Genomic DNA, 137836 nt, shown 5'->3' with positions numbered 1-137836 from the left:
ACCTGGAGGGAGCAGAGAAATGTTTCCCTGGCAGCGTTTACCACCTAAATTTCTGTCCTGGCAGCTGGTGTCCTATCGAAAAGAGCCAGCGCCGGGGGAGCAGAGAAGGGGACTCATGAACGTCCCCAGCTGCCCAGTCCTGGTGCAGCCTCACATGGGACATGAAGCCATGGCACCGCACAGCCCCATCGCTGCTGGTGCCCGCAAACAGTGGGTGCCAGACACTGTCCTCATGACCTGAAACTTGCAGCTGTCCCCACCATACCCTCACACGGGGAGAGGGGCACATCCCTACCCCCAGGCACCCCAGCCAAGGTCCAGCTGCCATTCCCGGTCACCAAAGTGTGCTCTGGTGAGGTGAAGGCTGGGCAGAGCCTCCAGCATATTCTGACATTGCAATTGCCCCAGAGGTGTGTGCAGCTCTGGGTTGGGGAGTAAGGTGGCCAAATGGGCACCAGTGGGGTCACCCAGCTCTGCCTCTGCCTCCCCCAGGCCACCAGCTTGTATGGCTTGACTCCAGCTTCTCACTGGGGACAAAACCTGCCCTGAACAGCACGAGCACCCACCTCAGCCCAGCTGTGCCAGCTACAGAGGCACCCCATGGGTCCTGCACCCAAGGCACCCCAACAGAGAGACCCAGCAGCCACAAGGGGGCACCTTGTGGGTGTCCCCTGGGGAAGGGCTCTGGGAACATGGGACCCAGTGACTGCTCGTCATGCTGGCAGAGCAGCTTTCCTTGTCTTTCTTCTACATGTTATCTCTAGACGTCGGAGCTGCCAGCTCCTGCCAGCGCTTGCACAGCCTGACGCTGGTGCAGCTTGAAAGTGTGCGTGGCGTGTTTGATGTCAGGATTACCGGCTGGGTGTATTGTAAATGCTAAAATGAAATAAGAAGATTAGAGAAGAAAAGCGCCGCTCCGCAGCGTGCGCCTGCCGATTGCCTCCCGCTGGATCTGCTGCAGATGGCGGGGGGCGCGGGGACCCAACCCAGTGGCAATCATGTGGCAGAGGCAGCAATGACACAGAAAGGGTTAAAATGGGCCAAGCATCTTCCACCATCACTGGTGCTGCCTGCCACCCAGGCATGAGCCCAGTCGGGACCAGAGGCAGGACGGACCCCTTCTCGATCCCTGGAGTGCTGGGCACCCCGGTTCTCTGGCTCATGTAAGTATTTCCTGGCTACACCTGAGGGACATCCCAGTCTGGGTTCTAGGGGTCATCAGCCCTGCCTGCCCAGTCCTGGGGCAATGTAACGATTTGAGGCTGAGTGGGTGTCTGCAGCTTCACAGGGAAGTTGGGTGAGTTCTGCATCCCTTCCCACTGTGCTGCACCCATCCCCTGCAGATGGAGGCACAGCCGCCTCCCAGTCTTGGGAGCTGGCTTTTAGGGGAGAAAAGGCTCGTACCTCAGAGGCAGGTGATGACCCTCTACAGCAGGGGTGTCCAACGCATTTTCACTGGGGGCCACATCAACCTCACAGTTGCCTTCAAAGGACCGAATGTAATTTTAGGACTGTATAAATGTAATTGCTCCTACATTTACACAATCCTAAAATGACGTTTGGTCCTTTGAAGGCAACTGTGAAGCTGATGTGGCCCCCAGTGAAAATGAGTTTGATACCTCTGCTCTACAGGTCTTGCCAGGGGAACCTGAGGGTCTCCACGGGACAGGTACTCTTTTCTTGTCTGGAAGGACATCCTTGCCCACTGCATCCTACACCCAGCAGTGGGCAGCTCCACACCCTCTCTGTGCCCTCCTGCTCCCTGTGGCAGCCTCTGCCAGCCAGGGAGGGAGTGCAGCAGACACTCCCCACATGCCCCACGTCGAGTGTGAAAGCTGGAGAGGATGGAGGGAGAGCCAGCCAGGGGAAAGCACATCACCCCAGGAGCAATGCAGGGTCCCCTGCCCAACTCTGCCACAGGAGCATCCCCTCCCCCCAGGGCAGCACTCAGCATCCTGCAGCCAGCAGCCAGATACATTGTCCGCCCCATCTCATGCCCAGCACTGGCCCCGCTGCCTGCCCGGGCAGGTCTGCCTGCATCCCGGCAGCCCTGGAGCAGGCAGGGCAGTGGGAAGCTGAGCACCAGCTGCCTCCGGGGACTCTTCCTTCCATACAGCAAGGAACCATGAGCAGGCTGGTGGCTGGCCCTGTGCCTGGTACCTGCCTCCCCCCTTATCTCTTGCATCTGTTCCCAATCAAAGCATCATTTCAATCCATTCGGGAGAATTATTCTGTGAAGGTTTTTCTCCCCCTGCTACCAAATGCTATTGTTTTTCTGAGACGCAGCAGCTCGGGAGCAGTGGCACAGCACCTGCCCGCACCAGTTCTGCTCAGACACGTGTGGGTAAGAGCCCCCACTCAGCTCCTGCCTGCCAAGAGCAGAGCTGATTTCATCCTCCCAGCAAAGCGCTGGGCTATAGCGGGGAGGATGGAACCCCCTGAGGGAGGCAGCAGCCAGGGGCTCAACCCCTTTTCCGATGCCTGGAGGTTGGCGTCTGCAGCGCTCAGTTCCTGGGTGGCCATCACGTGGGGCTGCTGAATGGGTGCCAGAGACCCATTGCAACACCCACACACATCCCCCATCCCCCAGGCCATGCTGCAAGCTCTGGGATCCCTCTGGGCCAAGCTTGGCTCCACATGGCCCAGGGTGGGTGCAGACCCCCACTTGCCCCCCATACAATCCTGGATGTGGCATAGACAGTCAGATCTGGCTCTTTCCCCTGTGAGACTCACACCACACATTGTCATGGGGCCTCTGTTGCGTCTGCACAATTAATGAGCTTTAATTGCCTGTAAACATATTGCCAGCAGCACCAGAGCCACCACGGGAAGTTGATGGAGTGGGGAAAAGGGAATGGGGAAAGGGAATCGTGGCAACTGTTGCTATGGCTGGACCGGCCACCCCTGAAACATGATAGTGGCCAAGCAGGGCCAGCAGCATTGCCCAGCATCAGCCACAGCCCCGTAGGCAGCAGCGCAAGGGACATGGCGGTCCCAGCATAGTCCATGTTCCCCTGTCCTTGGTGCCACCAACACCACTGTGACACAGTGCAGAGTTGCGTGGGGTTCAGGCATCCCATGGAAAGCCCCTGCATTGAGACGTGGCTGCATTTGGGGTCCCACAGAAGGACTACGCCAGCAGCAGGCTGGGGGCTCGGTGAGATGAGGAGGGGTCCCTGCTCTCCCACTCCGTGTGCCCACCGGGCTGGGTGTGCACATCTACATGGTGCTAATGAAGTTTGCAAAGGTCAGGGCTCTGGGTGCCAGGAGTCAGTTTCTGTAAATGCTATTTTCTAGCTCAGTGCCCTGTAACTTTCCCTGACGATGATGCTTAAATAAAACAAACAGCGCATTTTAATCACCCTGCTCTCAGCATGGCTCACTGCCCCTCTGCCCACCGCAAGCCCCATCCCGCACCCTTCCCGGGGGTGCAGGACAGGATGGGCCACCCAAGGGTGTCTGGCATCGCTCCTGGGGGCTGTCCCCATGATGGCACTGCAGCATGGGGACTGAGGTCGTGCCAGTGCAGAAGTGGGACTCTTGTCCCAGTCGGACTCAGGACACTCTGTCTTTAGTGGACATGGCATTGGTGGCACAGTGCAGGCTTGGTGCAGCATCCATGCCCCGTTCACTGCTCAGCCAGTGCTGGGGCAAGTCCCGAGGCACCCAGATGTGGCCGTATGTGCATGTATGCACGTGTGTTCACGTGTGTAGGAATATGCATGTGCAGGTCCATGCTTGTAAGTGCAGGTTTGTGAGTGCACATACAAGCATGTAATCATGTGTCTGTGTATCCAGAGGTACATGTGCACATATTGCATACATGTGCATATATATTTTTTTACGTCTGCACGTGTGTGTGCATGTGCATGAGTGCAGGCATGCCTTTGTGTTTGCATGTGTATAACCATATGCTCACGTACAGAAATGTGCTTGTCAGGAATGCACAGAGGGATGTATGTGTGTATAAGACTGCAAGCGTTTGCTTGTGCATGCATGTGCACACAGCATCTACATACTCAAGCGCACACATCTCTGTGTGTGTGCGCACCATCTCCTCATACCATGCATTTGTAGCAGGTTTCATCGTTGCAGTCACAGCGAAGTTTTCCTTAAACCTTGGTGAGGAACCGGGCTGGGCGTGGGAGCAACGTGCACCCGCGCCGGAGATAAGTTCCTGCCACAAAGTTTTCTTTCCCTGCTAATTTTCTGATTAGCCCCTGTCTGATGCGTCGGCAGCCGCGCTCCACGGGGCTTATTCAAACGCGGCGTAATCTTTCTAAGCAGCAAACAGGGGGCAGGGACGCCGCTCAGCTCCCAGCAGACAGAGCCGTGCGTCGGGAGGTAATAACTCTTCAGGGACTTGCAGCCGAGTGCTGACAAGCCGCCGGGAGAGCTGTGGAAATCCTTTCTGCGGATGAGCCAGGAGGATTCTCCTGCTATCCCCTAAAGCCTGCGTGTCACCTAGTCCAATAAAAGGCATTATCGGGAAGGTGGCATTATGTTCTGGCGTATCTCAGGCCCCCAGCCCAGCCCCAGCTCTGCCAGCTTTGCATGACAACAGGAGACTTAGGGCACGGTGGGTGCTGGGTGCTGCCTGCCAGGGATGCTGCTGGGTGGGGGGGCTGCACCCTGCTCTCTGTGCGCCCCAGCAGAGGAGGGGTTGGGGAGCATGGCTGTGTCCGCTCTCCATCCTGCAGCTTCACAGGCTGGAGATCTCCTGCAATGGCAACAGCAGCTGGCACTGACCATACTGAATGTCAGCACACCTGCCTGCTCCCCCATCTGCCTTCCAGGAGGTGTAAGGTGGAGAGCTGAGGAGTTTGGGGGGCTCAGACAAGCTGGGTGGACCCAGCATCTTTGGTGTGTCGATGCCTTGGTCCCATCCTTGTCCATCAGTCAGCCAGGGGTGAGAGTGGGTCACCCTGGGGGGATCCTGCCAGCCACGGGAGTACCAGGCACCTGGTAACTACAGCTCTGGCTCCATGGAGAGTGTCCCCAGGGCTGGGGAGAGCATCTGGAAGGTAGTACAGCAAGGCTGTGCCGGGGGTACTGTGCCACAGAGAGGAGGATGGACCTCAGAGTGCAGGAGGTCACCCTGGGGCGGTCCTGGCTGTTCATGTCATGGAATCATGGAATCATTGAATCATTGAATGGTTTGAGTTGGAAAAGACGTGAAGGATCACCTAGTTTCAACCCTCCTGCCATGGGCAGGACATCTTCCAGTAGATGAGGTTGCTCAAAGCCCCATCCAGCCTGGCCATGAACACTTCCAAGGACGGGACATCCACAGCTTCTCTGAGCAGCCTGTTCCAGTGTCTCACCACCCTCATGGTGAAAATTTCTTCCTTGTATCTAATCTAAATATCCTCTCAGTCTAAAGCCATCACTCCTTGTCCTGTCACTATATGTCTTTGTACAAAGTCCCTCTCCAGCTCTCTTGTAGATCCCCTTTAGGTACTGGAAGGTTTTCACAAGAGCCATTCACTGCCCAGCCTGTATTTGTGATTGCCCTAACTCATGTGCAGGACCTTACACCTGGCCTTGTTGAATTTCATGAGGCTGGCACAGGCCCACCTCTCCAGCCTATCCAGGTCCCTCTAGATGGATCAACCACCACCACGCAGTTTGGTGTCATCGGTAAACGTGCTGAGGGTGCCCTCGATCCCACTATCCGTGTTACCTACAAAGATCTTAAACATGTTAAAGATGTTAAATAATGCCGGTCCCAATACTGACCCCTGAGCAGTGCTACTTGTCACTGGTCTCCACCAGGACATCGAGCCTTTGACTGCAACTATTTGAGTGTGACCATCCAGTCAACTCTTTATCCACTGAGTTGTCCATTCATTGCATCCATGTCTCTCCAATTTAAATACAAGGATGTCACATGGCACAGTGTCAAGTTCTTTGCACAAGCCCAGGCAGATGACATCAGTTGTTCTTCACCTATCCAATGCTGTAACTCTGTCATAGAAAGCCACCGAATTTGTCAGGCACGATTTATCCTGAGTGAAGCCATGTTGACATTCACCAGTCACCTCCTTATTTTCCATGTGCTTTAGTACAGCATCCCATGGATCCTACCTGGTCCTGCATCCCAGAGGAGCTGCCAGCCTGGGGCATTATCCACTGTAGCTGGGCTACAAGGATGGGGCATGTACCAGGGCATGAGGACCAGGCAGTGCCCACAACTGGAGGGGACACCACCCCTGAGCTGGCAGGGGACATCCCTGCTGCCACCCGCCCTGGCACAGCCCCAGGTTGGGGGGTACTGGCTGTGCGCACGTGGGGGACCTGCGTCTGCTCCGACTGGCTAATTTACTGTGCCGCTATGCACCGCACTATCCAATAACTATGAAACGATGTGGAGATTTGCAGCCAAACCCTCTCATAAAGAGATTTAAGAGGGTGACAAAGATAATTAAACACCCTTCCCCAAGTACTGACTTGCAGCTGAAAGGGGGAAAAATAACTACATTTTTCACAGTCCTTTTAAATCATCCTGATGTCCGTCTGGGGCACTGTGCAAACAAGCCCTGGCTACAAGTGCCACAGCCCTGGCTGCCAGGCTGGGAAAAGGACGATGGACCAGAGCTGGGGTTTGGGCAGCCGGGGACTGGCACGGGGTCCTGGGCTGGCAGTTGGCAGTGCAGTGAGGGAAGGATGCTCCAGAGCAAACAAGGTGACACAAGGCTGGTGGCCACCTGATCAGCCCTGAGCAGAAAGGTTAACCTAAAACAAGCAGTGCAGGGTGGTGGGAGAGCCAGGAAAGGGGGAACATGGAGCTGGAGTACAGGGACAGTGGCAGGATGCAATAAGGAAGCTTAGGACATGGGAGTAAGGGGTTTGAGGAGAGGCCTTTGAGGAGCATCAACATACACGCCAAAGCAGCTGCAGCATGCACGCATGTCTGCACACCTGTAGAGCACATTTGCAACACTCTGTGTGTGTGTACACCTGTGTGCGTGGGTGTGTGGGTGCTCAACATCTGTGGGCTGCACTGCTGAGCTGTGGGGTACGTGTCTCACCAGCCACATGTGCTGTCATGTGTGGGCTGATCAGCTCAGCACGTGTGGATGGCTGGCACGCGTGTCCAGACATGTAATTGCTGTGTGGGCTCTGTGTCAGTGATGGTTTCTGTGCCACCAGTTGGGTGGAGGAGTCACAGGTACCTACTGGATGTCCGTGGGTGCAGCAGGATCCTGTGGGTACGTCGCTGTTCCACAGCCACTTTCATACATGTGCTTGCCCCACATGACTCTGTGTCACACGTGCAGCGTACTGCCACTTCTGTGCTGTGTCCTGAAGACGTGTGTCACTGTGCAGTGCTCCTTGTAGGTGTATTACATGGATATGTGGGATGCAGGTAGCTGGAGGAGCATCCTGGAGGACCCTGCCCTGGCATGACCCCAGTTGTAGGAGGACACTGAGGAGTGGCAAAGAGGTACACAGGTACTCAGGGGATATGCTGAGTCACATCACATCACCCAAGAGACATTCTGGCCCATCTCCAATGGGGCAGACCTGCTGTGGGACCTGCCTCCCTTGTCCCTGCACCCCAGGGAGCACACCCCATGCTTTGCCCTCCACCGTCTTTCTTAGGGGCAGAGCTGTGCCCAAAACTGGCGTGGGTGGGCAGGGAACCCCCACCTCTGCATGCCCCTATTCATTGTGCCAGTCCCTGGAAATGTGCCTGCCAGACTCCCCCAAACCCACTCATGCTTTGCCATCGGTGCCATCAGACTGTGCCAGCGGGGACACCCTGAACCCCCAGCCCTGCCTCTGCCTGGGGGAGATGGTGCTTCCCTCTGCCTGGCTCGCTGGGAAATGCTGCCAGAGATGAGACCGTGTCCCTGCGCTGGGGACAGGGAAGGGACCCAGAGGGCTGGATACCCCGGCTGTGCTGGGTCCCAGCCTTCAAGGGGCACTAGGAGGAGCAAGCCTCCTCCACCAGCTTATCCCTGACACCAGAAGCTCCCAAAGTGGCAGGAAAAGCTCCACACTGAAGCATGCAGGAGCTGGTGGTCCCCAGCTACAGGTGCTAATGCTGTCTCTGAGCTGTCCCCCTCTCTGGGAGGGGACCGTGTGACCAAGGAGGACTCTGTTGTTGGGCTCAGCTTTTTGGATCCTGCCAGGAGAAAGAAGGATGTGGGAGGAGCAAGGAGGAAAAGGAAAGTTTCTGGGGCTTCATCTCATCCTCTACTTAATGGCAAAGTTTAAGAAGGGGTCCCCTCTCTGGGCTTCCTGTCACTGAGAGCGGTGTGTCCCCAGCATGCCTGCTGTCCCGGGGACCTTCAACTTAGTCCAGTAATATCAAGTATCTTGAGAGCCTAAAACCAAGGTCCAAATCACCCTCAATTGCTTGCACTGGCCAGACTGGGCTGTTCCCGGGGTGCCACAAAACAGCTCAGAACAGCAGGAGACACTGAGCTTGTGGGGGACAGAGCCACCCCAAATGCCACTCTGGGAGGGCACGTGGGGAAGCAGACAGCACCCATCTGGCACCGGGATGGGGACCCAAGTCAAAAGCAGCCCCAGCCATCACCTCTATCTCCATGGACGAGCTGGTGACATCAGCAGGGGGGCATGTCACCTCTGCAGCTGGAGTGCAGAGGAGCTGTGGCTGTCCCCTCCACGGACATGTCCTGTTCCTCTCTCTCTCCTTCGGCTTGTCCCTTTCCCTGGCCTCTCCCTGGTGCTGGCCGTGGCCCTGTCGCTATCGTCCGTGGAGCACGCATGACACCCCGTGGGCAAACACCAGATTGCATATGCAGGGTGAGCAGCACAGTCCAAAGACAGGTCCTCGGGCACGGTGGCCCTGACTCGGGGATGCCACTCATGTGGGGGGCATTGTCCTCCTGAGGGGGATGGCGTGGCACTACCTAAAGGCGCTGCAGCTGGGTTTTGACTTGGTCAGGTTGGATGGACACATGGCTGGGGGGCCCCCACACTCCTGGGGCTCTGGGGTCTCACCAAAATCCTGGGGGCTCCCTGCAGCTCTGGGGCTTTGGGGGTCTCATGGGGACCTCGGGGTCCCTGCAGCCCCAGGGCTCTGGGGTGTCATTCACTTCCCTATGGGTCCCTACAGCCCCCAAACTCTGGAATGATCTCTGCAGCCCTGGGACTCTGGGGCCATGCTTGGCACCCAGGGGTCCCTGTAGGTCTCCCCAGGCATCCCTGCAGTCCCAGGATGTTTCATGTCCTGCACCACTCCTGGGTTGGATCTCACTTTTCCTTGGTTTTCCTGCTTTTTGCTGTGTTCCTTACAGGGGAGGTAGCCTGGCCAGAGCCAGCATGACCTGATGTTTCTCAGGAGTTCCAACACCTTCCTCCCCCCATCCTGGGAGGATCTTCACCTTCTAGCCACCATCTCCTAATGCTGTGTGGTAGCTGTAACCCTTCCTAACTGCGCCAGTTGGGTTTCTCCAGGCCAGGAAACTCTCAGCTTTTCCTCCTGATTCTTCTTTTTCATTCCCCAGGAGATAAACCCTGGTGGAACGATTTTCTGAGGGGAACCAGCACTGCAGTTCACATAAAGCCAAAGCACAATCATTTACTATAGGAAAAACATTTCTCATTTCAATTTGCAAAGGCTTTCAAAGTCAATTCTCAGAGGAGCAGGAGAGGTGGCTGCAGAGGGGATTGAATGCTCTTCTCCAGCTCTTCTCCAGCTCTGGAGAGGCTGGAAGCTGGTCCTGCTAAGGCATCTGAGCTGGTTAACAGAGCCGTGAACAGCATGCAAAGCCCTGCAACCCCACTCGCAGTGTATAAATCCCACATCCCATCTCTAGAGTCTTTAAAGACACTTGGAGAATTTAGAAATTTGACCTGGAGAATTAAAGGAGAAAGAGGAAGGGGCTAGAAAGTCCCTGTTTAGATACAGCCAGGATGGGAGCAGGGTCCTCCTCACCATAACCTAACCCTCACACTTTGCATGCCCTGAACCCACCAGGCCACCAGGGCTCTCCAGGCTCTGGAAAGGTCCCTGCTCATAGATCCGGTGACCATGAGGCATGAAGCGGTATCCTGGGGGCTGCTGGTCCCCCATGCCATCCTCCACTGCCATGCAGTGACAAAGTATGGATGGAGCATTCCAACAAGAGCAGGGCCCTGTGTGTTTGTAGCAGATGGACCCATCCCAGAGATGGGACAACCTTGTGAAGGGTGAGCCTGTCTCCTGATGATGTATTTCTTCCTTGTAAAGACAGACATGGAGCACAGCTCTGTTGTCAGCCCAAGGAATGTAACTCCGTGCCAGACACGGGGACACCACAAGCTACTGGAGTTCCATGGCTGATGAAAGCCAGCATCCAACTAAACCAGGTGTGATGAGCCACCATTAGCTGCTGGAAGCTGCAGGACAGGGGGGTTACACCCGCAGCCACAGGATGCAGGTTCAGCCAGCCCTGACCGCAGGGCCTGGAAGGTACCATGTGATGGGGACACACCCAGAGCCCAGACAGGTCCCCGCTAACAGATACTCCTGCAAAAGGAGCCCATAAACTCTATCTTTCTTGGGCTCAGGTGTTGCTTGGGTGGCAGCTCTGATGCCTCCAGAAAAGCATAATTTCTTTTCTACCTCTCTGCTGCTTCTCTCCTGCTGCTTCCTCCACAGAGGATGAGAGAGATGGGGCGGTCACACCTTGGGGACACCCCACAAAATGGTGTCACGTTGCTCCTTAAGGTGGCTTCAGCCACAGGACATTTGATTTTCAATGCTCATAAAGAGAAAATAAACAAGACATGACAGAAGCAAGGTTACATTAATGTGTTGCTCTACATGTGCTACTGTCAACTTCCTCTCTCTCCTTTGGGGTGTGCCAGCTCCCAGCGGCATCAGCCGGATCTAGACCTTGGGTCCAAAAGAGACAAGTGCAGTGGTGAATGGGGTTGCAAGGACAAATGGGTCACAGGAACCCATCTGAGCTCAGCAGGTAACTGGCAGGGAACCTGTGATGATGACCAGCGAGCTTTTGGGTGGCTGCACTGTTGTGCAGCTTGGACACTGACCCCAGGGGCTGCTTCAGAAGAGAAGAGAGCACTTCCTGCTCAGGTTTCCAGCCTGAGCCACCAGGCAGAGAAATGCTCCCATCCTTCAAGTGCAGAGAGAAATGTGGCCAGGTAGTGCTGGTTCCTGCTTCAATGATGCTGGGTAAGCACTCTGCTCCTTTCTGCACAGCTGGTCTGAACTCCTCTGTCCCCAGGACTGCAGTGTCCTCCCTTCCTCCACACCCCTGGACATGTTTTGGAGCCACAAAACCCCCAGGCTTGGGTCCCACCTTCACCCACACAGACACGCGTGGGCTGTCCAGGCTGGGTCTGGCTCTTGCAGGGGCTGTAGTGACTGCACACACTTGCACACGGGTGTGCCGATGCTCACAGACACTCCTGTGCACCCCATGGGACACTGCAGCAATGGCGTTAGACAGCTCTAGACCATAAATCCATCCAGCCTCTCTTGCTTCCTGCTTCACAGCCCCAAGGCCACCCCAAGGTCATCCCTCTGCATCTTCCCCAACTCAGGATCTGCCACTTCCTGCCTACTGCAGCAGATATTTAACCAAGCGTGACACTAGCCAGCTTACCAGCAAATGGCCACAGCATCCTGGAGCAGCTCAAGCTGTGACAGCACCAGCTCCACGCCGAGTCAGTCCACATGGAGGGGCTGTTGCTCACACACCATGCTACAGCGTGGGCAGATGTGGGCAGCTGCAGGCAGCCTTCCACCTCAGGCGAGGCTTTGTGAGCGGCTGCAGCTCTCCCACTTTCTCCTTGCTCTCCCTTCCATTAGTTTTGCCCATGCCTTGATGCCTGATTGGCAGCTGGTCCCAGATGGGGCACTCCAGAGTCAGTACTGGAGCCGTGTTCCCCATCCTCATCAGAGGGATGGATGAGGAGTCTACTACACCTTTGCCATGCAGGTGAGGCTAAATTAGGGGGAATGGGTGTGCAGTGAAAGGCAAAGCCTCAGCCTAGATCGACCCTGAGAAACTCAACATTTGGGTCAACAGAAACCTCTTGGACATCAATGGGACAGACCAGATAGATAACCCCAGGTTTCACCCAGGCTGGGGACCGAGGGTCTCAATGAAAAGCACCTGGGACAAGGCCCCAGACAAGGTCCTGGACAAGAGGCTGAACAAATGGGGCAAGCTGCATCCCTGCATGATGTGAGGAGGAGTGTGGCCATCAGCCTGAGAGAAGGTGTTGTCCCTCCCGCACCAGAGAGCCCACAGCCCAGACTGGCCCACCAGTTGGGGGAGAAGTGGAGGAGCAAGAGAGGAACCAGCAGCTGCTGCTGGCAGGGCTGTGCCCTGGGGCTACAAGAGGGGTGGGTTGGGATCCACCAGCATCATGCAGCTGCCTGGTGAGCAGATGCAAATGCAACAGGGCCACGCTGTCTCAGTAGGGCATGAGATGTAACAAAGGAGAGCACACATTAATTGCAGCTTCAGATTGAACTGTAGGAATTATTATTTATTTTCCTGGAGAGGTGGTACAGCTGTGGGACATGCCACCAAGGAGCTGGGTCAAGTCCATCCTTCAAGATATAGCTGGAAAAAGACATGGATGACCTTACCCTGTGCTGGTGGTGTTTCTGCTCCAAGCAGAAGGGTGGGCTGGAGACCCCCAGGGCTCCCTTCCCAGCAGCACCACCAGAATCTTGCAAGCTCAGAGAGGGGAAGCCTCCCCACCTGCAAATTCTTTCCCTTCCCCATGCCAGGAGCCCACACCACAGACCCAGGACACCTTGACAGCCAAGGTCATGTGCACTGGACCACAGCCCCATTCCAGGTAGGCCAGGACTCACACTGGCCCGCATCCTGCTGATGCTGAAGCCCATCACTTCCGCCACGCTGCTGGGAGTCCTGGCTGCTGCTCCCAGCAGGTGATCAGCTGATCCCGCCAGCGACTGGTGCTGCAAAGTCAGGCACAGAGATTGCCAGTGTGCCGGTGAGGGGCAGCGGGCTGAGAGGGACAGAGGGCTCGGGGAGCTGGGGGCAGCTCTGCCCTGAAAGCCGAGCCACCTGCATGCTGCTACCTGCTGAATAATAGAGGAGCTGACAGCCAGCTGGAGAGAAATGTGATCCTGGTTAGCCAGCCGGGGAAGACATCTGAGCTCCCAGCAGCTGCGATAGTGACTGCAAGGAACAAGCCTTCCTCCCCGCTGCTCCGTGCAGCACAGCCTGGTCGGGGTGGCTGGAGGTCTCTGCCCAATCTGGTGCACCTGGGTGGCCGGTGCCCGCTCTGGGAGCACGGGCTTGGGGCTCCGAGGATGATGTGAGCTGCAGCAGGAGTCTAGCAAGGCAGAGCTCAAGGGCAGAGCCGGGTTTCCAGTGACGTGAGGCAGAAGGAGCCTTCCTGCAGCCGGTGCCTGCACCCTGGGTCCAGCAACTCAACCCCATGTCTAGAGGAGGGGAGATGGTTTATATCCCGGATGACTCCGACTTCAGCTCCTTCAGAGATCAGTGCGAGAGCCTGGAGGGCTGGCACTGTCGATATAACAAGGCTGGCGTGACTGTGTGGAGTCAGGGCCAGGAGGAAAGCTGCACGGTGCAGAAAATCAAGGTAAGCAGATGCCAGCAGCTGCGGGACTACCAGCCCTCCCCTGCCCCAGCTGCCTGCCCAGCTGCCTCTGTGGGTCCCCAAGGTGCTGGCCTGTCCTGGGGGTGCACAGCACCCTGGTCCAGCCTGCCTGTGGGTGTTTCTGCCCCAAATGCAGGGGTTGATAGGGTTCACCCCCAGAGGTACCTACTCTGCAGGTTCTCCCTGCCTGCCACAGGCTTTAGCCTCTCGACCTGCTGGGTTGCCTGCTGCAGCCTCCTGCCATGCACGCATGCGTGTGTGCTCATGTTGCAGCTGCCCTTGATCCGGACACAAGCGGGAAGGCCCTGGGATCGATTACATTATGGAGATGGCTTTGTTGGGAGCCCCTGGGCATGAGACAGGCTGGAGGGTTGGCTCCCTTGTGCCTGTCCCATGACCATACTATCCTGGGACACATCATCTCTCATCCTGCACTGTACAAGCATCCCAGAGAATTTAAGAGCCTCAATGTGCTGTCTCAGGACGTTTGTTGCTTGTCGGGGCCAGATCTGGGATGCTGCAAAGGGATTAGCAGGACTCAAGCATCCCCCAGGCTGTTACACCTTGTTGCGCATCCACATGGCACTGCCAGGTGACCCTGAGTACATCCAGAATGGTTATGAGGTGCTGGGGGTGAGAGGCATTGGAGCCCCATCACAGGGTAAGCCCCACATGGGAGTATCTTGTGGGGCAGCACTTGGCTTCATGGCTGGTGTCACAGTCAGGGCTTTGGCTTCTCTGGCCTCCAAGGACCAGGATGCAATGATGGGATCCACCTGACCAAGCTGAGCCAGAGCATCTTACCAACAGACTGGCCAAGCTGGTAAGGAGAGCTTTCAACTAGGAGTATCAGGAAAGGGTTACTATGACCTGAAGAGCAGGAGAGGTGTGGGGAGGTGATGAGGAGGCACCTGGGTGCAGTACACTGGAGAAGGCTCTTGCACAGCTCTGCCAAACACAGTAACTGGCAGCCCATCTCGGGTGTCTGCACACCAGTGCATTCAGCTGGGAAGACACCAGGAGGAGCTGGGCACACAATGATTGCAGCTCTGCCATGGATGGAGGCCCAGCAGGGCCAAGGTGAGGAGGCAGAGGAGGAGGAGCAGCACTCTCTGCAAAGGTGCAGCTGCAATACACGCCACCTTGCCGCAGTGAGATGGGGAAGGACTTCTGGGCTAGGATCAGGCTGCATTTAAGCCAGTTGGGCATGCACAGGTCCACAGCACCAGGCAGGACACACCAAGAAGTGCTTGAAGGGGTTTGCCAACATCTCTTTGAAAAGTCCTAGAGACTGCAGGAGAAGAGTCAAATGTCATATCCATCTTCCAGAAGGGCAAGAAGGATGCTCCAGGGCAGTATGGGCTGCTGTGTCACCTCCATCCCTGGAAAGGTAATGGAAAGCATCCTCCTGGAAGCTATGTCCTGAAGGACAAGGGCAGTAGAAACAACAGCAGGGACCTACCAAGAGGAAATCATGCTTGATCAGCCTGGTTGCCTCCTGCAATGAGAGGACTGTGCGAGGATGGAGGGAACAGTGAAAGCCACATACCTTGACTTCAGTAAAGCCTTTGTCAGGGTTTTCTATAGTCTCCTTGTCACCAGATTGATGAGGTATGGAATGGAGAAGATGAGGTGGGTAGAAAACCAGCTTACCACCAGGCTGATGGCATGGTGATCAGCAGTGAGGGGTCCAGATGGTGCCTGGTTGCTGGATCATACCCTGTTACTGCGATGGTGGGACTGGGTGCTCTCCCAGTGAGTCTGCAGGCAGCACTGAAGTTAGGAGAGCATTTGAAGTGCTAGAGACAAGGCTGCTGCTCGGCGTGACCTGTACAGGGTGGAGAGAAGGGCTGCAAGGGACCTCATGAAATCCAGCCAAGTTCCAACAACCACAGCCCAACAGAAGGGATGCAGTTATATCCCCTTTGGCCACCACTGAGCCCTATAGAAAGGGGACCCCAGGCAGGTTCAGGGGAGTCTGAGCACATTGCCCAGCCTGGATCATGGCAAGTAACACCTCCTTGATGTGGCTTTTCTGCTCTGGACAGGCCCTGGGCATGCTGCAGGTGTCAGCACTGCCCAAGGACCCTTCCCAAAATGCGGGTTGGAGGATGTCACTCAGTCTGGGCAGGAGAGCTGAGCTGCACAGGCTGTGCCTTGGGGATCAGAAGAGCCCTAGTCTTTCCATTAATGCAGGCGTAACCTGGAGAGTCACTGAGCAGTTGGAGTTTTGGGTTTTTTCCACCTGAATTCACTGTGGATGGCCTGATTTGCAGTTCTGTGCTTTCCCCATCCCAGCTGACTGCCTGTGGCTCATGGTGTGGCTCTTGCACAGCTTCTGTTCATCTGTGGCTGGAGATGAGTGGAGGACAGGCCTTAGGGGGGGATTTTGGGGGTGCAAGGCTGTGATAGCCCCCCTGTGATAACTGGAGCTTCCAGGAGCCCAGACGGACCATGAGCTCTACCTCCAGCCTGAGGCACCCTCCACCCCGCAGCAGCTGGGAGAGGGTGCCTGGGGGGTGGGGAGCAGGAGGAGGGGGCTGGGCACTCCCACACTCTCCTCCATGGTGCCTCAAGGAGCACAGCACATCTCCCAGCCTGCCCTGGGCATGAGTCCAGCATGTCAGGCAGCAACCATCACCCAGGCCATCAGGGAAAGCTTGCCTGAGATTGATGGGACCTGCCACGTTCAGAGGGCCATCTCCAATTACACAGCACTGCTGAACACCTCATCAAAGATGCAAGGTCTCTAACGAGGAACAGATGACATCTCCTTCCTCCGGGCATTGAGAGGAGTGGGCCAGCCGGCTTCATCAATAATGCACTTGCCTGTGCGGTCAGGCAGTTCCACGGCTCAGGTTACAGCCAGGGCTCCACCAACCTCCCTGGACCAGACCACACAACTGAGAGCATCATGCCAGAGCAGGACCATCCCTTTTCTTGCTCTGCAGGAACACGGGGTGAGGGGACAGGACCTGGACCACCAGGCAGCCCCATTTGAGGGCAGAGGGTCCTTTTACCCCCACCACCCTCCTGCCTTTGCTGGAGGGATGCGTGCGCTGCATGCCAGCAGTGGAGCTGGTGGCTTTGCCTGGACCATTGTGAAACAGACCACAGGGATATACCCTGCATGGCATGTGCGGAGAATCCTCCATGGCACATGTGTGTGACCCTATAGCAACACAGAGACATGCGACTGTACACAGGAACAACCCAAAGTCCTTGTCCCCAGAAAGGCACAGCTCCATGCCCTGGGGGTGGGTGTTTCCCCCTGATGGTGTCCCAGTGGCCTGACTGCCCTGTCTCTCTGCAGACTCGCATCTCCTGCAAGGACGTCCCTGCTGAGACCCTCTACGACGTGCTGCATGACACCCACTACCGCAAGAAATGGGACTCGAACATGATCGAGACCTACGACATCGGGCGTCTGACCGTAAATGCTGATGTGGGATACTACTCCTGTGAGCATCCCCCAGCCCCTCAGGACCCCCAGTGCCCCTCCTTCCCAACTCTCCAGGCCTGTGTGTGAGAATGGGGCCACGGGAGCAAGAGGTTGGGATGTAACAGGGTCTGTCTGCAGGGAAGTGCCCGAGCCCCCTGAAGAACCGGGATTTTGTCACCCTGCGCTCCTGGCTGCCCCTGGGCAATGACTACATGATCATCAACTACAGCGTGAAGCACCCGGTGAGCCCCCGACCAGCCCCAGCTCTGGCAGAGTGCTGGTCCCATGGGCTGGCGTGCCCAGGCAGGGCGGCGTGGCAGCTCTGGCAGGCTCTGAGTAGAACGACCTCTCTCTGCAGAAATACCCACCCAGGAAGGATTTTGTGAGGGCCGTGTCCCTGCAGACAGGCTACCTGATCAAGGCGAATGGTGCCGGCGCCTGTGTCCTCTATTATCTCACCCAGGTGGACCCTCGTGGTGAGTGCCAGCGGGAGGGGAGGGTGCAGCATGCCTTCTCAGAGGTAGGTCTCCTTCTATCCCCAAAGCTCACACACCATGGCTCTCCATCACCCAAAGGTACAAAGGGCACTGGGAAGAGGGGACAAACTGGGGAAGAAGGGGGTCCCCTCCCAGGGCACTGCATGGGACAGGTGCCATCAGCCCTGGGGGTGCCCAGCCTGGCACAGAACACTGCAGGCTGATGGTGCCTCCTCTGGGGCTGGCCTGGGCTGGCTAAGTGATGGGGCTTTGGGCTCTTGCAGGGTCGCTGCCGAAGTGGGTCGTGAACCGCGTCTCCCAGTTTGTGGCACCGAAGGTAAGCAGGGTGCATGGCCAGTGGTGGAATGCACAGGCATCAGGGATGAGCTGCCCTGAAGTAACCCCATAGGTAGGGGCAGGATGGGTGCTGGGTGACCCAGAGCTTACAGGATGGGTGCTGAGTGACCAAAGACTCACAAGATGGGTGCTAGGTGACCCAGGGCTCACAGGACATGCACTGGGCATGCTGCTGGGGCTGTGTGGTCCAAGCCAGGCCTCCATCCCCTCCCAGCACCCCAAAAAGCAAGCAATGGGGGAGCTGTGAGCTGTGCCCACAGACTGGGGTGGCTCCATCCCCACTGCGGACTTGAGCATTGTGACGGGCTGGACCCACTCTGCCCACAGGCGATGAAGAAGATCTACAAGGCTGGGCTGAAGTACCCGGAGTGGAAACGCAAGCATGACCCTGGATACAAGCCCTGGGTGTACCCAGAGCAGAACACGCTGCCCAGTGTCAGCCTGACGGAGCTCTCGGTGCAGCACGCCGACTCACTAGAGAACATCGATGAGACAGGACTGCCCGAGGACCACCTGAGTACCAGTGACCATGAGGCCTGAGCCCCTGCCACAGCCCTCTCATGTGGGACCCCCTTGTGACCAAAGCTTGGAAGCCAGGGGATATGGATGGGAATTTGTCCCCCTGCACCCCAATAGTCATGTCTGCTCTCCAACTCCTTCATCATACTCATCCCTACCTGGGCAGCAGGGGACTGTTCTATGGGAAGCTGCAGCATGGGGGCTGGAAAGAAAGAGGATGGGAAACCTGGTTCCCCCTGCACCTATAGTGGCCCATGGAGATGTCCCCAAGCAGGAGGTAGAACTGTCAGAGGAGTGGGTGCCCCAAGGAGAGGCTGAGCATGGCAAGAGAGAGGGAACCCTTCATGGGGTGGATAGGAGCTTTCTTGGCACCAGGATATCCCTTTACCACTGTAAGACCTTCTCAAAAGTCCAGAAAGGGGGGTCTATGGGGGTTCTGCCCAGGTTTTGCAGCAGCATAGGGCTTTGACTGACCCTCTCTGGCCCAAGGCCCTGCTCTGCCAGCCCCACGGTCAGGCTGGACCCACTCCAGCCCACCAAGACCTCCCAGGCTTTGTGTGACCCCACCTGCCATCTCAGGAAGCCCCATCCCAAGTCCTCTCCTGGGCACCAGACTCACCTCTGCACGCTGGCTCTAGCCCAGCTAGTTCTGAGGACCCCTTCCCCATGTGGTGTTTGGGGAGACTTGTCCTGGCAGTGGGGTCTTGGGCAGTCTCTGTCCCCACTCTCAGTGTTTCCCACTGCTGTAGTTTCCAACACAACAATAAAGGGGTTGGTGTGTGTGCAAGAGAGCTTCAGGTTGGCACGGGACAACGAGGACACTGGTATCAATCCCACACTAAGACTGTCCACACACCAGGTCCTAGGTCAGAGCAGGGGGCCAGTCCAGCTGAGCAGTCCCAGCACCCAGGGGTGCCCCTCAACAGGGAGCGAGGTGACCAGTGGTAGGGCAGGAGGGGCAGATGCTGAGGCCCACACGCCCACACGCATGTGGATAAGTGTGCGTGGGCATGAGACAGCTTCCGCTGGACAACGGGAAGTCAGTCTAGACAGACACCGCTGGGGGAATATGCTGACAAATGCTGGATTTTCCATCCACCCATCCACCCCCACGTTCCGAGGCCACCTGGGGCTGCTGGGCTCCTGCCCCAGGTGGGGTTAAACCTGATCTGTGCAAGGCCAATGTGAATGGGCCCGTTGCTGCTGACAGTGCTGGGATGCTCAGCTCCAGACCTGTCCCGGCAAGGTAAAGACTGAAGGACGTGGCCAGGATGTGGTGCCCCCCGCCCCAGACAGAGCTCTGCCCAGGCAGTGGTGGGACAAGCTCCTGGAAGTATCTAGGGCTTTCAGCCTGCCCAGAGCCACTTGCCACTGCAGACTTCAGGGCCTTTCTGACCCCTTCAGCCTCACACTCCCTGGTCAACCAGAGCCCGCTGCATCCTTGCCCCAGGCTGTGGGTGCTGCTACCCTGTGTTTGCTTTCCCTACACCTCGCCAGTTCATCTGGACACCCACCCAAGCATTCCAAGCACAGATGCTCACGTCCTCCTTTAGCTGGCCCGGTAGGTCACGTATGTCCCCCACATTGCTCCAGAGGGACATCACATGCACGTGTCACGGCAGAGCGTGCTGGGTAGGGGAGAGGAGGTCCTGGCCGTTGGGGCAGCCAACTCCCACGATTTGCAGCTGGGCTGGAGGCTCAGACAGAGCAGGGGCAAGACGCCAGCTCTGCAGGGAAAATGTGGAAAACCCAAGGACAGGAGATGTGCAGGTTCCCACACGGGGGTCACAGTGAGGTGACCAGTCCCACCCTGTCCTGTGCTGCTCCCACCATGCCAGCAGACAGAGGGCACCTGCAGCACAAAGGATTTTAGCCACATCCCATCCCCAAATTGCCCGCAAAACACTTTGCAGTAATTGTGACAGACCTGGGCAGGGAACTGTGGTCAGAGCAAGGTGGACAAACACCCCTGGGTGCTGTCCTGATGGGGCAGAGCCCACTGGCACTCCGAGCCTGCAGGGTGCTGGGGTAAAGACCACCTGGATGAGTTTCGTGCTGCGGGAAGCAGCCTCACCCCTTCCCATTCCCTGGCTGTTTCTCTTTAGCAGCCAGGCTGCAAGTCTCCTGCAGGGTGTGAGGAGCTGCAGTGAGCAGTGAGGGGCTGGAGAGGAGTTCCCATTCCCCAGCCAGCCCCAGGGAAGGCTGTGCTAGAGTGGGTGCCCAGGATGCTGCCCAAAATGACCTGATGGCACTGGTGTCGAGTGCATGGGGAGAACAAGAGCAGCTGGCATCGCCTTGGCCAGAGAGCAGGGTGAAACTTGTGGGTTTGGGGAGGGGGCTGGCCCAGACCCCATGGGGTGCTGAGACCCCCAGCGTGGTGATTTGTTGTTGACCTATGTGCCACTGTTGGGTTTCACAGGAAGGGGGATATGCGCCAGCATCCCCCAAGCACCTGAGGGAGGGAGGGGACAGGCGGGGTGCCAGGGGACCAGAGCCCCCCCGGACACCCGCTCCAGGATACTGAGGGAGTGGGTGGCCCGCAGCCCAGCAGGGTGAGGGTCAGACACACAGGGGCTGCAGCCCCACACGAGAGCCCAGCTGGATGGATTTTCCTGCCTGGCCCCTAGCAGAGAGGAGCCGCCCCTCAGCGCAGAGATTGGAAAGGAAACGGGAAGCTGCTGCTGGACAAGAGATTAGCCCAGAGTCAGTGATGTCAGCCGGCAGCCTGATGGATGGGGGACAGGGGAAGCATGGCATGGGCCCCCTGTCCCTCCTGCACACAGCTCCACAGCCCACTCCAGTGCTGTCAGTGTCAAACATGCCCCAGCTGGAGGAGGATGTGGCCCCATCCCTGAGATCTCATACTTTGCATCTCCTGAGCTCATGGAGAGGTCTTGGGCAACTCTCACTCACCCCCACCACCCACACTGGGACCCTGACCCCAGCAGGAACCCCTCCAGCAGCCCATCTTATCTCATGAACAGCAGGGATTTTGCCTGGAGAGGTCCAGCAGATTTCCAAGACCAAGAGCCTCCCCCTTCCCCCTCCCCACTCCTCCACCAAGCCCTCCCAGGGACTCAGCTTTCTACCATGTCCCAGCAAATGCTCTGGGCTCAGTTCCAACCCCACAGTTCCAGCTATCCTACATGGTATTTTCCCTCTACATAAGAGCCCTGAGTGTCCCTCAGCCTGTTCGGCTCCCAAGAGATGCTCCTGCATCACCATACACATCCTCCAGCATGATCCAACATGGGTAGAGCTGAAGGTTAAAATAAAGGCTGCCCCAGGGTGCAGAAAAGGCTGATGGATGGGGATGGGTGGATAGAGGGAGGGAGGGAGGAAGGGAGGGAAGAAGGGAGGGAAAAATGAGTGTGTGGATGGATGGATGGATGGATGCATGGATGGACAGATGGATGGGCAGGCATCTGGACATGTCGACCTTGAGGGCCAGTGTCATCATGGGTGCTGCCCTGAAAGGCAAAGGACCACACAGGCCAATGTGCTGGAAGGATCGAACCTTCACTTTGATCTTTCCTTCCTCCAGCCCTTGCTGGCATTTTCACGAAGCCAAATCCTCCAGATCAAGAGGTCTTTTCTGATCCTCCTCCAGGGAGGAGGCAAACCCCTCCTGCTCTGTGAACCGCTAGTCACAGCAGGGCTCTCTGCCTCAGCCCAAGGAGGCAAATGTCTAAATATAGATTGCATCAGCAGGTTGGCAGACACCAAAGAGATCAAATGGAGCCTTTGAAACCTGCACTGCAGAAAGTGGGCCGACAGGAAGTCCTCAGGAAACAACCCAAGCTGCAGCACACACGTCATGGATGCTGGTGCCACACCGTGCCCTGTCACTCTGCAGTGCTCTGGTCCCCTCCAGCATGGCCCCATGCCAGCTGTCTCACCCCTCCGTGCTCCCATGGCTGGGGGTGTCCCAGATTGGGGTGTCCTCCCAGCTGGGCTCTGGGAAGGAGCAGTCACTGTTGGGAACTGGGTGCCGGCGCTCAGCAGAGGTGCCTGAACAGGGGTTTCCCCCCCTGCCAGGGGAACTGAACCACAATCCTGGCACTTAGGTGACTGGGAAGAGAGAAGGGAGCAGGGTAGAGTGTTTTCTGCACCAAACTGGCCTGTCAGCAGCCATCAGGATGAGGCTTGTGGCAACTGGGCCCTGGTCTTGGCCATGCCTGGCCACCAGATGGGACTGTGATTTGCTATTCTGGAAATGTCCTAGGGTGTCCCTTCTACCCTGAGACAACGTTTTCTTCCCCAGCAGCCCACCTCTGCCCTCCTGGCAGGCAGGAGGAGCATCACTTCCAGTAGCAGGTTACAGTTATGAGGGGTTTGTAAAGGTGCTGGAGGGGGCCAGACAGCACTGACCAGGATCTGGCCCCATCCAGGAGTCTGCTTCACTGGTGCTGATGCCTCCAGTATGGTGGGGTGGAACTGATGGTACACTGGCTGCCACCAGCGCTACTGACACCCTTCACTCTGCCCCTCCAGCTGCTCCCACTGCGGACCTCAGCACTTTTCACGTGAGGAGTGGGTGCTTATATTTACCCAAACAGCTTCCTCTAAGGGGCATAGGCAGGAGCCCAGTGGGATGGCACATGGCAACACCAGAGGGTCCCTGCACACCCTGAGAGTGCCCGTGTACCCTGTCTCCACACCCCACCCTCAGGGTGGTCCTTGAGGCCACCTGTGTCATCCTCAGCCCTGGGGATGTGTCACCCCCCGCCGGAGCAGCTGATGAGGGAGAGGGAGGAAGGCAAAAGCCACACTGGACTGTTGCTGAGTTCTGCTTCTGCTTTGTAGGAGCAAGGCTACGATAAGGAGAAGCTGTCATTCCACACCTAGCTGCATGCACAGACACTTGTGCAGGGTGGCTCCTGCACTCCCACCCCCCACAAAGGCTTTTGGGGATGTTGTTGGGGCAGGCAGGGACCAGCCTGGATTGGAGCAAAGGGGGTCTCCAGGGGGCTGGACCCTCAGAGCCGGGGGAGTTGTTATCAGCTTTGCCATCAAGAGCAGATAAGGGTGTTGTGAGATATCAGCCTCTGACATCCTCCATGTGAGAGGTTGGGTAACAGCTGAGCCACACTTACTGCCAGCCCCATGGGGGTCTTGCGAAAAGCATTATGTTAGAGGCAGCTGGGTTGGCCAGTGGTGAAAGTACAGGCTGTTTACAGAAGAAAAACTCTCCCAATGTCCCCCTGCCACCCCAGACCCCACTGCCATCCTGCCCCTCAGTTCACTCCACATCCCCCTGGTCATGGGGCACTAGCAGTGGGATGGGTTCAAGCATCCCTGCATCCCTGCAGCATGAGGAGGAATTCATGTTCCCAACATTTCACCCAATGAGCCCCAGTGCCAGCCCTCCTACATCCTCTCACCAGCATGAACGTTTTAGCCTGTTTTCTCATTTTTGGCAGCACCTTCTTTCCCGCACCTGCACCCTGCCCAGTCCCAGGCCATGGTGGATATAGCAAATATTTCCTCTTCCCTGCAGGCAGAGGTAGAAACGGCAGATAGAGCCTAATGCACCCAAGCACTTCAAAGAGCCCTCTCAGGGTGAGGGGTCTCAGGGAAGCCTGGTTGCCCCATGGCAATGCCTGTCCAAGGGCTTACGGTGGGATGCAGGACCCTTGCTGGGAAGGTGAAAGAAGGAGCGGGGAGGCTGGAGGGCAGCCTCCAAAGGAGGGCAGAGCCTGGCTGAGGGCCAAGCATGGGGCAGGAGCATGCTCAGGAAGGGGCAGGACAGGAGGGTGGGACAGGGATGGGGGCCAGAGGGTTGGCCCAGAGGAGGGACCGGCAGTGGGAGGCGTGGGCTGGGTGCTGCGAAGGCTGGCTGCACCCGCAGCGGTTCCTGCAGGGCTGCCTGCCCCTGCCTGCAGGCTGAGCCCCGTGCCCACCGGGGACATCTTGGAGCAGGACGGCCAAAGAGGCTACAGCGGCTCTGCCACCATGCTGCTCCACCGGAACCGTGGACCACGAGAGGTGAGGGAGAACCCCGAGGGTGGCAGGGGACAGATGAGACAGACAGAGGGATTGGGGGAAGGTCCAGGACTACCTACTTCCAGCCCACTGCACTGGCTGCTCCACATGAGTTTGCAGGGACAGGGACAGTGTCCATCTCCCTATGAAGCGCCACTGCCCATGGGCACAGCCAGACTGCCCCAAAGTGCCCCACCACAGCCCAGTGCCCGGCACAGCCCCACTGCCCTGGCACGGGGAGGTCTCAGGGGCCAGGTCCCCACAGGGGACTGCCTGCTGGAGCCCCAGGCAGGGCAGGCAGCGGGAAATGCTGGCCACATATCCCTCAGGTGATATAGGCACAAGAAAGGGGGAAATTGTCCCATTTCAACACCAGGTTGCTGAGCAGAAGTAGATACAGCCCTTGAAGTCTGTGCCGGAGACACCCAGCCTACACTGGTACAGGACATCACCCCCTACAGCCCCCTGCCCAGCCCTTTGCGTGTATCTTACATCAACAGGCGGCCTTCCAGCTGCCATGTCCCCCTGCCCTGCTCCCCCAGCTTCTCAGCCAGCTGCTGCCATGGCCGTCCCTCCTCAACGCACGCTGCTCAGCAGCCATGAGGAGTCCCCAGCAGACACCCACCACGCAGACCCCGCACCCACACATCTCACTGACAGCATCCCCTGCCACGTGCTCCCAGGGACACCATCACCTCGGCCACCACGCCAGCCTGCCCATGCTTCCTCATGCCGCTCATGCAACCCCTGCCTGTGCAGGCAGTGGCGGGGAGGAGGCAGATGCCTGTGCCGGGGCCCCGGGCTCATGTAGGATGGATCCTGGCCCGGCTGTCCCGCGGGAGGGGGCAGGGGATGCGTGGGAGCGTGCAGGCAGCAGGAAGGAAGCTTGCTCCGAACAATAGAGGGAAATGGAGGAACTGGAAAAAGACTCAGTGGCAGCACAGTCAGCACAGATGGTTTAGTGCGGAGGAGCATGATTCATGGGAAAAAGGCCCTCGGCACCATGCAGAGAGCCCGTAGCTCTGCCCCGAGGCCGGGCTGGCAAGTAATTTGGGGATGTGGGACCCAGCGGGTGGGCACCATGCTGAGTGTGAGCCCGAGGCTGTGCCCCTCCATCTCAAGCCATGGGTGCTGGCAGCGGGGGCGCACAGGAGCCCAGTTCTGGCTGGGGGGTGGGAGGCTGTCCCCCCTCTGCCTGCTGTGAGTCATGCTGACCTCTCCCATGCCCTCACCAGTAGCAGAGAGAGAGAGATTATGGTCTGGCCCTTCCGGCCGCAGAGCCCTCCCCGTGCTGGCCGGCACAGGAGCTCATCCCCTGGGAGGGGCCCAGCTGCTCCCCGTTATCTGCCTCAGTCAGCCCCTCTGCTGGGACACCTCCTGGCTCTCGTTCTCCTCCTGCTCCGTCCCACGCACGGCAGAGCCCGAGGTGCCCCAGCACCCGGTGTCTGCTCGCCCACCCACTCCCCCGTGAGCCCCCAGCCGCTCGGTTCCTGCCTGCGCTCGGGTCACAGCCTCGCCGACAAAGCAGGGCCAGGATCCGGCAGCTCCGGGGAGGGGCAGAGAGGCTTCAGGCTGAGGAACAACAGGATGCTGGCTTCTTGAGCTAGGAGGTGAGCGGCTCCAGGGAGAACCGCTGTATGGAAGGACTTTCGGGTGCACCCTGCCCTCCCACCCACAGGATCTGTGGTCTTCATGGCAGCTGAAACCCCCCTGTCCCTTCCTTCTCGCTTCTCACCCCTTTCTCTCCTCCTTCCACAGATGATGGGCTGAGCATCTGTGGCAGAGGCACCCCAGGGCCATGAGCTCCCCGTGTGGCCCTGACTCTGATATTGCAGACTGGCTGGCCACCATCCATTTGGAGAGGTACCAGGATGTCTTCAAGCAGCATGGGTACCACGTTGCCAGAGATGCCACCTCGCTGGATGGGGACCACTTGCAGCGGATCGGCATCACCGCCACCGGTCACCGCAAAAGGATCCTGAACTTGGTGCAGCAGACACGGATGCTCACTCCATCCCAGAGGGGACCCGAAGCAGGAGACACACATCTCCAAGCCTCTGAGGTCCTGGATGCCCCTCAGACAGGCAAGGATGCCATGAAAGCAGAGCCAGGAGGTGCTACTGATGCCTCTGGGACACAGCAGCGCGTTGCTGCGCCCGCCCAGCCACCACCTCTAGAGAAGGACCCTGCTCCTCCCATCGTGAAGCCGGTTCCCAAGCCAAGGACGGTTTTCCCTCGCTTGAAGCCGGAGCTAGGCTTGGTGCCCACGCCGCTGGCGCGCACTACAGTGCCAGCACACAACCTGGACGCTGACAGGACACCTGCAGCCTTTGTGGTACTGGAAGGGTTTGTGCCAGGGGAGAGCTCCACAGATTTGGAGAGCCCAGACCCCAGGCCAGTGCTGCCGAGTGGTGCAGGAGAGACTGTGGCCATGGGCATGGGAACATCCCGGCGGAGAGCGCGAGAAAATGCTCGGAAGGAGACAGCCCCCCCACCAGCTCCAGACTGCGGACAAGCCCTGGAGGCAGCGGAGCAATCTCCCCCGTCTGCCCCGTCTGTCCCACCGCGGCTCAGCCACAGGGTCCCTGCAGCCGATCTCAGCCCTGGGAGCGTGATGGAGGGTCACCCCGCATCCAGCCCTCCCCTGCCTGCCCCAGCTGCCCCGGCCAAAAGAGAACCCTCGCCATGCCCCAGGTCAGCCTCACAGCCGGGCTCAGGGCAGAGCAGGCTGGAGATGGTGTCCAATGTCATCTATGAAGGACTCAAGCCCTCGTCAGCCCCCGCTGAAGACTCAGGAGGGGAGGATGCTCCCCAGGGTCGGGCTCTCGCTCAGCCCCTGGTTCTGGCGCTGCAGGAGCTGGCCCAGCCGGACGACAAGCACAAGTAAGCAGATGTTTTTCCTCACCCTGGGGGAGCAGAGGGGGGTGCAGAACAGCCAGAGAACCCACACCCCCGGGGCCCCATCCTCAGCCTGGCCCTGCTTGCCTCCAGGTGCTGACAAAGCCCCTTTCACCACCCCCGCCCCGTGCCCTCTCCAGGCTCTGCGTGGAGCAGTCCCACAGGGCAGCTGGGGTTCCTCTGAGCCAAAACAGTGGTTCTGGGTGCCAGATTGCTCGTTCAGGTTGGGGAGAGAATCAGCTGCCTCTCCTCTCCACCCAGCCAGCAGGGCTGGGGGTCCTCAGCATGGTGAGGGGATGGCTGAGGGCTCTGGGGACAGTTGGTGCTGGGAACAATGCGGGAGATGTTAGAGGGGATCTAGTTGGGATAGGAAATGCCTGGCAGCCCCAGGAGACACAGCCCAACAGGTCCCAGTGTGGGGGGGAGAAGGAAGCAAGGAGGGGTGACCTTATTAATGTTTATAAATATATAAAGGGTGAGTGCCATGAGGATGGAGCCAGGCTCTTCTCGTTGGCGAACAATGATAGGACAAGGGGCAATGGGACCAAGCTGGAACACAAGAGGTTCCACTTAAATTTGAGAAAAAACTTCTTCTCAGTGAGGGTGACAGAGCACTGGAACAGGCTGCCCAGGGAGGTTGTGGAGTCTCCTTCTCTGGAGACATTCAAGACCCACCTGGACAAGTTCCTGTGCAACCTCACTTAGGCGTTCCTGCTCCAGCAGGGGGATTGGACTAGATGATCTTTTGAGGTCCCTTCCAATCCAGAACATACTGTGATACTGTGATACTGTGAGGGCACTGGGAGCACAGAGGGGATGCTGCACATCCCAGGGGGGATAAATCTGGGCTCAGCCCTGGTCAGGCTCAGCCTCCAGCCTGTGTAAACCAGATGGGAAAACGAGGTGGAACAATCTCCCAGGCTCTCAACCTGCCCCATCTGCAGTAACTCCTTTCCTGTTTTTCAGCAGTCCCAGCTGGCCTGGTGGGGGCCTGCCCCCCATCCCACAGAGACCCTCCAGCAAGCCAGGTGAGAGCCCCCAAGCCACCAGTGTGCAGCGGGGACATCCCACTGTCCCCAAGGAGGGGAGTGAGGAGGACATCCACACACCTTCCCTTCCCCTCAGGTCCTACCCCGTACTTCTGCCCCACTCAGGGGCTGGGATGGTCTTCAGGCTGGCGCATCTGTTGTGCCAATTGCCCTGGATGTTGGGGTGTATTGTGGTGGGCTCGGGGGGAGGGACCCCTCCACGGTTGGCAGTCCTGCCACAGCTGACTGCCTTTCCCTCTCATGTCTCTGCCCACAGAGCTCAGTGAGCCGCTCATCAGCCCCTACAGCGAGACTATCTTTGGGCAGGTAGCGCCAGCCCAGAAGCAGAAGGTGAGAGGAGACATTGGGGACGGTGGCTGTCCTCTGTTGTCACTCTGTGTCCCACCAGCTGCTGCAAAGTAGGGAGCTGCAGCTGGTGAGACTGTGGTTCCCGGCAGTGCCTGGCTGAGCATCGCTGCTGGAGTGGGGGTCACAGGCTGAGGGGAGAGGAGATGTAACCAATCTTTCCTGCTAGGGTGTTGGCATCTCCTCTGATCAGAGCTACGAGGCAGTGTCTGAGCTGGACCTGGAGCAAGAACCACGCAGGTAGGCACCGCCTCCTCTGGGCTGCAGGGGCTGGGCTGAGATCAGGGGCTGGGTTTTGCATACCAGGGGAACACGGGACACAGCTGGGGACAGCCTGAGAGGTGGTGGGGGCTTTTTCCCCACCCTAGAGCCAATCAGGAGCATCTGGGATCAGGTCAGCAGCCTCCAGAGGAGCGGATGAGCTCAGAGATGAGAAGGAGCTGTGCTGGTGAGTGGCTCTCAGGGGGACAGTGCTGGTGAAGAGATGCTCTAGGTGCCCAGCTGGGGCAGTGCCAGTGTCACTGGGCACCTGCACACTGGGCAGAGCTGGGATTTGGCCACCGGGAGCATGGAAACACTACAGGGGATGGGACCTGCTCAGAAATAGGATGAGTCCAAGCTCTAGATGAAGGAATGTGCAACCTCCAAAGGCCCCAGCATCATCAGATCAGCACTTGCTGATCTGCCACACAGTGAGGGATAGTGGGGGTGTGAGGGGCACCTTTAAAATGCTTTTGAAATGTTCTTTCCATAGCTCCTGATAGCATCTCAGAAAGAGGAAGGAAGGCTGTGCTTCCCATTTCATACGGGGAGGGTTCCTTTTCCTGTGTTGCTTAGAAAGGAGGCGAGCTGCAGCTCAGTGTCCTTCAGCTCTGACCGTGGCCTCACCAGCCAGTGCATCCCCATCCCCCTGCACTTCTGGCCTCAGCGTTGGTTGGTCCAGCCCTTCTCCTGCCCTGGGTGCAAGTCACTGCAGAGTGGCCTGATCAAGTGCCACAGAGAGCCAGACATTGCAATCAGATGAGAGCCAGGATGGGCCATGGGTAGAAGCTGCAAATACCTGGGAACAGGATTTCTATAGCCAGAAATATTGAAATCTGCCATGGAGCCTCTGAACCATCCATTCAGAGCAGGGCTGAGTGCTGGCCCATAAGTCACAGTCCCCATTCAGCAGCTTCCAGGGAGCTGGGATCCAGAGCATCCCAAGTGCATCAGCCCTGGACACAGAATGGACTTTGCAGGATAGGCCCACCAGCAGGTCTTCACAGGTTTTTTTCTCCCATCCTGAGAACTAACCTGATGGGGAATGTGGGTGATTAAACAAAAGGCAGAAAAGCCTTTGAAGACATTTTGTGTTGTGCTCATGGACCCCATTGGCCAGCTGTTCCAACACTTTCGTCCCCAGAGCAGCGCCACCAGTCTGACCATAATCCCCTGGAGCAGAGGTATGGGCTCCTGCTTAGCTGCTGAGCAGCTGCCAGTCAGCCCTGGTCCTCTGTGGGACCTCCCGATCCTTCCCTTCAGCACTGGTGTTTCTCCAGTTCCGCCAGTTACTCATCCTGCTGGCTGGCACCTGGCCACTGGGGATGTTATGAGCATCTCCTGCAGCCCATCAACACCCTCATTCTGGGAAATACTTCCCACTCCAAACTTCAGAGAGGCCCTCCCACCCCTTTGGCACAATATCTTCCTCCTACCTGAGATACCTACTCCCACCCTGTTCTGGGGTAGTTTTGTCTGGACCACTCTGCTCTCTGGTATGGGATCTAAGCAGCCAGTGTCAGCGTTAGACATGGACAGAACCGACCGCCAGCACAAGATATCCTCAGCAAACAGGAAGAGGAATGCGCATTTCCCCTTAAAACTGGGTTCTAGGTCTCTGAGGGTCCAGCAGAGCCTGGAGCATAGGGTGGGATTTGCTCTCCCTGATGCTGAGCACCTTCATCCGAGCTGGCAACGCTCAGCCCCCTGCAGTGCTGGTGCAACTGCCCTGCTTCAGACACACCTGCTTTGAGACCACACCTGGAATATTGTGTCCAGTTCTGGGCTCCTCAGTTCCAGAAGGACAGGGAACTGCTGGAGAGAGTCCAGTGCAGGGCAACCAAGATGATTAAGGGAGTGGAGCATCTCCCATGTGAGGAAAGACTAAGGGAGCTGGGGCTCTTTAGTTTGGAGAAGAGGAGACTGAGGGATGACCTTATTAATGTTTACAAATATATGAAGGGTGAGTGTCACGAGGATGGAGCCAGGCTCTTCTCAGTGACAAACAATGGTAGGACAAGGGGTAATGGGTTTAAGCTGGAACATAAGAGGTTCCACTTAAACTTGAGAAGAAACTTCTTCTCAGTGAAGGTAACAGAGCACTGGACCAGACTGCCCAGGGAGGTTGTGGAGTCTCCTTCTCTGCAGACATTCCAACCCGCCTGGACACCTTCCTGTGTAACCTCATCTGGGTGTTCCTGCTTCATGAGGGGATTGCATTGGATGAGCTTTCGAGGTCCCTTCCAATCCCTAGCATTCTATGATTCTATGTTCAGTCTCAGCAGGAGAAAGACAGTGTCACAGCAGTGTCTGTGTCACCTCGCAGAGCTTGGGGGACTGGGTCAGACAGCAACTTGTGAGGCATCATAGTGAGGACGGTGGGCCCTGCCCTGGTTTGCATCAAGATCCATGATGAGATGATCCTCAACTACCTGGACTGCTTCTCCTCACACCCCAAAACATCTCCCCTGCAGAAAAAGAAATACTGGGGATGGTGTGTCCTTGGTAGCTTGTTCCTATCTCCCTACCCACTGCCAGGTGCCCACCAGCAGGTTGCTTGTCTGGCCCATGACCCCCAGTTGAAGTAACCAGATCCAACAGGAGCTCCTTGGTTCCCTCACCACCAGCAGATACCTTTCTTCCATTTCCCATCCTCCGTCCTTCACCAGCTCTTTCACATGAGGACTGATGGACTGAGTCTGCCCCAACTTGGTGTACCTCAGGCATCATCTTTCAGGCTCAGCTGACCTGGAAATACCTGGAAATAGCCTCTCCTTGCCTTGGGGTCTCCTTTGGCCCTAAGGTTAGATGTCTTCACTGCCTGACACCAGCTGGAAAGGGAAATGACTTGGCTTTTGCAAGCTTGTTGCTTGGAGGCTTCCTCCACTGACCCTGTCCTCAAGGGCAGAGCTGGGACATGGCTTAGATCCTGGTGCCCTCCTGGGATGCTGAGACACCTCACTTCAGCCAGGCCATGGGCTTTGCTTGTTCCTGCCAGATGCTGCTTGTCCTCCAGGTCCTCGTGGTTTCAGTGGCTGTAAATCATGACTCAGGAAGAGGATCTCATGGATTTTTCCCTTTTTCTCTTGCCCTGACCCATTCAGTGAGTCTGTCTCCCACTTGGCTCTGTCACCCAAGGTTGATGTCCACCTGTGACATACAGAGTCCTCCAGCCACCCTGTTCCCTGGCCAGTCCATCCTGAAGAAGCTGGACACCGGGGTTGGACGCCAGCCAGACAAGCCACCCTGCCAAGACTCTGTTATTCTAATTAAATAGCAATTTTCATGCTGTTCTGAGCCTCCCAGACACCCATGGCCACTTCTTATCTTTCTTGCAGACACTGGAGCCAAATAGACCATTTTCCCTCTCCACCTGCCTCCTCAGCCCTATACAGCAGCCCACTTCTCCAGAGCCGACCCCTGGCCTGGGTGGCTCTAGCCCAGCATCCTCCCAGGCAGACTTCAGGTCTTGCTTCTGTCCCACATGGCTCAGGGACATCTGATGGCCTCATAAGGTGCCCGTCCAGGGTGAAAGCACAGATCTGTGCAATGCCTTGGCTCCCATGATCAGGCATCGCTCAAACCAGGTGCTTGGAGAGTTTTTGATGAGGGGCGGTGTTTTGGAGCATTCCCCTCGTCCAAAAGCATTTCTATCACATGGACTTGTAATCTGGAGATGTTTTCTCATATTCAGTAGCTGCCAGTGGGTTTCTCCTCCACAAATTTCCCCATCTACAATTGCCCATGGTGAGAAGTCCCACAGATCAGCCACTTCCCCATGTGGTTCTGCACCCTGCTCCAGCTGAGTCCCCTGTCTGATGGTCTTCAGCTCCTGTGACTTCAGTGGTGGTGTCCAGGAGATGCCTCTCTGACCTTCTCATGCTGCCTACCAGTTCAGAAGCCTCCCCACATCATTCACCCTTCTCAGACAGAAGCTGATGGGGCATGGACCATCCTTGCTGCCTTTCTTGGGAGCCTTTTCTTCGTCCAGGTGCTGGATTCCACAAGTGACCCAGTGCCACGGGTGCTCTCCTCCTGGTGCTGGGGTGTCCCACTGCCAACAGCAGACACTGCTGTGGCTCCATTCCTGCCCGTCACCACTGCACCTGGGCAGCTCCTCTGTGAGCTCCTGGGACGGTCAGAAATTTTCCAGCACGTTTCCTTTTCAGGGAAATACAAACATCTGACTGAGAGGGCTGAGGGGAAGGGGCAGGCTTAGCAGTTTATTTTTACAATTTCCTTTTATTGTTATGGCTGGACAGTCACACCAGGCCTGGCTGGGGGTTTCAACGTGACTTCCCAAGAAAAGGAGATGGATGCAGGAGCTCTACCAGCCTAATCACTTTGCAGAACATTTCAGCTGGATGTGAGAGGGGGAGGGAGTCTGCTGTGGCAGAAGGACCTTCCCGGTGCCATGGACGCTGGAGGGGTGGAGGGAGAGGACAGGCTGAGACCTCCAGCGGGGATGGACCCGGGGTGGGTGCAGAGCAGTGAGGTGGATGTGGGCAGGGGAGCGGCCTGACTTCGGTTTGCTGCCTGAGGTGTCAAGAGGAGAGGGAGGTGATGCAAAGGGTTTGGAGATGTGTGGTGGCCCATGCGGTATTACCCAAGATGAAGAAGTCCGTTTTGCCAGCTACCCCCAGCCTTGCCATTGCATAGGACTGGCTGATCCTCAGCCTTCTGGTGGCCACAGGGCTCATCAGCACCAAGCCCTTGTCCTATCCTGCTCATGGAGATGCAAACACCCATGTCACTGGGAGCTCAGGATGAGTCCAGGAGCAGTGTGAGACATTCCCAGATGGATGGTGTTGACTTAGACCCCATATGACAAGCAGCCGTGCTGCCACAACTGCACTCCCACAGCCTCATTTCTTGCAGGATGAGCAGTGAGTGCAGCAGCGAAGGAAGGAGCGAGGATGAGGAGACCCGGTCCCGGCTCATCAACCGCATAGTCCAGAATGACACAGAAGGCTACTCCACTGTGGAGGCACCGCGGGCCGAGGGTGCCTCTTTCAGCTTGGCAGCCCATCTCTATCCAGATGAGGTCCTGGATGACCTCACCATCTCCCCTTATGCCAGCTTCACATCTCTCTCTGAGCCCCGACCCACCATGCTCAGCAGCTGGCTGGACAAGCTCTCCCCACAAGGGTACGTGCCCACCTGTGGCATGCTCCCCATAGGTAAAGCCCCCTTGGGCAAGGCTGGTGAGGTGGGCATGCTGGTGATTAGGCTACTGGGGCAACCAGGAGCCTCTTGGATGCCTCAGCTGTGCTGCAAGGGTCTCCATGCAGCCACCCTTGTGGGAAGAGGTGTCTATGAGAGGATGTGGGATTTTCAGGGGGACCATCCCCTTCCCAACAGCCTCGTTTCTCTGCCATCCCAACAGGAACTATGTCTTCCAGAGGCGCTATGTCCGCTTTGATGGGAAGAACCTGATGTACTTCAGCAGTGACAAGGTATGAAGGGGCAGAGCAGGGAGGCTACGCCATGCCACATAAGAATGGTGACTTGTCACCACGTGAGCTGCCATATCCCTTTTTCCTCCCCTTGTCCTCCTCCTGTAAGGAGCCAGCATTGCTTTACCATTGCCAGGGCAGGGTGACCGTGCCCCTGTGCCTGGGGGCCTCTGAGCACAGCCCTATACAATAAGAAACCCAGAGCAGTGAGGGACCCTCTGCCAACAGGGCACAGGCGAGAGGGCCCTGGCAGCTCACGGGCCCTGGGACTGGCTGTAAATGAGGGATCTCTGGGTCCCAGCCATGCATCCATCCCTACCGGAATGCTCAGTTCCTGCTCAGTTGCGGGTGCTCCCTGGGTGGTGCATGAGGCAGCACGCAACCGAGCACCCCGGGGACGTGAGGTTGTGTTGCACAGTGGGGCTTTTCTCACTGCAGGCACTGGCACTGCGGGTTATGTGCATGGGATGAGTCAACAATCGTTTCCTGTCCCACAGCCTCTCATCCTTCCATGGGGTGCTGCATGCCTCCCTTAGGCCTGTGGCAGGGTGCTGGTGGCTGCCCCAGTCCCACGGCACAGACAGATGGGCTGGCTCCACATCAGTGGCACCCATGCAGAAATGGGTACCATGCAAGGCCCAGGAGCAACCATTATTGCAGGAGCCTGCAGGCTTCTCTGTCATGTTCCCCTAACCCTATGGTTACGGTGCCAGTGTGCACAGCAAGGCAGGTGCTAGGGTGGCTGGGTTATGGAGGTGCCCCACAGGAAAGGCAAAGGGGGATGACCCTCCCTGGGGCTTGTTCCAGGAGCCCTACCCCAAGGGGGTGATCCCGCTCTCTGTGATCGAGAAGGTTCGCTCCACCAAGGACAACAAGTTCCAGGTCTGCACCAGCCACCGTATCTTTGTCTTCCGTGCTGAGAATGAGGGTAAGCAAAGACCCAGGCCAGGGCCCACCAGTCCTCAAGGAACCACTCCTGCGTCCCTCCTCCAGCCAGAGCATCCCATGGGCACCTCTCACTCCCTCCCCAAAACATTTGGCCACAATGAGCCAGGGGACCTCTCCCCTGCTATGTCTGCTGGGTGCTCTGCTCCATGCTAGGGCTGTTGGGAAGGGCTAAGACCTGCTCCCTCATGCCTGGTCCCCAGCCCAGAGGAATGAGTGGTGCTCCATGCTGCAGAAGGTGATGGACCAGCACCGGGGAAGCTCCCGGCCTCGGCCTGCCAACACCTCTCATTGCCAGAAGTCAGGCACCCTGGAGCTGAAGGGCCAGAAGTCCAAGGTGTTCGCAGCTCTGAGCCTGCCTGAGATGTGGCTGTACAAGAGCGAGCAGGTTGGTGGACAAACCAGGCACCCCACTGTGCCAATGGTTGATGGGGGTGAGAGTGATAGTGGGAGCTTAGCCAAGGTCAGTGCCAAAGGGAGAGCAGAAAGGAAAAGGATGGGCAGGAGAAAGGGAATGGTGGAGATCCTGCATGGGGCAGCCACAGTGGGAGCCTGGGCTTGGAGATGCTGGGACTGCCAGGAGAGGACGTCACCCCAATGTCCTCCCTGTTACCAAATTGTCTTCATCTTTTGCCTGACACTTAAGTCTTAGTCGCATCAAATTGTCCCAATCCAACACAGGACAGGTGGATCAGTGACCAGATTACCACCAACAAACACGACTGCTGCAATGTGGGTTTGACCTGTGGGAGGCAGCAGGTCTCTGCCGGCCCATCACACCCTGCCCGCTGCCCATGGAAGTCCCTCCTGCCTGCAGGGGTATTTTTCCAGTCACCTGGTTTCCAGTTTGCCTGGCATGCACAAAGCAGCATCAAGCCTCTGGGGTTTTTGCTCATGTTGCTTTATGAATGTGCCTGACTCAATGCAGACTTAAATCCCCAAAATAGAAAGATTTGAATGTCCCAGTTTCATGGGCTGTGGGCAGAACTTGCCTTTCATTTTAAGGCATAACATGCTTGTTGAATGCTTTATGTCAGCCCACGTGGGATGGCTGAGGTGTGGCAGGCAGGTCTGACTGGTCCAAGCAGAGCAGTGATGGAAGTGGGGTGCAGCTTCCTGGCTCCAGCCCCAGAATCACAGCCATATCCAGTACAGTGTGTCCACCATGGCCACAATGCTGCAGAGCCAACACCAGTGTCACTCTGAATTGCAGTTCTTTAAAATGGGCATTGGCATCTGCGTGATCGAGATGCGTGGCTCCACCATCCGTGAAGCCAAGAACCGCAGCTTCGAGCTCATCACCCCCTTCAAGATATTCAGGTACCCTGGGTGTCTGGGTAAGACAAGGTGGGGGATGCAATCGGGTGCTGGACCTGAGTGTTGGGAGCTCCAGGTCCCTGAGTTTTGGCTGTGCTGGTGCTCGTAGCTTTGTGGCGGAATCAGAGCGGGAGAAGCGGGAGTGGATGGAGGCCCTACAGGAGGCCATAGCTGAGATGCTCTATGACTATGAGGTGGCAGAGAAGATCTGGTCCAACAAAGCCAACAAATTCTGTGCAGACTGCTGGGCTCAGAGTCCTGACTGGGCATCCATCAACTTGTGCGTGGTCATCTGCAAGCAATGTGCAGGCCAGTACACCTCCCCAGTGGGCACAGGTGGCTCCCAGTGGGTGTGGGCTGGGTCTGCCCGGGCAGACAGGGTGCTGGCTGGGGTACAGGTATGATTTGGGTGCTGGTTCCCCAGCAGGATCAAGGGCTGCTCACTTGTCTGCTCTCCACAGGGCAGCACCGCAGCCTGGGCTCCAACATTTCCAAGGTGCAAAGTCTGAAGCTTGACACCAGTGTCTGGTCCAACGAAATTGTGCAGGTAGAGGCACTCAGAGCAGGGCATTGGGGTGGGCACAGCATTTTTGTGGGCCAGGCTGCTTCCCCAGGCAGGGCAGTACCCCCACAGTCTCCCCTGTGACGCAGGGGTGCCGGGCATCCTGCTCCTCCAGGCTGGCCCTGGTGCTCATCATGACCATGGGACTCTCCTGCAGCTCTTCATCATGCTCGGAAATGACCGAGCAAATCGGTTTTGGGCAGCTCACCTCCCTGCTGCTGAGGCCCTCTACCCAGATGCCAGTGCTGAGCAGAGACGGGACTTCATCTCCCGCAAGTACCGAGAGGGACGGTACCGCCTGCCCCATCCCCACTACGCCACTCAGGAGGATGTGCTCCAGGTAGGGACCACCTACCCACCCCAGAGCTCTGGCTATGGCATGCTAACACCTCCTGCTTGTCTGTGTGCACCCACAGCCCCATGTCTGGCAGTCCCGGTGGGAGGTTGTGCCCTGTTCGTTCTACCTTTGAGCACATCTGACAGTGGGCTGGGGGTCTCTGTGAGCCAGGACATGGTCCCTACAGTCACCTGTCTCATCCCAGGCACTGTGCACTGCAGTGGCAGGACCAGCCCTGCTGAAGACCGTCCTGCAGTTCTTCTCATCCACAGAGGCTGGGCTGGCAGCTGACCCCACCCCTCGCGAGGTGGCTCCTGGGGCCGACCTTTGGTGGGGACCAGAGAGCAAAAGGCCCAGGAACCACTCAGGTAATGAGGACCCTCAAGCCTCATCTAGCTGTGACAGGGAGTCTTCCTCCTTGCCTCTATCATCCACAGTGTGTCCCAAGGCTGGGGACAGACAGGGCAGCAGGCACTGTGGTTCTCTGGGGGACTGACCTGCCCCACTGCACCCTTCTTTTGGGATGGAGCAAGGCGGTGGTTTCCTCTGAAGCCCCTTTTCAGGGAACCCCATGCCTGGCACGCCCCCTGGCCCACACCTGCAAGAGTGGGGACTCTCTGCCCACCCAAGTACCCACATTTTGGTGAGTGCCTGCTCCAGCCCCACTCTCAGCTCTGTTCCCTGCAGGGAGCCCGCAGATACAGGAAGCAGGTCCAGAGGGTGTCTACAACGAGATCACACAGCCAGTGACACACAGTGGGTACCTGTACCGGGCCATGGCCCCCCACAAACTCCCTGGTGTCAAGAAGAGCAAAGAGGGTGAGTATGAGGAGCTCGAGGGGGCAGCCAGCGGGACACTCACCCCGGTGCTGCTGACACCCCAGTCCTGCAGACTTCCAGCGCACCTGGTGCTCCCTGGAGAGAGCCCTGCTGTTCTTCGAGACAGAGAAATGCACTGAGCCCTTGGGCCACATCGAGAGCGGGGATCTCATCTCCCTGGGTGTGGGCAGAGCCCAGGGGCTCGCCAGCCCTGGTCCCACGGAAAGGTACCCCTAGCCTTGCCCCCCTGCTGCCCAGAGAAACCATGGGCATGTAGAGCACTGTGCCCTGCTTGGTGCAATGGGCTGGTCTGGCTCTGGGTGCAGGTTCGAGCTGGTTCATCCTCTGCAGGTTTCGCTTCACCCTTGAGCTCTTCCTCACTGGGGAAAAAGTGCAACAGCTGGGAACCGATGGGCCTGAGACCCTGCAAGCCTGGGCCAGTGCCATTGGCAAGGTAAGCCAGCCCGAGCCACGGCACCCCATGACACTGGTGGGTTCCTGGGCTCCATCCCCACTTCCCTGTTGTGATTCCTCCCACCTCCCCATGCTCTTCATCCTCTGTGGCAGGTACCCTCCTTCCCTTCGCAGGAGCTCCCATCCTCCCCAGTGACCTGCCCCCATCCTTGTGGAGGTCTGCACTCAGGGGCTGAACCTTGTCTTTACCGGGCTCATCTCTTGCTCTGTCCTGCAGTGGTTCACACCTGTGAGCTGTCACTGCCTGCTGGGCTACGAGTTCCAGCGTGTGGGCCAGCTGCGATACAAGTGCATGCTCAACCCTGAGCGGTGGCAGCAGGCCTTCTTCATCCTGCAGAAAGCCCACCTCTTCATCTGCCCCGCCGAGGATGACGGGGCTGAGGACAGCATCAACCTCCGGCGGCTGCAGGAGCTCAGTGAGTGCCACACTGCAGCATCAGACAGGCATCATGTAGCGAGTGGCTGTGCCTGGCTCTGACCCCTCTACTTCTCACCCCAATGCAGGCCTGGTTCCCCCCACGGACACCCCAGAGAAGAAAGAGCTGCTGATCCTGGTGGAGATGGGAAGGTGAGTGCTGGCTGTGTGAAGGATGGGGAATGTACCAAGCGAAATCAGCAGGATGCCTGAGCAAAGGCACTGATGCATGGGTCAGTGCTGATCCCAAATGAGTGGTGAGGATGCTACTGGGACAGCAGGGCTGTGGCCAAGGGGCTTAGAGAGGTCACCTCAGCCTGGGGTCTCTCACAGAATCAGAGTGGTTATGATTGGAAGGACTTTTGAAGATCATCTAGTCCAACCCAACTGCTAAAGCAGGTTCCCTCAGAGCAGATCACACAGTGTCACATCCAGGTAGGTTTTGAATGTCTCCAGAGAAGAAGACTCCACACCTGCTCTGGGCAGCTTGGTCCAGGCTCTGGCACCTCACAGCCAAGAAATTTCTCCTCATGTTCAGATGGAACTTCTTGTGTTTCAGTCTGTGCCCGTTGCCTTCATCCTGTCATTGGGCACCACTGAAAACTCTGATCCATCCTCTTGACACCCACCCTTGAGATATTTACCAGCATAAATAAGATCCCTCTCAGCTTCTCTTCTCCAGGCTGAACAGTCCCAGGTCTCTCAGCCTTTCCTCATAAGAAAGATGCTTCAGTCCCCTAATCATCTTTGTAGCTCTCCCCTGGACTCCAGTAATTTCTTGTCATTGTTAAACTGGGGACTCCAGTTTAAGAAGCCAGGGCAGGGTGTCTTTCGGTTCAGCCTGACTCTGCTTTGCTGCCTGTCCCAGAGCCAGGCTGTGCACATGGGCAGGAGGAGTAATCCATCCATCCTGGGCAACCTTCATTCCCTTTTCTCTGCCCTTGTCGTTCTCAGGACATTTTACCTGCAGGGCTTGTCACGGGCGGACTCGGCGGCATGGTATGCCGACATCCAGGCATCAGCAGGGGGCCGAGGTAACGCGCTGCGGGACCAGCAGCTGAGCCGGGGGGACATCCCCATCATCGTGGACAGCTGCATCGCTTTCATCACCCAGTACGGTGAGTCCAGCATGGTGGTGTCACGGTCAGAGCACCCCTCAGCACACACGTAGCAGCTGAGGGGTCCGGGCAGGAGGCACTGATCTCAGGGCACCAGCCCCACTGGGGAGTCTCTGGGCAGGATTGAGCCCTAATGACCCCATGTCCCTGCCCCAGGATTGCGGCATGAGGGAATTTACCGCAAGAACGGGGCAAAATCCCGAATCAAGGTACTGATGGAGGAGTTTCGGCGGGATGCCCGCAATGTCAAGCTGCGCATCAATGACAACTTCATCGAGGATGTCACTGATGTGCTGAAGAGGTTCTTCCGTGAGCTCGAGGACCCCGTCTTCACCCTGGAGCTGCACCCACAGTGGAAGGAGGCTGCAGGTACCTCTTTCACCCAACCCTTGCCCCCACACTGGGCTGCCTGCTGGGGAGTACCGGGGCTGGTATCTTTCAGGACGGGATCCCAGTACCAGCCCTGGTCCCATGTCAGGTCTGTGTCCACCAGACTCAGAAACGGTCCAAAACTTGTTTTCTTCCCTCCAGAAATCTCCTCGAAGCCCCAGCGCCTGGAGCGGTACAAGGAGCTCATTCATCGCCTGCCTCGCCTCAACCACAAGACCCTGGCTGCACTGATCGGGCACCTCTACCGGTCCGTGGGCCACGTCTCCACTGGGTCCCCTGGTCCAGCCAGGGTCCCCAAGGCTGGCAAGCAGTATGGGGTCTCCCTGCTGCCTGGGGAATGCTAACTCCCATTCCTGCAAGACAGCATGAGCTCAGTGCCTGTGTCCTAGCTGGTGCTGGGATGTGATGGAGCAGGTTACTGTGGGACACCTCAAATGTTCCCAAAGTCATCTTGCAGCAAGGGGGAGTGAGAGGAGGTTTAAGAGTAGGGCACAACCCCGTGTAGGATGTAAACTTCACCCGGTGGTCAAAAAAGAGGGAAAAATACTGACTCAGAATATGAGGTGGGGCTGTTTCAGGAGAGTTTGTATGAGGCAGAGGAGGGTGGCTGGGGCTGAAACTTCACCCAGAGCGGGACCAGCCCCTCACCTCTGTCCTCCCTGTCCCAGGGTGCAGAAATGTGCAGACCTCAACCAGATGAGCACCAAGAACCTATCACTGCTCTTTGCACCCAGCCTTTTCCAGACCGATGGCAAAGGGGAGCATGAGGTCAAGGTGATGGAAGACCTCATTGACAACTATGTCAGCATCTTCAACGTAAGATCCCTGCAGGGGCCTTGCCAGCACTCCCCAATTTGCCTCTGTCCCTCCCGCATTGTATCTCCCCATGCTGTCCACCTTCACCTCCCCGTGCATCCCTCAATACTGGCCATGTGTCCTCAAGCCACATCCCACTCCACATTGACCCTGTGCACCCTTCCTCCGGCAGATTGATGAGGACCAGGTATCCCAGATGGATCTGGAGAACAGTCTGATCACCACCTGGAAGGACACCCAGGTACTAGGGATGTGCTTGCTGGCCTCCATCACACCAGGGCTGGTGGGACTGCCTGGAGGATGGGGACACTGTCAGCTGCCCACTCTGGGTCCCCAGTGTCCCACACCAGATATTTGGTGAAGGACCTATCCACACTTGTCTCCCCTTCACTCATCACTGCGAGGCTCCTGCCCAGGGAACAAGCAGCCTCAGCTCCCTGGGACACCACCACCAGTCCCTGAGGAGAGGGGATGTGCACAGCATCCATGACAGCACAGCACCAATGCCACCCACTCTTTCCCCAGCTCTCACAGGCAGGGGACCTCATCATTGAGGTTTACCTGGAGCAGAAGTTGCCCGACTGCTGTGTCACCCTGAAGGTGAGTCCTAAAGCAGGGCCATGTGGGAGGGATGAAGGGTCCTGGTGCTGCCTGTCCCTGGGACACATCCTGCCACCACCCACCACAGCTCCCTGTGTGTCTGGCTCCAGGTGTCCCCCATGATGACAGCAGAGGAGCTCACCAACCAGGTGCTGGAGATGCGCAATGTGGCGGCCAGCCTGGACATCTGGCTGACCTTTGAGGCCCTCGAGAATGGGGAGCTGGGTGAGCATGGGCAGATGGCATGGGAGGATGCTCTCAGCATGGCTGGGCTGGTGAGGAGGAGGTGTTTGGTACAGGTGGGTGGCTTGCTGCCAGTGGCAGTGGGGACAGGGTCTGGCACAAAGAAGGGGACACAGCAGTGAGAGTGTCCCTGCCTCCCCAGAGCGGCCCCTGCACCCCAAGGAGAAGGTGCTGGAGCAAGCTTTGCAGTGGTGCAAGCTCCCAGAGCCCAGTGCCGCATACCTGCTGGTAAGGAAGGTCCCTATTGGTGAGGGCAGCTGTCTCTTCACAGGTAAGGCAATCACAAAGGGTCCCAGCCCCAAGGGATGTCTCCAGAGGGGGACAGCTCTGCTTGAGCTTTCCCTTGCCCTGGCCACTGCCCCGAGACCCCTGGTGGCATCCCCCTGCAACACCCCAGACACCCTCATACATTCCCAGCCCCCCTGACCCCCATCTCCCCATGCTGGGCAGGTGTCAAGCGTGAGACCCCCAAGTGTGGGCTGCTGAAGTGTCGTGAGGAGACCCCCAAGCTGCTGGGGAACAAGTTTCAGGAGCGCTATTTCGTCATCCGGGACCGGAGGCTGCTGCTGCTGAAGGAGAAGCGGGTAGCCGGGGGATGCTGCAGGGATGGACCTGTGTCCCAAGGGAGGGAGGAGAGGCACGGATAGGGAGCCTGGGGGCAGCAGTGACACAGTGGTGGCTGTCCTCCTGGCAGGGGGGCTGGCACTGATCTGGGCTGACCCAAAGGACTTCCTTCCCCAGAGCACCAAGCCTGAACGCGAGTGGCCCCTGGATGCAGCCAAGGTTTACATGGGCATTAGGAAGAAGCTGAAGCCACCAGCCCAGTAAGTAGGACCTTCCCTGACCATGGCCCTGGGCCATGCATCCCCCAGTCCCTGCCTGAAGTGCCTGGCACATGAACCTGGCTGCTGAGATCATGTCAGAATTTCCTCAGTTGGGAGGGTCCGACAAGGATCATTGAGTCCAACTCCTGTCCCAGTACAGGACACCCCACAGGTCACAACATGTGTCTGAGGACGTTGTCCAGTCTACCCTTGAACACTGTCAGGCTTGGGGCCGTGACACCTCCCTGTGGAGCCTGTTCAGTGTCGAGCACCTCTGGGGGAAGAACCTTTTCCTAATGTCCAACCTGACCCTGCCCTGGCACATCTTCCTGCTATTTTCTTGGGTTCTGTCATCGGTCACTAAAGAGAAGAGTTCAGTGCCTACCCCTTCCCTTCCCCTTGTGAGGAAGCTGTAGACCATGATGAGGTCTCCTCTCAGTCTCCTCTCCAAGCTGAACAAACCAAGTGGCTTTAGCCGCTCTTCATATGGCTTCCTCACCAAAGCCTTCACCCCCCTTCATCAAGCCCCACCGCAACCCAAAGCCATGACAAGCCTTGGCCGGTGCCGTGAGCTCAACCTCCACCCACTGCTCACAGCCCCTGGGCTGTGTCTGAGCTCGGTGGTGCTGCCCCACAGCCTGTCTCTTCCTTTCCCCAGGTGGGGTTTCACGCTGACCCTGGACAAGCAGCAACTGTGAGTATCTGCCCCTGCCATCCTGGAGCTGGGGAGATGTTGAGACCTGTCCCCAGTTTTTGTGGGGCTGGGACAGCCAGAGACAGTGCTACAGGTCCCTGGGGGTCAAGGCAGAACTGGTGCCTGGCTGGGGCACACAAGGGACACAGTGGTGGGGCCACATGCTGCCTGGCACAAGGTGGGGTCAGGGTCAATCCACCTCAATGCCACTCTTCCCACCTCCCCATCTACACCAGAACCCCTTGGAGATGGATCTTCCAAGCAGCCAGCACCAGGCTCCAGAGGGACCTGCCCACTCTGCCCAGGTGTGCGTGTCACCTGCATGGCTGTGCTGCCTGCCAGCCTTCATGCAACACTGGTCTCTGTCCCCTTGCACCCAACACCAGGTGCTCCTGCACCCTGCACCTTGCCCTGAGATGGGCTCCATGCCCCATCCTCCCCAACACCGCTGTGCCTGGGCACACCCGTGCACCCTGCTGATCCCGTCCCCATATCCATGATGTTGCCAATGCTGGGGCAGCAGCTGAGCACTTTGCCTGCTCCCGACAAGGAAGTGGCTGTGATGTTCTTCTAAGGGCAGCAAGGAGAGCTGAACTGTGGTGGCTTACGGGTGCCTGACGAGCTGTTGCCTTGCCCTGATGCAGTGATTTGGGCATGCGGGGTTTCAGAGGTGACTACAGCTGCCAGCTGTAGTTGTACCTGGCAGTCTCAGGCTCACAGGCAAGGTGACAAGGGGACCTGGGTACTGCTGGCCCTGCTCCCCAGCAGCTTCTCAGGTGACTCATCCGCAGGTACCTGGTGTGCTCAGGGCAGGCTGAGCTGTGGGACTGGACTACCAGCATCCTCAAGGCTCAGGTGGGTGCAGGCTGGCTGTGCCTCCCGGCTGGGCTGGGCTGGGAGAGGTCTGGCAGGGCAGCCTGGCATGACCACCCCTCCCTGCCCTGTCCTTGTGCACAGCACGATGACCTGCGCCCCGTGATCATGCGCCGGCGCTCCTCCTCTGACCTTGCCAAGCAGAAGTTCGGCACCATGCCACTGGTGCCCCTGCATGGGGACAGCACCGATGCCACCATGCTCTCTGCCAACCAGACCCTGGTAAAGCCCCCGCAGATACCCCCACTCATGGGTGCTCCTGCACCCAGCCAGGTCCATGCACCCATCCTGAGACCTTGTGCTTGCCCCAGGGCCCCGGTGCAGGTGCTCGCTGCCTGACACCAATGGATGCTTTGGGTGTGTGTCCCTGTGCTCACGGTGTGTGCGTGCTGCATGCTGTGCTCGTGTCTGTGGCAGCTCTCCGTGCGTGCAGGGCCCTGTGCAGGCACATGGGGTGCTGCACCCCACTGCCTGTCCTCTGCCTGCCCAGGCATCCGTGACCCTGCTCTGCGCTGTCACGTGCTTACCTCTGCCCGTCTCCTCTGTTTCTAGCGCCGACTGCACACGCGAAGGACTTTGTCCATGTTCTTCGTAAGTACCTACACACGTGAAGCATGTCCATTGCTATAGCTTTGCACTGCGCCCTCTGGTTATGGAAGCAAGGGCTTGCTGCAGTATCCCACCCATCCCACCTGCACTTGGAGACATGCCCAGACCATTCTGCCCACACTGCATGGCAGAGGAGGGGGCGCACATTGCTCTGTGTATCCCATACCCAGGGATAGGGGGTCCCTGCATGGTTCCTGCATGGTCCCATTGTGTGCAAGCAAGACCACAACAGTCCAGCCCAGTTCCCAGCACCTCTCCTGTTGGGCACACTTTGTCCAGAGAGATCAACACAAGAAGCACAAGGAAATAGGTTTGAATACTATTTGCTATCACGTTATTTCTGTGGTGGCCACCTGGCTGGACCTCACCTCGCCTGGCTTTGGGCTCTGCATGGGTGCCCATCTGCCCTCCCCACCCCAGAACACCTCTGCCAAGGGATGCTGGTCTGGTGCCACAGCCTGGTGCCACAGACTGTGCCTCAGCAGGGTCCAAAACACTCACCCTCCATTGGCTATGGGGGAAGAAAAAGGCAACAGTGCCTGAGCGAACAGACCTAGCAGAAGGTGGGTCCCCATGAGATTCAGACCCAAGGTCAAAGTTGCCTGGGCAGCATCCAAGTGCAGGGAGGGCAAGGTAAGGAGGGACAGGAGGGCTATGGTTGAGCAGAGTGGGCAGTACCCCTCACTCTATCCCCCTGCTCTCTCCAGCCCATGAAGATGCACCAGGACTCCCTGGAGGAGCAGCAGGAGAAGGAGGTAGACACTGATCCTGTCTATGAGGAGGTTGGCAACTTCCCCGAGCTGGCCGCGCTGGAGCTTGGGCAGGAGTTGCTGGCAGATCTATCGGCTGTGCCCCCTGTGGACAGGTCCAAGAAGCCGGCCACATTCCCCGAGCAGCCCCCGGCCACGGCGCTACGCTCCTCATTGCCTGCCAGCCCAGCCCAGAGGGTAGCAGGTCCCTCTGTCACCAAGGCCGTGTCCCTCGAAAGGGGCTTGAACCTGGAGAGCGACAAAGCTCCAGCCCAGGGGCTCAAACCCACCAAAACGGCTTCTTTGGAGAGAAACATGGAGCCTTCCCTGGTGCTGGCCGGGGACTGGGACCAGGGGGCTGCACCGGGAAGCAGTCCCACCACAGAGACCTCCCTGGAGATCCCCAAGAAGAGGAACATGCAGCCTTCCTCACCCATCAACAACAAACTTATCCAGGAGCTCAGCAGTGTCATCCTCAGGAAGAACGAGAGCCAGCCACCGGAGCAGGACCAGCCGGTGACGTGACCTGGGTGCCAAAGGGACAGCCACCGATGTGGGGGTGAAGTCATTCTCAGCAGCAGCAACGATGGGTACCCCGTGTTCCCACACCATGGAGCCCACACCCTCCTCCTCCTCCTGAATCCAGAGCCAGGATTGGAGCGGGGACCGGTGGGAACAAGGGGACTAGTGGGGACGAGGATGCTGAGCTGCAGTACCCCCTCTTGGGAGGGTTAGGGGTGCTGCCACACATACTCTTGCTCACGGGTGGCATGTCTGCCATCAGGCCCAGCACTGAGGGAGGCAACTAAATGGGAAAATAAAAGCAGGAACCTCGTGCCTGCACATTTTGGAAGCACGGCACAGTGCCCGGCGGGGGGAAGGCAGCACGATGTCCCCTCCCCAGTGCTGAGCCTGTGGGGCAGGGTCAGGACACCCAAGCCATCCCCCACTTCCCTTCTTGCATCTACCATGGTATATTTGGGAGGGGGGCAACAGGAGCAGGGTTGGCCGTGTGTGCCATGTGCGTAGTCCTGGCGATGGAGGACGGTCCTGCTCAGCTGGGGTATTTATACCTGTTCCTTCCACCAGCAGGAAGAAATAAATGTTTGTTTGTACTCTGGAGGGTTTGGTCACTTCAGGAGGAGCGGTGAGGGATGCTGAGGTCTGGCAGGCGGGGTGACAGGGGTGCCAGGGCCAGGTATCCAGCGAGGGGACCCATGGGAACTGCAGAACTGGAGCAAAGTCCCAGCAAACCTCATGTCCAGGGTGGGATTTTCTGCCCAAATCTGCTGCCAGTCTGGAACAATGCGGCCCTTTGTGCAGGGCACCAAGCTGCAGGATCCCCCTCCCCAGGGAAGGGGTGTCGTGGTTTAACCTGAGCCAGCAATAAAACCACAATAGATGCTCATTGGCCTCCACCAAGCCTCAATGGGGGAGAGAATCAAAAGGGAAGGGAGAAACTTGGATTGAGATAAACACATTTTAATAAAATAACAAAATACTAATACACTACTTCTAAATATATATATAAAGTAGAAATTAAAAATAGTCAAAGCAATTCCTCATGAACACGCTGGGCAGCCAGTCCCAGGAAACAACCTGGTCCCAACAGCTGATCCCAAAGAGATAAGAAAGAGGGAAAAGGCAGAAAGGCTCAGAGGCCTCTGCAGAATGGCAAAAGGCCAAACTAAATGTCCCACACAGAACTCCCCCGGCTGCAGCCCAGAGCAAGCAAGAGAAAGACTGCCCAAAAGAGTGAGCAGAGCCACCCAGAAGGTCCCAACTCCTTAAATATGGAGCATGACGCCAATGGGATGGAATACTCTAATTGATCAGTCTGGATGTCAGTCAAGCTCCACCCCATCCATGCCTCCCTTCCTTGCTGCCTCACACGTGTGGTGGAGCGCTCAGAACATCCTTTGCTCTCAGACCAGAGCAATGAAAAACATTAGCTCTGTGCTGGGGTGTTATCTCTTGTTCTCAAACTAAGTCCAAATAATGAGCCTGCTAGCTATGAAAAATAAAGTTTTCTAAGCACATGAAGAAAATTAACCCATTTTCAGTCAAACCAGCACTCCCCAGCCCTGCCTATAGCTGGCTCTCCTCACTGGACCTCAGGGGCAAGGCTGCCTTCTTCGAGACCCTCCCTGACAAGGTCTTGAGCCCCCCCAGGCAGCAGCCACATGCATCCTGGACCCAAGCCCGAAAATCCTGGGAGACGTAGAAGTAGATGAAGGGATCGAAGCAGTTGTTGAAGGCACCGATGGCCAGAGCCAGGGCATACCTGATGTAGGTGGGGTTGTGGCACCCCGTGGGCTCCAGCATGTAGTGGATGAAGAGCAGGATGTTGCTTGGGGTGAAGCAGAGGATGAAGACCAGGAGGACCAGGGCCAGGACACTCAGTACCTGCCCATAGCGTCTCCTCTGGGGTAGTAGCTGCACCAGGATGCAGCTGTAGGAGGCAGTCACGAGGATGAAGGGCAAGACAAAGCCCAGCCCCACCAGGGAGAGGAAATAGTAGCTGAGGAACACGTGCTCATGCTTTCCCAGGACATCGTGGCATGTGGTGATATTCAGGCTCAAGATGTGACTTGTCTGAGGACGCAAAAGCAGCGGGCTCATGCCTAGGCCCACCACCAGCCAGATTACCACACAGACACCCGCTTTGACCCATGTCCAGCTGGAGCCCTTAGACGAGAATGGGTGCACCACACAGATGTAGCGCTCCAGACTGATGCAGGTGAGGAAGAAGATGGAGCTGTACATGTTCCCATAGAAGAAGGCCACCAAGGTACGACACAGGTAGTCCCCAAAGAGCCAATCATTGCCCAAGAGGTGGTAGGAGATCTTGAAAGGCAGCAGGAGCACAAAAAACAGGTCAGCACTGGCCAAATTGAGCAGGAAGAGGATGCTGGAACGTCTCCTGAAGTTGGTCACCAGGACCCAGCAGGCCAGAGCATTGGCTGGCAGCCCCACAACCAGCACCACGGAGTAGATGGCAGGGAGGAGGCGGGTGGTGAGGGTGCTGTTGAGAAAAGCTTCCATGGAGGCACCGGGGCACATAGCTTCTTCTTTGGGGTTGAGAGGGATCAAGACTCGCCCTTTGATACGCACTGCAGAGGACACAAGGCATCAGGCCTGGCCAAGAATCCCCTCCCGCTGCCCCTTCCCACTCAAGACCATGCAGGAGTTGCCATCCCCCTGTAGAGCCGCCAGCACATGCAGGAGCTGGCGTCTCCCTGCCCCATGGCAGGGGACAGCTTGACGCACAACATCCTGCCGCCCTTGTCGCATGGAGCCGTGCCACATCCTGCACTGTCTGTGCCGCTCACCCAGCGGTGTCATCACAGCGGTGCCAGCCCAGCTGTGTGTCCTGCCCGCAGCCCGGACAGGCTCTGCTCTCATGGCTCTGCTGACATCCCTTTTCCTACCAAGCCCAGCACAACAGGTCCCGACAATCCAGTGTAATCAGAAGGTCAGACAGGAAACCCGTGCCAGGACAGCATCGGGATGTGGTCACACAACGCAGGATGGGAGACGTTCTCCTGCCAGGGTTCCTTCCTCTTCCTCCAGGCCAACGTCACAGCCTCATGTCACAGCCTGGGCTGTGCGTGTCTCCCCATCCTCCTGCAGTCGGAGGGTTTTCATTGCGTGCTCAAAACCAAAGTGAAGAACAGGAAGGGCCCAAGACAGCAGACAAACAACTCCTGATCAAATCCCTTTTCTGACTTGTTCAAAAAACGCACTTGGGATTTGCTCCTCTGTGCATCACCCCTGTCTCCAAAAGCTCCATCCAAGTGGTCCCCAGGACAGCCAGCCCCGAGGAGCCTCAGTGACATCCAACATGTTTCCCTCAACCTCTGTCACATCTCCACATCAGGGGCAGGGGATATTCAGTTTAAGACAGCAGTAACCTGATTTTTGCTGCCAGAAAGTGAAGGGGTATCAGATATCAAGGTTTTCATGTAGGTTCACATAGGTTTTCAATGTGGACACTAAGGGAAAGCAGTAGAGCAGTGTCCTAGACTTTCACTGTGACACCCAGCTACCCCCTCTGAGTGTCATGGGACACAATGTCGGGGTGTCCCAGCAAGGCCTCCCTGCCCTGCCCCATCACCCCCCAGACCCACCAAGGCACTTACTTGGGGACAACACTGCCGAGCCAAGACAGGCACAGCTGAGCAGGAGGGTGACGCTGGCAGCAGCAGAGCGAAGTGAAGACACCGACCGGGACATCTCTGTGAAGCAGCCTCTGCCCAAGCTGGGTCCACACAAATGTCACACGCAGAGCTGGCCCTGTCACATGTCACCACGGCAGGACAAGCTCCAGCCCCCTCCCTGCCAGCAGCCTTCCTCTTTCTCTTCCTCGTCACGCTCGGGGACTGCCCACGTTCCTGTGGTCAGCATGGCCAGACAGGAGGTGGGGATCACAAGATGGCCAGGAGGTGCCACCATTGCTGAGCACCCAGGGACATCACGGAGGCCAAGGTGATTTCCAGTTGCTGGCATGCAATGTCATGGCTGTGAGGAGGAGGAAGCAGATGTAAAGCAGCCATCAAAATACAGTTGTGAATGGCAGCGGTGGAGCTGTATGAGCCCCAGACATGGGGCAGGAAGGGGACAGCTGGGTCCCAGCCCGGTGACATGTGTACCTGCAGGACCCCAGGGGCACAGGGCACACTGCCTGCCCAACCTTGCCAGGACCAGACATCCCTAGGAATTGAGCACCTTGGCTGGGCTGACAAGCCAATGTCATCCTGTAGATCTGGTCATCCTGCACTGTCCCAGCCTACTGTCCTCTTCCTGCCACCCAAGTGGGTGCTGGGTGGCCCCCAGGCCTTTTTCCTGGTCCCTCCTTGTGCAGAGGGGCCATGGGGGAAAATAACAGACCCAGTGACCCAGAACAGCTCAGCCTTGTACATCAACACACATCGGGGGAACCAGGAAGTGCAACCGACCCCAAAAATGTCACGGAGTAGGGGACAAAAGGGACAGCACAGAGAGCCACAAGCTCTGCGGGAACCACAGAGAGACAAAAAACAGGACAGAAGGAGAAGTGAGAGCTGAAGGGGATGGGAAGGAGGCAGAAGGACAAAGGGACAGATGGCTGGGGACATGAGTCTCAGTGCTCCCCACGTCCCCATCTCCACATGTCCCCATATCCCCACATCCCTGCCTTCCTGTGTCCCTCCTCACGTCTGAATCTCCCCATTTCCCTGTGTCTCCATTTCCCTGCCTCTCCATGTCACCATCTCCCTGACTGTCTGTGTCCCTGTCTCCCCATGTCTCTCTGTCCCCGTGTCCCCATCTTCTCATCTCCTCATGTCCCTATATCGCCATGTCCCAGTCCCCCTGTGTCCTTTTGTCCCTATGTCCTCATATCCCCATGTCCCTGCCTCCTCATGTCCCCATGTCCCCATATGCCTGTGTCCGTGTCCTCGTGATCTCATTTCCCCATCTCCCCGTGTCCCCACGTCTCCGCTTCCCCATGCTCGTGTCCCAGAGCTCACACGAGATGTGCGGCACCAACCACTAGGTGGCAAGGCGGACACGGGTGGGCGGGGCTTGCCTGGCGCGGTGGGCAGGGCTTGCCTGGGAAAGCGCGCGTGCCGAGGGGCGGTGCTTGCCGCGGGATGGGGCGGGGCCGCCAGGAGAGGGCGGGGCTGAGCGGAGGGCGGGGCCGGGCCAGGCCCGGTAGTTCCGGGCTCCGCACACGCGGGGCGGTGACGGGAGCCGGGACTGTCACCCCGGGACCGGGGCCAGTACAGAGATGCAGCCCCCGCCGCGCAAGGTGAGTGCGGGGCCGAGGGGCGGCACCGGGGCGAGTCCCGGCACCGGGATGGGCGAAAGGGACGGAGGGAGGGCGACCGGGTCCTCCATCGGCGCCGGCGGACCGCGGCCGGGTCCTGTGGCGAGGGTCGAGAGTCGCTCCCGGCGGACCCTCACCGGGGCTGGGGCAGCTGGGCGGTGGCCACCGGCACCTGCAGTGACACCGGGAGCGGTGGGTACCGGGGCCGGCGGGAGCGGCGGTCCCGGGCGCTGAGCGGTGCCGTCCCGCAGGTGAAGCTCACCCAGGAGCTGCGGGTCCAGCTCCTGGAGCAGCTCTCGGGCCTGCAGGGCAAGCAGCAGCGGGACGCCGAGCTGCTGGAGGACATCAGGTAGGGTCCCCACGCGTGTCCCCCCCACCCTGAGCTGAGGCCGGGCAGCTCATCCCGCGCGTGGGGCGGGCACGGCTCACCTTGAGACCGACGTGTTGAGGTCATGGGCTCCAGCACCCTCTGGGGTGGCCAGATAGAATCATGGTATCACAGAATCATTTTGGTTGGAAAAGCCCCTCAAGCTCAACGAGTCCAACCATAACCCACCCCCGGCACTGCCCCATGTCCTGAGAACCCTGAGAACTCTGTCTATTCAACCTTCCAGGAATGGTGACTCCAGCACTGCCCTGGGCAGCCTGTTCCAATGCCCCATAGCCCTTTCAGGGAAGAAATTGTTCCCTGGATCCAATCTGAACCTACCTAGATGGAGACATCACAGTGTGGGGTGGTAGCAGAGGGGTGATGGCAGGGGGGTGATGGCAGGGGTGGCCTGTCCCTGCACCACCTGCTCTCCCCACAGGTCCTACAGCAAGCAGAGGGCCACCATCGACAGAGAATACGGGCAGGTAAGGAGGTGCTACTGTTTTTCTGGGGACCAATGTCCCTGGAGGGCACAAGCACTGAGCCTTGTCTTTCCTCCATGGGGTGTTTCGGAGCAGGGCACGGCCCCACGCAGGCAGTGGGCAGTGGAAGGGATCATCTGAGCAAAGCTTGGCTGCTCGGTACCAGCCGCAGAGGCTACTGGCAGATGGACTCAGCATTTTCCCTGCCACTGGCCACATTAGGGCAGCCATTGGGCTGCTTTGCTGAGCACAGCATGACCCAAACCTTGCATGTTTTGGGGGCCCAGAGGGCAAACTGTGCGGGGGGAGGAAACCGCCTGGCTCTGCTGTCTGCTGGGTCATCGCAGAGCTCTGCTTTTAAATGTCAGAGCCTGGCTTTGCTCTGTGAGATGTCCCTGAAGTGTCCTTTGGGGACACTCTGCAGCAGCCTGGCATGTGCATCCCTGTTCCTGCCTTCCCCCCTCAGGCTGAGGTCACCATCCCCCAGGGTTGGCTTTCCTGGGGGCTCCTCTCTTCTGCATCTGCAGCCAATGTCCCTTGCTGGCATGCCCTGGGTCCCCAAAACTGCAGGGGTGGGGGGGCTGTCATCATGGTGGCTGCTCCCCAGAAAGGTGTTCTCGCATGGACTGGAGGTGGGGTCGGAGTGTGTCCCCTCTGCTCTGGGGACACCCATGAGGTGGGTGGCTGGTGTAGGGGTGCCCAGTTTCGGCCCTGGAGTGGGACAGTGGGGTGCTGAGGTCCCCAGTGCGTTGGGTGATGGTGGTGGTGGGTCTGTCTGCAGGCGCTGCAGAGGCTGGCGAGCCAGTTTGTGAAGAGAGACTGGCAGCGGGGCCGCGGGGAGGCCAGCGACACAAGGTGGGCTGCTGACAAGGATGGGGACAAGGGGCTGGGGTGGCTGTGCTTGTCTGTGTCCCTCCCAGCTGACTCAATATCAACCAGGATTCGTATGTCCTGAGGATGCAGCCCTGGGTGAGATGTCCCCAGGGGTGTGGTACCCAACTGGGGGGGGACCACAGGAGCTGAGGGTGATGCTGTCCTGCTGACATCCCCAAAAGCTGGCGGAGGAGCAGGAGATCGCCCTGCCCTGTTCTCACCACTGCGTCCGCAGGAGCGCGGTCGCTGTCTGGAAGGGCGTCATCGAGGGGACCGCGCACGCCGGGCAGGTCCGTGTCACTGCCTCAGAGACCTACCGCTCCCTCGCCGCTGAGGCCGCCCGCACCGCCCGTCTCTCCAAGGAGAGAATGCTCAAGAAGGTACTGGAGCGAGGACGTGTTCCCCCATGGCTGGGTGGTGGGGACACCAGTCCCCCGCCAGCTGACGCTCCCTGCAGGGCATCGAGCGGCTGCAGAAGGCACAGAGCGAGCTGCTGGAGACAGTGAAGGAGCTGGACAAGGCAAAGAAGCAGTTCACCCACCTCCAGCGGAGCAGTGAGGTGGCCAAGGACAAGGCAGCCGACGTGGAGGCTCGGTGAGCAGAGGGGACGGTGGCGGGGGGTGCCATGGCCACGGGGTGGTCTCATGTCACCCCCAACCTCCCCAGGCTCCGAAAGAGCGACCGGAGGATATTTCACACCAAGGCCAGCCTGCAAAAACTCAGCGCCAAGGTCAGCAGTGTTGGGGGCCAGCAGTGTCCCCAAGCACAGAGATTCAGGAGGACACGGGGTGCTGGCCCCCACACCATCACTAAGTCTCGCTCTCCTCGTCCCCACAGTTCTCAGCACGGCTGGCCGAACACTCGAGGCAGCTGGTGGGGGTGCAGAACGAGTACGGCTTCGCTCTGGCAGCCGCCACCGCTCACCTGGAGCATTACCGGCGGGTGGAGCTGCCCGCTGCCATGCAGGTAGGACCTGCCTGGACCCCCTTGTGTCCCCTGCACAGGGTCCCACAAGAAGCATCTCCCAGGTGCTGCTGTGAGGGGGAGCAGCAAGGAGGGTTCTGCCAGTGCGGGGACAGGGCTGGTGGCACTGCGGGGTCAGGGATGCCCCCGGGGGGCTATGGGCAGTGCCAGGGGGTGTTGTCTCCACCCGCTTTTCCCCAGGCGTTGGACGGTGACCTCTACGAGCGGCTGCGGGAGCACTTGACGGTGGCCAGCCGGACGGAGGTGGAGACCTGCCGGGCCACCCGGGACTGGTTCCAGGGCGTCGCGGAGGCATCCGTGCAGGTAACAACACCCATCCCCGGAGCAGCAGGGGACAGGAGGGGACAGGTGACCCCCCCGGCCCCATGCTGCTCCCGTGCTGCAGGTATGCCGGGAGCAGGACCTGCTGCTCTTCCTGCAGGAGCATCCCGCTTTCACCCTGGCGCCCCAGCAGCCCTTCCAGCTCACTGGGGTGGAAGAGGTAAGTGGGGGGGAACATGATGGTGGGGTTGGGGGGGATACATACAAGCAAGCCCTTCTCAGCCCCGCTGTCCTCACCCAGGTGTCCCTGCTGCTGCCGGGGGATGACGGGGCCAGCCTGGAGAAGGAGGCCCGACGCTGGGCCACGCGGGTGGCCCGGGACCGTAAAAACAAGGCGAACAGCGAGGAGGTGGGTGCTGTCCTTCCCCACGGAGCACGGGGATGCTCAAGGAGGAGTTGTCTCTGCGCCCCACCAGCTCCTGCCACCCCCTGACCCGTGGGTGCCCCGCAGGCGCTGCAGCGGCTGGAGAACAGGCGGCAGCAGGTCCCCGAGGCGGAGGCGGCCGCAGTGGAGCGGCGGATGGAGGAAACAAGGGAAAACATCCGGAAAGCAGAAGTGGGTCCCCTGGGCAGGGGCTCAGGGTGGCCTCAGGGTCTGTCACCCCCAGGGTGTGTGACACAGGGATGGGGAGAGGCGGCACTAGGGATGCAGCATTGGGGATGGGGCGCTGAAGATGCTTTGCTACCCTGGCCACCACTCTGGAGACCAGCAGTGACAGGGCTTGTTGTGCTGTCCCCCCACCCCACGGGTGTCCCCTTAGCCCATGACAACGCGTGTGTGATCCCAGGTCAGCCGGGTGAAGGCCGAGGCGCGGCTGGCGCTGCTGCGGGCAGCAGGGCTGGATGTGGACACGTGGCTGGCGGGGGCCATAGTGGGGGCAGGCGAGGAAGCACCCGCGGGGCTGGATCCAGCTGAGTTCGATGACTACGAGGACAGTGACGAGGCAGACGAGGACGACGAGCCTGGCCCTGCTGCCCGCACCTACCCCTACACCTGCCGGGTGATTTTTGGGTACCAGGTATGGCCATGGCTGCCTACCCTCCACCCTGCCGGCACCCCCAGCCCCCCTGCCACTTCATCCCCTGTCCCTGCAGGGCTGCCAGGTGGACGAGCTGTCCATCACCCAGGGCGAGGAGTTGGAGATCATCGAGGATGGTGATGCAGAGGAGTGGGTGAAGGTGAGAGTGGGCTGAGCTGTCACGAGCATGGGGAGACGCATTTCAAAGTTCACCAGGGTTGTCCCTGCCCTGAGGTCTGGGACAGTCATGGAATCACAGAATAGCTTGGGTTGAAGGGACTTTCAGTTTATCCAGTGCCACCCCTGCCATGAGCAGGGACATCTGCACCAGCTCAGGTTGCTCAGAGCCCCGTCCAGCCTGGCCTGGGATGTCTCCAGGGGTGGTTCATCCACCACCTCTTTGGCCAACCTGGGCCAGGCTCTCACCACCTTCAGGAGCAACAATTTCTTCCTCAAGTCACATGTTTTCTGCCCCTCCAGGCTCGGAACAAGGCAGGCCAGGTTGGCTATGTCCCCGAAAAGTACCTGCTGTCTCTGGGTGGTGAGACGGGGGCTGGGGCTGGCCCCCCAGGACCCTCTGCCCTGCACCGCCAGCTCTCCAGCATCATGGCCGCAGAGCTGGTGCTGGAGCCTGGAGGTGGGTGCCAGGATGTCAGATGTGTAGGGCTGGTGCCCAGGGGCTGCTGAGCCCCTGCTGCAGCAGCATGGGGGGTGCTGAGCCCCCACCCCATCCTCTCCACAGCCTGGCTGGTGCGAGCCCTGTATGACTACGAGGGGCAGAGCCCTGAGGAGCTGAGCTTCCCTGAGGGGGCTATCATCCGCGTGCTGCCCCGTGCCCCCGGCGAGGTGGACGATGGCTTCTGGACGGGCGACTTCGATGGCCGCGTTGGCGTCTTCCCCTCGCTGGTGGTGGAGGAGCTCACTGGGGGCCAGGGGACAGCCGGACAGGTCAGTGGCAGGAGGGTCATTGTGTACCCACCTTGTGCCATGGCTGCTGGTGGGAAGACTTCACCCTTCCCACTGTTCCCATCTCTCTTTGCTACATCTTTCCAGGAGCTGCCATCGCCTTCCCCACCGCCCTTCTCCCCTCCCGGCCTGGTGCCCGGGGCCAGCCTGGCCCCCAGCCCCTCTCCCGAAACGCCACTGGGAAGTGAGTGCATGGGGGGTGCAGGGAAAGGGGCTGGGGGGGGGTGTGTGGGGAGTGGGGCTGAGCAGCCAGACCCTTCTAGGTTGCAGGCAGGATGGCGCGGGCAGCGGGCAGAGCTCTCCAGACCTGGCAGCCAGCCGCCTCCGGCCGGTAAGCCCCATCACAGTGACACTGTGTCCCACTAAACCTGCCACAGGCTTCCTGTAACGGGGGCCAGTGGCACCCCTGTGCTTTTGGGGGGGGTCTGGAGTAGGGTGGGCAGCCTCAATGACTTGGCACATCATCTCCTCTCCTCTCTCCACAGCTCCGCGCACCCCCTCCACCCCCTGGCAGAGCCCCCGAGCCCGACCCCGAGCTGCACTTCAGCTGATGCTGTGGGTGCCCTATCACTCCCTGCTCCCCAAAATGCTTCATCTGAGCGAACCGTCACCCCCCCCCAGGCTGCTGTGCCCAGGCAAGGGCTGGCGCTGCCCTCACCCCGAGCTGGTCTCTGCGGGGGTCACATCTCACCCAGCACCACCACACAGCCCGGGGCCTCCTGGCAGCCCTGGTATGGGGGTGTTCAGTGCCATGGCTATGCCCCGTCTCCCCCAGATCTTGCCTCTGCCCCCCACACCTGGCACTGCCCACACAGCCCTGGGGGGCTCAGCCCCGGACCCTGCCTGTCCCTTGGGCGTCTCCCCGCAGGCAGGGGGGCTGTGCCCCAATAAAGCCAGTTGCCTCTGCTGAGGGGTTCAGCAGCTTTAATGGTTTGAGCTGGTCTATGTACAATGCGGTTACACCCCAAAGCTCGCCGGGGGCCCTGGGGCTGCCTGCTGGCTGGGCCGGGGTGCAATTTTGCCCCCCCAGGTCAGGTTCTGGCCCTCCCTGTGCTGGGGTGGGGCTGGGGGCTCCTCTTTCTGCCAGCATCTCCAGGGCCCTGTGGGGTTCCGTGCCGGTGCAGGATTTGTGCCTGCTCTACGTGGTGGGGGTGCCCAGGGGGGCTGCGCTCTGCAGTGAACGTGCCAGTGCGTGTGGGGGTGCTACCCCCTGCCCCAGGGGGGTCTTGAGCCGCTGCTTCTGTCACTGCCGCTGGCTGCAACCTCCTCTGGTGCATCATTCCCCCAGCGCTGGGGGCTGCACGGACCGGGTGGGCAGCAGGGACTGGGTGGTATATTGCTCCTGCCAGGCCCAAGGGTCCCCCCGGGGGGCTGTCCGGGGTGCGGTGGGTAGGAGTCGGGTACCTATTGCCAATGGGATGAGGTCTGGCGCCGAGTGCAGTTGTCCATAATGTCGGCGCATCGTTCCGGCCATGCCAAGCGCGTAGCTGCCCACCGGGGCTGGGGCCGGCTGCCCCGTGGTCCCCCCACGGCAGAGCCCCCAGCCCGGTGTGGGGGCTGGGGGCCACATGTCCACGCTTCAGCCGGGAGTGGAGAGGAGCTGGGGGGAGAGGGACAAGATGGGGCTTGTCCCCATAGCTCTGGCAGCCCCAGCCAGGATTTGGCTTGTCCCCATGGCATTCCAGGCAAGGATGGGAGTTGTTCCCATGGCCATGGCCAGGCTGTCCTGGCCCTGTGTCTGCCCAGAGTGGGCCCGGCTGCCCATGGGCATCGCTGCCTGTGTCTGGGCATATGGGCAAGAGCACCTGCCCATGCAGGACTTGGTGCATTGGGAGCTGACCCTCCTGGAGAAAGGGTTCACCCTCTCTCCATCACCAGGCTGTGACCCACCAGGACAGGGGCACTACCAGTGTGTCCCCCTCAAACACCTTGGCCATTGCCCCAGGGGCTGGGAACAAACACTCACGTCACACAGTTGCTCCTCGGTCCTGCATCACAGCGCTGGGCTCCTGTGGAATTATAGAATCACAGAATAATTTGTGTTGAAGGGACGTTCCCAGCTCCCCCAGTGCCACCCCTGCCATGAGCAGGGACATCTTCACCAGCTCAGGTTGCTCAGAGCCCCGTCCAGCCTGGCCTGGGATGTCTCCAGGGATGGTTCATCCACCACCTCTCTGGCCAACCTGGGCCAGGCTCTCACCACCCTTATTTCAAAAAATTCCTTCTTCAGGAAGAAACTACAGAGGAGGGATGTGGATGTCAGTGCTACCATAGGACTGAGATACTGGGGAGGGGGCCAGGTCTCTGCTGGCCACAGCAGTGACCCATGGGCCAGGGGACAGAATCCCCTGAGGCTCCAGGAGCTGAGTACAGCCCAAACGCCATCTCCTCTGTCCTTCACCATCACCTGTAGGACATATTAAGCAGCATCTAACAACCCTTGTGGTGGCCCCGGCTGGGACCTGGGAGATGAGGGAGTGGTCCAGTGGTGCCATGGCTTGGTGACAAATGTCCCACTGTTGTTCTCCAGGGACCCTGTGTCCTGGAGCACACCAAAGCAACACCCCAAAACCTGGTGCAGGGTCCAAGGCACAGAGGCCTGGTGGCACAGAGCCTGGTGGCACAGAGGAGAAGGATAAAGAGGTAAGAAGTCACATGTCCCTGGGCTTGCCCTGCCTGTAACTGTTGCCCCAGCGATCAGAGGGACCACAGCCATGTGAGGAAGGAGGACCTGTAGGCACCTCTTCAGGTTTCTAGAGGTCTTGTAGCCCATCAACTCTGTCCTGTGGGGCTGCCTTGAGCTGCCCTTCACAAACAGCTCAAACATTCCAGCCCAGCCACCAGAAAGCAAGAAGAGGGAAACAATAAGCACAGCAAGTTCCTGCTTGTTCCTCAGCCTATGTTTGGTGAGGAACCTTCCCCAGGCTCTGCCACAATGACCCAGTCCTGCCCTGTCCCACCTCCCTGCACAGGACTGGTGGAGCTCCAGCAGAGCAGCCCCAGGGCACACCTCTGGCTCTAGAACACACCTGGATTCTTACCCAGACTGTTTCCTTCCTTCTTCTTCCAAGGGCTTTGCCACGTGTGCCCTGGTGCTGGCTTTGTGGGGTGAGCCCAGTGCTCAATGCACATGTCCCCAGGGGGCTGACACGGCTCTTGGTGCCTTCCCCCAGCCCCCTGCCATGAAAATCATCTTTCCTCACCCGCAGAACCGCATGTGAGCAGGTGAGTGAACATGCTGGGTATCTGCTCCCACCACCAATGGCCTCATTAGCTGCCTGAAGGCAGTGTCAGGGGACAAATCCCCCAAACTGGGGGCCATTGACAACCAAGCAGGTGGTGTCCTCTCCACTGCTGCCCTGGAGCTCTCTGACACCTCCAGCAAAGTGGTCAGGTGGGAAGGTTGGGAGATACCGGGGTGTTGGGAGCCCCCCAGCTCTGGCCAGGTTGGGCCTTTCTACCCCCTGAGCACAGAGAGCACCAGCCCCTCCAGGGCAAGGAAGAACAACCAAGAAACAACCAGTTGGCATCACCATTTCCTGGACTTCGAGAAAGGCTCCTGGAGACATCTGGCCCTGCTTGCGTATTGTTGGACATAGCGAGCCCCGGCACTGCAGCGAAGCTATAGTTTGGGGAGATCAAGCCCTGTGCAGTGGCAGACCTCCTCCAGGTCAAGAAAAGGTGATCACAATGGTTGTCCCCAAAGAGCCCAACCACAAAGGAAAACTCATCCCTTGCCCAAGGGGCAGCTGGCAGCGGGTCTGCAGCATCTCTCATGCAAGTCAGTGACCTGCCTTTTCCCCGCAGTGCAGGTACCAGCAGGGTGGGAGCTGTCATGGTGACTCTGCATGCTCCAGACATGGAGATGGATGGGTAAATGCAACCAAAAAAAGGTAAGCAGAAACAGGGTTGTCAAGACAGGACAGGTCCCAATCTCAGTCAGCCTGACACAAGTTTGGTGCTCCTGTCCCCACTGCACAGCAATGCCACCACGCTTGAGCTGGTTAATCTCACTGGCAGCAGGACGTGGGGTGCTGTGCCACAAGCCCTCCAGCCCAGGGAACCACATGGGGACAAGAAAAATGAGGGACCTACCTGCTGCCCCATGTCCTCTGTTCCGGGCTGTTTCCTGCTGCCATCATCCCTCCCCAACTCATCAGCCTTTTCGTGCAGGCTCAGGCTCCCATGAATATCCGACACTTCATCTGCCGACCCCAGTCCCATCTCCTCCAGGTAGATGCTGGCTCCTTCCTGCACCAGCTCTCCTGGGATGCTGGGACTTGACCCTCCCAGCACTCGATGGCTCAGGAGCTTCCTCTGGCGGCTGGTGCTCCCGGGAGCATCCTGCAGCGACCCCGCCGTGCCGGAGCCCTTGCCCGCCCGTTGGCTGTTGCGAGTGCTGGAGCTGGCTGGTGTGTTTGGGGCTGGGGTGGTGGAGCGGCTCTGTTCCCCACCCTTGCTGCTCTGGGCGCCTTTCTGGACGGCTCCGTTCTGCAGGCCACCCATGGGGACAGTCCCGTTGCGAGCCCGCTCCCGCTGGAGCCGGTCACTGCTGGGCTCCAGCTCCTCCGTGCTGGGCTCCCGGCTGCCATCAGGCAGGGGACCATCCTGCTGCTCGTGGAAAGTGGGTTTCTTCCCGATATGTGTAACACGAAACCTGCAATGGGGACAAAATGGATCAAAATCCCTTCCCTCCTCTCTCCCAGCTGTATTTTCATCTCGCCTGCACCTCCAGCTTTGGATCTACACTGTGATGATCTCCAGCCTTTCAGACCCATTCAACACCACTGAACCCCCACTCTAGCCTTGTCCCACTCTGATCTGGACCCATTTTCCCCTTCATTTTTATGGCAAAAAAAAATAGAGAAGGTAGAAAAGGTAAATCCATATGTTGGCCAGTACAGACCCTGCCAGCCTGGCCTCTCTACAGCAAGATATGTTGCAACTCTTGAAAATACTCTGAGATACAACCTGGCTGAGCTTGTATAGGAACTCAGGTGTCAATTCAAGCAAAAGCAAACTGGCAGAGCCTGAGGAGGAAGGGACGTCCATGCAGAGTCGCATGGATGTTGCATCCAGTGACCAACCACCACCAGGACAAGGAGAGCCAGCATTTATGGCAAGCAGTACACTCTGAGTGAAAGCAGGGACAGGGTTTCAGCAGGGTGAGCTTTATTTGGGTATAGGGATGAAAAGGCAGGAGGAGCTGTTTGGCTAAAATCTGCCAGAGCACGCTGTGCGCCACCCCCTGGAGCAGTGGATGGTACCAAGGTTGTTCACCAAGGTTCCACCATGTACCAGGTAACAGTTCAGAGCTCCAGGATAGGGAGGAGAACAGATGCAGAAGTCGGTCTGACACCCTCAAAGGATGCATTACAATCAGAGGTGACACAATATTGCAACTGGGGAGAAGAGAGAAGTTAGGGATCTACCATAACTTTTTGTTGATTGGTGAGGGGTAATGCATAGGCAAACCTACAAGTCTGACTTGCAAGTGAGCTGTTTGTGACTAACACTGTGGTTCCTCTTCATCAGCAATGCAAGCCACTGCTGGATCAGCAGATGGGAAATCTCTTCCATGGTGAGCTGGTGTCCACCAGTCAAAGAACGATGGTCCCACCACAGAGACCTCATGCAGCCCATGACTCACCCAGCAGCTGCTCTCACTGCGCTTGAATCACACAGAAAGAAGCTGCAAACAGCCCTGGCTCTGCTGGTGCTCAGCTGCCAGTCAGCATCAGGGCAAAATATAATTTAAGCAGCAAAGTTCAAGCTGGGGATGAGAGAAGAACAAGGCTGTGTCAGTGCAGCCATTCTGAAGGAAGATGGTGAGGAGAATGGTCCAAGAGATAAGAACAGATGCCAGGTGAGGTGCTAGAGATGAAGGAGACTACCACCAGACTGAGGACCACTGTCTGTGAACAGTACAGGCCCCTCAGCATTGCGGCTGGAAGTGATGCTCATGATTGTGAGGATCAAGAAGAGAAATCCTCCAGACAAGGTACCCACAGGACTGCTTGGGTCAGGCCAAGCCGCAGCAAATGTGACCTTTCAGGTTTATCCAGATATTTGGAGACAAGGCACCAGTTCTGCAATTTGGGAAGGCCAAAGAATGTTCCAGTCCCAAGAGGGACAGGGAGAAGGCATGAGTGGCAGGACCATTTCTCGGTTGAGCAATGTCCGCCTGGAAGAGCTGGGAATAAATTCAAAGGAGCAAACAGGGTTCAGACTGATGGGGGCACAAGAGGTGACATAACCAGCCTCTGGATGATGGGGGGAAAGGCAGGAGAACATTCGCTGTCTGCCGAGGCAGCATCGCTGGGGCGTTTGGTTCAGTAGGACGTGTCATGCTGTGGCTGATCGGGCAAAGGATGGAGGATCAGACATGAAGATTTGGTGGACGAGCTCTGCCACTGACAACAACCAGTTTAGGAGAACTCTATGATAAATGGTAAGTCATTCAATAATATAAAAGTACAGATCTACACTAATCTTAGTCCTTTAGCGTTGAGCCTGTGCCCACCAGCTGCAGATCAGACCCAGTCAATGAGCTGTAGATAAAAGGGAAGGCAGCTGGAGTCTCAACTACCACATTGTCCTGGTTTTGTTAAAAACCAAGTTTCTCTTTTAGTGAATTTGCCTGTCAGGTAAAGCTTCATATTAGCTGCATTTTCCTGGAGAACCAGATACATGTTTTGGTAGACATAGCAATGGAATGCAAACTTATTGATAAGCACAGATGGACATCTCGTGAGAGGGGCAACAAGAAACTGGTGACCAAGAAACTGACCAACTGTGTGTAACATTCCATTCACGTGAATACTTCATATAAAAGTGGGAGATCACGAGGATCTCGTCCCCTTTCCCTTCTGCTTATGGCAACATTAGGAGAGGACCTTGCGAGTCGTCCCTGCAAACTGAGGCCTAGTGAGAGACTGAATCCAGCTCCGGTTGGCTGCAGAGTCCAGTCCAGGACTTTGGTTGGTGGCTCTGCAGTTGCTGAGACCTTCAAGATTGGTTTTGTATATTTTGTATTATTTTCTCTATTCTTATTAGTAGCATTAGTAAAACATTGTTAATTTTTCCAACTCTCTTCTCTCTGTCCTTCTTTCCCTCCCGATCGCCTGTGCTGAGTGGGAAGGGAGGAGAGGAAGGGGCCAAAGGGGGAAGTGAGGGGGAGAGAAGGTTAACAATACATCTGCCAGGGTTTTATTGTCACCCCGCAACCTAAACCTCAACACACATCCAAGACAAAAGCAATAGCAAAAAAAGGAGAGGAACAAGACCTAAAGATTGCAACTCAAGAGGTGAATCACTCATGGATCAAGGTACTTTGTGAATCAGGATGTTCATAGTAAATAAAACAGTGCAAGGGCAGTCCCAGAAAAGTCGTCCAGGATCTGAAAGAGCAAAGGGGCTAGCTTGGAAATGAGAATCAGAATTTGGAGGTAGTTTTGTACCTCCAGGGCACATAGAACCCTCAGTGGTTGGACCTTATACCAAGGAGATTCAGGAAGTGGAAAGTTTTAAAATACAACCTTGGAGAAACGCAATTACTGTCCCGTGGAGAAGGCCAATGTGATACGGGATATCAACAAAGATAAAGAGAGAAAAAGAAGATTTGAAGGAAGGTGCCTCTAGGAAAGAAGAACACCTTCTCCAAAACCCAGACATGAGAGGAGACTGAGAAGAGCATGGATGAAGGACACAGAGGAGTGGATGGAGCTGGGCACCAGCCAGGGAATGAGATTAGTTGCAACTCCACAACAGTGAAGAGATCTGGCTTACTAAATACCACCATTTTAACCAAGGACAGCTGATGGCAATGGGCAAGCTGTCAGTCTCCAGAAGGTGTGATCTTAGCTGGAGTTCAGCATGGGGAGGCCTGGTGTGTCTGTCCCCTTCACCAGCTCCCCATAAAGCCTCCAGTTCACCTCCATACAGAGACTTCTCACTGTGATGGAGGAAAAACCCCACGCCCTGGTGCCTGCTCTGGCTCAACATCACCTTGAAAGGACTGTCTCTCTGGACGACAACCTGCAGCTTCATCAAAGCTTAGGCCCTGAATGAAGACCCGCTGCAGGATCAGGACACAGCAGAGCTTTGTGTCTCAGCAGGATGGCCATCCAGGGAGCAGCAGTTCCTTCTCACTCTGCCCTGGTCACCTCTGCAGTAGGGAGCTGAGCCCTGGAAGACCTTACTAAACCTTTCTGCTGAGGAACGAGGCAACCTGGGCAAGACTGCAGATTGTACCGAAGGCTACTGACCACACAGAGACCACAGGCAGCTCGGGAAGTCCCTTGAGGTGAGACCGAGGTGAGTCTGGAGTAGTATTTGTGGGAAGTATCAGGTACACTCCCTTCTATTCCTGCTGTGTCATCTAATTACAGTCATCACTGGAGGCAGTGACCTGGAGGAGCACAGCCACTCTTATATTCTGATGGTGGTGGCTGGTAACTTGCTCCTGGGACTCACTGTCACCTCCTACCCCTCCTAATGAAATCCCTAAAACCTGGGGTCACTGGCCCTGTCGGGCACCAAGAGCTTGCACACATCTGGAAGAGCAGCTTGTGAGAGGACGTGGATTTGGGGCTCTGCCCAGCACTGAGTCGGCAGGACAACCTGGGCTTGAGTCCACCTTCTCAGAGAAGCAGGGAAGCCACCATGGCCTGCCATGTACCACAGGTATTTCCAGGTGCAAGAAGCACTTGGGTCCTTGGGACTCCCAGCTGCAGAGCTACTACTGGGGCATCTAAATGGGGAAGAGCAAGAGTGTGCCTGGCGTGAGGCAAGTGGGGAAGGGGAAAGGAGGAGGGGAGGTGAGAAGAGTCTCCATGATGCTCCATCAGAGCAGAAGAGCAGTGTCTGGCAAGGCTCAGTGAAGTACCTGCCCACTGAGAAGACAGTGGTCTCTCCAGGATGCATCCTGCCTTTGCCTTCCTTGGACCGTCCTTGCCGATGCAGTGGGTGCCTCTTCCTCTTGCTGCAGTGGATGCAGGGGGCCTGCGTGGAGCCCAGATGCACCGTATGGTGATGGGGTGGGCCCCCGTCCTGGCTGTTCCGGTGAGGACAGAGGCTGCAATAGAAGAAGGACATGACTGATTGTGTTACCTGGAGACTTCCCAGCCTTGGTGCAGCCTCACTGCAGCAAGCCCTGAGAAGCAACAGCTCTGGAGGGGACCTCCTGTGAGGACAGAAATAAGGAAGATCTATTTCATTCCCCATGACAGTGCCATGAAACACTCATCACAACCCCTGGAAGAAGCAGGATTTCTTGTTGGAAAGATGCTTTGTAATGAGCTGAAAAGGGGCTGGATGCAACATCTCTAGATCAAGGTGATAACCAAAGGTGGCTTCTCCCTTACCTTGCAGAAGCCACAAGCTGGTATAAGTTTCCCTTACCTGGGCACTGGCAGTGGGATGTCCCCTTCATTGTCCCCCAGCATCTCCTTGAGGGCCTCCGCGTTTGCTGAAGAGAGAGGAAAAAGGGAATGTGTCAGCCAAAAGTCAGCACGTCTCCAGGTCAGCCATAGGAAATGCTCACCTTCGTTTTGGATGATACATCTCACAATCTTCTCCACAGTGTCCTCGTTCAGCTCCTCCTCTTCATCTGAAAAGAGAAAATGTGGCTCTGAGGGCTGAGATTCAGAGCCTCAATTCCTTCCGAGGAGCAGCCACGTCAACAGAGGCTGGAGAAGCCTCATGTCCCACGTCACACTGGGAAGCCCCTGGGGAACACGAGGTCCCTTACTCTGGAAATGGCTAAACCAGCAGCCATGTGTGGAGGGAGGCGGGGATGGTGTAGCTCCTTCAGAACTGAGGAGCATCACCAAAAACGAGTCAGAAGCAGGTTCAAAACAAGTCGAAAGAGGAGGCTCCTCGTGGGGACAGTCCAGCCCTGGAGCTCCTGGCGGCAGGATGCTGCAGGTGCTAAAAGTCTCCAAGGGTAAACGGGACAAGTTCACAGGAAAGAAACCTGCTGGAGCCTGCTAAACATGGAGAAACCACCTCTGATGGAGAAAGCCCTTGAGCTACGTGCTGTTAGAAGCTTCAAAGAGTATGCTGCGGAAACTTGGCTCAGTGACTGCTCCATTGTGTTGTTCATCCCCAGCATCCACCACAACCTGCTCTGGCCACTGTTGAAGGCAGGAGGCTTGGCTGGCTAGACCTTCAGCCCAGTCTGCAGTGTTCCACGTTCCTGTGAGCAGGTCAGAGCTGTGGACTGGCAGGCAGCTGCCTCAAAGACCATGGTCAAGGGCTGCCACCATGGTCCTGGAAGTCCATGGAGGTGCTTCCCTGGGCTGAGGCATCTCCAGCAGACAAGGTCAATCCTGGAAAGTTCAGACACTGTCTCCATGGTACATGCAGCCAAGTCATTAAAGCCAGAGGAGCACATCTAAGGACACCTGGAAGCTCCTGCTGCATCCATGGGTGAGCTGGAGGAGTCATGTTTCCCTCCCATGCACGAGAAGTGGCCACAGAAGCTGCTGCTGCTCCTCCCGAGCACTGCCGGTGGCACAGGGGACCCAGAGGAGTTATGCAGCACCATTTGGCCATTTTCAGCTAAGGAGGCAGATGGAGGAACACATCCTCTCCATTTCAGCAGAGACTCATGAAACCATGAAACAACAGAGCTTGCTTGGATCAGGCTCTAACTTGCACCGATGCTTGATGTTGCCATGACTTCCCAACCCAACTACCCAAGAGCAACTTAGGGCGGCCTGAAGTGATGGAAAAAACCCTAAAAGTCACCTTCTAGCGTGGAGCACTGGTCCTAAGGAAACACCCCTTTTCCTCTGGCCTGCCTGAATACAACAGGGACTAGAAGAAGACATGACCGATAGCAAACACTATGCTGGCCCCATGCTGGACCTCCTAATGCCAAAGGGGCAGAGGGACAACCTGCGTCCTGGCTGGGGCATGCTTTCCTTGCAGGGGCTGTAATTCAGGCACTGGGAATTTGGCCAGTCCTGGCCTTTGGAATTTCCTTTTGGTGACAATGCCACTTTGGGAAGGGCCAGAGGCTGGTTACCACCTCCCTGGCACCACCAGCCTTGGACAGCCTGCAGAGCCAGCACATCAGAGGCCTCTCCAGGCCACACATCCCCATGGAACATCACGCTTTTCTCATCCCCTTTTCCCAACCCAGCAGCACATAACAGGTAAACCCTCCCAGCCCCAGCCCAGAAGAGCACGTAAAGAGCATCCATCCACCCCAGGCGAAAGGCAGCGCCCAAGCCCCCGCTGAGCCCCCGTCGCCCCAGCACTCACTGGCCTGGAGCTCCGCCAGCACGTCTTTGTTATCTGGGTCGAGCTCGTCCCGGAAGGTCCGGCACCGGTAACCCTTCTTCTTCAGGACATGGCAGATCAGGAAACCCACCAGCCCCATGATGAAGAAGACGAGGACGAGGAGGAAGACCATAGACAGGCTGTGCTGGGGGTCTGAGTCCCCATCGTCCGTGCTGTTCTGGTCTGACATGCGGATCTAGGAGAAGGGGGAAGGTGGCTCAGGGACCTCAGTGCTCACCCCCCCACCAGGCTCCCCATGCCCATCTTCCTTATCCTCCTCTTCCTCCTGCCCTCCTTGAGCAAGAACCAGCCCCCAGCTCGGGGTGGGCTGCTAAGGGTTCATCTCTTGCCCCACAGGGTCCAACGTGGGGGGTTTCCCATGGAGGAGAAGGCAGACTGGAGGTGGCTCAGCGCAGTCTCCCAAGGACACTGCTGCCCCGCACGCACCCGGCAAGAGGCATCCCAAGGGCAGCAGTGGCGGTAGCAGCATCCCCTCAGGCCTGCCCAGCCCCAGGCTGAGCTGCTCCCATGTCCCTTGCAGGTGGCTTCCCAAGGGCACTGGTCCCCCGGCCTTCCCCGGGCTCTGCGGCTGGCGGCATCACCCCTCTCGCCCTTGTGGGAGGATGAGCATCCTTCCTCTCCGCACCACGCAGACCCGCTCCCCCTCGCATCCCTTGCTACTCACAGCCGAGGGCCTCCGCCGGCAAAGGCAGAGAAGGCAAAAGCGCAGGCAGGGCAGGCAGGGAGCCGCGGCAGCCCGGCTGGCAGAGGGCCGAGCCGGCCGGCAGCTCCCGCATCGTCCGCCCGCAGAACCGAGCTCACTCCCTCCGCCCTGGCTCCCCTGGGCTTTCCCGGTTTCCTCTCCCGGAGGCTCGGAGCTCAGCTGCCACTTGCCGGCTCCGCTTCCTGGCACAGGCAGCGTCCGCCCCCGGCTGTCCCCTGTCCCCGCTGCTGCGGCGGTACCTGGGCCTGCGGTGCTCCGCAGCGCTCTTCTCTTCACCTTCACCTGCCTCCTAGCAACCCCGCATCCCTGCGGCTGGGGACCGCGGCGAGCATCCTCCGGCCCGCCGGCTCCCTCCTGCCTTCCTTCCTCTGGAAGGAGCCAAGCTGGTTGCGGCTGCCGCGGCAGCCTGCCGCCGTCTGCCAGCGAGAGAGAGCACCCGCCTGTCCCGACCCCGGAAAATATCTCTCCGAAGTGGTTTTGGCGGATGAAGGTGCGGAGAGAAGCCGAGGGACACGGCAGCAGCTGCAGCGGGGAGCAGACGGGAGTGCTGCTCAGGGAAGCCGGTGCTGCCGAGCTGCTGACCGCCCCGGGGCGAATAACCTCTCCCACACGTAAGCCAGCCCCGATTTCCCCCGCACCCTCCTTTCCAAAACACTGAGCAGTTTTTACAGCACTGAGTTGTGATGGGCAGACAGAAGGGTGGAAGTGGGGCTCAGCAAGACCAGGACTGGTCCCACACTGGCATGTGTGGGGGGAGAGGGGTACAGACACCCACGCCACGATCACAGCACCAAGAAGATGGTATAAAAGGAGCCTCAAGGGACCCCACTATACAACACCCTTCCCCAAGCCAACTGTCTCTCCCTCCTTCCTAAAAAAGGGCTGGCTGAGCCATTTGAAGTCTCCAGCTGTGGTGGTCCCATGACGTCCTTTTCCATCTCCACCACATTATCCTCACTCTGGGAGGCTTCACCCAACTCCCCTTAGCTACTGCAAATTAGGTTTGTTCCTCTCCATCCTTGGGCCATCAGTTCTCCATCCAGACCCTGAGAGGCACAGACAACCCTTGAAATCCCTCCCACCCCACCTCTCCTGAACTAAGTGTCTATCTAAATACACATTAATTTGTGGTAATTATCCCACCACGCTCCATGTTGCCATGTGGCAACCTGAGACTCCTCCAGGCTTTCAACTATATGATGATGAGAGCTGCCGTCCCTCCCCACAACTGACCAAGAGTCAGCCTTCAGGAACCCAGGAGCCTCCTGCATCACCATGACATTGGGATGTCACCACATCAAAGGTGCCACCCATCTGTCTATCGTCCTGGCTGGGAGACAGGCCCTAAGGTGGACCAACTATGGCAAGAAAAGCCCACGGGCAGCAAGACTGACTGCCCCTGCCATGCTTTGCTAAGGCTGCAGGAGGGGAGAGGTCTCCTGGTGCTGGACTAACAAGCTGCGACATCATGCAAGTCTCTGTTGATCAAGACTTTAAAGGTAGTTTATTCCTTGCCCTGTTTCGTTGAAACAGGGGACCTTGCGGGTCTCGGTTTCAGAGCCCCAGAGGGATGCAGTCATGGTGAGCTCATTTCCATTTTCCTCGTGCCCACGCACGTTGCCCTGCACAATAAATCGCTCTTTCTCCCCCCAGGCATTTCCACCCACCCGATGCATTGCTGCGCCCTATCCCTGCGCCAGGCGAAATGAGCCCAGGTCTCTTGGCCCTCCCGGCTCCAAGGGAAAATTCCCATTTTCCCCACAGCCCCCGGTGCTGAGGCGTTTCCACAGCCCCAGGGGCTGCAGGACAGGGAGAGGGAGGATAGTGCAGCCACCCACCTGGAGACAAATTCTGGTCCTGTGTGGGGTGTACAGAGACAAGGAGGAGGCTCAGCTACGGTCATGCTGCTCCCACCCTGCTCCACAGCTGAGTTATTCCAGCTGATCACATTTCTCCTCCCAGTGCTCCTCCTGGGCATCACAAAGCCCTGGTCTCCATCCTGCTTCCACCACCCCAGCCTCAGCATCCCCTGGGGCTGCTCGATCCTCATCCGGCTGTGGGACCCCACAAACACTTTGATGGCCGGACCGTAAGCCTTGTCCCACGCAACACCTCTTGGGTGACTCAAAGAAGACACCATGGCTCCTCTCTGTCCTGAGACCAGCCAGGTCACCCACTCTGGGCTCTGTGACAGGTGCAGGCGTGAATCCTGGAGGGACCTTTGATGCTACAGTCCCTCTCATGACATTGCCTGAAGCCCTTAAATCTTAAGCCATCAGGTCAAGAGGTGGCTGGAGAGAGAGGGAATGGAGTGACTGAGCAGAGGGTGGAGGGACAGCACCGTCACCCATCGCCTCGTCCTGCAGCCAGCTCTGGTCCCAGCGTATCGCCACATTACCTCTCGTCCGCTCTCTTCCGCCTCCTCCGCAGCCGTTACAAGAGACGTCACCTCACGGACAATGCAACCATGCCCACTCGGGGGACTGGCTGCCCCGGCCCCACTGGGTGTCCACGTGGCAGCTAAACAGGCCAGATTGCCCAGCTGTGGCAATCCCATGCGCAGGCTGCTCCCGGGGGTCTCTGCTATGATGCTCGGCCCAAAAACTGCCATCATCTCTGCAAAAATGCTACATCTGGTTATTTCAAACATCTCCCTGGGTCTGAAGCCCTTACTGAAGTTTTTCATCCATCCCCAGCAAGCTAATGGCCTTTAAACCACAGCAGGTTTTTGCTCTCTGAGCACAAAGAGCATCTAAAAATATCCCTGGCTGACACGTTCTCTGCACCGCTCCAAGGCTCATGAAGATGTCCAGAGCAGCAACCGGCTTCCGGAGGGCGAGCTGAGACGGGAAAGCGATCCCCGCTGGAGGCAGGGACGTGTTCTCTCCTCCTCGCCCCTTTTCCCCAGCCAGGCAGCTCAGCCGTGACGCTCGGGTGGCCCCGGACGGACGTTATCTGGTGGCAGCACCTTGCGGAGCAACGACCAGGTGATCGTCATGCGAGCACGCAGACCCTGCCGAGACGTCAGCGCGCACCACACGTTTGCTGCTACACCCTTGTTGTTCAGCACGTTTAAAACTTGTTTATTTAAGATGGTGGGTGGGGGGGTTCAGTGCCCATTGGGCTGGGCATCTGAGTGTCCCTGACCTGTGTGGTCAGAGCCAGAGGGTCCCAGCGTTCCCCGCAGCACCCTTGCTCTGTGCTGGGGAGCTGCATCCTAAGGGGAAACGTGCACGAGGAGCAGCGCAGAGGGAGCAGCATCCCTGCAGTGAGTGGCAGAGTCAGCCAGAAGCATCATTTCATAATCCCACGATTTAATTGCACCTTGACACTGGTTCTCTCACCAGCACAGCACCCAAAACCCCATGCCACCCCACCAGCCCCATCCCACGCACCCTGAGCCATGCAGGCACAAAGCTCCCATTGCTGCACACCAAGGGGTTTCCCTCCCACACATTTGTTACCCAACATGAAAATCCCATTGCTGAGAAGCCGGTGTTGATCTGCTGCGGTGTCCATCCTCAGCCAGCTCTTGGTGTGTCCCTCGGCGGTCCTTGCACTTTGCCTGCTCCTCTTTGGGACCCCGTTTTCTGGCAGGTTTGGGCAGCCTGGCTCTCACGCAGCATCCTTCCCCCTCCACCTCCTGCCTGTGGGACACGGTCAGGCAGGAGAGCGGCAGAACCAGGACCTTGCCAAGCGCCGATTTTGGCTAATTTGTTTTCCAAGCCTTTGAGCAAGACTAGCAGCTCTTTTCGTCCCTTCTTCTCTCCAGTCCACAGGGAAAAGCTCTGTTTTGCTGGTGTCACCCGCGGTGCGGCCCCGTCCCGCACTGGCTCCAGGCGAGGTTCGGGCTTTTTCTCCCGTTCCCCATGGCTGCTTCTTTGCACATGACAATTTTCCACCTGACTTTTGTTTTCCACTTTCCTGGCGGTGTCTCCTTGTCCCGCTCCCTGCCAGCCCCAGTTGGGTTATTTTCCAAGGCTGCCGCGGTCGGGAGGACCCACGCCATGGCGGGGTGGGACCTGGGACGGGTGCTTGACCAGGTGACAGCCGGTGGCGATGGTCCCCGTTCCTCACAGCTTGGGGGTGCTTCTGGGAAGGAGACGAGTCTCATCAAGGCCACCTTAACCCCGCTGGCCTGTCCCTGTACACTTAGAGGTTGGGATGCAGCAACTAGGGAGAGGCTGGGGGAGGCTGGAGGTGACTGGGGGTCAAGTGGGAGTGACTGGGGGGCAGCTGCAGAGTTAAAGGAGAGAAGCCAGTGGGCAATGGGGAGCAGCTGGGAGTAACTGGGAGCAGCTGGGAGTAACTGGGAACAGCTGAGGGCAGCTGGGGCTGATTGAGAGACAAGTGGGGGTAACTGGTGAGCAGCTGGGCGTCACTGGGAGGCAGCTGTAGGGCTGTGAAAAAGAACCCAGTGGGCAACTGGGGTCAGCTGGGAAGAGCTGGCATCTCCTGAGGGTAACTGGGTGCAGCCAGGGGCCATGTCTGGGCATATAGCAGGGGCATCGAGGGGTGACTGGGGCCAGCTGGGGGTGGCTGGGAGGCAGCTGTAGGGTTATGGAAGAGGACCCAGTAGGCAACTGGGATCAACTGGGAGTAACTGGGATCACCTGGGAGTAACTGGGGACAGCTGGGGTGGACTGGGGCTATGTGCGAAGCAGCGTCGGTTGATTACAGGCAGCTGTAGGGCTACAAAAGAGAATCCAGTGAGCGACTGGGATCCGCTGGGAGGAGCCGGTGGCAGGCGGGGGTGCCTCGGGCGGGCGGTAGGACCGCGGGGACGCCGCAGCGACGCTCGCCCCGCCTCCTGCCCCGCCCCTCGCCCGCGCCCCCGGCGCTCCCCGCCGCTCGGGCAGGCGGTGTCTGGCGGCGCGGTCGCGGCGTGATGACGTGAGCAGGAGCGCGCGGCGGCGGGTCCGGTTCGCTCCGCCATGGCGAAGACCGTGGCCTATTTCTACGACCCGGACGTGGGGAATTTCCACTATGGTGCGGGCGGGGGCGGCCGGTGGGGCCGGGGAAGAACCGCGTCGGTGGCCCGGGCCCGGCTACGCGGTGCGGCCGGGGGGCGGTGCCCTCAGCGCGTCCCGGGGCCGAGCGGGCCTGGCCGGGGGGGTCGGATCCAGTGACGGCCCCGCGTCGGGCCCGGGGCTGGCCCGGCTGCTGGGACCCCCGTGACTCCCCGTGTGGTTTGGCTTGCAGGAGCGGGACACCCCATGAAGCCGCACCGCCTGGCGCTCACCCACAGCCTGGTGCTGCACTACGGGCTCTACAAGAAGATGATCGTAAGTGACGCTTCCCCTGGGACAAGGCGGGGACTCGGGGGCGGTTCGAGCGGCCATGGGAGTGGGGGGAGATTGAGGTTTTGACACACACAGAAAGTGCTGGAGACCCGTGTGCTGACCCCAGCCTTGGCTTCCATGCGAAGGCCTGTGATAGGAGGTTCTCCAGAGCTTCCTTGTGTCGATGCCTCTCCTTCAGCTCCACTTTTGGCACAGCAGGTGACAGAGTTGTTGCAGCTCAGGCTTTAAGCTGGATCAGGCATCCTCTGGGTGAGGAGCTGGAGCACAAGTGTGAGCGGCTGAGGGACCTGGGGGTTCAGCTGGAGAACAGGAGCTGAGGGGAGACCTTCTGATCTCTGAACTGCCTGAAAGGAGCTTGGAGCCAGGGGGGTCGGGCTCTGCTCCCCAGGAACAAGCGCCAGGAGCAGAGGAAACGGCCTCAAGTTGCGCCAGGGGAGGTTGAGGTTGGATCTGGGAACAATTTCTTCCCCAAAGGGCTGTGGGGCATTGGAACAGGCTGCCCAGGGCAGTGCTGGAGTCGCCATCCCTGGAGGGCTGGACAGACGGAGATGAGGTTCTCAGGACATGGGGCAGGGACAGGGGTGGGTTATGGTTGGACTCAATGAACCTGAGGGTCTCTTCCATCAAAATGATTCTGTGATTCATGAGCCTGAACCCCCACCATACCACCCAGCGCCGATTTGAAAAGCTCCATTGTTTGTTGTTGGCGTCTTGTTCAGTCTTGTGCATGCAGGGCCGTGCCTGGAGCTGCAGCGATGCCGCTGGGGACCGGGCATTACATTTGTGTCTGTAACTCCTTCTAGGAAGGACCTGGTGACCACTGTGAACTGTGTGATCATGGAATCATAAAGCTGAAAAAACAAAAAACCCTCAGGAGGTTTGCTAATTCACCTTGATGCCTTAATGAGGTTTGCTAATCCCATCTCACACCTGTTCAGTGGTTGTCCAACCTGCTCTTCAAAGCCTTTGTTGCCCAGCCAGCTCTGACAAGCCAGTCCAGCACTCTTCAGTTCTTCCTGTTAGAAAGATTTTCTCTTCCCAAAATCCAGCCTGTGTCAGCCTGATAAAACATAATCTACACGTAGCAATAATCAAAAGCAAAGCTTAAGTCTTCATCTTTCAAGAAATTAACTACTTTTAGGGTGATGGAATATCGCTAGGAATGTGTGTACCCCTCGTTTTAAAGCATTTTATTTCACTTGGTGCAAGCAGGACTGAGCTGTGCTCCTTTCCCCAGAATCCTTGTTCACTTTTCACCTGTTCTTGCAGCACAGAGTGAGCACAAAGTTCTCAGGAGCACAGGGTGTGTAGCTTAATGCCTCACAATACAAGGTCAAGGAAGGAATGGTGAAAGTTTTCTACTGTTCTGCCCCTTTTGAGATGACTTTTGCCCATTTTGACGTCCAGCACATGCCACCTACAGCTGCTGATTGTTTTGGGGTGACTTGGATTTGCTCCTCTTGGCTTATTCTTGCTCTTGGTGGGGCAGGATTGCTTTGGAGCTGTTTCAGACCATTGAGTGATTTAATTCCTGGTCTGACTGGCAGCGTTCCAGCCCGTGCCATCTGACCCAGCAGCTGGTGTAGCTGCTGCCTATTGTCTCCCAGCCTATGACCTGTTTGAAGTGCCCTGGGGAAGGGCTTGTACTCAGGGTGTTATTCAAAATGTTGTGGGTTACAGTGCCAGTCACTTCTGGTTTTACATCTATATATGTATGTATTTATATGTGTACAGGCATACACAGAGACATTTACAGTGTCTTTTTCCCAGGAGTTACCTCATTAAAAGAGGTGGAAAGCACTTCTGTCACAGTCATCGCGGTGCACAGCTGGCAAACAGGGCCCCTCATGCCAAGAAAGGCCTTGAGGTGCTGGAGTGAGTTGAGAGAAGGGAATGGAGCTGGTGAGGGGCTGGAGCACAAGTGTGATGGGAGTGGCTGAGGGACCTGGGAGGTTCAGCTGGAGAACAGGAGCTGAGGGGAGACCTTCTGATCTCTGAACTGCCTGAAAGGAGCTTGGAGCCAGGGGGGTCGGGCTCTGCTCCCCAGGAACAAGCGCCAGGAGCAGAGGAAACGGCCTCAAGTTGCGTCAGGGGAGGTTGAGGTTGGATTTAGGAACAATTTCTTCCCCAAAGGGCTGTGGGGCATTGGAACAGGCTGCCCAGGGCAGTGCTGGAGTCACCAGCCCTGGAGGGGTTGAGCAGACGGACATGAGGTTCTCAGGACATGGGGCAGTGCCAGGGGTGGGTTATGGTTGGACTCTATGATCTTGAGGGTCTCCTCCAACCAAAATTATTCTATAAGAAGGGGACAAAACTGTTATTGCTGTGCTCTGTGAGGGATGGTGGGACTCTGTGTCCTTCCTCTTCGTGCTTGTCATCCTGTGTGTTCCTCACCCTCTGCGCTCGGGCTCTGCTCCTGTGATGCTCGGCACACCAGCCACATCCCCTCTTCCTCATAAGCCTGAACTGGGTGACCCCAAAGCTGTGTGCTCTCCAGATGAGTGTAGAACTCTTTCGTGGGTTGTTGCTCGCAGTCATAGGTGCTTGCAAGGAACTGGTAATAGTCAGACTTGTTTTGAAGCTGTGGAGAAAAAGTTCGATCAGTGCATCTCAGGGATGTTTTCACATCTGCAGAGTGTGTTAGGGATAAATCATGAATCGCTGTGAAAACGCCGCGATTGTGCCGAGCTGTCAAATGGAAATGTGTGAATTCCAGCCCCTCTTCAGCTGGACCAGGTGCCTCTCCAGCCTGTGACTGCCCCCCGGGCTCCCTCATCCCCATGTGAGATGTTCAGCAAAACCAGAACCAACTTCCACTGCGCCCTCGGGGACCTGACTAAGTGTTTAGTGGTTGTGATACCGAAATAAGCCTGTCCTTACCAGTTACTTCTCAAGCGCTTGAGATTCAGATGTTAAAATCCAAGTTGTATCGTTGTGAGCCCCGGAGAGCAGGATCACAGCAGCAGTTTTAATTCTGGCACTTTCACGGTGTCTTCACTGTACAGCCAGGACAAAGTGCAGATTTCATGCAAGTGTGACAGCAAGATGGTTTTCCTGCTTTTTATTGTTTTTGGTTTTTCAGGGCAAAGTCTGAACAACCAAATCCATACCAGTGGGGCGGAGGGAAAAGTTCGATCTTGGCTGCTTTTTACCTGCCCGTTGGTGCTACACAACTTTGTCGTTATCTCCAGCACTGTGCAGGTGTCTGGTGCTTGGGCTCAAGTTCAAACCAGCGTATCTGCCGGTGTGGAGAGAGACTTGCGGATCGAGCGACAGCAAATAGAAAATAACCTGTCCCTAAAGTTTCCTTCAATCGGTTTTTGAAGGAAGGTGCTAAAGTGGAACCGTTCCTCAAGGCAATATATAAAATTAATGTGGTATGTTTAAACATCAGAGAAGCTTCCCTGTGGAATTAATGCCGTTCACTAGTGAAGTCACACTCAGCCGCGGTGACCGGCCCTTGTGCTCACAGGGGTGCAGCTGGAGTGCGCTCAGGGCACTCGGAATCTGTGCAGAATTGACTTTCAGATTTTTACTGTAAATGGATGAATTTCTACAAATCACTTCCCTAGAGTTGGGATTTTTTTCTTGGAGAAATGGCAAAAAGAATATTCTGACATTACATTTCCAGATATCAAATCTATGTTGGAACGAGGCTCTGTGCAGAGCTGCACGCTTTGCTGTATTATAAGGCTTGAAACCCATTTTTTGGGAGTCACATTTTCCCACAAGATCCCATTGTGAAGCTGAAAACGCCTGAGGAAGCTTCACTCCGAACAGCCGGTGACTGGTGAAGTCCTGAGCAAATGAAAACAGGGATTACGGGCAGCTGTGACTATAAAAGCTCCTGTTAATTTTGTGGGTACATTGTTACCCGCCCTCTCTGCCTCCTCCACGTTAAAGGCTGCTGCATATTTAATGGGAGTTGGGATCTTCTGGGCTCACTCACCTTCTTCACTCCTTTTGTCAGAGCCCAGGGAATTCTGTTTGAGCCTTTTAGTTCAGCCTTTTGCCATCCTGCTGTTTTGCAGAGGCCTCTGGGCCTTTCTGCCCTGTTTTTTTACCCTATTCTCTCACTCTGGGTTCGACTGTTGGGACCAGGTGCTGTTTCCTGGGACAGGCTGCTCAGTGCAGATGGAGATCATGAGGAACTGCATTGAGTATCTTTTACTTTCTACTCTATTTCTGTTTTATATATATATTTACCAGTAGTGTATTAGTATTTTGGGGTTTTTTTAATTAAACTGTGTTTGTCTCAACCTGAGTCTCTCCATTCCCTTTTGATTCTCTCCCCTGTTTGGGGGGTAGTGAACGAGCGGCTGACACCAAGCTGGGAGGAGTGGCTGACACTGGAAGCTGTGCTGCCATCAGAGACCTGGACAGGCTGGAGAGCTGGGCAGGGAGAAATGTAACGAAATAGAAGGCGGGAAAGTGTAGAGTCTTGAATCTGGGCAGGAACAACCCCAGGTTCCAGTGTAAGTTGGGAAACGACCTATTAGAGAGCAGTGTAGGGGAAAGGGACCTGGGGGTCCTGGGGACAGCAGGGTGACCATGAGCCAGCACTGGGCCCTTGTGGCCAGGAAGCCAATGGTACCTGGGGTGGGTTAGAAGGGGGTGGTCAGTAGGTCAGAGAGGTTCTCCTGCCCCTCTGCTCTGCCCTGGGGAGACCACACCTGGAATCTTGTGTCCAGCTGTGGCCCCTCAGTTCCAGCAGGACAGGGAACTGCTGGAGAGAGTCCAGCGCAGCCACCAAGATGCTGCAGGGAGTGGAGCATCTCCCGTGTGAGGAAAGGCTGAGGGAGCTGGGGCTCTGGAGCTGGACAAGAGGACACTGAGGGGGGACTCCTTCCTGGGGATCAATATGTAAAGGGTGAGTGTCAGGAGGATGGAGCCAGGCTCTTCTGGTGACAACCAGTGACAGGACAAGGGGCAATGGGTGCAAACTGGAACACAGGAGGCTCCACTTAAACATGAGAAGAAACTTGTTGGGGGTGAGGGTGTCAGAGCCTGGCCCAGGCTGCCCAGGGGGGTTGTGGAGTCTCCTTCTGTGCAGACATTCCAACCCGCCTGGACACCTTCCTGTGTAACCTCATCTGGGTGTTCCTGCTCCATGGGGGGATTGCACTGGATGAGCTTTCCAGGGCCCTTCCAACCCCTGACATTGTGTGATTCTGTGTAATGGCTCGTGGTTCAGTTTCATCCTACTTGTTGGAGCCATCAGAGGCAGCGGCCTCTGAGAAACACCAAACCCTGCATGTCCCTATGGAAAACACCATACAGATCAAGTCAGGAAAGGAGAACGTGTTTATTAGGGTATATTGTGTCTCAGAAAATTAACATTTCCTGTTTAGCCCAGGGAACGAGCACATTGGTGCGGTTGCCCTGATAAATTTTCCCTCCGGAGCACAAGCTTGTGCATCTTCCTATTTTTCTCATGTGCCACGTTTTCTGTGAAGCACGTGTAATTAAGAGAAATTGGGAAACACAACAAAGATCTCTTAATGATTTCAGTGCAACTTTAATTTCCTCTCGCCAGGTACGTGGTGTTAATTTTTAACTTCCCGTCCGTTCGCCATATGCGCATTAGGTGCCAAACTGGCAAGTGTGTGTTGTCACAAGATCTTTAATTTGAATCCATCCGGCTCCCTGAGCATTTTTCGCCAGCTTTCCAAAAGCAACAAAGCTTATGCAACAGTTTGTCTGTCTGGGAGCTTTCTCCAAATAACTTTTGAACCCATCAGCCTATACAGGCAGATCTGATGGAGGGACCAAAACCACCGCAGTGTCGTAGGTGTTAGAATTGTAGGAAGGTGGATTTCATGGAGCAACACGTTGAATTTAAACGCACAGGAATGTCAGGAAGCTGATGTATTGGAACGTGGTTTTTTTAATGTACCTCGTGCGGGTTGTTTGTCCATTAACTTGAGACTTCTCACAGCCAAAACAAACATGGGTTTGGGTGGGAAATAAGCCTTGCCTTTCTCTCTCCGAGGTTTTCAAGCCGTACCAGGCGTCCCAGCACGATATGTGCCGGTTCCATTCAGAGGATTACATCGACTTCCTGCAGCGCGTGAGCCCCAACAACATGCAGGGCTTCACCAAGAGCCTCAACGCCTTCAACGTGGGCGACGACTGGTGAGTGCTTGGTGCAAACCCGCAGCAGGAACGGCTGCTCCTGTCCAGAGAGCTCTTGTGCAGTGATCCATTTCTTACTTGTTTTTAACCAGAGCAAGGTGTGTGTCCCTCCAGTGTGTGTCACATTATTAGAACCTCCTTGATTCCTTCTCTGTAGATCTTGCACTCCTCCTTTATTGGATCTACCTTTAGGCTGTGTGTTGGGTTGGAGACTGTGTCTGCCTGTTCTTACAGAGCCTCTGTCGTGGTTGAGACGGACAAACGACATGGACCAAATTCTTTCAAGATGAAAGTAATAGGTGCCATTTATTGCTACAGGTGCATTTTATACAATTCTACCAGTTCATGTGTCTTTTCACTATTGGTTACAAGTTACAGCACTAACATCTCATTGGTTAATTTTTCTATCATCCATGTTATTCTTCTATCCCCTTCTCTCTCACGGATACATCTCTCCTCTCTCCGGATACTCCTTTACTCCCATCCTTCTCAAGGGTAAATCTTAATATCTCAAGGCTGATCTCTACTCCCATATTTTCTGTCAAGAATTTCACAGACCTGCTGCAGTTTCCCACAAGTCTCTAGTTCTTCTTGAACATGCTATTTTTTTAAACTAATCACCTGTCATTTTAGGTACCTTAATATGTGCGTGTTAACTCAAGACAGCTTTGAGCCTGATTTTTTTTCAGGTCGGACTAAGGAGATACTCATGCTTCTGTACAAAACTGCATGAGATCTTGTTAGTAATATTCACTTTCAGTCTTTAGTGGTCACGAGGGATTAAATTTGAAAGAGAAGTGTGGAAAGGCTCTGTGGGTGACAGAGGATAGTGTGTCTTGTCTGGTTGAGGATATCGAGGACTGTCAGTAAGACTGTTCTTATGTGTTCCATGGAGGGGAAAGCTGGATGAGCGCAGGAGGGGTTACGTTAGCTAAAGAACAGTGTTATCCCAAGCAGGTATAGTCTGGGTTTTAATATTTAGGCTGAGAGTAAGAAGACTGTCCTGTCATCTTGCTGCTCTTATGGTCAGAAACCATTTTCTTAGCAGTAATGAGAGGGGGGAAAAGAAAACCAGCAGCCTTTAAGCCCTTGCTTGTCTGTGAATGTAGTTTGTGATGAGATGTCTTGTCAGGCCTGGCTCGGAAGGTTTGGCAAACTCGGTGAATTTGATAACGATCATTGTGTTTGCAGCCCGATTGCCGTCTGCTGGTACTCAGCAGGGTCAGAGTGATCCCAGATTAACCTTTGTCACAGAGAATGTGTTTTGCCTTTACTCGGGTCAGTTTTATTCCTGGCTTTGCTCTGGAGAAATGGGAAGGTGTGAGGTGATCTGTGGTTCAATCATGGTTTCTTTTTCAGCCCGGTGTTCCCAGGCCTCTTTGAATTTTGCTCTCGCTATACTGGGGCCTCCCTGCAAGGAGCAACACAGCTGAACAACAAGGTAACAGAGCTTTCATCTGTTTGAAAACCATTTGGCTAACACTCGTGTTTCAACTTACGGAGATTTGGGTTTGTTTTGTAAAACACCCTGGCAGGCACTGCTGGGCTGCAATGTACATGCTGAGTACTGCAGGACTGTTAAGCTTGAGACCATTCCTGTACTGTCAGAGATGACTGGTTAGTAGATGTTCAGTCTGGAAGGAGTCAGAGGATTGCAGAGTTGCAGACCGTTTGGGGTTGAAGGGATCTCTGCAGATCCCCAGCCCCACCTGCTCACGCAGGGTCACAGAGCAGATCACACAGGTGGGTCCAGGCGGGTTTGAATGTCTCAGAGAAGGAGACTCCACACCCGCTCTGGGCAGCCTGGGCCAGGCTCTGGCACCTCACAGCAAAGACATTTCTGCTCATGTTCACATGGACCCTCCTGTGTTTCAGTCTGTGCTCGTTGCCCCTCACCCTGGCGTTGGGCACCACTGAACAGAGTCTGGTCCATCCTCTGACACCCACCCTGAGATAGTGATCCCATTGATCACATCCCTCTCAGCTTCTCCAGCTGAACAGCCCCAGCTCTCTGTCTCTTCTCATTAGAAAGATGCTCCAGACCCCTCAGCATCTTCATAACCCACCACTAGACTCCCTCCAGTAATTCGTTGTCCTTCTTAAACTGGGGAGCCCAGAACTGGACCCAGTATTCCAGATGTGTCCTCACCAGGGCAGAGTAGAGCTGAAGTCACAAAGTACTCTCAGCACTGCAGAACAAGGGGCAGAACAGACTTGGGGTTTTCAGTGATATAGGCTGCTGGGAGACCCTGAGAGTGCTGGCAGGTCTCTGCTGTGGAAATGCACTAAATGAGATCTCACCAAAGGTCTGAAGAAACGGGTCTGTTGGGAGGATATAAAAATAAAAACCTACAGAGTTTTGAGTCTTTTAGAGACCTGAGGAAGGTCTAATGACTGTAAGGAGCAAGTGTGGGAACCAGCTGCATATGCCAGGTGCTCTGCCTGCTGCAGGAGGGAGGGGAGGTGGGAGATGGTCTTTAATGGTCTGACAGGGATTGTAGATCATAGGAATAATCTAGTATGGACATGGTGTCCCCAAAACTGGGCTGATGACTGAGATGGAGCTTTGGAAAGGCCTCTACAGGAGCAGGAAAGGACAGAAGAGTGTTTGTGGGCCATGAGGCTGAGCAGGTGGAAGTGGGTGCAAGGTTGTTGTGACCATGTTGTCGCCTTGATTTAACTTATCTTTCCTTTCTTAGATTTGCGACATTGCGATAAACTGGGCAGGGGGCCTGCATCATGCCAAAAAGTTTGAGGTAATGAGGCAGATCTGTATATTCTTCCTTTTGAGGCCCAGGTTCTGCATTGATCCTGTTCTGATGCGACTTCATTTCTCTATCTCACAGGCATCTGGGTTTTGTTACGTTAACGACATCGTTATCGGCATCCTGGAGCTGCTCAAGTAAGCACATGGGGCAAGTGCAGTGCTGGTGTGGCTGCATGTGGTTTCCCTCTGCTGCTTCACTCTTCCCTCTCTCTGTTCCCCCATCATTTGCTTTTTTTGAGTCCAGGGAGGCCAACAACTTGAATTTTGGCCTGTCCTCTTCTTTAGGCGCAAGAAATGGGGCTTGAGAATTAGAATATCTGACTCCAGTTCTCTTGCATGCAGCTTAAGTGATACAGAAAAGTTATTCAATTCCATTTCTCCTTATCCATCTGTGAAATACTCATTTCAGGGTCTCCTGAGTCTCAGAATTTTTTGCCACAGTGAGGCTTTTGTAGGTAAATGCAAGTTATGGCTCACTGGAGACAATTAAATGGCTCAAATTTTTCTTGATTTGCCTGAGTGGCTTAAGAACGGGACTTGAGCAACACATGGATGATCAAAGGACACTTGCTTTGAGTAGAGAAGCATCAGAGAGAGATTTTTATTTTTTTAATGAAAAATAAATTCAGAATGGGGGAAAGTTACAGAAATACCTTCTGTTTATTGGGTTGATCTGTGATTTATTTTTTCTTTGTACTCCCAAATGCTTTGCTTGTCACTGAATCTGAGACAGGATGTTATAGAATTAAAGAAGATTTGGGGTTGAACAGAGTGGTTACAGGATTGATGGCAAGCTTAGTCACTCTACAAGTCACATTTATGGGATGTACTGGGGTTTCTTGTTCCTCCTCCCTCTCTGCCAGTTGTCCCTACTTGGTGTTTGGAACCTTCACTTACACTGTCCTGGGCACTGGTGAAGCCAGACCTTGAATCCTGGGGTCAGTTTTGGGCCCCTCACACCAAGAAAGGCCTTGAGGTGCTGGAGCGAGTGGAGAGAAGGGAACAGAGCTGGTGAGGGGCTGGAGCACAAGTGTTATGGAGCGGCTGAGGGACCTGGGGGGTTCAGCTGGAGAACAGGAGCTGAGGGGAGACCTTCTGATCTCTGAACTGCCTGAAAAGAGCTTGGAGCCAGGGGGGTCGGGCTCTGCTCCCCAGGAACAAGCGCCAGGAGCAGAGGAAATGGCCTCAAGTTGCGTCAGGGGAGGTTGAGGTTGGATTTAGGAACAATTTCTTCCCCAAAGGGCTGTGGGGCATTGGAACAGGCTGCCCAGGGCAGTGCTGGAGTCACCATCCCTGGAGGGTTGGACAGACGGACATGAGGTTCTCAGGGACATGGGGCAGTGCCAGAGGTGGGTTAACTCGATCTTGCAGGTCTCTTCCAGCCAAAATGATTCTATGATTCTATAGGGTGTGGTTCCAATGCAGATGATACAAACCACAGGCTCCTCCTCTGTGTTTCGATGTTGTCTTGTGTGGTTATTTTTTTCAGGTCTCTCCCCAATCCCCATGGATTTTGGTCTGGATGCCAGATCCCTGTGCTTTGGGGACTGACCAGATGCTGTATTTCCTTTGGAAGAGTTGGAGAAGTTCTCTCCAGCCGGGCAGGCAGACAGGGATGGCTTAGGGCTGCGTCTCCTGTGCTCAGTAGCACATGGGCTTTGACATTCCCCCAGTGCTTTTGCTTGTGATTGTCTCCCCTTCTTCCCCCTCTGTCTCTGTGACCCAGCAGCAGCTTCTCCAGTAAATTTAGCCCAGCCTGGTGTTGTTGGTGCTGGGTGATGAATCATAAAGCTGCCATTGATCTGGGATGCAGGGGAAGGAAATGTTCCTGCCGCCTCCTTGGCTGGATTACTTTTCATTTACACAGGCGGTTAAAAATCATTTGAGCTCCTGAAGATTAACTAACAGCAGCTTGTTTGTAAAAGAAACAAAACCCCACGACTTTCTAACCCCTGCCTGGTTAAAATAGGTTCTCTGTCAATGCTTTCCAAGGTATTTCTGGCCCCATGTGAACACCTGTTTTTCTAATATCTCTTCCCAAGCGCATCAGAAGGAAATGTTTAGTGGTGGGGTGTGTTTGGCTGCGTACAGATGTCAGGTATCTAAAGCCATTTGATGTGCCTGGGGTGGGACAGGCCAGTTCTTTTGGCAAAGGGGTGGATGTTGGTGGTGGCTTGTAGAGCTCTGGGTGACGCTGAGGTGCGTGGGGAGCAGTGGGGCTGGGTGCCATGCGGACAGTGACGCTGCTTTTCCCTTTTCCTCCTTTATTGCCTAGGTATCACCCACGTGTTCTGTACATTGATATCGACATCCATCACGGAGACGGTGTGCAGGAGGCGTTCTACTTGACAGACCGTGTCATGACAGTGTCGTTTCATAAATATGGGAACTATTTCTTTCCTGGCACAGGTATCTGTCTTTCCTCAGTGTGAACCTGGCCTTGCTTCAGAATCCTTTGAAGCCTCTGCTGAGTATGAAAGTGTAAAATTACAAATCAGAGCTGCAGGGAGAAACGATGGAAGAAAAGGCATGGGAAAACAATTAGAGATGAGCAAAAGTATAGTTATTTGTTCAGAAAGATGGATCCTAGCTAGGTTAACAGAGATCTCAACCCAGACCAGGTCTGGCCTCTGAAGTCTCAGTGATGTGACTGTCCTGTCTGTCCCTGACCAGGTGACATGTACGAAGTTGGCGCAGAGAGCGGCCGTTATTACTGTCTCAACGTGCCTCTCCGAGATGGCATCGATGACCAAAGTGAGTTGCTGTTCCCTGCTGTCCCGTTCCCTGTACATTTGTCGGTCCTTCTGCTCCAGAGCAAGGACTGATCTGTGTTTCCCTCCCAAGGTTACAAACACCTCTTCCAGCCGGTCATTAACCAGGTGGTAGATTATTATCAGCCCACCTGCATCGTGCTGCAGGTAAGAGAGCGAGTCTGCGCACGTGTGTCTGTCACTTTCGGAGGCTGGGGGATGGAGGGGGCTGCTTTTGAGGTGTTACCTCCTCTTCCCAGGGGTTTGGGGTTGGGTGTCCCCCTCCTCTGGTGAATGGGGGTGACTGGGGCTTGGGGATACTGATGTATGTCTAGAAAGCAACACCTCTGTCATAGAGGCACCCTGAAGTCAGTTTTAGGCAGACAACAAGTTCCAAAACAGACTTTATTCTGGCCAGAAAAGCGCAGCAAATAAACCAACTAGAAACAGGGTTTATATAATTAGTTAGCACTCTGACAACATAAAATACAGGTTTGGATATCAGTTGAGGAGATTATTGGGGTACAGCAAAATCAGAATAATGAGGATCCACAGTGTGCATGCACACACAAGAGACAAAACCAGAGCCCTCTGACTTCAGGCTACCCACAAGAAATAATCGCTCGCCTGGATTGGGCAAGGGCTCATTCAAGGATATATCCAGTAAATTACCACTCACCCAAATGAGGAGGTGAGGCACTCTCAATCCCAGGGAGTCTCCTTAGATGGTGTCCCAGTCTAAGGAGAGGGCTTGGGTTCACAGACCTGCTGCTCCGAAAAGACCTCTCCAAGGGGGCCTTCAGCAGGAACCCTGTTTTATAGTCTGGTCAGATCTGGCTGTGGGCATTACAGCATGGTCCGGAAGCTCTGCAGCTACTCTGGGCACCTCCTCTGCTAACAACCCTGCCAGTTGATTCAAGGTCCCACTCCTCCTGCCCCACCAGCTGGTAGAGGTGAAGTCACCCTGACCTGGGGTAGGGGAGGATGTGATTATCAGCACCTTGGTACCAGCCTGGGTGTTGTACATGGGGACAGGCACAATGGGTCACAAAATGTGCTAAAAATACTGAATTGTTGTTTTCTTTTTCTGTTCCCCAGTGCGGTGCTGATTCTCTGGGTTGTGACCGTTTGGGTTGTTTTAACCTCAGTATAAGAGGACACGGGTAAGTACAGCGGGGCTGGGGCAGAGCAGGTAGCTGAAGGACCATCCTTTGGTCTGAAGGGCTCTAGTGAGTCCGCTGCTGAGAGGCTGGAGCTTGGACTTTCGCCTTTCAGCAACACCAGCAGTTTTTTGGTTTTGTTTTGTTTTTTAACTCCTGTGTGACAGGAGGGGTCTCAGAATGAGACTTTGCACAAGGCACTGCAGGGTGGTGGTTCATGGAGTAGAATATGGTTCGGGCTCCCCAGTTTAAGGCAAGGAATTATTGGAGGGAGTCCAGTGGTGGGTTATGAAGATGCTGAGGGTTCTGGAGCATCTTTCTTATGAGGAAAGGCTGAGAGAGCTGGGGCGGTTCAGCTGGAGAAGAGAAACTAAGAGGGATCTTATCAATGTTTATAAATATCTCCAGGGTGGGTGTCAGAGGATGGACCAGACTCTGTTCAGTGGTGCCCAACGCCAGAGTGAGGGGCAATGGGCACACACTGAAACACAGGAGGTTCCATCTGAACATGAGGAGAAATGTCTTTGCTGTGAGGTGCCAGAGCCTGGCCCAGGCTGCCCAGAGCGGGTGTGGAGTCTCCTTCTCTGAGACATTCAAAGCCCCTGGACCCACCTGTGTGATCTGCTCTGTGACCCTGTGTGAGCAGGGGTTGGACGGGGGGATCTCCAGAGGTCCTTTCAGCCCCAACCAGGCTGGGATTGATTCTGTGGGTGAAAGCCCTGAGTGTATCACATCAGTGTGGTGGCGTTGGGTGCACGGTGGCATTTCTGAACCATGAATGTGTGCTGTGGTTGACAGCTCTGACATTTTTTTCATCTGGGGTTTTTAGGGAGTGCGTGGAGTACGTCAAGAGCTTCAACATCCCCTTGCTGGTCCTGGGAGGAGGTGGTTACACAGTCCGCAACGTGGCACGATGCTGGTGGGTTTCTTCTCTGCTTGCTGAAGGTCACTGATGAATCATTTTCTGTGGGCTTTGTCCCTGCGTGCACCATGTAGCTTTCCCTGGACTGCGCTCATCTTTTTCCATCTTTTCAGGACTTATGAAACATCGTTGCTTGTAGAGGAAGCAATTAGCGAAGAGCTCCCATACAGTGGTAAGTTGAAATTCCATTTTTTTCCTTGTTAGCTGAGCTAAAGTATTTGCTACATCAGCTGAAGAATTAACACTTCTATTCTGCATGAGCAGGGCCAAAGTGACAACACTTTCTGATCTTAGACGTTACGTTAGTCGCCTCCTACCAACTCTCGTGGGCTTTGCTGGGCAGACAGACCCTTCCTGTGTCATATATCATTCAGTTTGGATTGTTCCCTGTTCAGTAACCTGAGTGTTACTTTTGCTCGCTCTGTTTGCTGTAATTCCTTGTGGGCACAGAGCTGTACATCACTTTATTTGTCAAGGTCTGGTCCCCCTGTCATGGAGGGAGCGCACACTGCTCCCCATAGGGCAGTGCGGGCTGTAACTGTCACTTGTTCCGTCACAGAGTACTTCGAATACTTTGCTCCAGACTTCACCCTTCATCCTGATGTCAGTACAAGGATTGAAAATCAGAACTCCAGGCAGGTGAGTGCTTGCGGCCTGATTTCAGTGCCAGCTGTTTGCTCCCAAAACCCTGTGGCTGATGCTCTCTCCTATGAAACCAAGTAGAGCCCCGGCAAGGAATTTTTTGAGTGGCAGAAAACTGATGAAATATGAGCAGAATAAGACGCTCTGGGATGTCAGAAAGTCTTGTAGCATTTGAGAACCTTGCTGAGTTGTTTCTCTTTTTCTGTGAGCTTGAGTCTCAAATGATTGACTTAACTCTTCCACCTCCTCTGCTCTGATAAGGAGCTTTTTGCACGATTGTCTTTCTCATGGCCACATGTAGATGATTCAGGCAGGGAGCAGTGCTGACAGTTGTGCCTCAGATCTTGCTGTGGTGTGATCCCTCTCTTTTTTTAATGTAGTACTTGGATCAGATCAGGCAGACGATATTTGAGAACCTGAAAATGCTGAACCATGCTCCCAGCGTGCAGATCCACGATGTCCCTTCTGACTTGCTCAGCTACGATCGCACAGATGAGCCTGATCCGGAGGAAAGAGGCTCCGAGGAAAACTACAGCAGGTACCAGCTCTCTCGTTCCAGACAGACAGGCTTCTCTTTCCAACCCCTGCTAGGACACCGGAGACCATTGTGTTTCTTAGAAGGGTTGCTAAGTCACTTCTGAACCCTTGGTTTTATCCAGGGAGCCTCTCTAGAAATGTGTGGTCTCCTCTTACATTTCATGGGGTGTTTGCGTGCGGGGCGTCTTCTGACCTTTGCCAGCATGACCTGGGCATTCTTCTCTGGCCCCAAGGGTATCGGGGCTCTGATGGTGATTTTCTTTCCCCAGACCTGAAGCTGCCAATGAGTTTTATGACGGTGACCACGATAATGACAAAGAGAGCGACGTTGAGATCTGAGGGCTCTGCCGTGGGGCTCTGGACTATGGCGCGGCCCCGTGTGGGACGTTGGTGCTTGGTGCAGTTAACTGGGCTGTGTAGACACCAGTTAACCCTCCCTTTGGATCTGATTGCACGCGGTGGCAGCGGAAGTGGCACCACCGCAGGCTTCTGCTAGCTGGAGAGGCAGAGAGCAGTGAAACGTGTTCCTTAAGTTCCACCACCCATCACGGTTCCAGCTATCGCTGCTCTGGGAATGGAAATTCAAGCAGTGCTTGAATCTGTGCCATGGACCGTCTGGCAGCCATGCAGCTGCCTTCCCAACCTGATCCACGCTGGTTCTGTCACCCCATAACGCCTGTGAGGGTTCTGCCAGCGGGGTGGGAGTGGAGCGGTTGTGCTGCCATCTCTGCCTCTCTCCAGCCGCAACACCTGATGCGTCCTGCTCTCCCGGCCCTCCGCTCACATACCACATCAGTTCCTCGGAAACCTGCGCTGGGGTTCACTTCCCGACATGCCTTTAACCATCTGATGCTCCGCAGCTCAAGGAAAACCACTCGAGAAGACAAGGCCAGTTGTGGGATGGGGTCGGGAGTGTCCCAGCAGCAGGAGGGAGGGATGTGTGCAGGGCCCGGTCTTGTTCACTCCCCCCGTGCTCAGTTTTGTGTTCACAAGGGAGCACTGCAACACTTGCCAAGTTGGACCTAACTTCCCTGGTTTTCTTTGTCCTTTGAGAGGCTAAAATCCCTGTGGGACAGAGGTTTGGCTACCAAGGTCAGCACATCATGTGTCTTGCACCTCTGCTGTAGCTTCCAGCTGTGTTTTCCAAGTTCACACCTGACCCTTCTGTGTGTAAGCAAGAGATTTGGGCTGCTTGTTTGGGATGGAAACTCTTCCCTCCTGACCAGCCCCAGCTCTGCCTGCGGGTGAGGGAATCTGCGTCCTCCATGTCCCATCCTTTTGCCCTCACACAGCAGGGATTCCTCTTGGCCATCCCTCAATTCCCAAATTTTGCTGCTCCTTCTTCCGAGTTGTCGCCTGGTACCTGTTGCGGTTTGGAGTTTGCGTTTGGGGAGGCGGGAAGGGTTTAGCCTCGGACTCTCTGTACTGTTCTGGTTGTTTACTGAGGTCTTAAAACATTAAATGAAGAGGCAGTATTTTTCTTACCTGACCTGTTGTTTGTCTCTTTAATGCTCATACCCTTTTGGCTCCTGTCCTCCCAAGGGTGGCAGACATGCAGATTGTGCCCAGTGGGGCAGCGTCTTCTGCTGTTTGAATGAACGGGGGGTGTTCAGCTCCTCAAAGTGTGCGCTGGTGAGTTTTTGCCATCAGTGCACGACGAGGAGAGCGCCCTGAATTCCCTCACAAGAGAACATGTGGGCTGGTGGACGCTCCTGCCTGTGCCTGTGTGTCAGTAAAAGCTTTGCAGGAAGCTGCAGAGCTGATTCAAGAAACCTTTCCCACAATTGTTTTAAATATCATGGTTTCTCTGCAGTTTCCAGAAGAGTTTGCTCTTTGCAGTCTCACTTTCCTAAAGTGACTATTTTTCTTTGTTTTTAGACTCACCGTGATTTCCCTCTCTACTTCCCCAGGTCCATTAAACTTCTATCAAATAAGCTCACGCTGGGCTGCGTGGATGCTATTCCTCTTGGGTCTAGTCTCTGCTGATAAACCTGTGGAAAAACAAGGTAGAAAAGGAAAAAGTATCTGGTTTGGGAGGTGAGGGCCAGGAGGAGACACCAGCTCAACCAGTCTGGTGATGTGTTCACAGGCGATACCTGTTCCTGGTTGGATGTTTGTGCAACCGCCTGCCCAAGGCTCCAGCTTTGTGGGAAAGGGGTAAAACTTGGCCAGAGCTGAGCTACAGCTTGTGTAACTACAGCGTAATGCAGGCAGTAAGTCAGCGTTACTCCCATTAGGAGGAAGTTATGGTAGGCTTAGCCTCGGTGTGGAGAAGGATGCTCGAAGGTGTGATGAGTGACCCCATCGATGAGGATCCTCAGCTGGGAAGAGAGAACCAAGCTGGGAAAGGATATGTAAGGTCTATAAAACCATGAATGTCAGGGTTTCTCCAAATAGTTAGCAATTAGAGGAGCATCAAGTTAAAATATCAAGCATAAGGAGGTTGCTTTGAGCACACCCGGTTGAGCCGCTCAAGTTTTTTGCCACCAGGTATTGTGAATGTGGGTTCAAAAAGGGACGGGGAGAATAAAATAAAAAAGGTTATGAAATACAGTTCTGGGTGCAAATTGATGGTGATGTTGGGTGCTCTGGAGAGGTGTTGTTGTGTGCTCACCTGTGCCGGTGCCGTCCCTGCGTTTGTCATTCGGCAGCACAGGCTGGGTGGACTTTACTCTGACCTGTATAATTAGCTCAATTTATTTCTAGTTTTTTGTGATGGAGACAATGCTTCTTGCAAATCAGAAGACACAAAGTGCAGCTCCAGTGATAAGCCAGGCTGGGAAAAAGAAAAGCTTGTGTCTGAATAGAAAATAAACTTGTTGTATTCTGCCTTGCCATCTCACCTAGGGTCAGGGTTATCTTGTTCCCTCTGCTGCTGTCATCACCCCTGCAGCAAAACTGATGTACAGGGGAATCCAGGCTCCCACTGTGGGCAGCACAAAGTGTTTGATTTTGGGGGAAAAAAGGGAATTCCCCCTTGTGATTCTCTCTTACCTGTGAGGATGGGGATGAGCTGACCGTGCGAACCCCCAGCCAGCTTTGCCCCCAGCACTGTCTGCTGTTCTCTTTTCAGAGTGCTGCTCTGTCCTGTGCTTTGAAACAGAGCTGGACGTTTGGAATATCATCTTACTTGGGATTCTAAAGCTGGATTTGGTTTTGTTATTTTGGGAAATGGCTGGGAAAGAACTTCAGTCTGTAGAGACATATACTTTTTTTCATTATAATTTTATTTTCCCACTGCAGCAGGTCTGCTGGAAAATAAGAAAGCATTCACTACACTTGCTATCTGATCTCACAGGGCTACCGGAGCTGTGTGAGATCAACATTTATCACATTGCCTGGTCCCGGGTGATCCTGATCCCCCCACCACCCTCCGTATCCCAGGTGAGGTGACAAACCCGCACTCCTGCCTGCTGTGCCACCATCCCTTGGTGACCCCGGCTGATCGGCAGGCCGCTCCCTGAAGCACAGAATGGGCTGATAACAGCTCAGGCTAAATGAGGCCTGATTTAATTATCCCTAGAAATTAGAGCAGACACTTGTGCACCGCTGTACAGCAGCAGTTTCTAAGGCCCGCGGCTGCACCCAGTCACAGGGGTGGGTGGGCGGTGGAGGCTGAACGCGATTTGGGCCGCTAGAGCGTGTTTTTAATCTTTCTTGCTGTTGTTTTTCGTTGTTTTCTTTCGTTGTTTTCTTTTACTTGTCGCCAGCGCAGCGCCGCGGACGCGCTCCCGGGCCTGGGGGCGGGGCCTGGGGCGGTGGGCGGGGCCTGGTGCGTAGGTGGGCGGGGCCGGAAGGCGCTTCCTCATGAATATTAATGTCCGGCGTGGCGGGCGCCTGGCGGTGAGCGCGCCCTGAGATTTCCTTTTATTATGATCTATAATCGCCATAAACCCACTTATTGCGCTATTTGAGGATTCGTTTAATTTCAGTTGGGTGTTTGATGCGGACCCTGATGCTCGGCAACCTGCAGCGCTTCTTTCTGGGGGAAAAAAAAAAAAAAAAATGAGGAAATGTATTTCCATTCAGTGTTTTAATTCTTACCCTTTAATTTTGCGTTTTCAGGAGACTCCAGAATATTGAGTTTAGGCCTCGGTTCTTGGTGAACACCTCAGCCTGGGGTCCCAAGGCTCGGGAGACGTTTGTGAACCTGCTGTAGCTCCCAGCTGATGGATGGGGGAAAATCTGCCCCAGGAGTTCATAAAACCTCCAAATTATGCTGAGAGCGCGTGTAGGACACAAAGTTGTGCTTGTGCATTGAATAATCAAGTAATACTATTTATTTCCAGGTTTCGGATGGGCGCCTCGGTGCGGGATCCAGAGCCTTTCAACAGCTGCTCTGCCATGGCGAAAGGCAAAGTCTGGCTTAGCGGGGCCTGAGCAAGATCCTGCCTACAGGTCTGTGGTTTCTTTGTGCTTCTCAGTTCCCCGGAGCCATTGGGCTTTGGGAGTTAGTGAACCTGTTTTGAAGATGCCAGTTTTCTAGACTGGCTGTGAAACCTTTGTCCCCTCTAAGCATGGGAAGAAATGTTGATGTCATAGCTGCTTCTCTGGTCTCCAGCCTGTTAATTAGTGAGCAAATCTCTATCTCTTGCAGGAGTGTTCTCTTTGCTACTAGTACTATTTGGTGGTACTATTTGCTGCTTGAGCCACCATCCCGGGAGGGGTTTAAAAGACGTATAGATGAGGTCCTTAAGGACATGGGTTAGTGGTAGAGTTAGGTTATGGTTGGTCTCGATTTTAAGGATCTTTTCCAACCAAAATGATTCTATGATTATTGGTAGTAGTAGTAGTAATATTATCCTTCCTTGAGGATCCCAACTCCTGACCTTAGATGGCATGTGCGGGATTTTGGGAGCGCCGTGGCCTTTATTGATTCCCTAATGTGCGACTGAGGTCGTAACAATCTCTCTCCCAGTCCCCGATACTGTTGAGTTAGACAAAGACTGACCATTCTAGAGTAAGGTTTCCTAACGGCACACAGAGGTGAACGACGCTGCCTTGTTTCTCCTCTGCCTCGGGTGATATGAGCCCAAACATCCACCTTGGGGAGGATTTGTGTTTCTTCTCTCTGCAGCCTAATGTGGGCTGGAAGGCAGGTTTCCTTCTACTGATTTCATTTTTCCAGGTGTGGAAAACAAGCTCGAGCTCTCCCAGCTAAAACACAGGTCCTGTGCTCTCTTTTAAAAGCTTCTTGTAGTTCTTTGGATATCTGTCAGTAAATTAGGTGGCGTTTTACAGATGAAAATAAAGGAAATTATCAAGGATATCTCCCCAGGAGTCAGATGTTCTTGCCACAGTATTGTCAGCCTTCAGCCTAGTGAAATATTTAATATATGTTTAACGGTTGTGTAACTCAAATGCCTCTTAAATATATGAGCTCTGCCCTTGTTCCTGCTCTGCCTGGGGGGTAATTCCCAGCAAGTCATAAACGGTACGCTCTGCTGTGCTTTATCAGTTTTAAAGAATAAATAACTAGAAATGTCTTTGTTCCTGCCTATGGAGAGCAAGAACCTGCAGCTGTGAGGACATGGGTGCGTTTGGGCAGCTCCAAGGTTTTCCCATTAATGTTTGCTGTTCTGTTTATAATGTCTTGTAAATATATTATGTTCATAGCTCAGAGTGTGTATATGTTTTATTTAATCGCACGTGAAGTGCATGTTCCTTTCTTTGGCACCTCACAAACAGTTTTGGCAGAGCAATTTGCTTTGGATGGGGTTTAGGGAAAAGAGAAAAATGAACTCTCCTCAATAGGCTGAAACCAGGTTTTGGGTAGCGCTACATCTCTGGTTTCTATTGGGGTGGATTTTGTCTTTCTAATGAGACTGAAATGCAACGGGTATTTGATAAGGTGAATCACGGTTGTATTTGCACCACACTTGTGTAATAGCTCGTGGTAGAAATGGTGCCCTGCTTGTTGAACTTGCTCGTTCCACCAGTGTGGGTGTTTGAAAAAACATGTGGTTTTCTTCCACAGGCAGAGCTGAAGCTGAACGAGGAGGAGCTGCAGCCTCTGAGGGAGCGGGACGTGAGGATTTGGGGCAGATGATGTGCTGTTACCTGCACCCTGCGCTGTGAGTGTTCCAGCCTCTCACTGTAACCCCTGCCCGCAGGTCACCAGGAAGAGACGCCCCACTTCTCCAGTGACTGCAACTCAAAATCTCCAACCTGGCTTTTCTAGACGAACTTCAGAAGCTTCTGAAGCTAAAACAGGGCATAAAACAATAATCCCTTGAATAAGTAAAAAGAAACGTATGTACCTATACAGTAAGTGTCAAACCTGACTGGCTGTAGTATCTCACATCACAGTTGTTTATTTGGTTTCTTGCTGAAGCTTTCAGGGAAGCAGTTGGTCACGCAGTAATTAAGCCAGTCTTAAATTGTAATAAAGGTTCAGCTGTCCCATTACTTGGGCGCAGGGATTCCCTGTACCAAACCCAGAACGCTGCTGTGTGTGGGCAGGGAGTGCTGCCAGGTTTCGGTGGTTTATATGGACAGCAGCTTCCAGAAGAAACCATTATCCCGTGGTGTCCTCCTGAAGAGAAGAGCAGCTTAGTGTTCAGGCAGAGGTTCTGCAGCAGCAGGTAGTGAGCACAGAGAGTTTCTCTGGCCAGGGCAGAGCACCTGAGGGTTTTGGGGTGTGTGTTTACAGCGGTGCTTTTCTTAACTGTATTTGCTTTTCTCTTTAGGTAACTCAACTGATAAAACCAAGTTGGAAGAAATCAAAGCCAGAGCGGCAGAACTTCAGAAAAAGGATTTTGGCTCATGTGGTCGGGTAACTGTGTTCGGTTTTGGGCCCCTCATAGTAAGGAGGACATTGAAATACTAGAGAGAGTGCAGAGGAGGCGACAAAGCTGGTGAGGGGCTGGAGCACAAGTGTGATGGGAGCGGCTGAGGGACCTGGGGGGTTCAGCTGGAGAACAGGAGCTGAGGGGAGACCTTCTGAGCTCTGAACTGCCTGAAAGGAGCTTGGAGCCAGGGGGGTCGGGCTCTGCTCCCCAGGAACAAGCGCCAGGAGCAGAGGGAACGGCCTCAAGTTGCGCCAGGGGAGGTTGAGGTTGGATGTGGGGAACAATTTCTTCCCCATTGGAACAGGCTGCCCAGGGCAGTGGTGGAGTCACCATCCCTGGAGGGTTTTAAAAGGCGTTTAGATGAGGTTCTTAGGGACATGGGTTAGTGCTGGTGTTGGGTTATGGTTGGACTTGATGATCCTGAGGGTCTCTTCCAACTAAAATGATTCAATATTCTAACTGGTAGGTTGGTAGAAATCAAACTAAAGCCTGTTCCACCTAGTGCTGGGCTAGAATTGCTGCCACTCATTCCTGATAAATTCTCCATGTACACATTGTGCTTGATCTTTTGTAGAATCACAGAAGAGTGTGATTTGAAGGGACATTCAAAATTCACTTAGTGCCACCCCTGCCATGAGCAGGGACATCTGCACCAGCTCAGGTTGCTCAGAGCCCCGTCCAGCCTGGCCTGGGATGTCTGCAGGGATGGTTCATCCACCACCTCTCTGGCCAACCTGGGCCAGGCTCTCACCACCCTCTGTGTAAAAAGAATTTCTTCCTCATGTCCAGCCTGTATCTCCCCTCCTTTAGTTTAAAACCATCACTCCTTGTCCTATGGCAACAGGCCCTGCTAAAAAGTCTGTCCCTATCTTTCTTATTGGCCATTTTAAGTACGGAAAGGCTGCAATAAGGTCTCCCCGGAGCCTTCTCCAAGCTTTCTGGCAGAGGAAGTGTGTGTGTTTACATCCAAGAGTGTGCGTTACAGCTGTCACAGTGAGGAAAAACAATATCTGAGCTGTGGGCACAGGGCTCTGCTGCCTCCTGAACTTGCAAGCAGTTTCTGTCTGGTAGGAAATAAGTGAAACTGATGGGGTGGGATTGCACAGTGCTGTTCACGTCACCGTGGTGTGAGCAGCTGCCTCCAGACTGTGCCCGATGTGCAGTGAATCTTCCCCAGCAGGAAAGGTGTCACCGCCTGTGTCTGTGTGAACATGTGCAGTGGGGAACTTGGGGCCATCACTGCTGGGCCGGAGATGGATATTAGGAGTTTTTTGCCACTTAGAATTGTAGAATCACAGAATCATTTTGGTTGGAAAAGACCCTCAAGATTGAGGCCAACTGTTTCCCTACCCCTGGCACTACCCCATGTCCCTGAGAACCTCATTTCTGCATCTGTTCAACCCCTCCAGGAATGGTGACTCCAGCACTGCCCTGGGCAGCCTGTTCCAATGCCCCACAGCCCTTTCCTTGGGTCAGGCACAGGAATGAAACTTTGTCTCTGGTTGTGTGCCTGGAGTACTGCAGGAGGTCTGGCTGGCTGCGGTTCTGAGAGGTTTTTAGGAGAAGCAAGGAATCCCCCCATCCCTATATGTACATACACCCCATGTATGTCCATGCTCAGCCCATATGTCTGTTTTCTCTGCAGCTGGACTAGAGCAGATGGCACGGAAGAGCTGTAGATAGAAACAAAGAAGATGAAAAGGGACTTTGAGGAGAAACTACTGGATGCAGGTGGAGACGCTGGAGGTGGAGAAGCAGCAGGTGACTGGAGAAGCAGGAGCTGGTGAGCAAACTGAGGTTCTCTGGCTGGGACATGGGCTGAGTACAGCAGATCAGACACTGTCCTCCTCAGAGTGCTTTGTCCCTCTCTGTGGAGAGGTGACATTGGGCAGAGAAGCAATGACAAAGGGCTCTGTTGGGCAGAGATTTGGGGAGTGCCCTCAGCAGGCTCTGAGCCCCCTCTGCTTCAACAGATGGGGACAGGAGACAGGTGACGAGCCCGTCACCCAGCTCTGCGCTGCAGTGACCTGGCTCAGGTGGGACTGACCTTGGAGTGTCTTGGCTTTTCCCTGGACACAGAGACTCCCCCTAGAAATTACTACACATATTCTTAGAGTTACTTTTTCTTATATTAACAGAAACGTGGGGCAGGAAAAGGCAGAAATGTTGCCGTCCATGGTGTTGAGAATGCCCAGTGCTTGTGGGTGTCCTCGGTTCGTGCAGGTTCCTGTTGCTCCGCCTGGAGCCCGAGCAGTCTGTGCGTATTTGGCTTTGCACTATGGAGAGCAACACTGAACAGTTAAGGAAACTTTCGGATTTGAATGTGGACACATTTCTGCTCCTAAGTCTGATAAATAGAAAATGCACACTGGTTGGGTTGTTTGGGTTTTTTTTAAATGTATTGAGGAATTTACCCCTGAGAAAAATCATAGAGAGCAAGATAAAGCTTCTTGCAGTTGTTTATACAAAACAAATAACCCTGAAATCAAAATTCTATGAAATACCTTTTTGGTGACGACATCCTCTGAGGATGATGATGAAAAAACATCTCTGTTCTTGAGCCTTCTCTCTGGCTGGTTACCCTTGACGGGATGAGAAAGCACCGATTGGAGGGAGGGAAACATTCCCTTAATTTTGCTGCAGTAAATTTTGCAGCATTTATTTTGCTGGTGAGGGTCGTGGCAGCTCCAGCCCTGTCCCTCTCCCCGAGCACAAGGCAGGGCTGACCTGACCAGGGGATGCTTAATATCCAAACCACTGGATATTGTGGACAAGAGGTTTTGTCCCACCTGCCTGGTGCCAGGGTCTGGTCTAAAGCTGAGAGAAGAGAGGACAGGAGGGCACATGGGGAAAAAGGGTCACACAGCACATGAAAAGCTCTGTCAGAGTCTCTGAGGTGTCCAACAGCGAGAGCTTTGGGCTGACTGTGGTGTGGATGCCCCACCACGAGAGCACAAGCCCTGCAGAGCCCCAGATTTTCTTCCCTTCTCCCCCTCACCGACACAAGGAGCAGCAAATGGTACAAACAGAGGATTTGGGCTTGTTTCTGTGCTACTCAGTGTGTCTCTAGCACCCTGTTTGATATTGAACCACTGACTCTTGGGGTTGAGAGCAGACTCCATTTTGCTATGGTGCTTCGTGCTGTAGTTTTCTTGCCAGAGCTCTCATGGGAAGAGGACTTTAAGTTCAAGTGATCATCCAGGTCACCTGTTTTGGTGCTGCCTTCTCGTTTTTCATTGATAAGGGAAGTTGGCAGCGTCATGTGAGGGGCAGGATGGGGATCTGAGATAGGCCTGAGCATTTGGGACGTGGTGGTACCTGGTTTACATGGGCTGAGCACCAGCATGTTCTTGTTTCTGCTTCAGATGGAGTTGGCTGAAAGAGGAGCTCGAAGGCACAGAGAAGGAAATGGCTTCAGGGTCGTGTTCCCTGCCTGCAGCTTCACTGCCAGACACTGCAGGGAACATCCACTGCCACCACCATCCACTACCAGCAATGAGACTTCCCAGCAGCTCCTCTGCTCCCAGGGTGTCCTCACATCCCACCATCTCCACCAGGAATGGACATTCCCCCTCCTGCCCTCGGGTTCAGGAGAGTCTGTGCAGCTCAACTGGTTCCGTGGGCCTCGTCTCCAAAGAAGATTCTCATCCAGCTGTACAACTGTGAAGACCACGTTGGATTAAGGTAGGACCCACATTTTAAAGGCCACCATACACCTTGTTCTTTCACCTCAGCAAGCTCCTCTCTTCCCTTGTGTCTCATCTCCTCACGTCCCCCTGGCTGAAGGGTTTCATGGCCCTGGGTTCTATAGGCTATAGAAAAGCTGATGTTCTGTAGAAGGTGATTTTATCCTTGCCTTTGTGTGCAAAGAGGGCAGGACAGAGGAGAGGACGCAGGGACCTGAAGTGCTTGATCCTTCAGAAACTGTGTGTGAGGCCCAGCTGGCAGCTTGCTGGCACGTGCTTTCCTCTGGAGGCTCTGGTGGACTGGAAGGTCCATCATTGACCTGAGGTGTCTCTTCTGTGTAAACTGGCTTAATAAGCTGGCTGTCCTTAGAAAGATCTCGTAAAGACCTGGAGACCCTTCTAAATCATAGAATCGTAGAATGATTTGGGTTGAAAGGACATTCAAAATTCATCCAGTGCCACCCCTGCCCTGAGCAGGGACATCTGCACCAGCTCAGGTTGCTCAGAGCCCCGTCCAGCCTGGCCTGGGATGTCTCCAGGGGTGGTTCAGCCACCACCTCTCTGGCCAACCTGGGCCAGGCTCTCACCACCCTCAGGGCCAACAATTTCTTCCTCATGTCCAGCCTGAATCTCCCTCCTTTAGTTTAAAACTATCACCCCTTGTCCTATGGCAACAGGCCCTGCTCAAAAGTCTGTCCCCATCTTTCTTATTGGTCCCTTTTAAGTACAGAAAGGCCACAATAAGGTCTCCCCGGAGCCTTCTCTTTTGCGTGATTCCCTCTCCCAACAGTTGTGTTACGAGCAGCTGCTAGGCAGAGATACCTGATTGGCACCAGGTACAGCCAGTTACAACTTATCTCACTGGTTTTCTCCCTTCTCCTTCCTCCTGCATTACCAAGTAGATGTTGGGACGCTTGTCCCCCATCTCTGAGCACTCTCTGTAACATCTCTCTCTGTTAAACATTTCTGGAGCTGTTTCCCCACCTTTGCACAGAGGCAGGAGAGCAGCAGGATCAGAGCACTGTGTGGGTTCATCGCCTGGGGAGAGGGAGCACTCCTGCCCACTGCTCCAGGCCATGCCCCTTGGAGGGGACTTGTCCCAGAGTTTAGGACAAGCTGTGACTGTGACATAGAAGAGTTTGGAAGGTGATGTAAACAGACGTCCCCAACCTTATGTTCCTTAAAAAGGTGGAAAGGGAGAAAAGTCTTATCCCTTTGAGCTTTTCTTCTCGGTCAGCGGAAGAAAACGGTGTGTTCATCACAGAAATCTGTTCTGCCCAAAGCGTATGGAGGTTGTTTGGTGCTTTGCCCCAGGGCCAGCCATGGCTCTTCTGGCTGCTGGAGGACAGGACCTGCCTCAGTGGTGGCACCAGCTGCGGGGACAACCAGATTTTGCTTTAAGGCCATTTTCCACTGCTGCTTTACCAGCAGCTCCTTGCTCTACTGCTGAGCTGTATCCCAGCAGTTGCTGGTATGGAAACATCTGCTTCTTGTTTCCCCTCTTCTTTTGATTTCCAAGTTGATGGCTATTTTCTGCATGCCCTGTTTTTTCGTTTTGTTCCTTTTAATCACGTTCCATAGTTTGAGGTGTCTGTAGGACTTGGGAGCATGGCCAACAGTTTCCTACCAGGACAGAATTAACCTGCGTGAAGGAAAACATCAGGTGTTTTCTGCAGGTCTGTGTTGCTGTGCTCTGACCTGCCAGTGTTCAGGACAGGAGGTGGCACTCGATGGTTCTGCAGCAGAGCAGGGTGCTGTGTGTCCCAATTCTGATATTATTGACGTTTTAGAGAGGTTTCAGTCTTCATTTCTGGGCAATTTGGGTCCTGGTGCAGCTCTGCTTTTGGACACCAGGTGGCACATGGATCTCTTGGTTTTGCAGGGAGGTTTTGTGGCTCTGCTGCAGCTGCTGTTACAGAGCCTGGCAGAGGGAAACGCAGCCCTGACTGGGGGTGTTTTGGGGAGCAGGGCCCTGGCTGTGGGTTTTTATGGGAGCAGGGTCCTGGCTGTGGGTTTTTGAGGGTGTGAGGCCCAGGGTTCCAGGGTCTGGGGTTTTGAGGGAGCAGGGTCCTGGCTGTGCATTTTGGGGGGAGCAGGGTCCTGGCTGTGGGGTTTGGGGGAGCAGGTCCTGGCTGTGGGACTTTTGGGGTAGCAGGGCCCTGGGTATGGGTTTTTGGGGGAGCAGGGACCTGGCTGTGGGGTTTTTGGGGGAGCAGGGCCCTGGCTGTGGGGTTTGGGGGAGCAGGGTCTTCACTGTAGGTTTTTGGGGGAGCAGGTCCTGGTGGCTGTGGGTGTTTTGGGCGTGCAGGGCCCTGGCTGTGGGGTTTTTGAGGGTGTGAGGCCCAGGGTTCCAGGTTTTGGGTTTTTTGGGGGAGCAGGTCCCTGACTATGGGTTTTTGGGGGAGCAGGGTCCTGGGTATGGTGTTTTGGGGGAGCAGGGTCCTGGGTATGGTGTTTTGGGGGAGCAGGGTCCTGGCTGTGGGGTTTGGGGGAGCAGGTCCTGACTGTGGGGCTTTTAGGGTAGCAGGGCCCTAGGTATGGGTTTTTGCGGGAGCAGATCCTGGGTGTGGGTTTTTAGGGGAGAGCAGGTCCTGGCTATGGGGTTTTTGGGGGAGCAGGGCCCTGGCTGTGGGGTTTGGGGGAGCAGGGTCTTGACTGTAGGTTTTTGGGGGAGCAGGTCCTGGTGGCTGTGGGTGTTTTGGGGGCGCAGAGCCCTGGCTGTGGGTTTTTAGGGGAACAGGTCCTGGCTGTAGGTTTTTTGGGGGTGCGAGGCCCAGGGTTTGCGGTTTTGGGGGAGCAGGGTTCTGAGTGTGGGTTTTGGGGGTGCAGGGCCCTAGCTGTAGGTTTTTGGGGTAGCAGAGCCCTGGCTGTGGGGTTTTCGGGGGCGTATGTTCCTGGCTGTGCTCTCAGGGAGTTCTGGGGGTGCCGCTGCCGTGTAGCCCCCACAGAGCCTGCTTGTGGCCCCACTGTCCCCAGACTGCAGCGGAGCAGAGTTTGCTCCTGCTGCACATCGGTGCCTCTTTTGGGAGCGTCACACGTGCCCAGCAAACACTCTGCCACCACGCGTGTGGCAGCTGGGTCACCAGAGCTGTGGCCACGGTGGCTCTGCCCTTTCTCCGCACTGACTCCAGCGACAGAACAGCCCTGACACCCAGACATGCCCTCCTTGGGAGTAACTAATTTCTTTCTTAATTCCTTGTAAAGAATCATATAAAATTTATTTTATGTCTTGTTTTCTGTGATTCTCGGTGCTCTCCAGCCCCACAGAGCGATGCTGTCCCTGGGGCAATGCTGTCCCTGGTGACATGGTACACCGGGGGGCTTCAGCCTCAGTGCGCTGCTCCAAATATTTCATTCGGGAGCATGCAGTCATTTTCTGCATTAGGTTGTTTACCACCTTACACAGCCTGTGGATCAAGTTCCTTCTGTATTTATCTGTTTTATTTTCTGGTAGGTGTAATCTAGAGAGGCAGAAGGTAGTAATAGTGAGGGGTTTGGGTTGGAGGGACCTTTGCAGATCATCCACTTCACCCCTCTGCCATGGGCAGGGACATCTTCACCCAGATCAGGTTGCTCAAAGCCCCGTCCAGCCTGACCCTGAACACTTCCATGCACGGGGCATCCACAGCTGCTCTGGGCAGCCTGTGCCAGTGTTGCAGCACATTTATTCCTTATGACTAGCCTAAATCTGCCTTCTTTCCATTTAAAACCCTTGCTGCTTGTCCTGTCGTGACAGACCCTGGTAGAAAGCCTCTCTTCATCTTTCTTACAAGCCCCTTTATGTACTGAAAGGTGCAGTTAGGTCTCCCCAGAGCCTTCTCTGGGCTAAAGAACCCCAGCTCTCTCAGCCTGTTTCCACAGCAGAGCTCCTTCAGCCCTCGGACCGTCTCTGTGGCTCCTCTGGCCCCTCTGTCACAGCTCTGTCTTGTGCAGGGGAGCCCAGAGCTGGACACCGTGCCCTGAGGGGAACTCACAAAAGCAGAGCAGATGGGGAGCATCCCCTTCCTCGATGCAAGTCATAGAATCACAGAATAGTTTGTTTTGAAGGGACCTTCCCAGCTCCCCCAGTGCCCCCGCTGCCATGAGCAGGGACATCTCCACCAGCTCAGGGTGCTCAGAGCCCCGTCCAGCCTGGCCTGGGATGTCTCCAGGGATGGTTCAGCCACCACCTCTCTGGCCACCCTGGGCCAGGCTCTCACCACCCTCAGGGCCAACAATTTCTTCCTCATGTCCAGCCTGAATCTCCCTCCTTTAGTTTAAACCATCACCCCTTGTCCTATCACAACAGGACCTGCTAAAGTCCGTCCCCATCTTTCTTACAGGCCTCTTTTAAATTCAAAAAGGCTGCAATCAGGTCTCCTTGGAGCCTTCTCCAGGCTGGCCACACTGCTGGTGACACAGCCCAGGACACACTTGCCTTTCAGGGCTGCAAGTGCACAGTTCATGTCCTGTTTTTCACCCACCAGCACCCAAGTCCTTCTCCTCAGGGCTGATCTCCGTCTCTCCTGTGGTGAAACTGGGGGTTGCCCTGACCCAGGTGCAGGACTTTGCACTTGGCCTTGTTGAACCTGATGAGGTTCACATGGCCCCACTTCTCCAGCTTGTCCATGTCCCTCTGGATGGATCCTGTCCCTCGGGTGTGTCACCTGCACCACTCAGCTTGGTGTCACCCACAAACTTGCTGAGGGCGCACTCGATCCCACTGTCTATGTCATCATGTATAATATTAAATATTATTGGTCCTAAACTAGACCCATATGTGATACCATTCATTACTGGTTTCCACTTGCATGCTGAGCCATTGACTCTAACCCTTTTGATGCAGCCATGCAGCTGATTTCTTATCCATCTAGTAAGATCCAGAGCTTTTCTAGAGATCAGCGACTCCTGAGCTCCACAAGGCCACATGCAGGAAGGTTTTTAGCTCCTAACCTATGGAAATGTGAGATACCATTGCAGACAGTGGGGCTTCATACACCTGCCTAAGGTTCAGACCCTGGATACCTTGTGCAGACACAAACCAAAGTTTGTTGAAATGAAACTACATTTTTGATTTTTCTTTAATGAAAATGCTGCCCAGTGCTGTGGATGAGCTTGCAGAATGTCTGTTGCTGGTTCTCTGGGCACTTTAGGTGCTCCCAAATGTATTTAAAGCTTCCTTTCTTGTATCCTCAGGTTTCCAGGCTGTGGGGAGGCTTTGCTCCCTCCGCTCCCAGAAGTTTTGCTGCAGGGATCCCTGGCATAAGCGTCTCCTCAAGCCAACACCTTCTTCCCTTGTTCCTTTTCCATGCCGCTGTCCCCAGCTCCATCCCCTCTCTGGTGACACAGAGACCTTCAAGATTCTGCACCTGTAGCTTCTTTCTTCCTCGAGCACCCGTGAGCGCTGTGCCGACGTCGGCTGAGAAGCGGCAGTGAACAGGGTCAGAAATGTCTCTTCTCTTGCTCAGGAATATTCTCGGACAAAATGGAGAAGTTTGTCCCCAAATCTGCGAGGTGGTAAATCCTACTGTTTGCTGAGCAGAACCGATGGGAAGAGTTCACCAGATGTCATCGCAGAACAGTTTAGTTCAGAAGTTCCTCTGGAGGCCTCAGGTCCATCCGTCCTGCCCCAGGTAAGCCTGACTCCAATTAGAGGTTGTTCAGGGCCTTTTGCAGCCAGATTTGAGTATTTTTAAGGACAGAAATTGCCCCAGTCCGCTAGACATAACTGGGCTCCCTTCTCTGGTGTTTGTGAAAAGATTCTCCTTATGTCAAGTCAGAATGTCCCCTGTTGGAGCTGCTGGCTGTTACCTCTTAACCTTCTCCGTTCTCTCACCTCCTTGTTTCTCCCAGAGCAGTGTTGGGGACACAGTGACAGCACCTGTGTGCTGTGACAGGGTTCGGGGAGCAGCGTTGGTGGAGACTGAACCTTCATTTGATTTCCAAAGGAGACAGAACCTCTTTGGAGAACTTTTGCCCTAGATCTTTAAAGTGTTTAATCTTTCCAGAATACGTGGGGTGCTTTCTGCGTGTATCATGCCCTGGGAGAGGGTTTTGAGCCTCTACCCTGGAGTTCCTAGAAACCGAAGTCACTCCTCATCTTCACTGATGCAATCTGTAAGTACAGCTATGGTGCTGGCTGTTTTTGGAGGTACATTCCTACTGTTTCCCACCTATGTGTATCAGAGTCCAGAGAGAAGAACTACAACCAGCTCAGAAACTTTCTGTAGCACAGCTGTGTAGTTCAGCAGTTGCTGTTTTCATCTCACAACAGGTCATGTATGGCTTGGCCTGACCTTTCCCTACGCTTTAGGGCGAGCTGTGCTTTTTGTGCCCTGGCAGTGCTGTCACTGCAGCACCCAGCTGGTGCCCAGCCGCTGGTTCAGCCGCAGCAGACGTTCCGGTGCGGATGTTTTGGCAGGTGGAGGTGGCATTTCTAACAGAGAACGTGTAGTAAAGTCTGTGGAAGTGAGATGAGGCTGTGACCCCGAGTGAGGAGCTGCTGTCCCCACCAGTGCTGGCGCTGCTGGTGTAACCACAGGCTGCTGGCACTTGCTTTTGGGGGTGCTGTGGTTGATGGATGTGCCCAGCTCTGGGGTGTAGCTCCTGCCTGTCCTGGGCTTCTGCCAGGCTGCTGCCACTGCGAGAACCCCTTGGGATGTCACTGCTGGGCTCTCTGCAAGTGTGTGGTGCTTACTGGGAGATACTGGGAGCCTGACTGTGCCCGTAGTGCCCACAACACTCATCCCTGACTTTTTCACTGGGGCATCAGCACTGGGCAGTGATTTTGTTTGCAATTTGAGCTTTGAGAGGCCCCTGGAGGGAGTCCCAGCTTAGGACCAGGGGTGCCCTAGTGGTTTTTCTGCCTCTTGTGTATCTGGGGGCTTTTCTGGCTTTGCAAACTGGGGGTTTTCTCTGGGATCCCCTTACTGTGTGTTAGTATTTCCAGGTCCCTTGCAGTGCCGGTTTCATCCGCCAGATGTGCGCAGTTGAGCCGCGTTGGCTCCGTGCCGGAGGATGAGCTCAGAGGATGGGGATTGGGAGAAGGGATCAGCTGCTTCCCTGACGTGGGGCTGACGCAGCTCAGCATCCTCCCCTGCACCCCCCCTGCATCCCCCTGCACCCCCCCGTGACCTGCTTTTCCAGACAAAGAAGGGATGTGCCGGCTGCGCGCGCACCCCACTCTGCGCCAAGGGCAGCCCCGGCCCCCCGCACTGTGCCCCCCTCCCCATGTCCCCGTTCTGAACCTGGCAAGAGCAGCTCAGCTCCCATTTCAAGGAGCCTTTGTCCTCTCAGACAGCTTGCTACGAGAGATTTGTCTTTCTTTTTTTGTGCCGGTGACAAGACCATAATTAGGAAGGGGGTCTCCATCTGCTGCTGGGGGGAATGGGGGGGTCACAGGGAAAGATCACCTGCCCCAGCACAAAAAGGCAGTGCTTACCCCCCAGCCGGCATCACCAGCCTTTTGGATGCTTGGTGATTAGGCAGTTTGAGAGCAGGAGCAGGGCTTAGCAGCATTTTGTGCCATTTAAATGGAACGGGGATCTCAGAACGTTGTGCAAACCCTTCTGTCATGGGGGTCCCCACGTCTCTCCAGTGCCCCCCACTCCTGCCCTGTGCTCTGAGCCGGGGGGCTGTTATGCTGCTGCAGTGCTCTGCTACTCCTGCACCCCCCAAACCTCCATTTCTGCACCCCCAACCCCCCCGTCTCTGCTGACATTACAAGTTTGGGTGTCTACCCAGCGGTGCCTGCGCACCCCAGTCCTGGGTCCCCCAGCTCTGCCTGTCTCCATCACTCCTGCCCCGCAGCCCTGTCTGAGCAATCCCAGCACTGCCCAGCTGAGTCACCCAGGCTGTGCTGAGGAAGCGCCCGTGTTCAGTAGCCCCAGACCTATGTTTTATAGTTTTTTTCAGTTCCACTTTGTTCACAGGATGGGTGTTCTGGCAACTTAATTGTGGTTGTTTGGCCTGGAGAAGAGAAGGCTCCACAGAGACCTTATTGAGGCCTTTCTGTACTTAAAAGGGACTGGTAAGAAAGACGGGGACAGACTTTTTAGCAGGGCCTGTTGCCATGGGACAAGGAGTGATGGTTTTAAACTAAGGAGGGAGATTCAGGCTGGACATGAGGAAGAAACTGTTGCCCCTGAGGGTGGTGAGAGCCTGGCCCAGGTTGGCCAGAGAGGTGGTGGATGAACCATCCCTGGAGACATCCCAGGCCAGGCTGGACGGGGCTCTGAGCAACCTGAGCTGGTGAAGATGTCCCTGCTCATGGCAGAGGGGGCACTGGGGGAGCTGGGAAGGGCCCTTCAACCCAAACTATTCTATGATTCTATCTTTTGATACCACTTCCAATGTGGCAATGATGCAAAATGCCTGTCAGCACACCCGTGATGCTGATCCCCCTGCCCTGGCAGCCAGGTCTGACCTGCCGAGCTCCCTCCTGTCCCCATGCCAGCCTCACTTGTCCCCTGCCACGCAGGGGGACATGCCTGGAGTTTTTGCAGCTGCAGAAATGACAGTAATAACATCAAACCTCCCTGTCTGTCCTATCCCAGGTGCCCCACACCCTGCACCCAGGGGCTGCTGCAGCAGGAGAATCACCACAGAGCCCCAGCTCTGGGTCAGCCTCACCCTGATCCCATCAAAATGACTGTTCTCTCCCAGAAAAGGCCCTTACAGATATTTTTGTAGGTACTTATGCAGCCAGTGGGATTTCTGGGTGCAGCTTTGTGGTGTTTAGGTGCTGGTACACCTGAACCATCACTTACCAGGCTGGATATGTACAGTTCCAGTGCCAAAGTGTGTGCTGGGCACCCTGCTCCTGCCTGAATTTAATCCTTCAGTGTTAGGATTTTACCTGCAGTCACCTATATCATTGCTTTCTCTCTTCCTTTTTAATTCCTTGCTTTTCTTCCTCTGCATTTGTTTTGATTGCCACAAAGGACTTGGGGTCCTGGATCGATTTGTTTTTCACTCATAACCGAGTGATGCCTTTTGGCCCCTTTTGAGCTGATCCTGGGAAAGCTTTCTGTGACATTCACAAGAGAATTTAAGCCTCAGATTCAGCTAGATTTGGCCCTGCACTGACATAATCCTGGCTTAAAAGCTGGATGCTCAGGGAGCGGCTTGCAAGGTATCCCTGTGCAAGTTTTGCATGTGCCCTTTGGTTCCTGAACCCCTCCTAGGGACAGCATCTGGTCGCCCCAATTCAGGTGGGTCCTGGTTCTCCCCCTTTTCAGCCCTTTATCCCATCCCTGAGCCCAGAAATGTTCCCATGAGAGGTAACACCGGGGTTTGAGCGCTCGCTCTGGTGTGGGACTTAATACAAATGAAATCTGGTGGTTTTATTCAAACGTGGAAAAATATATAAATGTGGAAGACAGTGGCACTAGTTGTAGGGAGTTGTATGTGCAAAACATACTGGTTTTAATCCTTTTCCTAAGGATTGTGAATGTAACACACAGAGGAAAAGCAGAATATAAAAGGGGTGGTGGGGAGAGGCAACCGGGAGAGCTCAGGAGGCAGCAAGGCTGCTGAAGTTTTTTAAGCAAATATTTTGGCTATACCAATTTAAATGCTCCAATAAGGGCTGGTTGGGGTCTCTTTTTCTGCCTGGAGCCTGTGGGGCTGGAGCAGAGCTGGAGCTGCCCCCCCACACACCCCAAACAGCTCATCCAGCAGCAGAGGGTGCTCGTGCATCACCGTGCAAATCCTCCTTCTCCCTCAGCCATCTTAGGCAAAGTGTTTTCCCTCCCTGCAGTCTCCATTTTATGTTTCTGACGCAGAAAATAAAACGGTTGGCAAGGAAAGCGGGGGAGGATGTTGGGGAGCAGGATGTGCAGAGGCAAAGCTTGGTGGGGCTGGGGTGGGGGGATGCTGTGAGCCCCGACTGGTACCCAGGGGGATGTAGAACGAGGGGCTCTCTGGGGGATGGATGCCAGGATTGGGGAGGGGGTGCTCTGCGGAGAGAGCTGCTCTTTCTGATGAAATATTGCTTGGAATCCACCCCCCCACCCCAAGCAGATGGGGGGTGCCCACCCTCCCTCCATCCCTCGCTGTCACAAGATGCTCAAGCTGCAATAGTGCTGGTTTTAACCCACCCAAGGAGGCTGAGCAGACCCCACACACTGCCTGGGTGAGGTTTCACCGCAGAGCTGCTCTCGGCCGGGCGCCCCAGACAAGAGGCACTTTTCCTGTTTTTCATTGTTCGGGACACACTGATCTATTCTTGCTCCTTTTTTCCTTCCTGCCTGTGCACACTGGAGGGGGTGGGTTGTTGCCCCAGGTTTGTTACCAAGCAAATCCTGGCAGCAGCACCTTTCCCAGCTGTGTGGAGCCCCAGGAGAGCCGCCGGCATCTGATACTGAGTCACTATTGTCAGCGTCTCTATTTGTAGTAACCATTTTTGTGTTATTCGTCACTGCATCCTTCTTGTTATGCAGGGCAGCGCTTAGGGCCAGCAGGCATTTCCCAATCCAGGATATGAAGCAAGACAGCAAACTAAACTGCTGGAGGTTTCTCCAACAGTGAACTTCACTGAACCAACCAAACAAGGATGCTGTGGGCTCAGAGATGGACTCGTGTGTCTCTGATCTGCTCCTGGTCGCTGCCTCTTTGCAGGCACATCTCTCCCTTCATGAGAGACAGTTGCAGGAGATAGTTTTGTGAACCTCTGTAAGGCTTCTGGATTTGTCTGGAACTTTTTTGAGGCTAAGAAGTGCAGTTTTCTCTTGTGGCATCTATTGTTCCAGCACCTGAGAACCACATTTCGGGGTCCTCACCCTTACAGGTGTGTGCACAGAGGTAATAGCTGGTGTAAATGCATTCAGCTGACTTCAAATCAGCTGAAGGTGTCAGCTCCAAAACCTGCCTGAGATTAAATACTTCACTGTTTTGTCCAAGTCCATCAGCAGTCTTGAACAAAAATCCCTGGGAAAGCTGACTTGTTGAAAGTCAGTTTAGATGGGTCTGCACAAGCAGCTCATCCCTCAGTGACAGGGATGGGGGGACATCCCACAGGACTGCTCCGTCACCCCTTTTTAGAGACGTTCCCTCCACAGAGTCAGTCCTAATTGCTTTTGTGCTTTTCAAGTCCCAGGTCCAGTTTATTCTTAAGTTCTTACATCCCTTTTTGTTGCTTTCCTAGAAATGTGATTTTGCAGCTTAATGGAGCTTTTTGTTCTGCTTTCACCCAACCGCTCTGTGCTTTTCTTTATTTTCCCTTCCCACAGCCATGCACAAGGATGCTGCTCAGGGAGATAATAAACATCATAAGAGCTGCTGTGGTTTCTGGGGATAGCTAGATGAGTATCTTTGCCTTTAAATATCCTAAGCTAAAGTACCCTTTGTTTTTCATCCTGTGCATGCCCACATACGCGAAAATAGGTCAATGATTCTGTGCTGCCGCTGGCCCGGGGCGGCCGCGGGAGTAGGGCACAGCCACAGCTCCGCTCCCGGGGAGGGATGCTCGTCCTCCCCTGCCCTGTTACTGGGCAGAACGCGGCTTCGGGGACTGGCGAGCAGGGTGGGGGACAGTCCTGGGGTCCCACAGGCTCCTGCAACCCCCCTGCCCAAGGCGTGGAAGGGCCAGGTCAGGGTTCTAAGATTCTGTGATTCTGTGTGATTCTGTGCTGCTTCTCCCCCTCCCCATGGCTGGGGTACAGCAGGAGGGGATGTCTCTGTTTCTGTGGTCACCCCAGGATGGGTACAGCCCCCTGCAGTGAAGCAGTGAGTTTTTAGGTGTCTAAGCAGTGGGCTGCCTCAGTTTCCCCTCTCGTGCTGTGGAGCCAGCAGAACAGGGTGCAAACCCTCTCTGCACTCCTCTGGGTGCTGGTGGGACCACTTGTGTCCCCGGAGATGGAGGTGGCGGTGACAGCCTGACCCTGGTGCAGCACAGACTCATTTTCTGTCTTGTTCGTCAGAAATCTAAACAACCTCCCTGACCTTAAAGCAAAATCATTTACAATAGATTACAATAGTGTGAGTTCTGGGCAGCCCTTCACTTAGCAGCTGAAATGATATTTTTGTTTCGTGGTTCCTATGGAGTCAGTTCTTGCAGTTGCTGAATGAACCAGAGTCTTATATTTTTAGTAGACAGAAATGACAAACATGTTGTTTTACGTCTGCTCTTGGAGAGATGAGAGAGAGAGCTGCTGGAGGAGAACGAGACCTGATCCTTAGGGCTAATGCTCCATTTTAGTCACTGACCGTGCCCACCGAAAGCTCCATATCAGGACAGGCTGGCATCTAATGTGTTTTCATTTAAATATTTCTAACTTGAGAAGAAAAGAACAAAACCCCCAAACAGACAGACTGAAGTACAGGTACAGACAGTGGTGATGTTTCCCTGTTGCCCTGACGTGAGTTTGGTAGAGGACTTGTTCTGATCTTTTCCCTTTCTCACATCTGTCATTGCCTTCTGCTCCCAAATGGTGCCTGCATTGTGATCAAGCGCTGTGTTCTCACCTACGTCCTTCTTCTAGAACTTCCAGTAACAGGCAGGCCATATAACCTAATGTTGTAGGTGTTAACAGAGGGGGGAAAAAGAAGTCTATAGGGACTGCAATGACGTTGGGCATCTTTTGGTTGCTCATCCAGCACCAAACCTGCAAACACATCTCCTGAAATGCTGCTCCCCAAATCTTTTGGTGTTCAGTGTCTCATGCTTTGATGTGCAGGTGGATATTGTCACCTTGGCCTGAAGTCATAGAGTCATAGAATCATTTTGGTTGGAAGAGACCCTCAGGATCATTGAGTCCAACCATAACCCACCCCTGGCACTGCCTCATGTCCCTGAGAACCTCATGTCCGTCTGTCCAACCCTCCAGGGATGGTGACTCCAGCACTGCCCTGGGCAGCCTGTTCCAATGCCCCACAGCCCTTTGGGGAAGAAATTGTTCCCAGATCCAACCTCAACCTCCCCTGGCGCAACTTGAGGCCGTTTCCTCTGCTCCTGGCGCTTGTTCCTGGGGAGCAGAGCCCGACCCCCCTGGCTCCAAGCTCCTTTCAGGCAGTTCAGAGCTCAGAAGGTCTCCCCTCAGCTCCTGTTCTCCAGCTGAACCCCCCAGCGGCCTCCCTCAGCCGCTCCCATCACACTTGTGCTCCAGCCCCTCACCAGCTCCCTTCCCTTCTCTCCACTCGCTCCAGCACCTCAAGGCCTTTCTTGGTGTGAGGAGCCCAGAACTGCCCCCAGGATTCGAGGTTTGGCCTCCCCAGCGCCCAGCACAGGGACGGTCACTGGCCGCACGAGCCCGGCTGCTGTGCGCGCAGATTTATTCTCAGGATCTGGTGCTAGTGGTGAACATCAACCACAGCAGTAAAAGTTCCTTTGTGAGGCGTGGGGAGAGGGAATAAATGGGAGAAAAGGGAAAGGAAAAACTCTCCTCAGGGGCCACTTGGGATGAGAAGCAGCAGGAGTCTCCTGGAATAAGCACTTTCTCCAGAGCAGCCAAATACTTTTCCTACAGTGACCCTTTGGATTCTTCTTGTCTTGCTCTGTGTCCCCATTGTCAATCCTCAGGCTGTGAGTGTTGATTGGAGCAGGCTTTGATGAGAGGCAGATATTGCAGCGCTAATTACCCATTAAGCTTAGGGCGGCCCATCCTTGGGTGATGTTTCTCGGTTGTTTTAATGACCCTCGTCTCCTTTTGTTGTCCCCTGGGAGGAGGTGACAGCTCACAGCAGGGCAGGAAAAGGCAGATCAGCTCCCCATCAGTGGTAATTAACTCTTCTATTCTAATTGCTTCCACTCAGCACAACAGACCTGGGCTGCAGGGCTGATTTAGAGATAAGGGTTATCCAGGTTACAGCACTGTGTGTGCTCAGGGTTAGTCTTAGGTCTGGTTTTGTAAAGCCTTACATGGCTCTCAAGGAAAAGTCTCTTCTGCCTGGTCTGTCTGCTCCACCCCCTGTCCTACAGCAGGGACTTTATTGCTCTTGTCACCTTTTCTTCCTCATCCTCCTTCCCAGTCATGGTTTTGAGCATCCTTGGGACCGAGCAGTGATGAATTTAAATTCCGTGCTTAATTTGTCAAAAAAGAAAAGAAGCTACCGGTGTCTTTAACCTGCTCGGGCAGCAGGGCAGGTTAATCAGTACCAGCTTTATTACCTGAGCTTCCAAATACACCGTCTCTCTTCCTGCAGTGAAGGCAGCTTTATCATCTCACTTTGATGTGGGGAGAGTCTAGATGAGTAAATTTTGGACTTGGTGGATTTTTAAGAACCAAGCACATGTGTTCTGGAAAATCTATGTTCCCTGTGTACAAGCGTTTATAAAATGTGTGCTTGCTTGGCTTCACACCCCTACCCCATTTCTTTTAGAGGCAGAACAACCCAACAAAACAAACCAAACAAAAAGACAACAAACAAACAACAGAAAACCCCAGTTAAAAGCTCCCTGTTTGTCTTCCCAAAACATCTTGAGAGGATCTCAGTTGTCCTATTTTTTTTAAGACACAGGACTCTGGCTTTTCCAAATAGCAGAAATCTGATGTTTGAAAAGCAAAAGCATCTGGTAAAACTCCAACAGAACACATCATTTTCTCCTGCCACGTTTAATTCCAAAAAACCCATCAAAATTTGGCTGTGCGATGCTGGTAGGAAACTCCTATCATGAGTTCTTTTTTTTTTCCCCTTTCTTCATTGCAATTTTCAGATTGTCAGGTCTAAAAAGCCTCTTTTAGCCATTTTCGCGGTCCCGTTCAGCCTTGCTGTGGGATAACGGGCAAGAAGAGAGCGCGGTGGGGAAGGGGCGAATCCCCACCGAGGGGGACGGGCTCTCGGGAGTCCAGATGTGACCTCGAATGGGAGCGCTGCTGCTTGTCAGAACAGGGGAGTGGAAAATAACTCTGATTTTGTTCCCAGAGCTGGAATCTTTACAAAGCTTAAAAAGTACAGGAAGGATGAAATACCTCAGAAATGCCTGTTCCTGGCTTTTTTTACTTTTATTGATCAGAAATACCATTTTTACAGTTAAGATGCTCGCAGGGCGCAGAAGGGATTATGATTCTGCCATCGCTCAGCACTTGCCAATGCTGGCAGCGTCTCCCTCCTCCTCGATGTCTGGAGAACCTTAGAAGCCCATTCCTGGCCGTGATAACGTACACCCAGCCTGAGGTCTTATGAAGAGGGTGGATTTAGGTTAGATATTAGGATGAAATTCTTCCCCGTGAGGGGAATTCTTCTGCCCAGAGAGGTGGTGGATGAACCATCCCTGGAGACATCCCAGGCCAGGCTGGACGGGGCTCTGAGCAATCTGAGCTGGTGAAGGTCCCTGCTCATGGCAGGGGGGGCACCAGATGAGATTTAAGGTCCTTTCCAACCCATACTATTCTATAATTCTGTGATTCTCCCTTCCCAATAGCTTGGCCAAGGATGGGATCTGAATGCAAAACTGCTCTGGAGACAGAACCCACGTGTTCAGAAAATAGTTCTGGTTGCTGTAGCAAGTGGGAAGCAGCACAAGTAAGGAGCAGTTGTTTTTCTGTGTCTATCTGTATTCAGTCACTGGGAGTCCAAAAAGCAGAAGGTTTCGCATAGCGCCCTGCACCAGAGCCGTGCCTGTGCTGCTGCAGGACCCTGTGACACGGCGTGCTCAGAGACGGTCCCTTGGGACTCAGTTGGTCAGCGCTTGTCTCAGGAATCATCTTTTTATCTCTGTTTAAACACATCCTTCTGCTGTGTCCTCCTGCTGATTTCTCTGTGTGTCGCTGTGTTGGACTCCGGCTCAGCTCAGCGAGAAACAAGTGTTTGATGGGTCTGGAGTCTGCGGGGCTGCAGGCATCACTGCCATGCTTCTGCATCTGATCCTACAGGTGAGAGCTGGCGATGGCAAAGAAAGTATTACAGCCAGCCCATCCTAGTGCCTGCACACACCCTGCCCGTGCTCACATACCTGCTGCCTCTGGCGCTAACATTGATTTTATTTGTTTCGCTTGGTAAAATGGGTCTGAGCATGATCTGGTATCTGGGCTCAATCTCTTTGGCTAAAAGGAGGGTGTAACGTGTGGGTCTCTGGGAGGTGACAGCTCTGGGACAGCGAGGGGACTCTGGAGCAGGTTTGGGCAGAACCAGAGGGTTCAGCTCTCTGCAAGGCGAGGGCTTTTCTGGGGGCAGCTCGGGGAGCTGGTTGGGACCCTCGTGAGTTTATTTCCTGGCCACCTGCATGTGGGTGGCTGGAGATACACACTGAGGATTTCAAATACCTGCTGGCCGGGCTTTCAACGCCTGCTCTATGCTCCTGGTCTCCTGACTAATTTTTCTTGTGACCAGCTCCAGGACACACAGCCCTGGGCTCAGAAGTGATCTCGGGGAGGGCACAATTTGGATCTCGGCTGCTCTGATCCAGGACAGTTTGGGCTTATTGCTGTATCCGTAAAGCCTGAGGCTGCATCTCAAAAATGCCTTATTTATGTTGTTTTTTCCTATTAGAGCCACCACTGCGCTGCGCAGGGTGATGAAGGAAAGTAACATCACTGAAGCAAGCAGACGCGATGGCTGGAAGAAGGACACCTATTGTTTCATCCCGTGATGAAAAGCTGGTGGTGCTGACTCAGCATCCAGGGAGGAAGGAAAGACGGAGGCACAACAGGATGTGGACGGCAGATGTATCCGTCCCTCGGATGCAGGACAGACGCCCGACTGCTGCCCCGCACGTACCCCGGTGCTCTGCTGCTTGGCTTACCTGGTCCTGGTCTAACATTCACCTTCAGCCTCCTTCTAACGTGTGGTACCATCTCCAGTATAAGTCCAGCCCATCTCAGCGATGGGGCAGGTGGCTTCACGGCATCTTTGTGCTCTTCTCCAGGACTGTCAGGCTTTAAACAGCTTTAAACAATAGATCTAAAGAAAACAGCTTTTTTATCTTATTTTAGAAGCTGGAGAGGGTGAAATCCTGCAGACCTTTCCTGGTGTGTGTGTCCCTCGCACCAAAATACTGCAAAAAAAGAGCAGGGAGAGCTCTGGTGCTGCCTGGGGCTGTATTTACAGTGTCTGTGAAATGTGAGTGCCTGCATGAGCGAGCTTTGCCCTTGGTCTGAGCACACACGCCGTCCAGGAGCAGAAAGGACCATATTCCCTGGGATCTGCTGCTGGGGGAGCACGAGGGTATTGCATGAAGCAGTTAATTATCAGTTGGGGGGTGATTTGCCTGCATCTAAATGAGGGGTGAGCAATACTTCTGGCAGGGAGCTCAAAGGGATTTTTAGGGGGTACATCTGGAGGCATGATGACAGTTGCAGGGTAGAAACTATGCTCCTGCTTAAAGCAAGTATTTTAGGAATGTCCTTCTCTATTTTTATGTTGCCTTTTTATTTCATTTTAGTGTCTGCTGAGAACTCGAAGAAGAGCTTAAACAGGACAAAAGGACAGATTCTGAACGTGCAAGCTGACACAGATGGGAGTGACAAATTTGTGGAAAAAGAAATGACATTATCCTTTTGTTTCTGGGAAGAAAAACATTTCAAAGCGGATGTGAGCTATGGTGGAAGAGATTTGTGGGTTTGGAGAGGGAGGGAGCAGGAGGGTCCCTCATGCAGGAAAAGTCATTTCTGTTGCAGTGTGGACCACGGGTTGTTCATCCACAGCTTTGGGGGGACCTGGCAGCGTTGTCATTCTGAGCCTCCTCGACAGCTTTAGGCAAAAGGAATTTGTGGTTGTTGTTCATCCCTGTGTTATAGTTTTTAATCTTTTTCCTCAACTTCTTATAATTTCTCACCTCCAGGACTTCTCAGTTCTTAGACTAAAGCTGACTTTGCACTGTCTGGAAACCCACTCTCAGTGGCAAGACCCATCCAGAATTACAGAGATAGATGAAAGTATCGCTGTTTGGACAATGCCCTCAAACACATGCTGTGAATTTTGGGGTTGTCCTGTGCAGGGACAGGAGTTTGATTTGATCATCCTTGTGGGTCCCTTCCAACTCAGAACATTCCATGTGATTCTGTGATTGCTGCTCTGTTCAGTTGTTGTCTAAAAAGAGAATTACCTGACAACATTCCTGGAGTTTCTGGAGGTGGGGGGTTGCTGGGGGTGCTGTGTGCTGGCCAGGGGACACATTGGGGTGCTGGGTGTCACAGTGCAGTGATGGAGCGATTGGGGCTGTACCCTGGATAAAGGAGGCTGAGAGGAGACCTTCTGATCTCTGAACTGCCTGAAAGGAGCTTGGAGCCAGGGGAATCGGGCTCTGCTCCCCAGGAACAAGCACCAGGAGCAGAGGAAACGGCCTCAAGTTGCGCCAGGGGAGGTTGAGGTTGGATCTGGGGAACAATTTCTTCCCCAAAGGGCTGTGGGGCATTGGAACAGGCTGCCCAGGGCAGTGCTGGAGTCACCAGCCCTGGAGGGTTGGACAGACGGACATGAGGTTCTCAGGACATGGGGCAATGACAGGGGTGGGTTATGGTTGGACTCGATGATCTTGAAGGTCTCTTCCAACTAAAATGATTCTATGGTTCCATGATGTTGCTTTTGCAGATGTGTGCCATGGGCTGCCATCCCATCTGTGAGGTGGAGCATAAGCAAGATGCTGCTTGTTTGCCAGCTGCATATTCCATCTCTTTGCCTCTAACACAGGAGGTGTAAGCATTGCACAAGCGCTGAACAGGTTAGGCTGGGTTTATCTCAGCATTGTGGCCTGGTGCTGGTGGCATCTGTGCTACTGCTGAAACCTCTGAAGGGAGAGGAACCACGGATGGAGCTGAATGCTGTACTGCTCTGTGGTGGATTGCTTGCTCTGCTGTTTTCCTCCTGATATTTGCTTTATGGGCTGTGGCTTCTGGATTTCACAGCTTTGTTAAGGATGCCAAGACACAGTATGAGAAGTTGCAAATGATGTACTCTAACATGGAATCCCAGAATCCCAGCCTGATTGGGCTTGAAGGGACCTCTGCAGATCCTCAGCCCCACCTGCTCACGCAGGATCACAGAGCAGATCACACAGGTGGGTCCAGGCGGTTTGAATGTCTCGGAGAAGGAGACTCCACACCCGCTCTGGGCAGCCTGGGCCAGGCTCTGGCACCTCCCAGCAAAGACGTTTCTCCTCATGTTCAGATGGACCCTCCTGTGTTTCAGTCTGTGCCTGTTGCCCCTCATGCCCCCAACACAAAGGACTTCTGTATGGTGCTGGGCCAGTACTTTCTGTTTGACCACCAGAAAACAGCTGTTGACAGCATCTTCATAGAGCTGAATAACTTCAGGAATAGGTTTCTGGTGAGCAAGACACCCTTTCCTCCTCTTAATTCTCAAGTGTTTCCTTCATTGCCCAGATCTGCCATGCTTCTTACTCCCCCTCCTCCAAAGAGGGACGTTAACTGCTCTTGTGCATTTTTTCCCCCACCCAAGCCTCCTGCAGCCCCTGAGCAGCTGTTTCTCCTGTTCTGCAGCAAGCTGTCATGGAGAATCAGAAATGACATGAAACAGCTGATGTGCCGTGCAAAGCTGGTGGAGGAGGAGGAGAAATGCCAGGAGTGACAGCAGCAGAGAAGAGCTGGTAGACACAACTGCACGTATGAGATGGAATTGGGTGTCTGGGACAGCAGAAGTTTTGAACTGGATGCAAAACTGTGTTAATAACATGTGCAGAGAGCTGCAGGTGAAGAGAGGAATGCTCTGGAGCATCCCTAGGGATGGAGACATGGGGCGGCACGAGTGGTATCGCTCTCCATTGGGATGAGTCCTGAGAGCAGTGATTTGCAGGTTTGTCACAGAAAACCCATCTTCAGCGATGTGCAGAGCCTGCTAAGGTACAGAGAACTTTGCCAAACCTTCACAACAGGCTTTTTTTGCCTGTATAAAATGCAGCAATTTGCATGACACACCAAAAGCCTGTACGGTTGTTCAGCACTGTGGTCCTGCGCTCTGTCTTGTCCCTTGTTTTCTCGGGAGGCCTGGTGGGTTTTAGCTCAGAGCTCTTCTCCCCCTTCCCAAACCATGATCCTGTGCTTGAGTCTGGCATTTGGCTCCTCTCTTCCAGCCACATAAGTTTCCAATTTCTTTGCACATGTGTTTTAAAAGGGGGAGGGGGAGAGGCCACAAACAGTCTTGGGAGCTTTCCCAGTGCTGTAACCTGAACCTGGGAGCACCTCAACTGGTGGGACAGTCTCTGTGAGACAGCCCTGTGGTGATTTTTAGGGACAAGGTTTAGTGCCAGAGTTAGGTTATGGTTGGACTTGATGATCTTAAGGGTCTGTTCCAACCTCAATGATTCTATGATTCTGTGATTGTGCACACTTGGGTTCCTCATTCATCACCTGTCTGTGCCCTCACCTCTGAGTGAATCCTGTCATCGCAGCTCCTCCTGTACCAAAGCTGTGATGCTTTTTGAGAGCGGGGGGACCTGACATAGAATCATTTTGGTGGAAGAGACCTTCAAGATCATTGAGTCCAACCATAACCCACCCCTGGCACTGCCCCATGTCCCTGAGAACCTCATCTCTGCATCTGTCCAACCCTCCAGGGATGGTGACTCCAGCACTGCCCTGGGCAGCCTGTTCCAATGCCCCACAGCCCTTTGGGGAAGAAATTGTTCCCCAGGTCCAACCTCAACCTCCCCTGGCGCAACTTGAGGCCGTTTCCTCTGCTCCTGGCGCTTGTTCCTGGGGAGCAGAGCCTGACCCCCCTGGCTCCAAGCTCCTTTCAGGCAGTTCAGAGATCAGAAGGTCTCCCCTCAGCTCCTGTTCCCCAGCCGAACCCCCCAGCTCCCTCAGCCGTTCCCATCACACTTGTGCTCCAGCCCCTCACCGGCTCCGTTCCCTTCTCTCCACTCACTCCAGCACCTCAAGGCCTTTCTTGGTGTGAGGAGCCCAAAACTGACCCCAGCATTCGAGGTTTGGCTTCACCTCTCCCTTTGCCAGACGAATGGCAAAATCCTGTTCTGCTGTTCCTGTACACTTTGTTTCCAAGCTCCTTACATGCTCAGCGATACAAGTGTAGATGTAACCCTGTCATTCTGTAATAAAACAGCTGTTTCCTTCTCTTTTCTGCAACATTACCTGTTACATTCAGATATTAGTGAGTTTTAGGTTTGAAGCCTCCTGAAGCTGTAGCTACTCCAGGCACAGCCCTGGAACCCTCCCCAAGTGACCCATCCCAGCGGTTTTGGTTGGTCTGAATTCAATTTTGTGCTTGGTCCAGGAGGTGACTGTGACTCTGCGACACCCCGTGCTGTCCCCACAGCGTGGGTTTTCTCCCGGAATCTGCTCCCTGCTACCAGATGCATTCTGCCCTTCCAACATATGGACTCAATTACTGTCCCTCTCCCTTGATTTCCTGCCTCTTTGCGTTTCCTGAAGCACATCCCCTCCCCCTGGCAGCCTGAACTCCTGCAGTGAGATGCTTTGCAAGCTCTCGCATTCCTCCCTCCTGCTGCTTTGTTGCCTCTAATGAAGTGTCCTGATCCAGAACACGCAGACCCAGCGCTGTTGCTGAGCCCAGGAACCTCGAGGGCTCAGTGTCCCGCAGCAAAACCAGTCACCCCGCTAAATGCACGTTCAGTGCCTGGCAGAGCTGTACCCCAGCCTGTTGTGTCCCACCCTGCCTCAGCATCCTTGCTAGAGCACCCCGTAGTTTTTGGCCAACTGCTTTGTGTGCAAGACTTCAGCGTTTTTTTCCTATTCCCTTCAGAGGCCGTGGGCTCTCGGAGCCTCTGCGCTTTGAAAGGAGCATCAACCCACTCTGGGTTTCTCCTGGGGGCTGTTTGGCTTCTTTCTTGGACATCTCCTGCAGAAACGCCATGTGCCCATTAAAAGCATTTGAGTAGGAGGGCAGAGGGAGCCCTATCTTCACTTTTAGTGGTTCTTTTAACCCCTGTCAGCTGCTCTGAGGGGGCAGCAGCATCAGGGGGCTGGGAATCATAAGAAATCTGAGCTCATTCAAGGGGCAAGGAGAGATGGAAATGGTTAAAACACGCAAACGAACAAGTTAATGATTTCCATCCCCTCGCTGGCGTGTTTCAGTTTTCGGAAGGGGGGTCTGGCCGGCAGCTGTGCCAGCAATTGTAGCTCAAAAAGGGTATTTTCTTTCTGTGTCGGCTTTCAGCCGTGGCCCCTTTGGATTCCCCCGGCTCCCACAGATGCCAGAGTTTCCAGGGGGCTCCTGTGACTCTGTTCCCTTCCATACCCGACGATGGAGTTAGAGGATGAGGAGGAATGAAGAAGGCACCGTTTGCTCCCTGCTCTTTCTCTGCTCCCGACTTTTTCCCAGCATCCGAGCGATGCATCGGCACTTGCACATGGAAGGAAAAGCTGCAGCTTCTGTGCCTGTGAATCCCTGAGCACAGCGACTCAGCCTGCAGCTCCAACAAATCAATATCTATGTCTGAGCAGTCCTGCTATCAGCTTCAGATGCAAGAGCTTTATTGTATAATAAGGCTTATGTATTGTTATATATAGATATGGCTTATATATTATTATACATCGTATAGAGCATATTATCATAAGCCTGGACACTGGGTGTCTGGGTTCTCTCATCTGGGATCACTGAGCCCCAACAACAGGCGTGTGGGAACGGGTTGTTTGAGCTTCCCCTCGAGGGGTGATGCCCGTTCTCTCCTGGACCACTTTCCCCACAAGGAGCAGTAACTCCTTAGGATCTCTGGAGCACCACAACCCTGTTTGCCCGGTACCCAGAGAGCCCTTCGTGTGATACCAGACTAAACTCAGCACTGCTTTTCTCACCCACAGCAGGAGCACGTCTGCTGAGCATCACCTTAAATATGTAGCACCTCCCTACCTTCCTGCTCCCCATGGAAGCATGGAGGGCGAAAAGCCCAAACTCCTCTAATCAGCTAAAGGGTGTTTAAAAGTCCTTGAGTACAATAAAGCTGGAGGGGAATAAATGAAGCACAGAGGGTGAGGCAGGGACCCCAGCTATTGGTGTCACAGCATCCTTCCCATCCTGTTGTCTAGCTTAGCTCAGTCTGAAGTTCCCACTGGACCACTGTGCTGTCACATCCTAAGAGACCCTTCACAGCAGCCCAGACCCTTCACTTGGGCTTGGCACAAGTGGAATGGCAAATGTATAAAAACTAGAAAGCCCTGATAGATGCCAGTGACTGTCACTGTCGCTCAAACCTGCCCTCAGAAGTTTGAGAGCCCCCATGGGTGAATTTGGACTGTTGGCTCCCAGAGGAGCATCTCTGCCAGCCAAAGTGACAGTGACGAGTGCTGTGTCTCTCCTAGAAGCCCCCCCCAGGCTCTGGTGACTTGTGGGATGTATTACCTGCACCCTCCATCCTTACAGCCTCCCTTCAGTAGCCCAAAAGCTGGGTTTGGTAGCCAGGTTTCATGCCCCAGGCTTCGCCCAGCATGTTGGTGCTGTCTTTGCTCCCCTGAGCTTTGTTTTTGGGGTGCGGGGTGTGATGGGGGCTCAGCCTGGCAAGGGGGGGTTTGCCGGCAGGTGGCAGCCTGTGCAGGCAGCGCAGGCACGCTCTCACTAATGTTTAATGGGATTTTATAGCTCTGGGATTCATCAGGAGCTGTTGTCACGGAAACAGAGATCTGCAGAGAGCCTGTGTGTTCAGCATTAACCGCTTCGGCGCCGAGGGAGGATGTGCAGGGCAGCGAGCGGCCCCACGCATGGTGAGTGATTTGTGCCGGAGCTCACAACCTCCACTGTGCTTTGTCTAGGGCTGGGGTTTTAGTGGCTTCTTAAAATCTGTTCCTGGGCTGATGGAGCACCAGGCTGTGTCCCAGGGGGTGCAGGGTGGCTCTGTCCTCTGCTTATGCCCTGGCTCGCTCTTTTTCAAGCTTCCCACACAAAAAAAAGGGACAGTGAGGACGGGTGCAGGTGTCCCAGGTTCCCAGCTTGGTATGGGGAAATCTCCTGCAGATGCTTTGTCCCATCACATTTAATCCTGCACTGCGGCTCAGGCACCTCTGGGTCTGTGGCTGGACAGGAGAGGGCAGCGGAGCCGCACTGCCACCAGGGTGGTGGCAGCGCATGTGTCACCCCTGCACATCGTGACATCCCTGTTGCTGGGAAGGGAGAGCAGCTGAGGCCAGGCTAATCTCCTTAGCGGCCTGAGCACCATCACGAGAGTGAAAGGGAGATTAGGGGACAGGGTGGCATTAGCAACCGGGGACGCTCATTGGAGAGGAATAAGGGAGCGACTGAGCCCCGTGGAGGGGGAGAACACCCCGGGGGAGATCAGTGCAGGAGCTGGAGACGCCTCCGTCGGCAACAAATAACCCAACAGCTGGGATCTTGGAGAAGTGAAAGGCTTTAGAGAATATGCCCCAAAATCCTGTCGGAGCCGTCGCCACGCCGTCCTCCCAGGAGGAGGGTGTTGCCAGGCAGGCTGGGTCCTCATCCCTTCCCTCCCATCTATAGGCGGGGGGTGGGTGCCTTCCCACCCCCCGTCATGGGGCATGAAAACATTCCCTGGAAGCATAAACAGAGGGAAGGGGAAAAGACTGGATATTCCCTTTGTCTGAGAGAGGTGGAGGCAAAATACGCTCTTTTCTGTAGCAGAGTGTGGCTGTTGCTTACAAAGCTTTGGTGAAGGAGCCCAGACACTGGGCTCCAGTCCCTGTTCCTGCCATGTGAGCGTCACGGGGTCCTGGGTTTTCTGTGCGGGTGGCTGGTGGGAGCAGAGTGATGGATGTTTTACAGGAAGCCTTGCAGTCCTGCACCCTGTCCCACCGGAGCAGGGAGTGTGGCCGGGGTGGTGCTGTTCACCGGGTTGTGTTGCTTCTGCATTTTACCCACAGGGAGCTCCAGGGCTGGAAAGAGAAGGAAAAAATGGTGTTTCCTGTTAGTATTTGGTGCTTGTTCCTTCCTCTCAGCTGTCAAGGAAACCCTGGCATGGTTCACATACCCAGCTGGCATTGCTGCCGTTGCCGACGTGTTATGCCTTATAAACCGTATCCAAAATAGCTTCTCCACCCCTCTGTTCATGCTGGCTCACACAGCACCTTTCCCTGTGTGCTGCCATCGGCTGCTCTCCGGCCAATGATTTGGAGCAGGACAACAGCTTTTTCTTAGAATCGTAGAATCACAGAATAGTTTGGGTTGGAAGGACCTTCCCAGCTCCCCCAGTGCCCCCTGCCATGGCAGGGACATCTTCACCAGCTCAGGGTGCTCAGAGCCCCGTCCAGCCTGGCCTGGGATATCTCCAGGGATGGTTCATCCACCACCTCTCTGGCCAAACTGGGCCAGGCTCTCACCACCCTCAGAGCAACAATTTCTTCCTCATGTCCAGCCTGTATCTCCCCTCCTTTAGTTTAAACCATCACCCCTTGTCCTATGGCAACAGGCCCTGCTAAAAAGTCTGTCCCCATCTTTTTTACAGGCCCCTTTTAAGTACAGAAAGGCGACAATAAGGTCTCCGTGCAGCCTTCTCTTCTCCAGGCTGAACAGCCCAACTCTCTCAGTTTTCTTCCAGGCTCAGGAAGCAGAATCGCATCTTTTACGTGCACAAGTGTGGTTAAGGCAGGATTGTTACACTTCTGCCAGAAGGACTCACAGAGATGGAACGAGTTGAGGTGGTAGTGAGATATATGGAGTTACCCCCAGGTGCCAGAAGCTACAGGAAAAGCCAGAGAGAAGGGGCTTGTGCCACGTTAGTGAAAGAAGGAGGAGAGATCGAGAGGGTTTGGAAAATGAGACGGCTTGTAAGCCGGTTCAGAAATGACAGAGTTTGAGAGGAACGGTGTGAGGGAGATGTTAGAGCAGCCTGCGTGCTGCTGAAAGGGTTCCCTGGATGGGAGATTGTGGGTAGAGGGGATGTGATGTGCTCAGAGTGGAAAAGAAAGCAGGAAAAAACCCGACCTGCAGTGGGAGTGAGGACACATGGTGCTGGATCTGTGCCATAGAAGTGGCCACAAGCCAGTGACCCGAGCAGAAGAGCGGGGGAGGAAGGTCGCTCAGCCAAGCATTTGGAAAAAGTGCATCAGAGTAGAGATGCAGAAGAGATGAAGCTACAACTTTCATGTCTCAAATATACAAGGAGGAGGGTCAGGAAAACATGGAAAGAAATCTCCAGCTTGCTTCCAGCAGCCTGCAGTGGGGTGTTTGCTCATTTTTTACCCTCAGAAAGGGGCAGGGATTTGCAGTAACGGGGTCAGCACAGCCTCGCTGCCCCATCAGACCCTGATCCCTCAGTACCTGCGTGGCAGCAGCATCATGATGCTGGTGGATGGTGACGGGACCGTGGGAGTGAGCGGCAGCAGCACAAAATGTGCAGGTAAGTCTGACCGTGGCACCACGTGTGCTCCCGTATGCCACCTCGGCTGTTGGTGACAGCATGTCCTGTGTCACTGACATTTCCTCAGCATGGTGTTTGTCCCTGGCCCTTCCCTGGAGCCACCGTGTGCTCCCGTCACAGGAACCTCTCCTGCTGTAACCAGAACCCCGGGGGACACTCGCCACCTTCGCAGGGGTCAGACCTTCCCCTGGAGGGAAGGATTTCCCTTCCCACACCTGCACAAACAAGGGGCTCCAACTCACTGCCACAGGGTGTGGGGGTGGGAGCTGGGGGGTACCAGGCACATGAGCCTGAACTTTCCCTGTCACCAGGGTATTTCCTTCCCCGCCCTCTGGATTTTCCCCGTTTTTGCTCCTTTCAGAAGGTGGTTTCAGCACAGGGCAGTATCCATGAGGTCCTAGTGTGGTGTCGCCCTGGTGGGCAGCTCAACACCACCAGCTGCTGAATGCTGAACACCTACCTATGATGGAAGGTGGGGAGTAAAGCCTCTGTTTTGCTTTGCTTGTGCTCTCAGCTGTTGCTTTACCTATTAAACCACCTTCATCTCAACCCTTGCCCTTCCAGTTCTGCCCCCCAACCCACTGGGGGTGGGTTGAGCAAGTGGCTGTGGGGCTGAACTGCCCATGGGGATTAACCCACACTGGATCCCAAGCCTGGGATGGTTTTGGCGTTGCCACATGGTACCCTGAGAGTGTGTGTTTGCAGAGGATCCTGCATGTTGATTTGCAGAGGATTCTGCTGCAGACGGTGCTTCTCAGTGTCCTCTTCCCCATGAACCTGATGCTTTGCGGTCTCCAGGAGCTCTCCCTACGGGACATATTTTCCTTCTCCATCACCCGTTGTCCAGACATTTCTCCATCCCCCATCATGGCTGCTGAGAAAGGTGGGAGCTCAGCATGAACCTGGTCAGCTCTGATCCCTGACTCCCATCCTGCCCAGGCAGCTCCATCCCTAAAGTCTAAAGAAATGGGAAAAGCCGCTGGGCTTTTACTTAATAGCTTAAAGGACCTGTTGTGACGGAGCAAGGTCAGCGAGGGGGGAGTGCCACAGGCAGAAGGCAGGACACACAGACAATAGTTCAGTGTCCTTCTCTGATTTGGCTTGGTGCTTGTTCTACCCCCAGAGCTTCAGCCAGATGATTCAGAATTGGCTTGTGGTTGACATGACTCAAGCAGTGTCCTTTTCTGTCACCTCGACGTCATGCGTGTGCCATCTGCTCCGCACCGCGCAGCAAAGCAAAGGCAGAAAATCAATCATGAATCCATCCCGGGGACTCCAGTTGTGAATCCATCCAGGGGCTCTTCTTCCTCAGAGGGGATGAAGCTGTCGAGTACGGAGCAGACACATCACCCCTTGCCCTATTGCTTGGGCTGTTGCCTGGTTTGTGGGAGGGAGGAAGATGCTCGTCCTTAACGTGGGTGATGCAAACCTCAAACAGAGGTGGAGAGCAGGGCAGGCTGCACCCTTTGCCAGAGGGTGCAATCCTGCCATGGCAAAAATTAGGGGTGCTGTGGGAGGAGGAAGCAATTTCCAAGTCTTTCCAAAACGTTTTGTCAGTCCTCTGCAGAGCTGCTGCAGTTTCAAGTCGGATCTGCTGGGGCTGATTGAAAATAGCATCTCTGGGCAGGGGTTTTTAGCCCAGTGGATCCCTTGGCCAAGCCATAAGTACTTGTGGCCCAAAACATTATTAATGTTGAGTAGCTCCAGTGTTTTCCTGTTGTTCTGCTGCTGATGGCAATAGCATGAGAAGCCAGTTGCCCATTGGGATTCCCAAAGGGGTCTTTGCAGTCTCCTAAAGCTCAGCTGCCATGGGATGAGAGGGCAGGTTCTGACATGGCTGCTAACCCCTTATTTAACAGGCAGAAAGGCAGGAAACAAAACGCATCAGGGAAACTGAATAGTAGGAATATTTCTGACAATATTTCAGGAGGAAAGACCCAAAGCCTAACTGTGAAGGGCTGCAGAGGGATCATTGCCCTCCAGAGCGACACATGGGGTTTACGGGGTGGCCATGGCAATGTCAGCCCAGTGCTCTGCCATGGTTAAAACCCCAAATCCCCATCTGAGATAAAGGAGTTCCTGGGAAAGGAAGAAGAGGAGGGAAAAGCATCCTCAGCAGTGGCTGGTTTGGTTTGAAAGATGTTGTACCACCCGCAGTTCTGGTTCCCCTGAGCGGGGCCAGTGTCAGCTGGATGAGGCACAGGAGAGGCTGCAGACCTGGGGCTGCTCAGTCCAGAACAAGGGCACGAAAGAGGCGTGTGATATTATAAACTGGAGATGTTTGTGTCTCTTCCGTGAGAGCTTGAATGAAGCTGGGAGGGCCAGGTTTAAATGCCACGCCGTGGTTTCACAGCCCTCCTATTCACAGGATGTTGAAGATGCTTATGGTTTAGACGGGTTAAAAAAAGCAACTGAATGCATTTATGGAAGAAAAAGGTGGGAGGATGTGAGAAAATTCCCTGGCTGAGAAAGATGAGAGAGTGTCAGTGGGGGTGTGAGGGGATATTCGGGATCTGCAAGGAGTGGAGGTGGAGGGAGGGAGGGAGCAGCCTGCGGGGTTCATGCTATATTGGAAAGGGGTTTGGTGGGGGGCAGAGCTGGGCTGCTGGGGGAGGTTGGTTCTGCCCAAGGAGAAAGAAGCGCCTGGGGGAGAAGGGGCTGTTGGGGAGAGGAGGCTTTACTAAGGGATGAAGAATCACAGAAACACAGAATGATTTGGGTTGGAAGGGACCTCCAAAGCTCCCCCAGTGCCCCCCCTGCCATGACAGGGACATCTTCACCAGCTCAGGTTGCTCAGAGCCCCGTCCAGCCTGGCCTGGGATGTCTCCAGGGATGGTTCATCCACCACCTCTCTGTCCAACCTGGGCCAGGCTCTCACCACCCTCAGGGCAACAATTCCTTCCTCATGTCCAGCCTGAATCTCCCTCCTTCCATTTAAAACCATCACCCCTTGTCCTATGACAACAGGCCCTGCTAAAAAGTCTGTCCCCATATTTCTTATCAGCCCCTTTTAAGTACTGAAAGGCTGCACTAAGGTCTCCCCAGAGCTTCTCTTCTCCAGCTGAACACCCCAGCTCTCTCAGCCTGTCCCCCAGCAGAGCTGTTGCAGCCTCAGATCATTTCTGTGGCTCCTCTGGCCCCTCTCCAGCAGGTCCATGTGTGTCCTGTACTGAGGACCCAGAGCTGGACCAGCACTGCAGGGGGGTCTCATCAGAGCAGAGGGGCAGGATCAGCTCCTTGACCTGCTGCCCACGCTGCTGGGGATGCAGCCCAAGATAGGAATTGCCTTTGGGCTGCAAGCGCACATTGCCAGCTCATGGCCATGAAGACAAGAAGTCCATTGAGCCCCCGCTTCCCTTCATCTCTGTCTAGCTCTGCTACGGCCCAGCTGGCAGCTGCTGAGGGGGGACATCTCTCACTCCCCCCGCTCCTTTCTGCTGGACCCCGAGGGGATCCATGCACAAAGTCTGGCAGCTCTGAATGCTCCCTGTGTTGTCTGCACAAACCAAAGGCTTCATCCCCGCTCACCATGGGACCGAGCTTGGAGAGCAGCTCTCAGGCAGCTCTCACAACCCCGCCACAGGAACCTGAGCCCACCCAGTGGGGCTGCACTGGAAAATGCGCCCCCTGCACAAGGGGCCATGTTGCCAGCAGAGCTGGAAGGGGATGGGAGATGGTCCATGTCTGGGGTTGGACATGGATGTCTGTCAGTCCCTTCTCAGACAGAATGGGGTCTGCATGCATCAGACCTGCTGCACACAAGGCAGAAGTGCTGTCTTGGTTGTCTCTGGGGCACAGCCTGTGTTTCTCCTGCGTTTCTGGTTTGGAGGTGAGAAACAGACCCATAAGTGACATCTCCTGCCTGCTGTGCCACTGGTGAAGTGGACACCGTGTCAGGGAGCAGGGCAGGGAGAGGTGAGGAATAGTTCCAGGGAGTGGGGAGGGTGAGAGAGGGGAGCTGGCTTCATGATTGTTGTTAAGTAAAGTCTACAAAAGGCTTTTTAAATCCTGCATGGGAACCTCTAACTTGCCTCCTCTGCACAGTTTTGTGTGCCAGCCCTTGGTATTTCAGAAGCCAGGGTAACAGCATGGAAGGTTTCAGTCCTGAAAGAGTTAACGTCTCACTCCTGCAGCATCTAGGCAGCAACTCAGCTGCTGCTTTATATTCCTGAGCTGATTCCCTCCCTCCTGCCATCCCCTCCCAGTTGTAAAGATGAATCTCCAGAGGAGCAGGAGGCAGGAGCTTGTGCAGGCGATGCTGGTCCCATGGCTGTGCCGGTGGCAGTGCCGGTGCCGTGGCAGTGCCAGCGGTGATCCTCAGTGGCCACGCTTGCCCCGTGCCCTCTTCCACCGAGTGCCCCCGCATCAGTCAGTGCTCAGCGGCTGCTCCAATTCGGGGCTGTGGCTCGAGCATGGTGTCAGGAGCTGGATGAGCTCAGGCATTAAGCTATAAAGGCTTCTTAAGTCTGGGCACGGTCTGAGGCTGGTTGTTGGGACACCAGTGCGGGAAGGCAAAGCTGGGCTTAACTGGATAAGGCCAAAGCACAGAGCATGGGGTGGTTTGGGGAGCTGGAATCCTCTGGTTGGGCAGTGTCCCCCGTGACCCTCCTGCTGTCCCCTCCCATGGGGTGTGCAGGGGCTCCCAAGGAGGTCAGGTCCTGTTTGGGTCCCGGTGGTGCCTGTCGGGGCTGCTCCTGCTCTCTGGAGTTGGGGTGAGGACAGGCAAAGGTCTGAGCCCTTGACACAGGGCACTTGGCAGCCCTGGCCGCTGCAGTGGGAGCTTCTCGGTCCTGCGGTGTCCTGAGCTCAGGCAGCTCCTCCAGCCCCCCAGGAGGCCGCTCTGTGCCAGGGCTGGCCTGGAGCTGCTTCTTTCCCTGTTTGTAACAGCACCTTGTTTGCAGAACCAAGCAAGCCCAGCAAAGCCAGCCAGAGGGTATCCTGGAAGAGACCAAGGAGATCATCGGCTGCTCAAGCTCAACATTGGCCCTGCACAAAGGCAGAAAGTGCTCGACCTGTGAGCGTTCAGTGAGTAAAATAAAGTTTCACTCTGGGATCTGTGCATGGCTATGAAGGGTAATTTATTTTCCTTCTTGCTCTCAAGGCCATTCATGCCAGTTTTGGTGTTGTTTTAGCTCCCCTGTCGGACCTTTGCTATGCCCCTTTGGACAGCACAGGCACTGCAGTTGGGTCTGGAGGCCTTTCAGCATGACTGGGCTCACCCAGCACAGAGCAGGCTCTTTCCCACGAGAGCCAGTGCCCACCAGAGTGCTACTGGGAGCACTGGTCCCTGATGGGGTCATGCTGAGCTTTTGCAGCTTTCAGTTTTAATGCACTTTTCAAGAATCACAGAATAGTTTGGATTGGAAGTCCAACCAATGCCATGAGCAGGGTGCTCAGAGCCCCGTCCAGCCTGGCCTGGGATGTCTCCAGGGATGGTTCATCCACCACCTCTCTGTCCAACCTGGGCCAGGCTCTCACCACCCTCAGGGCAACAATTTCTTCCATGTGTCATGGCAGCAGTGCTGCAAGTTGGCAGCCTGCTCCTTCCAGAATATGTGGTGGGTTTTGCCCTGAGCACAAGCTCCTGGGCACTGGGCTGTAGAGCTTGTCCTGCAGGTACCAGCAGAACCTCCTCCTGCACAGCAGCACTTTTATAGTCAATAACATTATGAAAAATAGAATTCTGTTATTTCAGATGTTCCCGGGGCCTGTTATCACATCATGGACTGGAAGCACTAATAAAAAGCTGGGAGAGCAAGGACACTATGTGCCCCTGTGCCAGGTCAGCCCCGCACAGCACGTGGCACAGTCACCGTTCCGCTCGCGGCAGCGTCTGCTCTCAGCAGCGCTCTGTGGGGCACAATGTGCTCCCTGTTTCAAATGCACTTCATGTCTATTATCTCCCATCCTAGGTGCTCGGCTGCATCGTACAAACCCAGCGCTGCATGAACCAGAGAGAACAACAGCGAGCGAGCGGCTGCAGAGGGGCCCTTGGGAAGAGGCAGGTACGTGCCTGCGCGCAAGAGATTTGTGCTTGAAAGAGAAAAACGCTGATTGTGGAGGGGAGAGGAGCTGCTCTGGGTCAGCCTTGGGCAGGATGCGTCTGGGGCCCCCCCGCACTCAAATCTGGATTAACCAGGAGGCCACTAGAAGCAAAGCTTGACCCCTTCCCCTGGCATCCAACAACCCTTTGTCCCCAGGTATAGATGAGGGAATAAAAAAGGGCAATTCAGGCATCAGCCCCTCTGCCTTCTCGATGCCTGGGGCATCGCAGGGCTGAGGGCTGAGTTCCTCTGGCATGGTGGTGCTGGGCTCTGCCGGGCTGACAGCTGCCTGCATGGGCAGGAGTCACCTTTGCGCAGCCGAACACCCGTGGCTGCATTTAGCAGCCCCAGAAAGCTGCAAAATGCAAGAGAAATCGGGATACGTGAGCTGCACCCAGGCCAGCCTGGAGCTTTGCCCAAGAGCTTTTATTTTCTGGTAACGGTTCCCTTAATACAATATAAAGCCTTTTTTTCATGGCTTTGCAGCTGTGAGTGAGTGATGCTCTGGTAGCACCGCGCTATCGTGACAGTTTCTGTATGCAAAAGATGGAGAAATAAATGTTATAATTGGTACAAACTATGTGATCTTGACTTTCTTTGCCTCCGTATTGTAACTTTGCTGGTGCAGAGATGAACCTGGAGACTTGTGGCACTGAGCAGGGACCTTGTCCAGGCCGAGGTGGTCTCTGGGGAGCTGGAGCAGCATCACAGCTGCCTGTGCTGGGCTGGGAACTGCCACCGTGTCCTGGGAGGAGGCTGCAAGTCCTGTTTTTCCCCCAGGAAATCGGCTTTGGCAAACCTGCTCTGGTCCCTGAGAGCGTGGAGTGGGCGCTGGGGGATGGAGGTGTCCCCCCTGCCCACATGTCACCTGTGTGGGAAGCTGGTGAGGGCAGGAGCCACCTTCATTGTCCAAAATACTTGCTGTGATGGATATTCTCCAGGGATAAAACAATAAGTGTAGCCCTGGTCACACTGCTCAAGCCTTTCGTGTCCCCAAAGGTGTACGTACCCTTGCGGCAGCTCTGTGCCAGCAGTGTCCCTCCTGGTGACCCCATGGAGAGTCCTCCTGCCCTTGCTCTTGTGTGCGAGGCATGAGCCTGGCCACTGGCTGGGTTTAGAATCACAGAATCATTCTGGTTGGAAAAGCCCCTCAAGCTCACCAAATCCAACCATAACCCACCCCTGGCACTGCCCCATGTCCTGAGAACCTCATGTCCGTCTGTCCAACCCTCCAGGGATGGTGACTCCAGCACTGCCCTGGGCAGCCTGTTCCTGAGAGGCAGAACTGGGCCAGAACTCCTGGCTGTGCTGCTGGAACACAGGACGGTTTCTCCCAGATGGCCACTTTGGAGGGACAAATGCTTTGCCATGTGCTGGTGGCCCTGGCTTGGTGACACAGGAGGAGTTCGTCCTTGTGACTGGTTCTGTATTTGGGGCTGGAGCCAAGGAGAAAGGCTGCATCTTCGTGCATGCACACCTGAGCCTGGGCTGTGTTACTCATCCCAGGGCCAAGCCACAGTTGCAGCAACTTGTTTTGCTGCTCAAGTCCTGCGGCACCTTGTGGTTGGTGCCCCATGGGGCGTCTGCATCCCCCCTGCATCAGCCTGTCCCCTGCTGCCTGGCCTGGGGAGCAGTCCCGCTGCACAAGGGTGACACTGGGACATCACTGAGAGGGTCCTTGGTGTGCCCTGGAGCTGCTCCAGCCCCTCCTGCTGCAATGAGCTGCCACCAGCATCTCCTCCTCATCCTCAGTCCTCCTCCCTGCCTTCTCGTGCCCCTACAGGCACAGGCTTGGAGGGACGTGGCCACCAGCCAGGCCTGTGTCCAAAACTGCCCCTGCCTCTTCCCCAGCCCCCTGTCCTTTTCGAGATGTCCCCATTGCTTCAGTGGTTGTGGGACAGGGCCAGCACTGGCTCCACAGGGTTTTTGGGAACCAGCCCCCGCAGGCATGGACACACGGGGGACCGCTGGGATAATTTAAAAAATGAGGGCAGAGACCTGATTATTGCCCTAGTTTGTGGCAACTCTCAGTTCTTTTATTTTAGCAGCCTTTTGATGAGCTCGTCAATGACAAGTTGCTAACTGGGGAGCAGGAGGCCCTGAACTGGGGGAGTTGGGTGCGGAGCGGGGTCTCCTGCGGTGCCCCACAGCTCAACGCGCCCGCGTTGGTCTACAAGAATAGGGGAAAAAAAGAGCCGCAATAAAATAATTGTCTAAACCTGGCGCTATGCCTGGCCAGGGGGTTGGGGAAATCCAGGGGGAGAGGCCACAGGGCTGGTGCTCATTTAGGGGGTGGGGACACCCCAAAGCTCTGCAGGGGACAGCAGAGACCTCATGAGCTTCAGGGGGAGCAGTGCCATGTCCCCTGGGCTGCAGCAGCGGGGGGAATTTCTGCTTCCTCCCACCAGCATCGCGTAGAGCAGGAGGCTCAATGGTTTTCTTTATTGCATTCCCCCAGTATTTGATTTATAAATCACCTACACGTACTGCTGGGCTAACTTGTACATTGTAAAGCACGAATTAAAACAGACATTTTTAAAAAAGGATGGGGCAGAGATGAATCGAAGGAATATTTTTTAAGGGTTTTTTTAAAGTTTTGAACAGTACTGGCCTATCTCGTGCCCTTCACTTTGGCGACTGTGGGTTCCAAGGGAGCCAGCCCAGCCCCCATCTGGCACCCACGGGCCTCATCCTGCCCTTTCACCCCCCCAGACGCTGCCCCGCACAAAGCAGCTTTGTCTGCCTCTTCCTCTTCCTCCCCTCCCGTCTGGCCGCTCTCCCTCCCTGGCGCCCGTCCCGTCTCCCTCTGCAGCACAAGGACCCTCCTTCTCTATTTATCCCTGGAAAGGGGGGGACAAGCCCCCCTGTTGTCCCACTGCAGCTTGCTGTGCCCTGGTGGTGGGGACAGGGACAGGGTCCCCACCCCACTGCCCCTGGCACCCCCTGGGGACCTGCCATGCAGCTGCCACTGGGACGAGCTGGGATGGCACTGGGGGGCCCTTTCCCTCCAGCACCGCACGGCTACACCGGCTGCTTTCCCTTCCCCAGGGAAGGGCTATGTCACTTGGGGTTCACCTGGGAGGGGCCCCTCCCAAATCCCGCATCATGAGCCCTGTGGGAGAGGAGGGGAGGCCCCTGTGGGGTGCTCCCTGGTCCAAAATCAGCAGTGGCCTCCAAACCTTGGCCAGCGGGATGTCCCAAGCACCATGCAACCCCTGTCCTTGGCCCCTGCAAGAGGGACATGCCCAACACAGCCATTTCCAGCCCCCTTCCCACTCCCAGCCACCCTGGCAAAGCCCAGGGTGCTTTGGCTCAGCATCGGTGCCAAAACCCCCTCCCCATGCCGGGCACGGCCACTGTCACCGTGTGCCCAATAGGGGAGGGTTGGGCACAAACTGTCACTTGTGTGGCTGGCGGGGGGGATTTTGCTTGTGAGCGGCTTTTCTTGACTTTTCCATTTCTTGTCTGGGGGTTTCCCAAAGCGCTGCCCAAAGTCTCTGGGAGCCGGTGGGGGCACCCATGAGGGAATTGTCCCTGCCTGGCTGTGGGACTCCAGGAGCTCCCCAGTATGGGGCTGGGGGGGGGCACCACAGGATTCCAGGTGAGTTGGGGGGTTTCCTGACTGCAGGGGCACCATGGGCTGGCTCATCCCCCAGCAGTTTGGTGACAGTGACCCTGGCATGTCCCACCCGCAGTGGCCTCAGCAAGGTCCGGCAGAGCGTGCAGGCTCCTTGCGGGGGGACAGCCGTGTCCCCTTGGAGCTGAGCCCCTGGCAGCAGTGCCCGCAGCATCTCCCCACTCTGCCCAATTTGCCTTCATCCCACCTGGCTCCCCTGTCTGTCCCCTGTGTGTGTTCCCCCGCAGCCTCCTCTCCCCGGATCCCTGACCACAAGTCTGGGCCGCAGCTGCTGCTGCCTCCTCCAGCACCCGGGGGGAGGATGGACAGACACACCAGGCTCCTTTCATAGCTTTTTTTCAATACACTGTATTCATAATAACAGAAGAACATTATAGAAAAATATTATAAAACCCCCAGCTTAATCCCTGGATCAGTATTGTACTGTTACTATGATGTCCCTATTACTGTCCTTTCTTTTACTAATTTCTTTAATTCCAACATGAATGTGGCTAAATGCAGTAGTTTCCCCTCTGCCGAAGTTCATATTAATGAATATGCTTGCTTCTAAATATTCTCAGCATCATGAAGTTAAAAGCAATTTAAATATTCTGCATAACAATATTTCATACCAGTGGACATGCAAGCACGGAACTTAAATTTGTGTGGAGTGTTATTCAAAGCTTTCCAGACAAAAGACACTTTCTGCTGTTGAGATCGGTCACCATCCTTCCAGCAGCTGGATATCGAGCTTGTTAACGGTTGGGCTCGATTATGTTAAAGGTCTTTTCCAATCAAAACGATTTTATGGTCTGTGGCAGAGGCCACGCCAGCTGCAAAAGGGCAAATTCCACCACATCCTATAGGATTTTCCCATGTCTCCTGAAGCCGGGGAGCAGCTGGGGGCTGGTCCTGCGGGACGATGAGCTCCTGGCAGCCACCCAGCCCCGGCGGGGCTGGCAAAGGGCAGGCAATGTCCAGCCTCCCTTTCTCCTTCGCCGCAGTCCCAGGGTTCCAGCCAGCAAAACGCAGGTTTTACTCCATCTCCGCATGCTGGGCTTGAGCCATTTAAAAAAAAAAAAATCAGAAATCAAAGCATCAGGAAGCGGATTTATGGAGCAGGACAGGATGCGGTGGATGATGAAACATCTCTCGTTCCCGCTGGGAACGTGATGCTGCGAGAGGAGCCGGCTGTGTCGGGGGAAATAAAATACCCGGGGGGTGTTATGGTGAGGGGCTGGGGGGAGTGGTGGGGTGGGCTGCGGGAAGGGCTGCTCCACCTCACCCTGCTCCAACACTCACTGTCCTCACCCGGCCGTTCGCACCTGCTGCCCCAGCAAGTCCCTTTTAGAGCTTTTCTATCCCAAGCACCAAGAATTTTAAGTGTTTTTTGATCAGCTACTCCCCACTGACGCGTTTATGGGAGGGGAAGCCCCTCGCTGCTGCCCCCTCCCCAAGGTTCCTTCTGCTCAGACCGGGCTCAAAATCCAGCTGCAGGTTCTTGGCACTGGGATGCACAAAGCCCCACTTAACCCTGCAGCTCCCAGTGTCTGCGTCAGACCTGGGGCGACCTCCCAGCTGTATGTGGGGACTCCAGAACAGCAGGCAGGAGGGAGCTTTATCAAAAGTCCGTGGTTTTTGATGATTTTTACCCTCCCCCGTTCTTTGCTGGGTGAGGTCATGGCTGAGGAGCTGCCTGGAGGACTCAGCCCGTGACCGCAGCCCGATGCCAAGGAGCACGTCAGCGGGCAGGACACCGGGTCCCACCCAGCCCTCCCCAGGGCCAAATGGCCAGGGTCAAATGACCAGGGCCAGCTCAGCTCACAGATCCAGAGGAAAACTGTGTTTGTACAATTTATTTTTTTTGTTCCTGTCGATTTTTTGCTTTGGTTTTCCAGGGTAACTGGCCAAAGAAAAAAGTGACTGCTGTGAACAAAGTCCCTGCAAGCTGGTGACATAGGACTGTCACTGCCCGCGGCATCTACAGGCTCCAGCCCCACCGGGAGCTGGCAGTGAGTCTGGGACAATCCCCAGGGGAAGGACAAAGGGACCTCCAGCACTATGTGACCTGTTCCTGCACCATCAAGGGCTTCCAGCTGGGGCTTCCCCCATCCCAAGCCGTGGATGTACTGGAGAAGGTGACAAGGGGACAGCAAGAGAGGGGGCAGAGGTGCATATGCCACGCACACCTGGTTTGGAGGGTGGGATAATGCTGCTCACCCCCAGCAGCCAGCACAAGGACATGGGTTGTAACCTGCAGTCCCACAGAGTCCCTCTGCCCCCCCATAGCTGAAGGTAAAGGTGCTC

General features: G+C 55.3%; 6 protein-coding genes and 2 long non-coding RNA genes across 11 annotated transcripts; 6 read left to right on the top strand and 2 right to left on the bottom strand.

Moving 5' to 3' along the window:
• Positions 1-13407: 13407 nt before the first annotated feature.
• LOC308045931 (START domain-containing protein 10-like) lies at positions 13408-18405 on the top strand (the record flags this gene model as incomplete). Its single annotated transcript, XM_080353486.1, has 6 exons — positions 13408-13572; positions 16904-17051; positions 17171-17274; positions 17391-17508; positions 17793-17845; positions 18193-18405. 6 exons carry the CDS (start codon positions 13408-13410, stop codon positions 18403-18405), a joined length of 801 nt encoding a protein of 266 aa, XP_080209612.1.
• Positions 18406-26167: 7762 nt separating this feature from the next.
• On the top strand, positions 26168-46688 carry ARAP3 (ArfGAP with RhoGAP domain, ankyrin repeat and PH domain 3; the record flags this gene model as incomplete). Its single annotated transcript, XM_080353461.1, has 33 exons — positions 26168-27252; positions 28234-28295; positions 28573-28646; positions 28831-28901; positions 33801-34070; positions 34309-34378; positions 35186-35306; positions 35527-35711; positions 36537-36643; positions 36750-36954; positions 37107-37187; positions 37360-37542; positions 37745-37907; positions 38227-38358; positions 38432-38585; positions 38710-38812; positions 39050-39248; positions 39337-39400; positions 40202-40365; positions 40522-40734; positions 40897-41002; positions 41424-41571; positions 41744-41812; positions 42097-42171; positions 42282-42396; positions 42557-42685; positions 42865-42998; positions 43156-43238; positions 43897-43932; positions 44724-44787; positions 44890-45027; positions 45358-45396; positions 46122-46688. The coding sequence occupies 33 exons, from the start codon at positions 26168-26170 to the stop codon at positions 46686-46688; spliced, it is 5409 nt and encodes a 1802-aa protein (XP_080209587.1).
• A 1563-nt stretch (positions 46689-48251) lies between these two features.
• Positions 48252-50399, bottom strand: LOC308045863 (proteinase-activated receptor 2-like; the record flags this gene model as incomplete). Its single annotated transcript, XM_080353371.1, has 2 exons — positions 48252-49276; positions 50306-50399. The coding sequence occupies 2 exons, from the start codon at positions 50397-50399 to the stop codon at positions 48252-48254; spliced, it is 1119 nt and encodes a 372-aa protein (XP_080209497.1).
• Positions 50400-51870: 1471 nt separating this feature from the next.
• Positions 51871-57812, top strand: FCHSD1 (FCH and double SH3 domains 1). 2 transcript variants are annotated; one of them, XM_080353292.1, is made up of 19 exons: positions 51871-51954; positions 52224-52321; positions 52782-52827; positions 53606-53679; positions 53933-54077; positions 54155-54291; positions 54364-54427; positions 54535-54663; positions 54862-54984; positions 55067-55162; positions 55244-55351; positions 55454-55558; positions 55791-56021; positions 56098-56181; positions 56502-56658; positions 56764-56969; positions 57075-57171; positions 57251-57318; positions 57473-57812. In XM_080353292.1, the coding sequence occupies exons 1-19, from the start codon at positions 51934-51936 to the stop codon at positions 57536-57538; spliced, it is 2055 nt and encodes a 684-aa protein (XP_080209418.1). In that variant the 5' UTR covers positions 51871-51933; the 3' UTR covers positions 57539-57812. The 2 variants fall into 2 exon arrangements, with proteins under 2 accessions (XP_080209418.1, XP_080209417.1); XM_080353291.1 differs by having other exon boundaries at positions 55067-55351.
• Positions 57813-57962: 150 nt separating this feature from the next.
• On the bottom strand, positions 57963-71885 carry RELL2 (RELT like 2). Its single transcript, XM_080353253.1, has 8 exons — positions 71399-71885; positions 68259-68472; positions 66532-66597; positions 66390-66456; positions 65875-66063; positions 61083-61644; positions 58954-58996; positions 57963-58587 (listed from the first exon to the last, which is right to left on the bottom strand). Exons 1-7 carry the CDS (start codon positions 71684-71686, stop codon positions 58955-58957), a joined length of 1428 nt encoding a protein of 475 aa, XP_080209379.1. The 5' UTR covers positions 71687-71885; the 3' UTR covers positions 57963-58587; position 58954.
• Positions 71886-73896: 2011 nt separating this feature from the next.
• On the top strand, positions 73897-91635 carry HDAC3 (histone deacetylase 3). 3 transcript variants are annotated; one of them, XR_013922819.1, is made up of 17 exons: positions 73897-73989; positions 74203-74285; positions 80296-80438; positions 81798-81879; positions 83138-83194; positions 83285-83340; positions 85481-85614; positions 85879-85959; positions 86050-86123; positions 87054-87118; positions 87945-88034; positions 88151-88209; positions 88597-88676; positions 89060-89217; positions 89486-90104; positions 91127-91222; positions 91306-91635. XR_013922819.1 is itself a non-coding variant. In XM_080353131.1 (15 exons), exons 1-15 carry the CDS (start codon positions 73935-73937, stop codon positions 89553-89555), a joined length of 1287 nt encoding a protein of 428 aa, XP_080209257.1. In that variant the 5' UTR covers positions 73897-73934; the 3' UTR covers positions 89556-90607. The 3 variants fall into 3 exon arrangements, 1 of the variants encoding a protein (XP_080209257.1); XM_080353131.1 differs by lacking the exons at positions 91127-91222; positions 91306-91635 and having other exon boundaries at positions 89486-90607; XR_013922820.1 differs by lacking the exons at positions 73897-73989; positions 74203-74285; positions 80296-80438; positions 81798-81879 and adding an exon at positions 78756-78778.
• A 730-nt stretch (positions 91636-92365) lies between these two features.
• On the top strand, positions 92366-95264 carry LOC308045898. The gene is made up of 3 exons (XR_013922830.1): positions 92366-92600; positions 93506-93614; positions 95194-95264. It is a non-coding gene; the product is annotated as an uncharacterized lncRNA (long non-coding RNA).
• Positions 95265-105196: 9932 nt separating this feature from the next.
• On the top strand, positions 105197-116753 carry LOC308045897. The gene is made up of 3 exons (XR_013922829.1): positions 105197-105305; positions 105681-105789; positions 116101-116753. It is a non-coding gene; the product is annotated as an uncharacterized lncRNA (long non-coding RNA).
• The last annotated feature ends 21083 nt before the right edge of the window (positions 116754-137836 follow it).

The sequence above is a fragment of the Nesoenas mayeri genome, assembly GCF_963082525.1.
Source record: "Nesoenas mayeri genome assembly, chromosome: 14".
NCBI lineage: Eukaryota > Metazoa > Chordata > Aves > Columbiformes > Columbidae > Nesoenas > Nesoenas mayeri.
Note: the sequence above shows the minus strand (reverse complement) of the source record. Positions and strands in the feature narration are given on the sequence as shown.

Excerpts from the sequence above, each read along its gene's own strand:
- FCHSD1 (XM_080353291.1), top strand. The coding sequence starts at position 51,934 with ATGCAGCCCCCGCCGCGCAAG. Across the intron at positions 54,078-54,154 it reads AGGAGAGAATGCTCAAGAAG|GGCATCGAGCGGCTGCAGAA; the intron begins GTACTGGAGCGA and ends CGCTCCCTGCAG. Across the intron at positions 57,172-57,250 it reads TCCCGAAACGCCACTGGGAA|GTTGCAGGCAGGATGGCGCG; the intron begins GTGAGTGCATGG and ends AGACCCTTCTAG.
- HDAC3 (XM_080353131.1), top strand. The coding sequence starts at position 73,935 with ATGGCGAAGACCGTGGCCTATTTCTACGACCCGGACGTGGGGAATTTC. Across the intron at positions 80,439-81,797 it reads TTCAACGTGGGCGACGACTG|CCCGGTGTTCCCAGGCCTCT; the intron begins GTGAGTGCTTGG and ends TTTCTTTTTCAG. Across the intron at positions 81,880-83,137 it reads CAACACAGCTGAACAACAAG|ATTTGCGACATTGCGATAAA; the intron begins GTAACAGAGCTT and ends TTCCTTTCTTAG.
- RELL2 (XM_080353253.1), bottom strand. The coding sequence starts at position 71,686 with ATGAAAAACTTCAGTAAGGGCTTCAGACCCAGGGAGATGTTTGAAATA. Across the intron at positions 68,473-71,398 it reads CGGAAGAGAGCGGACGAGAG|ATCCGCATGTCAGACCAGAA; the intron begins GTAATGTGGCGA and ends CCCTTCTCCTAG. Across the intron at positions 58,997-61,082 it reads CAGAGGACATGGGGCAGCAG|GAGCCCAGCGCTGTGATGCA; the intron begins GTAGGTCCCTCA and ends ATAATTCCACAG.